Source organism: Geotrypetes seraphini, chromosome 2 (assembly GCF_902459505.1).
Source record: "Geotrypetes seraphini chromosome 2, aGeoSer1.1, whole genome shotgun sequence".
In the NCBI taxonomy this organism is placed as follows: Eukaryota; Metazoa; Chordata; class Amphibia; order Gymnophiona; family Dermophiidae; genus Geotrypetes; species Geotrypetes seraphini.
Window position 1 is genome coordinate 163,935,845 of NC_047085.1, and position 144,179 is coordinate 164,080,023.

A 144,179-nucleotide genomic window follows, 5' to 3' on the forward strand; every position below is an offset into this window, starting at 1 on the left:
AATAAATACTCAAATATTGTATAGATTTCTGTGGAAGGAGAAGAGGATTAACAGGCACTATTAGTGCACACTAAATGCTAAGGTGCCCATTTATTCTTACGGGTGTCTTAGTATTGTAGTGATAGAAGCAACAGGCTTTTTGCAGTCTGTTGGATCTTTTTTGGGTGACAATCACAGAATCTAGCCCTTTATGATTACTCTGCTTTAAGTTTTAAGTCTCAGAATTCTCACTTCAGTTTATAGGCCAAAGAAAAAAACAGTTTCTCAAAGTTATCGTCAATAGGAGAGTATCATTGTGACACTACAATGTGCCCTGAGCAACTAAATAATCATTCTACTGCTGAATACTGGGAATACAGCTTTGAAATTGATAAACAACTGAATTGTAACAAAATTAAATTTAGATTTTTAAATCATTTGTCAGATAGCTATAAAGCACAGCAGCATTTTAACAAATTGGAACAGTTGGTGAAATGTGCACTGCCACCACATTGTAAACTGTCAAACCAGTGCCATATGAGAAAATTATATGAAAATGAGATACCAACAAGTGGACAATCAGAAGATAAGTAGCCTACAATGCTCGAGATGCTTGATGAAATTGGTTCTTGAATAGATATTGCCACTGACCAAACGCCATATACTGAATATAAAGTTTACAATATTTTTTAATCTACTTTATCACTTTTCAATCTGTTTCTCATAAAATCCCATCACTATGAAACAAGTTATTCTGGCTAATTTAAACAGTTACTAAATCCTAAATCAACAACAAACACTAGTTAAGCCATAGCGCAAAATAAAAGTAGTGTCCCCAAAGCAGTTTTTCATATTATCCAATCACAGTACTTCCTTCCTATCCATCCGATCCCTATCCCCCTCTTTTACTAAGTTGAACTAACCCATTAGCGTGCGCTAATTGAATTAGCACGTGCTAAACGCTCATGCGTCCATAAACTAACATGCACGCGTTAGCGTTTAACACGCGCTAATCGATTAGCGCACCTTAATAAAATAGGGCCTATGTGTTTTCTAATTTTATCCAATCACACTACTTCCTTCCTATCCATCCAATAACAGTACATTTTCTTATTTTATCCAATTATACTGTAGTTTCTCAGTTTACCCAATCACTTGCTGCAGAATCAAAAATATTATGGGGCTCATTTTCAAAAAGATAGTCAGCAGGAGGGATGCCCACTCCCTTTCACCGCCACCCCTAAACCCCCTGCGAATGTCCACAGCAGAAGGGATGCCCACTGCCTCCTGCCACCACTCCTGAACCCCCCGTGAATGTTCACGGCAGGAAAGATACCCACTCCCTCCTGCCACCCTCCGCGGAACTTCCCCCCAACATGGTGACAGCCCCCCTCCAGAGCCCTCTACACCTGTAGACTACCTGTCCCCCCCTAACCAGGGAAGGGCCTAAGGCTCTTCTGGGTGAAACTACACCTATGCCCAGCCTTAGGAGACCTTAATTGTTCTAACGCATCATCCTGCACCCACGACAGATGCCTACATTGTAGGCGGCCTTCCTCTGTTATTTTTTTTTTTTCGTCTACATCTGTTTATAAATCTTTATTCATTTTAAAACATACACAAAGTGCATACAAAAATACAACTGGCACAATAAAACAGCACTTATTACTAACAAATAGTAATATAAATATCTTTTCCCCCCTCCTTCCTACCCTCCCACCCATCCCGGATGTGTATAAAATTCAATAAAAATGAAAGGCTTGTACTATTGATTGGTGGATACAAAATTTGCTAATGGGCCCCAAATCTCATTGAAGTTCAATGACCACTTAATTCCGAATTCATACGTTCGTATCGATAGCATAAGCACAGGGATTTGGTATGATTCAGCCTATCGCAATTCTTCCAATTTTTTGTGATCATCTGTATAGCAATCCCAGTCATTACAAGAAGCAACCTATACTTAGCTGTAGACATTGGAGACTTGGGTTGTAATATAGTTCCGAAGAGAAAAATATCATATGACATTGGAATGGAAGTTCCCAGTATCCTATTAATTGTAACCCATATCGACTTCCAGAAGCCTAATATTAAGGGGCAATAGTACAACTTGTGATCCAGCATCCATATATCAAGATGACAATGCCAGCATCTATTAGACTTTAAACTATCTTATTTTTGCAAACGAACAGGGGTCCAAAAAATCCTATATAACAGAAAAAAACAGGTTTGTCTCATAGATGCTGATGCTGTACATCTCATCCTCCAAGACCAAATCCGTGGCCATTGAGAAGCAGAAATCTTTTGCTTTATCTCAATGCTCCAAATATCCCTTAGGCTTGTTTTTAGTTTCTTATTCAAATTTCCAATATTAATTTATACCACTTGCGGCCTGATGCCCTAGCAAATCTGTCTGGAAGCATAGGCCCAGTAAGCTATACTGATCATTTAAATTTCGACACTCGGGGAACCCCTTATAATGGCCTGCTTCAACTGCAACCACTTATAGGCTTGAAACTTTGTAATACCAAATGTTTGTTGCAGTCGTTAAAAATCAAGCAGTTTCACATTTGATAACACATCATCCAAAGTACGTATGCCTGCCTGCAGCCAATGCTTACAGAGGATCTTAGACTGGCCAATTTGAATCTTGGAGTTCAGCCATAAGGATTGTCACGTGGATTGTTGCACTGGAATAGATGTTAAATTGTTGATAAATTTTAAATTTTCCATGTATCAAAAACAATACTATTATCCTTATAAATCCTTGGCAGTTTAATACTCAAAATATGGCACAATCTTAAAGGGGACATGAGTTGATGTTCTAAAATCAGCCAGTCCGGAAGATGCTCCAAGACTTCAGGAAGGATCCAATACATACCCTGCTACATTATGAAAGCTTGATGGTATTTATAAAAATTTGGAAAATTTACCCCACCCACCATAATTGGTATTTGCAAAGATACTAAGGCAATTCTAGCAGTTTTACCCAGCCAAATAAATTTAGTGAGAATTCCATTCAATTTTTTTATAAAAGGACCCTTGAAAATAAATCGCCAACATACTCATTTGGTAGCAAACTACAGGCAAAATCATAATTTTAACAGTTTTAACTCTCCCCCACAGAGAAAGATGTAATGGGTTCCAATGCTCACACATTTCTTTGACTTTCAGGAATAAAGATTTTTCATTTACTATCATTGTAGGCTCCTTTTACCAAGCCGCGCTAGGGCCTTAATGCGCGGAATAGCACGTGCTAATTTTCTGCGTGCGCTAGCCGCTACTGCCTCCTTTTAATCCGGTGCGTGCATTAAAACTGCTATCGCGGCTTATTAAAAGGAGCCCTGTGTCTTCCAATGTTCTCCGAATCATAATACCCTAATATTTTATGCCCGCTTCCTTCCAAAGGAATGGGAATGAATCAAATATTCCTTTTACATAATGCATGTTTAACGGAAGAACCTCCAATTTGCTCCATTTTATTTTGTACTCAGAAAATTTACCAAATTTATCAATCAATTCCAGTAAATGTGGAATGGTAGATACAGGATTCTTCAAATTAAGCAAAATATCATTTGCATAAGCAGAGATCTTATATTCCTGACCTGTATATGAGCATCGGGAGCAGATAGGCCATTCAGTACGGCTCTCTGCACTAAAAACTGAATTTTGTAAATTGGAATTTCCAACTTAAATGTCAAGTATTTTTTTGGATAAGATTAAATATAATATTGAAGCTCCACCAATTTGTGATTTGTATGAGGATAAATATGAATAATGAGTTAAGTAAAATAAAAATTAAAAAAAAATAAGGGGAAGGCAAGATGGCGATTGAGCAGGACGCATGTGTGTAAGCTCCCGCTCTGGCGTTACTATTTTCTTGGTAAAACTTTTTTCTATATACCTTATTTTGATGCCTAAGAGAAGAGGAAAGCAGAGGATTACCCCTCTACCTCTGTCGGCAACTTTTACAGCACGCCTGACTGTTATTACACTCTTCACAGTCCCTTGGATGTTTCCACAGCTGAGTCTCAGGAAAAGCTCAGCCTGGATGGCAAACTTTTGCTGAGCCCATCAGGACCTGACCTGCCCCCCAGCTCCTGGAGTGGCGGCAGCGGTGAACCCTCAGTTGGAGGGTCCTCGAGAATATTCGAGTGCGAGGGAGTCGTCGCAGCCTGTAACCCTGGAGGGGGAAGCTTTGATGCTTTCCATGTCATTGCAGTCAAACAGGGGAGGAGCACTGAGTGGGAGCGGTGGTGAGTCCAGAGGAGACATCAACCAGGGTGGGGAACCATGACCCGAACAAGAACAGATTCAGTTACCCAAACTCAAGCTGCTTCTCAAGTAGTTAATCTGGGAAGCAATCGAAAATATTCATTTGGTATGTACCAACTTCATGACATTAACATTTTCCCCCTCTTTTACTATGGTGTGCTATGTTTTTTAGCGCGCGCTAAACACGCTCTAAATGCTAATGTGTGCATGTTATCCTATGGATGCATTAGCAGTTAGTGCACACATTGATTTAGTGTGCACTGAATGCACACTAAAACGCTTAGCGCACCTTAGTAAAAGAGGGCTTAACCCCCTCTTCTACTAAACCGCACTAGCGGTTTTAGTGTGGGGAGTCGCGCTAAATGACCCATACTGCTCCCAATGCTCATAGGAACTCATTGAGCATCGGGAGCAGCACGGGCCATTCAGCGAGGCTCCCCACTCTAAAACCGCTAGTGTGGATTAGTAGAAGAGGTCCTTAATGTTTCTTCAAAAATTAAACGACTTGAGACTGAGGTTCACAACCGCAACATGAAAATTGGGGAAATTGAGAAAACTACCTCGGATATAAAAGCTGTTATCAAACAACAAGCTATGGATAAAGCCTTTTTTCTACTTAAAATTGAAAATCTAGAAAATCAAAATATTAGTTTAAATTTAAGGCTTCTGAACTTTCCCAAGTCTTACGACTCCTTTTACCTAGCTGCGTTAGCGTTTTCAGCCCACGCAGAATTTTAGCACATGCTCAATGCAGGCGTTAAGGCCTAGTGCGTGTGGCAATTTAGCACAACACTATTCTGCGCCTTAAAGCCCTAATGCTTTAAGAAAAATGCTTGAGTACCTGAATAAATTCATGTAAACCGTCCTGAGCTCCCCTGGGAAAACGGTATAGAAAAAAAAAAAAAAAAAAAAATTAATGCGGCTTAGTAAAAGGAGCCCTAAATTTATGACTCCGAGAGAATTTTTCAAAGATTTTTTAATTTCAACCTTGAAAATTTCAGAAGTAAATGTTCCTCCACTACAAAATATTTATTATTTGAAAAGGGCATTTAGGGCTCCTTTTACAAAGGTGCATTAGGGCCTTAAAGCGTGGAATAGCTAAAATGCTGCACACGCTAACCGCTACCACCTCCTCTTGAGCAGGTGTTAGTTTTTCTGGTAGCACGCACTGTAGTACACACTAATCAGGTGCATGCGGTAAAAACGCTAGTGCACCTTTGTAAAAGGAGCCCTTAAAGAAATGAATGAACTTAGGGAATATCAGCTGTTCTGGAAACATCAGAAATTGAATTAGTGGGTCGAGCCATGCTAATTGTGTCCTTTGTATGTCATCAGGACAAAGATTTGATTTTGAAGTTGTATTATAATCTAAAACAAGTTTCCTATTTGGGAGAAAAAAAAAAATATTTTCCTGATGTATCTAAATGGACTCAAATTAGAAGAAAGGAATTTCTATCATGCTGTGTTAAAGTTATCTCATTGGGAGCTTTCTTTCAATTAAGATTTCCGTGTAAAACAAATATATTTTCTATGATCCCGACCAGCTACGTTTCTTTTTAGAAGGGAAAGGTATTTTGTTTGTAACTCAGGTAAACCAGAGTAATTCAAGTCTAGAATATGGTGCCGAAGTAATCTGCTCTATTCCCTCTTTAAATCGATTGTATTAATCTCTTGCCCTGGAAGAGTGTTATTTTTTTGCCTCCTTTCCTTTTTAAGGACTATTTATCAAGTTAAAATAATTTATTTTGATGTTTAAATTTAAAATCCAATGAATAATTTGTTGTATAGATTTCTTGTTTTCCTTTCAAATTATGGGGCTCCTTTTACTAAGCTGCGCTAGCTCAATGCAGGTCTAGCGCGTGCTATTCCGCACATTAAGGCCCTAACGCACCTTTGTAAAAGGAGCCCATAATGCTTTGCATTTAATTGAAAACAAATGAATAAATAAAATAGAGATTTTGGGGATCTAATGAATGAGATTTGAACTGCGGGCTCCTAGCAACAAAAGACAAAAAAGTTTTGTTTTGTGCAGGACGGTTCTCTGAGGACCCTTTTTATTTCATCAAAATGCATATGAATAATGGTTATTATTTATATGTTGATTTATTGCTTCTACCATGGACCGGAGTGATAAATGCTCTGACACTGCTCCGATGCTCATAGGAATTCTAATAGGCATGGAAGCATGTAAGGTCTTGACCCAGTGTGGCTGGAACCACATCTGCACACACATCTGCGATAAGTGTTAAATTGCAGACTGCCTGCACATTCACTGGAGTCGAGGAATAGCCTAACGACTGGTGCAATTGCATGAGATCACAAGCCAAGGAGTGGAAACAGCCAAAACAGACATGGACTCAGATGTATTTCACAAAGATCCTTTAATTCATCAAACAAGTAACTCAATGACTCGACATGTACATGTTTCGGCCAAGATGGCCTGCCTCGGGAGTCTACAATTATAGACATACAAATTACTAGCAAAAATTGTAAGTGCAATTAAAATGCATTATAAAACATCATAGTACAAATGTAAATAAGTATAATAAAATAACAAAACAAACAGGTAAAAACCATCATAAATAGATAACATCATAAATATGCAACCTAATACATTTTAAAGAGCAAATGACACATGAAAATGTGTTAGGTTGCATATTTAATATACCACGATACCATAACAGTTCTAAGGGTTCATAGACAACAACGCGGAAGACAAAGGCACGCGCCGAAGAAAATTACTGTTTTTAGGGGCTCCAAAGGGGGGTTTTGTTGGGGAGCACCCCCAGTTTACTTAATACAAATCGCGCCGGCATTGTGGGGGGTTTGGAGGGTTGTAACCCCTCACATTTTACTGTAAACTTAACTTTTTCCCTAAAAACAGGGAAAAAGTGAAGTTTTCAGTAAAATGTGGGGGGTTACAACCCCCCAAACCCCCCACAACACCCCCACAATGCGGCGCAATCTGTATTAAGTAAAGTGGGGGGTTCCCCCACACACACCCCCGTCGGAGCCCTAAAAACAGTAATTTTCTTCGGCGCATGCCTCCACGCTGCGCTCAATTGTCTGCTCGCGCCTTTGTCCCGGCGTGCTTTTGACCTGACACCATTCTAAGCAGTTCACAATAAAAGAGACAACTGACAAACAGCGAAGTTACAAGCAGCAAGGGAGATACAACACATAATTGCATAATTGCATAATTATGAAGTTACAAATTTATCAAAAAGATAAGTCTTTACCGATCTTCTGAAGGATTGGTAGGAAAAAGCATTCAAAATAGTTTCACTTAACCAATCATTCATTTTACCAACTTGAAATGAAAGAATCATATCCAGGTATCTCTTGTAGAGACAGCCTTTCAATGTAGGGAAGGAAAACAAGTGAGATCTATGAGTGCATCTGATGGTACGAGCCAAATCAAAATTATAGAAAAGATAATTAATGCCAAGCCAGTTAAAGTTATGAAACATATACAAGCAAGCTTGAAAATAAATGTAAGCCACTTTGATTATAACTACAAAAAGGTTGTACAGTACTCCTCAAAATTTGCAGGGGTTTTGTCCTAGGAATACCCGCAAATTTTGAAAAACCCTGAATGCGGTTTTGAATAAGTCAACAGGCAGGAGAGGACAGCTGGGGTGCCGGCAGTACAGTAAATCATACTTGGTATGCTCCGACCATCTGTCAAGAGACAGGAAAGGCAGGAGAGGGCAGTTGGGGTGCCGGTGGGTGCACTAAATCATAGCCGGTATGCTCCGACCAACTCTTCCTCTTACTAAAGTCAGGCTACACCAAACTATATCGTAAATACCTATCATAGGTTGCTTTCTTTGCTCTCCACTTTGTGAAAATATGATAATAATCATATAGGACTCTATGTAGTGGCAGGTGGTAGACTATGTGATGCCTGTCCATTTGAGAAACTGCTTTGAAGCCACTCTCCGAGTATCTGGATATTTTCCTTCAACATTTCATTAAACAGTCTAGATCTTATATTAAGGATATCTCTCATTTTTAAATTGTTTTATTATATAACCTTCAGTCAATATCAGGAATAACTTCAGACATGTATTTTGTTCCTCTGTACTTGGAATCTTTGTATTCTAATATTCCTCAGGACGTGGCTTTGAAGATTATTCAGGAAACATTGTATTTGAGACTTGCATAAGACCGTGTCCCTGTAAGTTATCTTATGCAATGGCAACATTTGTGCTTTGTCACAATTTTTTATTTCATTTAATACTAGATTCTATCTCCATACCCAGGGGGTAGCAATGGGAACAGCTACAGCCCCAAGTGTTGCTAATTTATATGTTAGTTATTTTGAGAACATGCGTCTGTATCCTTCCAACTGGTACCAACACATTTTTGTATGGTATTGGTTTATTGGTGACATTTTCTTTATATAGACTACTTCATAACAACAGTTGAATGCTTTTCTTAAGTGATTAAATGCTTTGGAACCCCACGAGGCTCTCAATGAAGTTTTATCTAGAGAATGACATGGTGACAAAATTCATCACCGTTCCTGTCCCCGCGGATAACCACGGGAAACCATCTTCATCTCATTCTTTAAGGAGAGAGGGAAGAATCAGAGTATAATTGGGCACAACCACTGACCCGCAAGCTTTGCTTTGAAGAATGCTGGTGTAGAAGGACCGAGGTTGAAATAGACACTAGAAAATGACATGGGATTATTTCCCGCGGTTATTCGCGGGGACGGAAACGGTGATGAATTTTGTCACCGTGTCATTCTCTAGTTTTATCTACAGCAGATTTATTTTTTAGACACCATTGTTTATAAAGCTAGAGATATGATTGGTTCTTCAGTTTTTTTGAAAACCCACAGATCGTAATACATTATAGAGATACACAAGCCATCATTCAACTCGCTTGAAACAGGTACTTCCAATGGGACAATTTCTTAGACTGTGGCGAATTTGCATTCCGGACACGGAATTCAAAAAACAGTCCATATTGTTATCCTAGAGATTACAATCAAGAGGATACCATTTAGCTATCATACAACAAGCCTTTTTTTTAGTTCAATCTTTATTAAGTTTTAACATCTTATAGAAAAATGCAACACACAAATATATCAAAGGAGCTTGGTTCACCCAAACATCTGTTATTGTTAGATAAAGAACCAGAGCAAATGGACAAATTTGTTTGTGTCCTGAGATTTTCAGAGATGGATGTCCAAGCATCATGGATTACTCAAAAACATTGGGACATTCTTACCTCCCATCAAGTATTTAAACAATGACCATATATTGCATATACTCAGAGATCTAATTTGAAAGATCACTTGGTAATTCAGGGAAGTATGGAACAAGATCTGGCATGGAAAGGCCATATGACATGTCAGGATTGCTAATTTTGTTCCCAGACTTTTAGGTTTGATGAGTGGCAACATCCCAGTACACACAAAATCTGCAGACCTCTATTTACTGTATGTCTTCATATGTTGTTTACATAATATAGTGCCGTGTGACTTGTTATATGTAGTACAATAGAGAACCCTAAATGGATAATATCCAATAATATCCAAAAAATAATGATAACACTCAAGAATTGGCTAACTTTGACCAACTTCGTTGGTGCATTTTAGAACAGATTTCTACACACATTGATGGGGACAAATATTCTTATCTTTTGAAACGTGAAAACTTTTGGATCTTCCACCTTCAATCCTATCCCCCGATGGGATTACATGAGAACGTGGATAGGTGTTTCATTGTGTGAATGCTCTGGTGGTCAGCGTGTGCTTGGTTTTCTTTCCCATTCTCATTTTCATTTTTATTTCTCATTATTTTTTTCATTCTTTATTATCTTTCTTGTTTTGTTTTTTTATTTTTTATTTTTCGTAGCGTCATGACGTCATTACGTCATAACGTTGTTACTTTTTTTGCGCTTCTTTTGACTTCTGGGCGTTGTCATGCAGGGTCTCCAGGGCGTCTTTAAAGCCTGAAGCCACCATGTCTTATTTTTTTGGTTCTAGCGTCTTTGACTGCAGTACTCTGAACCTTGGGATTTTTTCCACCGTCAGACTTAATAGTCTATGCCGGTTTTTTATCCACTTTATTTTTTTCAAAACAATCCCTGCTCCTGACGAAGTGACGAAACGGAGCTCTGTCGAGTGGTGATTCATAGAGTGGTGACATTTATTAGTGATTCCTAGAGTGGTGATATCTATGAGTAATTAGAGATGCCAGGACATTTTTGATTGGGCTCTATCGGGGCCTTTTGCTTGGTGTGTTTGTGTGTTTGTGGCACTTTATAGTTTATGAATTCCAATTGTTATTATTCATATTATGAATTGTTAGTGAGGGCTTGCATTTGCACTTTACATGATATGACCCCAGTAATGGATTCATAGTGGGGATTTGTACTTGCACCTTATATTTATACTGTTTTTTATTTTTTTTTGCTATACTCTGCATTTGCATTTTATATGATACGATCTTAATCATGGATTTCTAGTGGGGATTTGCATTTGCACTTTATTCTTACATTGTCTCTTGCTCTGTCATATTTCATTGATATACACTTTTTGCACCTCGCACCTTGCATTCCTATTAGAATTATTTGTTAGGTATTTATTTCTTGTCTCTTGCACTTTACACATAGGTACTGTCTTATTATACATGTTCATTGTATGGTCTACCATATTTATTATATTTATTGCTTTATTTATTAGGTAGGTCTCTATTCACAAGCTGTGTTTTCAGGGAGAGCATGCATCTGTTATGCCTTCATAACCCCTTCTCCTTGGTGTAAAAAGTCTATTCAGTTTTGGGAGTGTGATTTGATTTGCATTTTTTCTGACACATTATGGACTATGTGATGTATGAGGCTACTCTCATTTAGACTGCGGTCTGGTGCTGTTCACCTTTTGAGATATCGCCTGAGCCAGAGGTTTACGTTGATCTATCAAGGGCTCATACTGATATCCATTGTTTATAAATTTATAAATTTATCTCACTCCTCTAGACTTTTTCCTTCCAAGGACCAGGTGTGTTAGCCAATTCTTGAGTGTTATTGTTATATGTAGACCATACCACCAGACCTATAAAAACACATTCAATTGAACACATGATCAGATTACACACTATGTTCCATGTTTTCTCACATTATCCAACATCAACATGTATTTAGTGAACTAAAGTGGCATATGTTGGAACAGGTCCCAGTACCCTCAAAGAGGAGGGGGGATGGGTTGTAACCATGAGTTTATCCTAGCCCATAAGGAACAATGTTAGATTTTTGAAATACAGACAGTTTATTTTTTTGGTTTTAATGAGACTATTGAACACTATTTTATGAGCAGTTATTATCTGTGGGTTAATTGGTGGGTTTACTTTAAAGTTTTGGCATCATCTGATTGTTTGTTATATTGCTTAAAAGTCAGCATTACTCTCATTACTGTTTTATGCCCTATGGACATGTTCCTTCTATTAAAAGTGTTAGTTGAACTGGATTGTCTTCCTTCAATCCTTCCAGCGAGTTGAGACAAGTCAACTCTATTTAAACATTGACTGGAGAAGCAGTTGGTTGATGTTCGAGGAACAAGATTTCTTTATGTTGGACATTCATTATCTAAGCCCCTAAAGCCGTTTCTGACATTGAAACACTTGCCCCTCTTTTACTAAGGTGCGCTAACTGATTAGCATGTGCTAATCAAATTAGCACTCGCTAAATGCTAATGCATCCATAGACTAACATGTACGCGTTAGCGTTTAGTGCATGCTAAATCGATTAGCGTGCGCTAATCGGTTAGCGCACCTTAGTAAAAGAGGGCCTTGGTGTTGAACATCTTCATTAGGGGAGAGTTTCTTCATTTTTCTAGTGACCTCAGCTGTTTTTGCTAACAACGGCTTATTTGTTGCTGGTTCAGTGTGTCCTTCAGCAACTTGTATCACCTAGAGCTGACACAAGCTCAGATAAATACTGTTTTTGATGTATTGAAAATTTCTTGTATCTATTGCACACCTAAACTTTATTGGAAAATTATTATTTTTTGCTTTATTGGGAGAGACTATTTTCTGTTCCTTTTGTTGTTAACACTATAAATACATTATAAACGGTACTGAGATTAATCCAGTGAATGAGTAAACTCTGTTCCCTTTTTAAAGCCGTTTTTATATTGCTGAACATTTCATTAATAAAAAAAATATATTGTATTTATAGCTATTTATTTCTGGTCATGTTGGAGATTTGCATTTACTCCAGTGTCATACTGAAAACAACCAGTTGTATAAAAGGACAAGAATGTGATGACCAGGTTTCCAAGTTTATTGCATATTTGATATACTGTATATCACATATTTGATATACTATCTATCAAAGGTTATCTAGACGGTTTACAATACTACATTTTTAAAAATTAAAAGAAAAGGGGAGCATTCAAAGTTAAAATATCAATGACGACATAAACAAAGACAAATGGTAACAAGAGACCCATGGGTAAGAATAAGTGGAAATACATTGACATAAAATAAAATTAAAAGGGAGGTAATAAAGGGGAGGAGGTAATAATAGGAAGGGGACCTGGGTATTATGTTTTCATATCGTGATGCCAGTTGGATGGCTGTTCCAAGTTTTGATGCCAAGATAAATGAAAAGCGAGTTGAATATGCACTTGTATTTAACCCCTTTGGGTGATGGAAGGAGCAGTTGAAATATTTTTTGTTTTCTGGTTGATGAAGACTGGGAATTGTTGAAAATATTTATAAGTGATTCTGCCAAGTTTGCACATAGGATTTGGTATATAATACCCAATAGTTTGAATGTAATACAGGTGATAGTGGGCAGCCAATGTAATTTTTTTGTAGTAAGGTGAGATAGAGTCAAATATTTTCATTCTGAAAATAAGTTTAACTGCAGTGTTTTGTATCATCTATAGTTTGCAAAGAAAAATAGTATTGATTCCTACACAGAGAGAGTTGCAGTAGTCTAATTGAGACAAGGCAAGCATTTTAGTCAGTATAGCAAATTATTGATCAGGAAGAAGGGCCTGATTAGTCTTAATTTTGTCTCATAATATAGAAAGAGTTGTTTTGTTTTGTTTTTCCCCACAGGTTAGAGACTTGAGGTTCAAATGAAAGGGTTGAGTTGAGTATAATACCAAATATTTTAGAGGTTTTATTGATATCCTATGTGTTTCCTGAGGATAATCTAACTGTTAATAGGGAATGTATGAAAGATGGTTATGGTTAAAGTCATAGGATTTTACTTTTTACTGTATTTAGTTTGAGCTTGTTGTGAGAGGTCAAGCAGTGTATTTTGTCAATGCAATTTGATATTCTCTAAGAAGCATCATTACAGTCTTGGTTGATCAGAATGAGAAGGATGTTGTCTGCTTATGAGAACAGGATGTCACAGAAAGCTTACCAGCTTTGCGAAAATACTTTGCCTTTGTGGACGAGATACTGCCTATTTTGTAGAAAGTCTTTAAACCAGTTTAGTGTAGTTGAAGAATATTTTTCTTTGAAAGTTACTGTTGTCCATACAAGGGAATTTGTGTATGTTATGGGTGATTTTGAAAAAAAAACCCAAACTACCCAGACCACTTAAACATGAGCACCAAAATCACGCTTGCACTTTACATGTGCTGTATTGTAAGTCTGACTAATATAGTGATTGTATATCTGACAATGACAATTATATGAACTACTTTATTTCCCTGCTCTAAACCACAGGCATTCCTCTTTAAAGCTAAAAAGCAAACCTTTTTGCTATTGTACTCTTGTGATTTATTATGTAGCTTTTATGATATGGCTTGTTTTTATCTTATATATGTTTTTATTGATATAAACTCTTTAGTATTTTTTGTAAATGATATATAAAAAAAGTTTTAAATAAATAAATTTGCTTTTAAACTTCAGAGGAGGCCTAAACGACAGAATAGCAGGCTGAAAACCAGGGAAGTTAGGATCTAAATTCTACTTCTCCCACTGAAGCTCTTATTGACCTTGGACAAGTCACAGGTAGTAAATAGCTTTAAAAATTGCCCATATAATATCTTACTAGGAAATAATTGTGATAAAATTTGTAGCAATTTGTTGCTTCCTATATGCTGTATATAGTATATCATAGCTTCTACCCTTATTTTAGCTTTGTACACTGCAGCTTCATCCCGTCACCTATTATCTGCACAGCAGGTAACAAGCATTCTTCCATTTTTCTTTTTTTTTTCTACACTAAATCTAGTAGAAATTTGTTGAAATTGATAATCTCTATACTGCTGCAAAGACCAAGCTTTCAGTTTCCATTTTCTTTAATATATCTTTAACTGATTGCCTGAGCTTGCAATCAATATGTGGGAATTAAACAATTATTACCAGTGTGCAACAGAGGACAACGCACTGATCTAAAATCTAGGCTCTGATGCCATTGCTCACACATTTGTAATGTGTGCTGATCTGTCCCCTTTTCTTTGAGGAAGACCCTCTCCCCATTCTGTTGTTGTTGCTCAGGAATCCATTGTAAATCTTAGGCAATATAACCCTAATTTTACATTCTCTTAATTAAAGGCCCCTTTTGCAAAACTGAGGTAGTGATTCCATCATGGCCCATTCAGTTCCTATGGGTCGTGTTGCATTTTCAGTGCCAGTACCTGCTACCGTAGCTTTGTAAAAGGGGTCCTAAGTTTTTAAATATAGTATAATTGAGCTTCAAATGCATTTAAGGAAATAGGTTGAAAATTTAAATGGAATGTAATTCAAAAACTCATTTAAGGCTTACTTTTAATAAGAGTATAGTGTACTGACAAATGAACCTTGCGCTGCTGTATGGTTGACTAACCAAAAAAAATACAGTATTGACACATTATAATAACAGTTGTTAAATTGACCAGAAGAAATTGTGCAGGAATAAGTAATTTAGCCCTCCCCACAATATCTTCTATATTACAACTGTTTATTAACAAAAGTCTTCAGGCCCTCAGAGGTGCCACCAGATGCTCAATTATGTCTCATAGCAACTGGCTTTATGCCCCCTATCGTCATCGGGTCTCTTTAATTTTTAAAGTTTTTTTTGTGCAATGCTATATTTTCGTGTTAATTCAATAAATAGTTGATAAAAGTTAGAACTTATCTTGGGTGGTTCAGCTAAGAGGGATAGAGTACTGCCAACATGTTTCACCCTATTCGGGTTTCCTAGATCATTCATTCGGGTGGCCATGTCGTATATAGCACACACAGTTCTGAGGGATTGTGCCCTGAGGAAACCCGAATAGGGTGAAACATGTTGGCAGTACTCTATCCCTCTTGGCTGAACCACCCAAGATAAGTTCTAACTTTTATCAACTACTAGCTGATGGCCCGGCGTTGCACGGGTATTTAATTATAGCAATAACACAGTAAATGGATTCAAATAAAGATACTTTATAGTGGTGAATGAAATTATTTTATTACAGCTTTATAAAAAGTACAATATTCAAATTATAATGTGAAATATTTGACAAAATGAATACAATACAACTAACACAAAACTTGATTATAAACAACATTTTTAGTTTCACCTCCAGGAGCAAGAACATATAAATTCTTGGGTGAACCCACCCTTGAGCAAGCAACATAGAGTTGTCCATGGGAAAAACAGGGGGATCTTAAATCCACTCCACAGTATGTAATAGTCTGTCCCTGTGATTTGTTGATTGTGATAGAGAAGGCAAGTCTCACTGGAATTTGCAATCTCTTAAACTGAAAAGGAAGATCTGTTGGAATAAGTGGTATCCGCGGGATAAATATGGTTTCACCTTGTCCCTTTCCGGTTAAGATAGTTGCTTCAATTAAAGAAACTCCATGCAGTTTTTTCCCAGTTCAGAATGGAAGCTGTGTTCCTAGTTCAGCATATGTGAGTACTAATGTAATGTAATAACATTATGAACTGGGGTGCTTGAAGGAAACAGTTACAAACACAGTTAGAACATACAAACTCTATATGTATGGTGTCGGTGGTAGAATAGAAACGATGTCCCTAGTGGTTATAGTGTCATAGAAAGTGTTTTATAGTTGGAATTCCTGTGAGAATGGGAGTTTTTTACATTTTTCCATTCACAGGAATGGGTGAAATATGATTTTCTGTTTGTAGCTCCGCCCACATGTGCAGGTGGGCCGCGAGACGCCCCGAAAACATATCACCCCAGGTAGTGAGGGATCTGCATACCAAGTTTTGTTCAAATCGGTGATGCCGTTTTTGAATTACTGTGAGAATGGCAGGTTTTGACATTTTTTCCATTGACATGAATGGGTGAAATCTTATATTCTGTTTGTAGGTCCGCCCACATGTACAGGTGGGTCGCGATACCCCCAGAACATATCACCCCAGTTAGTGAGGGATCTGCATACCAAGTAACGTTCAAATTGGTCAAGTCGTTTTTGAATTACTGTGAGAATGGTAGTTTTTTACATTTTTTCCATTGACATGAATGGGTGAAATCAGGTTTTATGTTTGTAGCACCGCCCACGTGTGCAGGTGGGCCGCGAGACCCCCAGAACATATCACCCCAGGTAGTGAGGGATCAGCATACCAAGTTTCGTACAAATCGGTATAGCCGGTTTTAAATTACTGTGAGAATGGCAGCGTTTTACATTTTTTCCATTGACATGAATGGGTAAAATCTGATTTTCTGTTTGTAGCTCCGCCCATGTGTGCAGGTGGGCCGCGAGACCCCCAGAACATATCACCCCAGGTAGTGAGGGATCTGCATAGCAAGTTTCGTTCAAATCGGTCAAGCCGTTTTTGCGTGATCGCGGCACATACACACACACATACATACACACATACATACCTCCGATTTTATATATATAGATTTATTGAATTGAATTAACACGAAAATATAGCATTGCACAAAAAAAACTTTAAAAAACTAAAGAGACCCGATGACGATAGGGGGCATAAAGCCAGTTGGTATGAGACATAACTGAGCATCTGGTGGCACCTCTGAGGGCCTGAAGACTTTTGTTAATAAACAGTTGTAATATAGAAGATATTGTGGGGAGGGCTATAGTGTATCCCACCCCTTAGGTTGCAACAGTACGCATTCTTCTATAAATATTTTCCATCTATAAGCCTATATATCGATGGAATAAGTAATTTAGGCACAATGAAACAACCACACAGGTGGCTGATTTTCATCTTTCCAGGGGAGAAGAAGTGTTTTGATCACATTCTGAACATGTGTTCATCACTTATGCAATTATTCTCAGCAACCATTAAGGGCTCCTTTTACTAAGCTGTGGTAGCATTTTTAACGTGCGCTGCAGATTAGCGCACGCTGTCCCGCACTAAGCGGAAAAACTAACGCCAGCTTAATGGAGGTGTTAGCGTCTAGCGCGCGTGGCATTGCAGCGCGTGCTAAGCGCGCGCTAAAACCACTAGTGCAGCTTTGTAAAAGGAGCCCTAAGAGTCTGAATGATGTTTTCATCACTCTGTCAAATTTGAGTTTACTACTACTAACAAAAAATAGTTTCTGAGAGTGGTGTGTGCTAAAATACAAATAATTTAACATTCCTCACCAGTCACAGCAATAAACAACCATAAAAACAACTTCCTGTAGTACCACAAGCTGCCACGAGAGGCAGCCATTTTCAAGAGCCAAAGCAATGGGTAGAAGCAAAGGGGCTGCACTATTACCCCCACCAACCCCCACTGGACCATCAGGGACAAAGGTAGGTCGGGGGGGGGGGACTACCTAGGCCGTGTGGGTGGGGTTTTTATGGGGCTTATAGCTGCCTGGGGGAGGGCAGGGGGCATCTGTAGGGGGTCAGGAAGGGGAGAGCAAAGGAAGCATACATGGGGGGAATCAGGAGGATATTTTTTTATGTTTAAAAAAAAGTATGTATCCAACCCAGTATTCAGCTGGAGCTGCATAACTTTTATGCATAACTTTTATAACTGTTATGCAGCCACAGCTGAATATCAACTGGACATAAAAGCTCTGGGTGGCTATGCCACCCAAAATTATCCACTAATATTCAGCGTTTTCATATGTTTCTTTCATGTGTGCAGCATAGCCAATAGGTATCGACGGGTAGACATTTCCATTGTGTAACAAAACAGCCTTGAGGCTTAACACTGACAAATCAATAAAAAGAGGTCACTCCTGTGGGTCATGCATACAAACTAAAGCTGTGAAGAACCTTTCAATGTCAGTGCAGATACGGAGGTCTTCAACCTGTGCAAAAAAATTTGTTACATTGTCTTGGTAGCTTTGGAAGACAAAAATTTTCACACCTGGCGAGAGCAAACACTATCTCTGCAGTCTTGAACCCAATAATTCTGTTTTTGCTTTTGACAAACATAAGTTCCTGACTATGTCATTGAATTTTGACTGTGTTATAAGATGAAGCTCACCAGATGTACATGGTTCAAAATCAGGATCAATGTCACTGTCGATGTTTGGCTGGTGCACTGCAGATTCTTCATCGATTTTGTTTAAGCTCCATTTCTCTGGTGGCTTCGGTACCAGAAGACTGTCATCATGAGGCACTAGTCTCATGGCAGAAAGAAGACTGGGGTATTCAATTCTTATTTTTACCAGAGAAACAAGATACATTTGTCAGACAGAAATAATAGTCTGTCATGTGATCCTTCTGCTCTTGCCATATCATTGGATAGCAAATGGCATTGACTTCTGAGTACTTCGAAGTCAAGCTCTAAGATCGACGGCACATCTTGCACAACAAATGTGAGGAGTCCATGGTTTGTCTTGATCACAAATCTTGCAACCGAAGTACAGCTCATATGTTTTCTTACCAAGTTGAGTCATGGTGTGTCTTTGAGGCTTAAGCTTGTACTCACCACAAATGTAGCAGAACGTATCATAGTTGTTGTGACATCATCCCATAGCAATTAATAATAAACTGGCTTATTAATTAAGTTATTTACCTAGCCAAGCGCGCGCTACAATGCCACACGTGCTAGATGCTAACGCCTCCATTGAGGTGGTGTTAGTTTCTCTGCATAGCACATGGGTTAGCACGCACTAATCTCAGCGCACGCTAAAAACGCTACTGCAGCTTAGTAAAAGAAGCCCTATGCCTTGAAGCATCAAAATACACCCAAACTGACAGAAATGTAATGAAGATTATCCCTGTATGCAAACTGCTTTTATATAGTCTTTTCAGGCAGTATCCGTCAAGCCCATGTACAAGCATGCCAAGGCATTCAAGTTTCAAGTTTATTCATTTGTTTGATTAAACGCTTAACCAAAGGTACAAAGCGTTGTACAAATAATAAAAGTAACATAATATACATAATTCTTTACAAGACATACAAGGGTAACTACTTTTTAAAGTCACAGGAAACAATAGGGAAGAGGGGGAGAAATACAATAATGCCCAAACTGCATTATTTCCAAGGACATTATGCAACCTACCATGAACGTATGCATGGATATGCCCACACTCGATCCAGCATGGTATAATGTGAGCAATAGGCCTATATTTAGAATTAGGCTAAGCTGAAAGTATAACAGTAAATTGTAAAAATGTACTTTTTTATTTTTAAAATATTTTATTGGATTTTTACATAAGAAATGTACAAATAAAATAAATCAAGGATATTTTACAGTTAAGATATTACTTACATTCAGATCACAAATAAATAAAATCAAGGATATTATACAATTAACCCTTTTAGGACCATAAGGATCGTAGGCCAATTTTTGTGGTTTTGACGACATTTTTATGGTAAAAAGGGCTTGCAGATGCCAAAAAATTGATTTTTTTTGTGAAATATCATTATTTTTATTTAAAAAAATCACACTTCTGGCTTATGGACAGTGTGGCAAGTGAATCTTCTCGTCAATCTGGCAACGACGCTAATGAATGAATGTCGGAACCAGTTTGTTTACATAAAGGCAGTATCATATGGAATCCGTACATATCAAATTTAGAACTGTAGACTATCCCAATCAAAATTTATAGGATTTTAAAGTTATGGGACAAATATGTCCCTTGGTCCTGAAAGGGTTAAGGGCTCCTTTTACAAAGGTGTGTTAGGGCTTTAACGCGCTGAATTGCCACACGCGCTAGACCTTAGTGCCAGCATTGAGCTGGCATTAGTTCTAGAAGCGTAGCACGGGTTTAGCGTGAGCAAAAATCCTGCATGTGCTAAAATTGCTAGCGCACTTTAGTAAATGGAGCCCTAAATATTTCTTACAATCAAGTAATAGATGCAATGAAGACTAAAAGCATCTATGTTATTAATCTAAAGTACGTATGAAGTCATTTATTCACAGACAACTATAAAAACTCCATATAGACCAGATAGTAGATCACTTTTGATTATAAAAACCTACTAAAATTATTTATATAATATACTATTCACAATAATACCAGTTGGATAATATCCATGAATTAGGTTAAAAAAAAAAAAAAGAAATATTTGCTATTGATGACCAAATTTTATTAGATTTGAAGCTTTTATTAACAAGGGAGTTGGCTTTGCACTCATATTTATGAATCATCATAATCATTGCCCACCAAAAAGATACATTTAACAGCTGAGCTGACTTCCAGTGAGAAAGAATCATTTGAATAGTGAAAGCAATTAATGTATCAACTAACTTGGAATGCCATTTATTCAAGTCTTCAGGTAAAGCAAGAGGTCGAAAGAGACCAATACTAAATGATAACTGAGAAAAAATAGGTAACACGGAACAAATGTTTTTCCAAACTGATCCCCAGAATGGCTGAATAATTGGGCAATCATAGATCATGTGTTTTAGGTCACCTAAATTAACCTTACAGCCAGGTTTTTCTTCCGTGAACACAGAGCAGAAGTATTTGTTTAGCACGTTTGCTTTTTCCTCCTCACTCTCCACATATCGGTTCCTAGCATCTTTTAGTTTAGCAATTCCATTTTTCATCTTCCTCCTTTCACTGATATATCAGAAAAAAATTTTGTCTCCCTTTTTTACATTTTTAGCCATTGCTCTTCTGCCTGTGCTTTTGCCAGGCATATCTACCTTTTGGCTTCTTTCAGTTTCACCCGGTAGTCCTTTCTTACTTCACATAAAGTTCTATAGCCATTTTTACAGCTCCTTTCAGCTTAGACCACTGTTTTTCCACTTCTCTTATGTCCTCCCATTCTAACAGCACTTTCTTCAGGTACTCTCCCATTTTATTAAAGTCTGTACATTTGAAATCTAGGACTTTTAGTATCATGCGGCCACCCTCCACTTTAGCCGTTATATCAAACCAAACCGCTTGATAATTGCTACTTCCCAGGTGAGTATCCACTTGTACATTAGATATACTCTATCTATTAGTGAGGACCAGATTAAATATCGCTTTTTCCCTTATGGGTTCCGTCACCATTTGTCTGAGCAGAGCCTCTTGAAAGGCATCCACAATCTCCCTACTTTTTTCCGATTCCGCAGACGGAACTTTCCAGTCCACATCTGGCAGGTTGAAATCTCCCAACAGGCAGCACCTCCTCTTTCTTTCCAATCCTTTGGATATCCCCAATCAGATCTTTATCAATTTTCTGTGATTGAGTGGTAGATCTGTAGATTAAACCCACTTAGATAGAAGTTCCATCTTCTCTTGTCAGAGTAATCCATATTGCTTCTTCCTCTCCCCAGGTCCCTTGCATTTTAGTTGCTTGGATATCAGTTCTTACATAAAGAGCTACTCCTTCACCTTTTTGACCATCTCTGTTCTTTCTAAAAAGATTATATCCCAGTATGTTTGCATCCCATCCATGGGATTCACTGAATCACGTCTCTGTGATAGCAACAATATCCAGGTCTCCCTCGAACATCAGGGCTTGCAGATCATGAACTTGATTGCGAGCATTTGTGGTCATCGCTTTCCAGCTATTTTTCAGTGATGATTTTTTTTGTAAAGTTTTTTGTTTCATTTCATTTCCCTTTGCAATGTTAAGAAGTGAGTTGCTAATATTGTTTGTGTTGCAATCTTTACTACCATCATTCATTCTTTAAGCACAAACCCCTTACCATTTTTGTCACCTTTCTCTGGATTGCTTCAAGTCTTTTTTTACCCTCTGATAAATACAGTCTTCAAAACTGAACACAATACTCTAAGTGGGGACTCACTAATAACCTGTACAGGGACATCAACACCTCCTTTCTTCTGCTGGTTATGCCTCTCTCTATATAGCCTAGCATCCTTCTGGCTACAGCTACTGCCTTGACACACTGTTTTGTCACCTTCAAATCCTCAGACACTGTCACTCCAAGGTCTCTTTCTCCATCCGTGAATATCAGACTCTCACCTCCCATCACATACTCTTCCAAATTTATCAGTCTGCACTTCTTCCATTGAATTTTAGTTGCCAGACATTATACCATTCTTCTAACTTTTGCAGATCCTTTTTCATGTTTACTGCTCCTTCTGGGGTGTCCACTCTGTTACAAATCTTGGTATCATCCCCAAAAAGGCAACCCTTACCTTCTAATCCTTTGGCAATGTTACTCACAAACATATTGAACAGGATTGTCCCCAGTACTGATCCTTGAAGCACTCCATTTCTCACCTTTCCTTCTTCCGAATGAGTTCCATTAACCACCACCATCTGGCGTATATCTGTCAATCAGTTTCTAATCCAGTTCACCATTTTGGGTCGTAACTTCAGACTATCAGGTTTATTCAAGAGCTCCTATAAGGAACCATGTCAAACAAACTGGGTGACTAAAGAATTGTGTCTAGTGCAAATCCCTCAATCCAATTCTCTGGTCATCCAAAGAATTCAATCAGATTTGTTTTGAAGATTTACATTTAATAAAACCATGTTGCATCGGATCTTATAACCCATTAGATTCTAGGAAATTCACTATCCTTTCCTTCATCAATGCTTCTATTATTTTTCCAATAACTGAAGTGAGACTTACAGACCAGTAATTTCCCACTTCATCTCTGTGATCATTTTTGTGAAGAGGGGCCACATATGCTTTTCTTCAGTCTCATGAAACAACTTTTGTCCTTAAGGATTTATTGAACAAATCTTTGAGAAAGACTTGCCAGAACTTCTCTGAGTTCCCTCAATATCCAGGGATGGATACCTTCTGGTTCCATGATTTTGTCCACCTTTAATTTTTCAAGTTGTTCATAAACACTTTCTTTAGTGAATGGCATGATATCCATTCCATTCTCAGGTATAAATTTGCCAGCCAATCGTGGTCCTTCTCCAGAATTTCTTCTGTGAACATAGAAGTATTTGTTTAGCATGTTTGGTTTTTACTCATCACTCTCCACATAGCTTCTTTCAGTCTCACAATTCAATTTATTGTCTTCCTCCTTTTGTTAATACACCTGAAAAAAAAAATTGTCTCCCTTTTTTACATTTCCTGCCATTTGCTCTTCTACTTGTGCTTTTACCAGACATATTTATCTCTTTGTTTCATTTAGTTTCTTCCAATATTCCTTTCTGTACTCCTCTTCTTGAGTTGTAGTGGGTTGTTTTTTTTTTTTAATTTTGGGTGGGGTGGGGTGGGGGGCAACTTTGGGGCATGAGGGGTTGGACTCCCTCTTGCCCATATCGGATCAGTGGGGTGGGGGGGGTGATGGATCAAGACAGGAGAGATTATCTATCTCTCCTGCCACGATATCGATCCCAAGTGCCGCAGTTGGCGGCACTACGGGATCGTTATTGCGGCAGGGAAGATGAGCCATCTCTTCTGCCACGATCATTGCGGTGGGGGGTAGGCAGGTTGCTGGGGCCGCTGAACTGATCGAGATCAGCGGCCCCTTTTTTGGCACTTATACCTGTTTGACTTGGTCTAAGTCAAAACATATAAGTGCCGACTAGGCAACCTGTCAAAATCTTTGGTCATACCTGCTGTACGACTATGTCTCAGTCGGCTCACCTCCCGCCCACCTCCTGCCCTTTCCCCTCCTCTAAAAATGCATCTTTTCATTCTATGCGTTTAGAGGCAGGGGAAAGGCCTAAGCTGGTTTTAGATACGTCTAAAACCAGCTTTGGGTATGGGTATCAGGGGTGTGGATATCAGGCTTTTTGATCATCAAGTCCAATTTAGGCCACTTTTTAGATGGAGGGGGGGTTATTATGAGCCCCATAGTATTTTGTATTCAAGTTTTGCGTTGTGGAACAAATCATCTGTGTTTTCATTATTTCCTCTGGGGAAATTTGCTTTGATATAAGAGTGCTTTGGATTACAAGCTTGCTTCTGGAACAAATTATGCTTGCAAACCAAGGTTTTACTGTACTTTGAAGACCATATTAGATATTACTATATAAACTCCTACTGGTATTGTGTAACCTCTAGAGTTGCAACATGTCTTTAAAAGGAAACACTAGTTAAAGAGTAAAACTATACCAAATGTAACCCAAACTTATATGAGAAGTTCTTTTTAACTACTAGTCCCCCCAAAACCTTGAATTTTGAGGTCTTCCCACTTGCTTGAATGCTTCTTTTGTTCTCCTTGCTTGACTTGATCTTCACTTGTTCTTCACCCTAAACCTATTCTTAAATTTAAGATCTGGAGAGAAACTAACCCCCCTCTTTTACAAAGGTGCGCTAAGCTTTTTAGCACACACTAAACACTAACTCATGCATGTTATCCTATGGAGGCGTTAGCGGTTACCACACACATTGATGTAGTGTGCGCTAAGGGGTTCATAATAAAAAAAAAAGGTCTAAAGCATGTCCTAAATTGGTACTTGGACGATCAAAAAGCCTGATCTAAAACCAGCTTAGGCCTTTCCCCTGTCTCTAGACGCACAGAGAGAAAAGAGGCGTGTTTAGAGGAGGGGAAAGGGTGGACGGTAGGCGGGAGGTGGGCTGACCTACACCTAGGCGTACAACACATATAACCAAAACAGTTGACAGGTTGCCAAGTCGGCACTTAGACCTTTTTGACTTAGACAAAATCAAACCAGGTCTAAGTGCCGAAAAAGGGGCCGCTGAGCTGATGGCCGCTGGTGCGATCAGTTCAAAGGCCCAGCAATCTAACCATCGCAACCACCGCAACCATCTTGTACCCGAACTGCCGCAAACCGCGGCAGAAGAGATGCCCAATCTCTCCTGCCATGAGTTGTGGCAGTTCGGGTACAGGAGTAATCGTATCAAGGCAGGGGAGATGGCCAATCTCTCCTGCCGTGATACATCACCCCCCCCCCCGACGATATCGGGACAAGAGGGAGCCCAAGCCCTCTTGCCCCATTGAACTGCGACCCCCCATGTGCCTCAGGCCTGTGGGTGTTTTTTCTGCCACCTGGGCCAATCCAGCCCCATTCTGGACCCAGCTGGCCTGCCGGATGGGCGGGCTTGGCACCCATCCGTCTGGCCAACGTTAAGTGGAAGGGGGGTGGGGTGGGGGTCGTGGGGTCAGCCGGGGGGGGTCGCAGGTCTGTGGAGGGGGCCTATTGTGGGTTCTGGGGGGGTGGTCATTCGGGGGAGGGGGGTTGTGTCGAGGGCAGGAGGGCCTGGGATCCCTCCTGCCCGTATTGTAGTGGGGGATGGGGGTAGGGGGTCACCGGGGCCAGGAGGGCTTGGGCTCCCTCCTGGCCCAATCCAGTTGGGGGGGGGTCGCGGGACCAGGAGAGCTTGGGCTCTCTCCTGGCCCGTTTGTGTCAGAGGGGGGGTCGCTGGGGCCAGGAGGGCTTGGGCTCCCTCCTGGCCTGCTCGTACGCGGCCGGGGGGATGATCACCGGGGCAAGAGGGCTTGAGCTCCCTCTTGCCCCGATGTCATCGGGGGGTCGCGGTTCGACGAGGCAAGAGGGCTTAGGCTCCCTCTTGCCCCGATGTCATCGGGAGGTCGCGGTTCGACGGGGCAAGAGGGCTTGGGCTCCCTCTTTCCCCGATGCTGTCGGGGGGGGTTCGCGGTTCGACAGTGCAGGAGGGCTTGGGCCCTGCTGCCTGGATCATTGTGGGGGGGGGGATTCTGTAACGGGTGTTGTTTTTGATAGACACCGGTTACAGAATCCAGCTTTTAGGCGAAGGACTGGCTCCTCCTTCGCCTAAAAGCCCTTGTGTTGGACGTTTGGGGCTTAGGAATTTTTTTGGTTCATTATGGGCAAAAAGTGTAGATGTCGTGGGGGTGTACTTGTAAACGTAGTGGTGATCTGGGCGTTTGTTTTGGTTATGGACACTTTCCCTGCTTCTGCTTTGAACGTTTAAGTACTTAGGCCAAAAGTGGACTTAGACGGTTTTTTTGATTATGCCCCTCTAAGCGTTTTAGCGTGTGTTTAGCGCATGCTAAATCAACCCATGCGCTAACTGCTAACATATCCATAGGATAACATGCACACATTGGCATTTAGCCTGTGTTTAGTGCATAATAATATTTATTGCGCACTAAAAAGCATAGTGGGGGGGGTTAACTTCTTATGTTAGTGTGCTATGTATAAAGCCTATAAGTCAGGATACCTACAAATGTGTACGGTAATTCTAGACTCTTAAAATAAAATAAAAGTAATTTCCCTTTCCTAAAGTTTTCCTTACTGTACTTTCGCAGGTTCCCTAGCTTTCCTAGAGGAGAATTTTTGAAGGCTGCAGTGCTGTTCACTTTAGCAGCTCAGGAACCCAGACAATTGCATTCACCCTCTTTCACACAAATCACTGAGAGGAACGAAAGAAAATTATTTATCCCCAGATGGGATTTAAAGAACATTGAGTAGCATAGCACTAACATTCCTGACCTTCTATGTAAGGTTTTATTTATTTACCTAGGTTATTAACCTTTGAATAACCTTTTTTTAAAACAGAACTCCAATCTCAAACCGATTTAATTCTTATCTCAAATTGTATAATCTCTCAGGTCGAGACTGTAACTACTAAATTAAATCACACAGGTAAAGGACTACTGTTGCAATATCTGTACCAGTACAGAAATTGATACAGGAACTGGAATAAACCAGCAAATATGTTTGAAACTCACTTGTTTCTAATTTTTTAGACAACTCACATTTAAAGGCAGTATCTCACTGCCCTCTATTCTCCTACCTGCTGTAATATTGGGAACTTTATTTTTAAAACTTCTCCCACTGCGAGAGACTAGTGGGAGATATATAATCTCTCGCACTGGGGCGGGTGGGCGGGGTGAATCTTAACTGTTTTATATGTGTGTTTGGGGTATCTGGTGTATGAGTGTTGGTGCCCTCCTGGTTGTGCTTGACGGCCGGTGAGGGGATATAAAATAAAGAAAAACTAAGGAATTGAGGGGATTGGGCTTTATATTGATGGACACTGCTTCTGCTGCTTCTCTCACATGTTTGGCTGGGAGATCGTGATACCTAAAGCTCTGCATTGTTACTAGCTACTCATGATTGTGAGGAAGCATCCTATGATACAGCCTGCTGTTCTTCCAGTCTGTATTTAATTGCATTGCTGGTATTGTGTTTGCTTTGTAAGTTGTTATGCCTTGTTTATTATTACATGATTGCCTTGGATTCCTAAATAAAAATGATTAAAAAAAATAAACTTCTCCCACACCACCTTATCTTCTTTAAACACTAGGGAGCTTATAATCGAAAGAGAAAAACATCCAAAAAATGGCCTAAGTCGGTACTTGGACGAACATTTCCCAAATACGTCCAAGTGCCGATAATAAAACCAGGTTTTGGACGTATTTCTAAACGACCTAGGCCTACATAGAGCCGCTGAACGACCAAAGCTAAATGGGGCGTTTCAGGAGGAGTGTTTAGGGCAGGAGTTGGATGGGACGTGGACCGGCTTAGACTTAGTAGTACAGTGTGTATAACCAAAAGTTATACAGCCCACAATTGACGGAACTTGGATGTTGTGACTTAGACCATGTAAAACATGGTATAAGTTACAAAAACCCACCTAAAGTCACCAGATAAGCATTGCAAACACATAAAACAGACCTCCACCCACTACTCCAGTGATCACCGACTCCCCCATCCCCATAAAAATATTAATCACACCTTTAAAATTCAGCCTCCAGACCATCATCACCTAGCCACCTGGCATAGGAAAGCCTAGTCGTCCAGCACAGAGGCAGCTTAAGTCATCTTGGGGGGGGGGGGGGGGTAGGGATCTATAGAGATGAGGACCCATGCCCATAAGCCCCTGTAATCACTATATTGATACTTAAACATGTGCACTCCCCTATACACCTCCAAAACCCTTTTTTACTGGCATATAAGTGGCTCCTGCAGCCATAAGGGCTATTAAGGTGGTAGATAAGTGGGTCTAGGGGATTTTGGAGGTAGTTTGGGGGGCTTACTGTGACGTATAAGGAAGCTGTAGTGAGGAGAAGACATGGCACCCTTTTTGTGAAGTTCACAGCAGTGCCCTGTAAGGTACCCCTCTATTTAGGTGCCTTGTCTGGGTGTTCAGTCCATCACTTTGCAGACCCCTCCCACATCCAACAGGGCTTGTTCTAGGTATTTTTGACTTGGACGAAAAGTTGTACAAAAATGTGGTATAAAGATGGATAATTTAGCAACTTGGACTATAGATCGGCAAGACGTACAGTTCGACGATTTTCAAAGCAAAAAAAATTTGGACATATTTTTCGAAAATATGTCCTAGGCTGTTTTTTTTACTTTGGATGACTTGTGACTTAGACGAAAACGGACTTAGACATCCCTTTCGATTATGCCCCTCCACTTCTCTCACAGCACTTCAGATCTCTTATTTTCACTCAAATTTGCAGTCAGACAAACAGCAGCTCTTCCTTAAGTTTATTCTCTCTTTCACTATAGCAGTTACTCTCCAACTGTAAACTTGCCGCAAGCTTCCTGACTTGTGCAGCCATTCAGATTCATGCAGTAAGATTTCAGGGAAAACTCATGCCTGCACATTGACAGTATTATCTTGCTGCATAAAATTAAAACATGTTTTGTTTGTTTGTTTTTAACCCTATCAAGTCTCTCCTGCCCTGGGCCAACCATAAAATATATTTTTATTTATAACCATTTCATGCAACAATATTTTATATACATTGGACTTTATTTTTAACATTTACAATTGTATTTTATTACTATTTGAAGATCATTATTGCAGTGACATCATCTCCCTCATCATCACAGCCTCATTTTAATGGTGCAACCATTGAACTTTGAGAAATAAGGTACTGCCTAAGGCTTCCACTGAAATATCTTTACCAACATAAAACTAATAATTAAAAAAAATTTTGTTTATGTTTGTTAAATATTTTGTTAAGTGACTAACAGCTGTTTTTGCAGGCAAACCATTTGATATGACACAATTTTATTGAAGATTATTCACACCTTGGCTTCCTGAAGCAGCCTTGTGAAGCACGGCCTGTTTTGAAGCTGAGATTCACCTTTCTTATACATATATATATATATAAGATAAGTGCACTTTAAAAATTATTTTGAGATTTTAGAAAAAGTGAATCATATTTGTGCTATGATTAGAGTTTTAAAGACAACTACTAGTCTGTGGACTTCATGGTTATCTTTCTGCAACATGCTGATCTATGAGCACATAAAATCTAGATCTGAATCACTTGAATATATTTATGAATACATTTTTGAATTTTGCTATTGTCTGTGGGTAATGTTTGTCCAATAGTATTCGGTGTTCACAGAAGAAAAACATGGAGAAGGACCGAAATTGGTCAGCAAAGTTACACCTGAGAATGGAATGGATACTGCACCATTCACAGAAGAAAGTGTTTATGAACAACTTGAAAAATTGAAGGTGGACAAAGATATAGGACCGGACAGGATCCATCCCAGGATATTGAGGGAGCTCCGAGAAGTTCTGGTGTGTTCTCTTAAAGATTTGTTCAATAAATCTTTAGAGACGGGAGAGGTTCCGCGGGACTGCAGAAGAGCGGATGTGGTCCCTCTTCACAAAAGTAGTTGTAGAGATGAAGCAGGAAGCTACAGGCCGGTAAGCCTCACTTCATTTATTGGAAAAATAATGGAAACATTGCTGAAGTAAAGAATAGTGAAATTCTTAGAATCTAATGGATTACAAGATCTGAAGCAACATGGGTTTACTAAATCGTGCCATACAAATCTGATTGAATTCTTTGACTGAGTGACCAGATAACTGGATCAAGGGCATGCACTAGATGTAATTTACTTAGATTTCAGCAAAGCCTTTGACACGGTTCCTCATAGGAGGCTCTTAAACAAACTTCATGGGCTGAAGTTAGGACCCAAAGTGGTGAACTGGATTAGAAACTGGTTGATGGACAGAAACCAGAGTGTAGTGGTAAATGGAATTTGCACAGATGAGGGTCAGGTGAGTAGTGGAGTGCCTCAAGGATCGGTGCTGGGACAGATTCTGTTCAATATGTTTGTGAGCAACATTGCTGAAGGGTTAGATGGTAAGGTTAGCCTTTTGGCAGATTTGTAACAGAGTGGACACTCCGTAGGGAGTGGAAAACATGTAAAAAGATCTGCTAAAGTTAGAAGAATGGTCTAGCGTCTGGCAACTAAAATTCAATGCAAAGAAGTGCAGAGTGATGCATTTGGGGCAGAAATCTGAGGGAATTGTATGTGCTGGGAGGTGAGAGGCTGACAGACACAGATGCAGAGAGGGACCTTGTGGTTTTTGTGTCTGAGGATCTAAAGGCAGTGTGATAAGGCAGTGACTGTAGCCAGGAGGATGCTAGACTGTAGAGAAATAGGAGTAACCAGCAGAAGAAGGAAGGTGTTAATGCATCTGTATAGGTAATTGGTGAGGTCGCACTTGGAGTATTGTGTTCAGTTTTGGAGGCCATATCTGGCAAAGAATATAAAAAGATTTGAAGCAGTCCTGAGGAACATGACAAAAATAGTAAGAGGTTTAAACCAAAAGAAGTATGAGATGAGACTGGAAGACCCAAATATGTATACTCTGGAGGAGAGGAGGGACAAGGGAGATATTATACAGATGTTTAAATACTTGAAAGGTATTAATATAGAACCAAATCTGTTCCAGAGAAGAAAAAAATATGGTAAAACTAGAGGACATAATTTGAGGTTACGGGGAGGAAGACTCAGAAGCAATGTTAGGAAATTCTTCTTCATGGAGAGGGTAGTAGATGCCTGGAATGCCCTCCCAAGGGAAGTGGTGGAGAGGAAAATGGTGATGGAATTCAAAAAAGTGTGGTATAAAAATAGAGGATCAATAATTAGAAAATTTAAGATGTAAATTTAAGAACTAAGGGTGTGTTTTACAAAGCCACGCCTAAGGCCCCAATTGGCTCAGATGCATAAGAACCTTTCCTCCTGTGAGGGGCCTTAGGCATCTGGGCCAATTGGGGCCTTAGGACCTTCCCTATGCATCCCAGGATGCACTGGGAAGGGTCAGGCCCACCATTTTGTAGTGACAGCCTGCAGAGCAGGAGAAACTGGGCATACCTCATTCTGTTATCAAATTTCAAGGTACAGGGGAAATTTGAAGAATGGGGGGGGGGCAGCAGGGGCAGTGGAATCTGATGGCAGAAGGAAATGGACATCCCTCCTGCCAATTTTTTTTAACTAAGGGGAATGGGAAAAAGGAGGGGTCAGTTGGGGGTAACCTTGTGGTGGTGGGGATGGTGGTTAAGTTTGACAGGGGAGGTATCCACTGCAGGAGGGAGTTGGCATCCCTCCTACTGATCTTCAGTTGAAGGAGTCAGTTTGGGGGGGGTTCAGGAGGACCAGTGACAGGAGGTAATGGGCATCCCTCCTGCTGATGTTCAATCAGGGGTGTCAGTTCAAGGGTTTGGGGTGTGTGGGAGGGCAGGGGTTGGTGGCAGGAGGGAGTTGGCATCCTTCCTGCCAATCACGGTGTTGGCATTGTTGGTGGGAGAGAGGGACCGTCAATGGGAAGGTTTTTTTTTTATGGGGCAGATATTGTGCATGTGTAACACACATACATCTATGCCATAAAAAAAGGAAAGAAAAAAGCCCGAACAGCTGAGTGCCAGGGGGTTGTTTTGGGGCTTCCCATGCCACTCAGCTGTTCGGGCTTCCCCAAACCAGCTCTGCACATGTCTCAGTCGCTCTCAGTTGCTCTCACAGTGACTAATCAGATGGGATTCTGGCGAGCCTTCGTGCAAATCATTTGCATGGAAACTTGCTGGAACATCTGTCGCTGTTCCAGAGTCAGCCAAAAAAGCAGCCAAAAGCGACTCACATGGTCTTAACGACCATGTTTTGTGCATCTAGCCCAGAGTATTGCCAGCTAATAAATGAAATTCAAAGCGGTGCCAACCAATAAAGCCAATTGACAGGTTAGTATGTTGGATATTTGTGAGGGTTATTTAAAGGTTTTACCAGCTATTTACTGTGAGCTAGTTTCACCTAAAAACAAAACAAAACAAAAAAAACAACCCAAAGCGTAACTACCTTCCAAAATTGATTAGGTAAGAAAAACAGTCATTTGAATTCACAACTGCCATTAATTACATTCCTGTACTTATACCAGATTTTAGCAGGCTTAAATGGAGTGCCCAAAGTTAGGCCCAAGATATAGACTAAACTAGCATTCTATAAAAGACACTCCAAATACAGAGGGGCTGATTCTGTAAGTGGTGCCTGATGCTGCAGGTGCCTAGCAAAATGGTGCCTGTCACGTGTCAGTCACGGACAGGCACCACTTACAGAATCTCAACTATCAAGGATGCTAGTTGCTGGAAATATAGGTCAGGATTTTACATGCCTACATTTCCGGCATGTAGGGTCATTGCAGAATTGCAGCCAGCAGCACCTAGTGATGCCAAAGTCCGACACTACCCCTAAACACACCCACTTCTGGGCTTCAGTGACACTAGGCTCCATGGACTCAGGCACCGGTCCTGAAGGTGCCTAATTTTTTTTTTTTTTTTAATCAGTTTTTAATTGTTTTGGGTTTTTTTGTGGCACAATCAATTATCATGCTACTTAAAACTAATTAAAACATTCAAGTTAGGAACTGGCAGGCACGATCTAGGTGCCTACTGATGCCTTACTTTTGGCAGCTTCTTTGAGAATCCAGCTCAGAGTGCCCTTTGCAGAATAGCATTTTAGCACGCATAATTCCAAGCCTATCTTTAGATACTATTTATAAAATCCCCACTGTTTTGTGTAGTAAACAGCATGCAGCATAGATGTGGCTAATCTTTTTGAGGTCATACAGGAGTATGCCCCATTGTTTTCTAGACATCTGATGCTGTTTTTTTAATATATTCAACGTGTGATCTAACTGGCCTGATGCACTGAAAAACATAATCTTTCCTCTTGAAAAGTCTCAGGCTGATATGAGCGAGCAGCAACTTTCTTAGTGGAGAGGTAACAAGAGAGGAATAAGACAATGAGTGTTAAGGAGCAGAGAATGGTTCGAAGAACACATGAAGACCTCGAGTGAGATGGAAATCAAGCAATCAAGACCTGAGTAAATACCGAATTTGATAGTTGAAGAAGAAACATAGAAACCAGGGCACAATGCCTCTCTTTCTCTCAGAGCTTACAGTATAAGTGAATAGGTGTTAGTAGGGGAGATGAGATGACAGGGATAAGGTGTAAATGAGAGAAGCTGAGAAACAGTGTGTGAAGTGTTCTTTCTTGTTCATAAAGTTGCTGACTCCAAATAGTGAGGGCGCATAATGAGAATTCAAGAATAACAACCAGGTGGAGAGATTTCAAGTACAGATCACAGTTCCTTCACAAATGTGCAGCAGCATATTTTTTTTATTATTACTTTCTGTGACAAAGTAGAATAAGACAACTGGGTACGGAGGAACACCTCTGCTTCGAACAGACTCTGACATTGGGAGAAGTCAGTTTACATTTATCTCTGTTTTGCTATAATTTATCAGTTTCAGTGGAAATTTCAGGCTGTTGCTTGCAGCTCTCACCTTCTAATTGACTCTGCTGGGTAGCTCAGAGTGAACTCAGGCTAGTTAGCTGCAGACAGGCATCTTGTTTCTATATCTGCTCCTTTCTTCAGATGTATTGCCTGCACTCTAAATTGTGTGAAATTCAAATACATCCGTTATAGTTCCTTTTATACTAGAGTATTAATAAAGAAAGCATACAAGTACAGTATATAGGGCCGGATTCTATCAACAATGCCATTGGCTGCCTAAAAAATGGCCACCGATCGCATGTCAATCATGCAACTGCACTGATTCTAGAATCATGGCTTCATGAAAGATAGATGCTAGACATGTAGGTAAGAGAACTAGTCATTTGAATGCCTAACTGCCATTAATCGCATTCCTACATTTCCGGTGCCTACCTTTCACAAGAATCGCGTCTACAGAGGCGCTCTACAACACCTAATGCCACTTCTGGCATTAACAAAATAGCAAAAATTCCAGTGATGTGACTAAGAACTTCCACTATGGGATGTCAGATTGACCATATAGAGTGATATAACTCTTAGGCCTGTCAACTCTTCACTCATCCCAAATATTTTTTCATGATTTATGTTTTCTACTTTTTTTGTGCATTTTGTGCATTTTTCAATTCTTATGCAGCTAGAGTATATTATGTAATAAAGATAACTTAGCTTTTTTTGGTTTTAAATATTGTTTAGATCATGCTGGAGAAAACATGCACAGCATGATCTAAACAATATTTAAAACCAAAAAAAGCTAAGTTATCTTTATTACATAATATACTCTAGCTGCATAAGAATTGAAAAATGCACAAAATGCACAAAAAAAGTAGAAAACACAAATCATGAAAAAATATTTGGGATGAGTGAAGAGTTGAGAGGCCTAAGAGTTATATCACTCTACATGGTCAATCTGACATCCCATAGTGGAAGTTTTTAGTCACATCACTGGAATTTTTGCTATTTTGTTGATTTTGATTTTGACTCTGAACACTATTGAATACTTGTGAGGATGATTTCTGGCATTAGCCACGCCTACAGTGGCATTAGGCATCATAAAGTGTCTCAGTAGATGTGATTAAGGTGCTAGTAGGTGCCTACTTTTTTTTTTAGATTTTAAAACTGTTTTAATTGGCTTTTTACCAATTAACCTCCTCTTTTACAAAGGTGCACTATGCTATTTAGTGCATGCTAAATATTAGCACATGCTAAACGCTAATGTGTGCATGTTATCCTAAGGATGCATTAGCAGTTAGCGCACATGTTGATTTAGCGTGCGCTAAAACACGTAGCACTCCTTTGCAAAAGAGGGCCTAAGGGGTCCTTTTACTAAGGTGTGGTAGCCATTTTAACACGCGCTAAAAATTAGCTCACGCTAAATGCTAACATGTGCCTATGCATCAATAGGATATAATGGGCGCATTAGCATTTAGCATGCACTAATTTTTAGTGTGCACTAAAACAGCTAGCATGCCTTAGCAAAAGGACCCCTAAGTTATACGCCAGTATGGCACTTGCACTTATCTTAAGGCCTTAATATCTTTTTTTATTTGAGAATCATTAGGCTATGACAACAAATATCATTATTATTGAAGAAAATAACTCATTCATTATATTCATCTCTACACTCCCACCCTATTAGTCACATGGAGCACCAGTTTGAAAAGGATGTCCATGCACAAAAATATCCATTTTGTTCTTTATAATTTAATAACCTCTCACAATTACCACCCTCCCACCCTACTGTCACTTGCTCAATAATTCTCCATTGAATATTACATTACATTACATTAGAGATTTCTATTCAGCCATTATCTTACGGTTCAAGGGGGATTACAAAAGAGTTATAAATGGTGGGTTACAATGGAAGATCATTGGTGAATTCAAGAGAAGTTGAGGAGAAGAACAGGTAGTATCTGTGGGGCGTGAAGAAGGTGGGAGGAGGGAAGGTATTTGTGATGTTAAGAGTGTTTCAGTGATTTCTTGAAGAGTATCCTTTTTATTTATTTTCTGAATATCTTGTAGTCGGGGATGGTTATCAGTAGGTTGGAGATTTGGTTATCTAGTTTTGCTGCTTGTGTTGCTAGGAGGCTGTCATATAGTTTTTTTTTCCGTTTGACTTCTTTGATTGGAGGGTGTGTGAAAGGGGTGTGTGTTTTTCTATGTCTGAAATATGCTGTCCTTTTTCCAACCAACATTGGATATCATGTTTCAGATCTTCAATGGAGAATTACTGAGCAAGTAGCAGTAGAGTGGGAGGGTGGTAATTATGAAAGGTTATTCAATTATAAAGAACAAAACTAGATTTTTAAACTTAATTCAGTTATACTTAATGTAGAAATTGAATGGATGATGTTGGTTTGAGGAAGGAGCTTCATGATAGGCTATTAGAGAGTCAGCTGACTTTTGAATGAGCAATAAAAGAGCTGTACGGCTTCAGCATCATTAAGACAAACTCTTTACTTTGTGCTTCATAGAACATTATGGACCCCGGTTAAGTTGCAGAAGTTGGATGATAACAAATCTAATGCGTGTTGGAGCTGCAAGAAAGAAGTAGGTACACTTGATCATCTTTTATTTTATTGCCCACTGGTTCAAACGTTCTGGTTGGCGGTGTGGAACAAGATACAAAATATACTGGAAACTTGTATACCTCTTTTTTATGATATGGTGATATGTGGAGCATGCGTTACTTCAACAACCTTAAAGTCAGCAAATAAAATAAATTGTTCCTAATATTATCTGGAGTGGCACTACAGTCAATAGTTAAAAACTGGAAAGATTTTACATTGCTAAATTTTCACTTTTGGTGGGAAACTGTGTGCCTTTCCTACAAATATGAAGCTAACCTAGCTGAAAGATCAGGGAATATGGCAGCATTTAAGAATGTTTGGAGTTCTTTAGAGGGTTTTGTAAAACAATGTGTGTAATGGAATGCTTGACCTGCCAGACATATGGGAGGTAGGGTGGGGGATTGGGTGGTGGTTTGGGTTAGGGAGGGAGGGAGGATGGGTAGATAATGACATGTTTCTCATTAAGAATTTCTAATGTATGTTTACACGTATATAGTATTTATGCATTATATTTTCTGTAAGATGTTAAAACTTAATAGAGATTGAACTATAAAAGAGCTTGAAGGGGGTCACGTGATGACGTTGAGCTGAGCGGCGGCTCCCTGCTCGTGCTCCGACCCTCTCACGCTCTAATTTTCGCTTTCTTCAGCCATTCTGCTTTGCCCTCACTTTTTCTTTGATTGCTAGTGGAGCGGAGCGCTTTGTGGTGCTAGTGACCGCTTCGGCGGTTCTCTGCAGCGGATCCTATGCACGTTATGCCCATTAAGACCCCGCGGCCGACTCGGGCTCAGCGTGTGCACGGGGCACTCAATATGGCATCCGACTCTGTCACCCCGCCGAGGGTGCTGCTACAAGATGACGCGGTTAAAGAACTAACCCGGACAATTTCATCGGCGATCGACGAACGGCTCACTAAGCTCCAGGCAACAGTTGAGGATGTTAGGGATTGCCTGGAGCGACATGGTCAGCGTTTCCAGACTGCGGAGTCCCGCATAACTGCCCAGGAGGATCGTTCTGGGGTGCTGGAGATGCAGATTCAGGCCCTGCAGGCTCAGTGCGCGACCCTCCATGAGCGGCTTGAAGACCAGGAGAACCGCGGCCGCTGAAACAACATCCGACTGGTGGGCCTGGCGGAGACCATTCGTGACGCTGAGCTGCGAGAGCTGGTGGAGATGTGGCTTCTTGGAGCGGTGGGCTTTACCCCGGAAGGGTCGCGCACCTTGGTGGAGAGGGTGCATCGCCTGGGTCTGCGTCGGGAGGGCGCGGGCCTGCCCCGACCTGTTATTGCCAGGTACCTTAATTTGCTGATAAGGCCCAGGTCAGAAAAAAGGGCGCGCTGGAGCATGCGGGCACGAAGATCCTGCTCTTCAACGATTACTCCGTCAAAGTGGCTGCTCGTCGGCGCGCCCTGGCGCCTTACTGCACCGAGCTCCGCAACAGAGGCATCCTTTTTGTGGTGCAATATCCTGCACGGGTCCGGGTCTTTGAGGCCGGGGGACCGAAGACCTGCGAGGACGTAGAGGCGTTGCAGGCCTATATAAGATCTCTGGCGCCTGTGCCTCCGGTGCCCTAAGAAGATATGCTTCGATTTCACTGCGACTCTCTTCAGATTTTGACCTCCCTGGAGACTTTACGTCTGGACCGGGGGTTGGACTGTCTTGAGCCTTTGCCCTCTGAATCAGTGTGATGGGGGCTTTAGGGCTCTAGTGCCAGCCTTGACTTTCTGCCAGTTTGTTGGCTACCCTGTTTGCTGTTGCTGGGGTCGCCTGTGCTTCCACCTGGGGTCTGGATTGCCTCTCTGTCTTCCGGGTTGGTGTTCCTGGTCCTCCTTGGGGGGAGTTTAAGGGTGACCTACCCTGTTATGCCTGATGCCCTTTTCGTTTTGACCCCTGCCCAGGACCTTTCCACCCGGGTCCCTGGACCACAATGCTGTTCCTTTTTGACTACAGGGATCCTGAATTTGGGTGTCTGGTATTTCAGCCTATGCCCCTTGTTTGTTTTTCTTTTCTCTTTGGACAATTGTTGTTCCTTCGGCCCTTGGGCATGTTTGTCTTGGGGGGTCTGATGTTGGGGGTGGGGTGGTTTTCTTTTTGCGGTTTTCTGGGTTTTGCGTGAGGGGGTTGGGGGGGGCTTTCAGTACTATGTTTTTACTGTGGGGGGAGGGGTTGTTGGCTGGGGCTGGGAGGGAGGAGCGGGGGGCCGTATGGGTGGGGTATTGTATGTCTGTTGGGCTGTGGATTGTTTGTGTGGGGTGTGTTTGGGTGTGATCTGGGGTGGGGAGGGGGGATTGGCTGTGGGGGGGAGGTTCTCTGGTTCAGTGGAGGGTTGGGAGCTCTACTGATTGTTCTTGGGGGTTCAGCTGGGAGACCCTCAGGGACTGTACACTACTTCATTGGGATTGGGCATTGGTGCTGGGTGCTTCCCATGGCTATGGCTGACTTGGTGTGTCTCACGTTGAACGTGGCAGGCATCAACTCTCCTGTGAAGCGCACCAAGGTCCTGTCGTTCTTGAAGAGGGAAAAAGTCTCGGTGGCTTTTCTACAGGAGACTCACCTCACGGCCTGCGAACACCAGAAGTTGCAACTTGACTGGGTGGGGGAAGTGGTTGCGTCCTCTTTTTCTTCTAGGCAGAGGGGGGTGGCTATTCTCATCTACAAGGCGGTTGTAGCAGTCACCCACAGGGTTATCCGGGATCCTCAGGGCCGTTTTGTTATCTGGGTGGGGACTTTGTCTGACAGACCTGTGGTGCTTTGCAATGTATACTGTCACAAGCCCGAGTCCAATGCCGGCCTTGTGCCAGGGAAGAATGATAAAAAACACCCCCTGAAACTAGTCCGGGCTAACCATGTTGTCCCTGTTAGGCAAGAACAAGAACAGGAAGCACAGGCTGTGTTTAAACCTAATGCAGAACACAGCCTGGTGAAACTGGTAGGGCCCCTTTAAATCCTCCATTTTGTGGAAAGCTGGCTAAGCAGGGGAGAAGGCAACCACAGCTGAAAGAAGTTCAGTCCCGGAGTAGGGATGGGCGTGGTACAGCAGCTTGGCAGCATTTAGAGAGCTGGCTGACCAAAGGAAAGGAGACAGAGGAGAAGCTCTCAGGTGGAAGGAGCCTCCAAGTCCCCCTGAGACAAGGGACATTGAAATGTTGGACACAGAACCAGATGATACAACCCTGGTAAATCCTGAAGGTGAAGCTATGGATTGTAACACTTTACCAGAGGTGGGACTATTTGAAGAAATGGAAATCAATTAGTTTGGAATTGTTTTTTTTTTGTGCTGAGTTTTGTTGAATGTTTCCATTTCTGTTGAACATGAGGATTTTTTTGAAGTCTGCTAATTAATGGAATGTATGCTAGCCAAGGGTTTTGCTGGTATGAGAAGTTTTTTTTTTTCTTGCTTATCAAGAGCTGCTGTGAAAGAAACTTCAGCAAGTTCTTTCCAGCAGGTGTGAATATCCTGTAAGCTTGAGACAGGATTTACACAGTACCATGGTGAATAGTTTGCAGGTTTCTTTTCCTTTGATAACAAGGAACTCTTTGACAAATCTGCCAATCTTTTGTTACTGCATTTAATGAGGCAGTACTGTACATCGCAGTGCACCATGCATAGTTTGCCTATTTTCCAATAAGACTCTGGGAGAGTCAAGTACTATCAAGAAACTCTGTTACACCTGGGACATTGATAAAGAACTTTGAGACAGATATCCAGACCAGGCTGGTTACTATCATATTATGTTGTTCTACATGTTTTTGCCAAAGACCTTTTGGAATACATTTTTTTTTGATGCATTTTTTTTGGACTTGTCAGTTGAACAATAAATTTGATTTTTGTTTCATTACTTACCTGTGTGAGGCCATCCTGTTTATACACATAGGATAAGTTTATGCACAACAGGGACTTCCTCCATCTTGAGGAAGCACGCTGGGGAGAATATTGTAAGCGTGGGCCGGTTACTGCGAGCCTTGAGGACCGGCCACGCTACAATACGCTCCAAATGTTTACACTCCCTCTTTCTTCTCTACTCTCTTGGCCCACTTGATAGCGTTACCGAATTATGAGCTCTTGGTGGGTGGGGATTTCAACATCACTAGTGATCCTTCCATTGATTGTAAGCCCCCGAGACCAGTGACGGCGGATAATGAGCGTAGGGGGGTGAATTTCCTGATGGGGGAATTGGACCTCCAGGATGTGTGGAGGGTTTACCATCCTGGGGAGGTGGATTTTACTTTTTTTTCGGGGGTTCATCACTGTCACTCCCATCTGGACTATTTTTTACTCCCCTCTTGTTCAATTGGCCGGACGGTGCGTACCCACATATTGGATGTTCCTTTTAGTGATCATGCTGCTGTATCATTGTCTCTCAAGTGGGGGAGCGGATCCATTGGTGATCGCATTTGGTGTTTTAATCTCTCCCTGTATTTAGACGCGGAATTTCACACCTACCTTATCGAGGAATGGTCTAAGTATAAGCAGACGAATGAGGGGTCTGATGTCTCGGATACCGTGTTTTGGGAAGCGGCGAAGGCTTATCTGTGTGGGTGCATTATAGCCTACTCTATTCGCAAACGAAAGTTACGGGATGCTGAACTAGCATTGTTGGCAAAACAAATGAGGGAATGCCGGTTTTATCATCTGCGGCATAGTTCTGAGGAAGCTCGACAGTCGTATCTTCGTTTGCGTAAACAGATTGATGCCATTCTCTCTGCGCGGGCTTTAACTCATATTGATGTTTACAAGTTTCAACTTTACAGATGGGGCAATCGGGCGGGGAAGCTTTTGGCCAACCTGGTTCGGCCATTTCGCCGTGCGGCGCGTGTCTCTCATATTCGGGGCACACCAGTGTCGCACCAGAATGTGTCGCACCAGAATGAGGCGGCTATCCAGTCCCAATTTGTGCGTTTTATAGCGACCTGTACAACGCGAGCGCGTACAATACTGAGGCTCGTGATCTTTTCTTTCGGGACTTGAATCTTCCGTATGTTTCCGAGGCGCACAGCGAATTACTCAATGCCCCTTATCACTTGTCAGGAGATTTCTACGGCTATAGGCCATTTGAAACTCACTAAGGCTGCGGGACCGGATGGCATGGGGCCCGAGTTTTATAAGATCTTACAACATCATGTGGGCCCTGCCTTATGCGCTATGTTTGGTGATATGCAGACTTCGGATAGAATTCTCCCGGAGCAGAACCATGCTCACGTCGTGGTGCTTCCTAAACCGGGCAAGGATCCCACCCTGGTAGGCTCTTATAGACCCATATCCTTGCTTAACCAAGACATGAAACTTCTTACGGCTATTCTGGCTAAGCGACTGGCTCAGGTTGTCCCTTTGCTGGTTCATCCTAACCAGGTGGGCTTTGTGCCTGGACGTTTTTCTTCGGCCAACATTCTCAAGGCACTGGTGGCTCTGAGGGAAGGCAGGGGACGCCCTGGGGACGATTTGCTGGCTAGTTTGGACGCCGAAAAGGCCTTTGATAAGGTTGTTTGGCCTTACCTTTTCTGGGTCTTGCGGCGCTTTGGTATCACCAGCTCGTTTCATGATTGGGTGGTCCGTTTATATACGGCTCCTACCGCTCAGCTGCTTATTAATCGTCAGCGCATGACTTAATTTCCTTTGCGTAGAGGGACCCGGCAGGGGTGTCCCTTGTCGCCATTGTTATTCCTACTTTCGCTTGAACCGCTGGCGGCTAAGATCCGAGACGCCCCGGGAGTGGAGGGTATCCGGGTGGGTGCAGAGCTCTGTAAGATCACCATGTTTGCGGATGATATGCTGCTCTTTGTAGGCAATGCCCGGGTTTCCATTCCTTGTATAACTTCCTTTATTGACTCATTTGGGTCCTTCTCAGGACTGTGTATTAATTTCAGTAAGTCTGAAGCGCTCCCTGTCACTTCGCCTTGTGCATCACGTGCCTTGCCCAATTTCCCTTTTCGATGGGCTGTGGGGGAGCTTAAATACCTTGGGATCTTCCTTAGCACTGACTGGGCTTATCAGAGCAACATTGTGAATCGCCTTGCTCGGCTTCGGGATACTTGTCATTGCTGGGGGGACCTCCCTTTGTCACTCTTCGGTTGCATCGCCCTCGTTAAAATGATTCTGTTGCCCAAGATTCTTTATCCTTTGCAGATGATACCTCTATGGCTGAGGGTGGCTGAGGAGAGGGCCTACAGGTCCTTTATTGGCTCTTTTATCTGGCGGAACCGGAGGGCTCGCATTGGGTTCTGGAGACTCACGCAGAGTAGAGAGCGGGGCGGCTTAGCGCTTCCGGATCTCCGGTTATATAATGTGGCGGCTCTGATGTGCTGGGTGCACGAACTTTACACGCTCGGTTATCGATTTGCTCCCCCAGACATGTTTGATTCTTGGGTGGCCCCGCACAGTGCGCTGGCCTGTCTTGATGTACCTGGGTGGCGGCGCCCCCGGGTGGGCTGTAATTCTCTTTGGTTGGATCCGCTGCGGCGCGTGCTGCTCTGGTGGTGACGTCGGATAGGAGGGGGAACGCGAGACCACTGGGCTTTTCAATTTGTTTGGGGTAACCCCGCGTTCCCGCCGGGTGTTGGTGGAGCGCATGGCCTGGAGACCAGCTTTGGCACTTGTTTCTGTTTGGGGCACGTTAGCTTACCGGCATCTGCGGATGGGACTTTCCCCCCCTTGCTGACCTCCGCCGTCACTGGTCTCTCCCTGATATGCCTTTCTTTGCTTATTTGCAGCTGCGTCACTTTTATGAGGCATCTCGGAGGTGTGCCCCAGTTGGATATCGTTTCCTGAAGGTTGACCACATCTTTCTTTCTCTCCCTGCCTCTTCGAATTCTCTCTCCACTTGGTATAGGATGGCCTGGGCGGAACGACCGGACCCTCGGCTCCTTGGTTTAGCTTCTCAATGGACTGAGGAGTTGGGGAAGCTGGTCGGGGTTGAGCTGTTGGTGGCCTGCTTTTCTAGCATCCCCAGGGGGTCCCGGAATGTCTCGCTGCAGGAAATACAATTTAAAATACTACACCATACTTATTTTACCAGGGTGCAGGGCAGGAGGGCGGGCCTTTGGGAATCCGATATCTGTGTTAAATGTCAGCGTATGCATGGTACCCTTGTGCACATGTTACTGGAATGCCCGCAGCTGGGGACTTACTGGAATGGGATGTTGGATTTTTTGGCTCAGGTTGTGCAACTGCCCTTTCAATGGTCCTATTTACTTCTTCTACTGGGGTGCGAGGGAGAGGTGCTAGATCAGGGCCTGAGTTTGGAACACTGGCACTTTTTGTATATTGCACTGCTGGTGGCCAAGTGCGGTGTGCTCCGTCTTTGGAAGGATGGATGCCAGTGCGCCTGAGATGATAGGATGGAAGCGCTCCTTGCTTGAAGTGGCTCGATGGGAGCTTCGCACTTGTCCGGAACCGATGTCGGCGTCTCGGCGCCTGTATCGATCTCTTTGGGATGCTACCATATTGGAGGTTGGCTCTCTGTGACTATGTGTGCCTTGCCCCTAATTACTTCCACTGGACTGGGGGGGGGGGCTATTTGTTGTTGTTTTTTTTTTTGTTTGCTTGGATGGTTGCTGGTGAGTGTGTGTGTGGGTCAGTATGACTGGGGTATGGATGTTGCGGTGGGTGAGTTGGTTGGATGTTGGGGGTTTCATTTTATGTTTTTTGTTGCATTTGTTTATTGCAAAATGTTGAATTGTACTGCCCAGCTTGATCGCATTCTGTGTTTCCCTCTTATGCAGACTGTGCTGGCTTTTGGTTTTCTCTTTTAGGAGCCTCGTGGGGCTTGTCTCTCCTTCCTTTGGGGGGGGGGGAGCTCCCCTGACTGATCTGCTACTTCGCTATTTCCCTGCCATGTCTGTATTGTACTGTTTTCTTTGGCTGTTCAGTGCTTTTCTGTTTAATAAAAATTATTTCAAACAAAAAAAAAAGAGCTTGAAAAAAAAAATTTGTTGCCATTTTGGATTGTAAGAGAAGGAAGTTACAAAATGACAATGATCTGCAGAGAGGTATCTGAGTACATTTCTGAGATGCTATAAATAATATTTTTGAAGAAAGTTTTTTTTAAAAGATGTTTTGTTTGATATTTTAGGGGCATATTTTGATACAGCCTTTGTGGAAAATAAGAGTCCCTGCTCTAATTTTGATTCAATGAGGATACTATGGTTTAGATTGAATACAAGTCTGCTATTTTTATACTTTGAGATATAAGGAGTAATGTTAATAGTAAAATTAAATAGATTTAGAAAAAAAATATACGTTAGTGGGGACAATGACAATATGATGTTTAAATCCCTATTGGTAATGAAATTTTGAGCTGATATGGATGACATCACTGAGGTCCTAGAATGATAATTGAAGAAAGTAGTAAATTATTAAAATAATTAGAAGAAGATAATACTGATTTATTGATTTATGCTTTAAAGATTTATTTGTTGAATGTCTTGAGTGGATTTATTAAAAAAAAAAGTGTAAAAAAATTTGAGAGTCACTATTGTGCTGAGTCCTATTTTTGCACGTTCAGAATAAAAAGCTGTCATTTTTAGAATAAAGAGCTGTTTGTCTGGTATTTCCTACTATATTTCACTGCATTGGTTGCCCTTTCTTGGACCCTTGGTTTTCTGCAAGTTTTGTAGCTACAAATCATACATCACACAATGCAACCACAAGTTACAATCACAACAGACAAGAGAACCTAGGAACTAGGAATTACACTAGCTCTATGGCTGGCTTTACTGCTGACAGGTATGTGCATATTTATATATCTACAGTATACACCCTGTTAAGCTAGTTTCTACTTTACTTTAGAATATGCACTAATCAGGTACCATCTTATTGTCTACACTGTATATAGGCACAGTAATAGAATAACCCTCTACTGTCATGTGCAGATGAGCAGGTAAGCTAAACATAACAGTAGCCTATGACTGGAAGTGCAAATATCACTGTCAGCCAAATCTTGATTTGCACTCTTATGATGTGCCAGGGAAAATGGTGTTGCTGAGCAGATTTGCTATTAATTCTGCTGCCTCCATGGGTCATGGTTGCTAAATTAACTGTCTTTAGTGATATATTAAGTTTTCAATGTCCGTGACAGATTTTGTTCCTCATCTGTTCTGAAGCTGACAGCAACCTTTCCCGCTGCCTCTCCAAATTGCATTTCAGATAGTGTTTAAGTATATAACAGTGATTTCAAGTAGTGCTAGAGCCAACACATTCAGTAGCATTATTAAGAAAGGGAAAAAAGTCAAACATTTTCAATATCCTAAAGTGAGTCAGCAGTTCCTGATAGAACAATTTGAAATCCTTTATTTGAAGTTTCAGAAGAGAGAGCAAAATCAAGGTTTGATCAGAATTGTTAAAATATTTTTGAACCTGGAGAGAAGCCTTCTAATATATCCCTCTCAGTTGTCTTTTCTTCAAGCAAAAGAGCTCTATCCTATTATACTCTATTATCTTCATTTCTATTGACTTTCTGTGAACCTTTTCTATTTTTACTACAACCTTTTTGAAATGGGTTGACCAAAATTGCATGCAGGTCCAGATTTTATAAACATTGCTGGAAGTTAAGTTCTTAGATCCTCATGCCTAGCCAATCTAGTCACCTAACTTTTTTTATTTATTTACTTAATCAGCGCTGATAATTGAAAGCACTATTAAAAAACACTTAAAAAAATTAATTAGCCAAAAGCACCAAACTTGGTAGGCACCTACCATTTTGAGGTAGCAATCTAAATTGAGGCACCTACTGGAAAGTAAGGCATAATTAGAAGCAGATTTGATTTGATTTGATTTGATTTTTTTTTTTTGGGGGGGGGATTTTTGGACATAGAATATAAGAACATAAGAATAGTATTACTGGGTCAGACCTCTGGTCCATCAAGCCCAGTAGCCCGTTCTCATGGTGGCCAATCCAGGTCACTAGTACCTGGCTAAAACCCAAGGTGTAGCAATATTCCATGCTACCGATACAGGGCAAGCAGTGGCTTCCCCCATGTCTTTCTCAATAACAGACTATGGACTTTTCCTCCAGAAACTTGTCCAAACCTTTCTTAAAACCAGCTATGCTATCCGCTCTTACCACATCCTCTGGCAATGCGTACTGTTAGGCACCTACCAAAGGAACACTCATTGAAGTCAAGAAATCCCTGGCCTGAATGGCAGTGCACCTAATTATTATTATTATTATTATTCTTTATTCTTATATACCGCCATACCCAGTGAGTTCTAGGCGGTTTACATCAATTAGCAAATGATCTGCATTGAATAGCAGATTTACAACAAAATTAGAGGTAGGTTTACAAAATTAGAATCAGATTTACAGCATTGAATAGCAGATTTACAACAATATTAGAAGTAGGTTTACAAAATTAGAAGCAGATTTACAGCATAATTAGAAGAATTTTTGACAGAAAATTGCAGGCCGAATTACGATAAATTACAGTGATTTGCCGCAGTCAGCCATGAAGTTACAGCGATTCTTAACTGTCTGCACAGAGGGCAGGTTTACATCAATATTACAGAAATTGCAGGTTTGACCGAGCTAGGTAGGGGAGGTAGAGGGTGGGGGAGGGAGGGGGGGACTGGTGAAGGAGGAAGGGGGCAGCGGTGGGGTAAGTGTCCTGTGAGGTGAATGGGTTGTTAAGGGTCGTGTTTGCTGAAAAGGTACGTTTTTAGTAGTTTTCTGAATGATAGGTAAGTGGGGGCCTCGAGTATCATCTGTGCTAGCCATGGATTCGACTTGGCTGCTTGGAAGGCAAAAGTTCTATCCAGGAATCTTTTGAGAGGGCAGTGTTTAGGCGAGGGGAAGGCGAACAGTTGAGTTCTCCGTGATGTCCTGTTGCTGCAGTAGAGGTTAAAGTGTGTGTTTATGTAACTTGGGGAGGAGCCGTTAACCGATTTGTAGCAGAAGCATGCAAATTTAAAGAGGATTCTAGATTCAAATGGTAGCCAGTGTAGTTGGTGATAGAAAGGGGTGACATGTTCCCATTTCTTTAGGCCAAAGATGAGGCGCACCGCGGTATTTTGGACTGTTTTTAGTCTCCTGGTAGTTTTCTTAGTGGCGTTAAGGTAGATGATATTGCAGTAGTCGAGGATGCTGAGGATGGAGGACTGTACAAGTAGGCGGAATGCATTGTCATAGAAGTGTTTTTTTATGGTGCGAAGTTTCCAAAGTACCGAGAAGCTTTTCCTAATTATGAGGTCTGTATGGTTATCTAGAGATAAGTTTTTGTCCAGCGTGACTCCCAGAATTTTTATGGTCGGATCAAGGGGGAAGGTCTTTCCTTTTAGTTGAATTGTGGTTTCCTTAATTTTATCTTTGGGGGAGGCTAGAAAAAATTTTGTTTTGTCTGGGTTTAATTTCAGTCTGAATGAAAGCATCCAGAGTTCTATCTGGTTGAGAGTGTTTGAGATGTGGTCGAGTAGTTCTTGTGAAAAGTTGGTTAATGGAATGGTTATTGTGATATCGTCTGCATAAATGAAGAATTTGAGATTTAGGTTGTGTAGGAGTTTACCTAGTGAGGCAAGGTAAATGTTGAATAGGATGGGGGATAAGGGGGAGCCCTGTGGGACCCCGCAGGTGTTGTCCCAGCAGTATGAGAAAGAGTTATTCTTGAGTACCTTGTATGATCTATTTTGTAGGAACCCCTGAAACCAATTGAGGACCTGGTCTGAGATGCCTATGTGCGCTAGGCATTCCAGGAGAATGGTGTGGTCGACCAGGTCGAAAGCACTGCTCAGATCGAGTTGAATGATCAGGGCACTTGAGCCTTGACTGAAGAGTGTGAGGAGGTGGTCGAGAAGGGAGGCTATGATGGTTTCAGTGCTGTGGTCCGCCCGAAATCCTGATTGGTTGTCACTTAGAATGTTGAATTTTTCAAGGTATGCGGAAAGTTCCGCTTTTACCAGCCCTTCCGCTATTTTGGTAAATAGGGGGATACTGGCGATCGGCCTATAATTAGAAGGGGAGTTTGGTGGTTCTTTCTCATTTTTTAAAATTGGGGTGATCATTATTTGACCCTGCTCCGATGGGAAGTTACCTTTGGATAATAGGTAATTAACCCATGTCATCATTTTTGCTTTAAAATGGGGAGGGGCCGTTCTCATGATTTTTGGTGGGCATGTGTCCAGATGGCAGTAGGAGTGAGTATACTTGTTGTAGTAAGTATTGAAGGTTTGCCAATCGGTTGCTGCGAACTGTTTCCAAGTAAGGTCGACTTTGGCTCCCGGGTCTGGGTTTGGTGGATTCATGTCTGTGAGGATGGGGAAGAGCTCGAGGGGGTTGGGGCTGGCTGGTAGAGTTGTTCTTATTTTTTGGATCTTGGTATTGAAGAAGTCAGCCAGGGTGTTGACTCAACTCATACCAGTGACTAAGAATGCTCCTAGGCAAGATTCTGTAAACTGCACTTAGAGTGAGAACTGCACCAAACAGTGCCTCGGAGTTAGACACCATTTATAGAATCAGGACCACAGAGCTCAAGATACCATTGTAACATGGACCTATGATATTCTCAGTTTTGTTTTTCATCCTTGTTCAAAATATGTGTTATACCAGTGTTCTTCAACCTATTTACACCCGTGGACCGGCAGAAATAAAATAATTATTTTGTGGACTGGCAAACTATTAAGATTGAAATTTTAAAAAACAATTTCCACTCCGTCTCCGCAAGCTCAGTCCCCGCAAACCATCTGATCCCATTTGCACAAGCCGCAGTTATGATTTTATATTGAACGTATTTTATTAAAGTATAAAAAGAAACAATATTCTGAACAATTGTGATTTTATAAATACAAATATACAGAGCACGGACCAACAAAACCCCTGTCTCTCCTCCCCTTCACATATATCCCTCTACTATCAAGAAAACTGAACAAGCCAAGTTATTATAGAATGCTATACAGAAATATCAAGCTAACAGAATACTGCAGTCCCCAGTTATGTCTCTAGCAGGATATATATTTCAAATAATAATAATAATAATAACTTTATTCTTGTATACCGCATTACCATGGAAGTTCTATGCGGTTAACAGATGAAGAGACTGTACATTTACAGTGAAGTTACATTTTCAGTGATGTTACATTTACATTTTAGACGATACATTATCAGTAATGTTACATTTACATTTTAGATGATAAATTTACCTTGAAGTTATTTTTGCAGCTAGGTTACATATACAGAGTAGTTACGTTTGCTGTAAGTTACGTTCAGCGGTGTTACAAATAGCAGTGTTACATACGGCGGTGATGAGTCTGGGGGTGAGTCGAGTTCAGAGGAGGAGGCAAGGAAGAGGGTGGATAAATAATAATAATAATAACAGTTTATATACCGCAATACCGTTAAGTTCTATGCGGTTTACAGAAGATTAGTGGAGTACAAGTTGAGTTGACGTACAAGTTGAGTTAACTTAAGGGATGTGGGAACAATAGGGAGAAAGGGCAAGAGAGGGGAAGGAGGGAAGTGGGTCAGCTGTCTAGGTATTTCAGGAATACGTGAGTTTTGAGGCGTTTCCTGAATACCTCATAAGTGGTGGGCAATAGGAGTCAGAGGAATTTGTCAAAAAGGTAGGTTTTGATTAACTTCCTGAATGTTTGATAAGGGGGGGGGGGGGGGAATTGGAGATGAGAGTTGAGAGGCATTTGTTCCATTTGCCCGCTTGGAATGCTAGGGATCTGTCGAACTGGCAAACTAATATATTCTAATGACAAAATAGAAATAAAATTATTTTTTTCTACCTTTTGTTGTTTCTGGTTTCTGCTTTCATCTTCTTTTCACTCTTTTCCTTCCAGCGTCTGCCCTGTCTCTTCAATCCAGCATCTGACCGTTCCATCCACTGTCTGCCCTCTCCCCCTTCCATATGTATCTGACTTTTTTCTATGCCCTTCTCCCCTGTCCATCCAGCCTGTGCCTCCTCTCTCCTTTTTACATCATTTATTCCAGCTTCACTGCTTTCTTCATTTTTATCTCTCCTACACCAGATCTAGCATCTTTATCCCTCTCTCATTTCTCTGCTGATCCCTTTCCAACATCAATCTCTCTCTACTTTCTCATTCCAGTCTCTCCCCTTTCCCTCATCTGATCAGCGTGTTTGCCACCATCAAGGGAATTGTATCCAGATGAGCCCAACATACAGCTTCAACAGCAAGCACTATATGTACCATGAATCTCACTTCCCATGAAGTTACAGGGAGGTAGGCCTAGCGTTTCTCCTTCATATGTGGCAGGTAATTCACCAAAAGAATATTTAGCTAAGTCAAAGCAGCTGTCCACGAGACACTCCTCCAGCGGAATCCAGTACTATACATGGTCTTTTATAATGCATTGTTATATATTCCACCAAGTCATTGTGGTTTATAGACTTGATGTTTTTTGTGTGTCCGAGGATTGTGCATCCCAGTGCTGTGTGTTGATAAGCAGTAGTATGGAGATAATAAAAAACACCTCCTGCAGTCTGTAGATTCAGCGTCACTACTCACAGATGGACCGGAACCGGAATCACCTCTGAGTGTAATGGCTCCGCCCAAGAGTTGCTCTCCATTCACTCCACACAAAGCACGATCTCAGGAAACATGGACAGAAAGCCCCATGACTTCCAATGTCCCCTCCACCACCTCCCCGATTCCCTGAGCAACAATGGAGGGGCCGTGCCAGTTCAGGGAAGCAGGGGTAAGCAATATAACATGTCCATGTCGAACTTTCAACATTCCAAGCCTCATTCTGATAAGCATCCCTTTGACTTATCAGCGTTCCATTCTTCACCTTTTTTAAAAAAAAACTGTTTCAATTCAAATATTAACTAACTGTTGAAAAATTTTAAGGCAAAGCCAAAAAAAAAATAAATAAATAAAAATGCTAACATAACAAAACAAAAGTACAGGGTTTACTCACCCACCATATCAAATATGAAGTAATCAAAGCAAAGTACAAGTAAAGGATATTTGTCAACCAATCCTTATATTAGGACATTCCATCTAAATTTTGATTTATTTACTCTTGTAACTTAATTGGGTCCTCATAATATGTTGTTTTATTATTATGAGTGATCTTCAAAACAGCAGGATAAAATAGCCCATACATCGCTCCTATTTGCTTTAACTGTGGGCGAAGTGCCAAAAATTGTTTCCTCATAGCTGCTGTGGCCTTAGTAAAGTCGGGGGAAAACACAGTTTGGATCCCTGCCAGTTTATGCTCCTTTTTTCCTTGGCCACTTTCAAAATTTCTAGCACCTGTGGAAATTTCATTAACTTAAATATTATGGGCTTGGGGCCAGTAGTATTGCAGTTCTTTTTTGATGGGACCCTAGAGCCCTCTCAAATTCCAGAGGCTGAAAAAAGTTTATAGAGAGCACTTTAGGAATAAAATCCTCCAGGAATCTTATAATATCCTTCCCCTCAATACCTTCAGGAAGTCCCAGAAGCTGTAAATTATTTCTCCTTTCCCTGTTTTCAAAATCTTCCAGTTTCTTTGTGAGAACAAGGACTGTTTTATGATCTGACTGGCACTGGACCATTTTTATCTCACACTAGCTGATGACCCGGCGTTGCACGGGTATTTAATTATAGCAATAACACAGTAAATGGATTGAAATAAAGATACTTTATAGTGGTGAATGAAATTTTTTTTTTACAGCTTTATAAAAAGTACAATAATCAAATTATAATGTGAAATATTTGACAAAATGAATACAATACAACTAACACAAAACTTGATTATAAACAACAATTTTAGTTTCACCTCCAGGAGCAAGAACATATAAATTCTTGGGTGAACCCACCCTTGATTAAGCAACATAGAGTTGTCCATGGGAAAAACAGGGGGATCTTAAATCCACTCCACAGTATGTAATAGTCTGTCCCTGTGATTTGTTGATTGTGATAGAGAATGCAAGTCTCACTGGAATTTGCAATCTCTTAAACTGAAAAGGAAGATCTGTTGGAATAAGTGGCATCCAAAAGTTTCAGTATTGATTTAAACAACTCAATATGTGGAAACTCAGGTTGTTTGTTCCCGGTTCAGAATGGAGCCTGTGTTCCTAGTTCAGGATATGTGAGTACTCATGTAATGTAATAACATTATGAACTGGGGTGCATGAAGGAAACAGTTACAAACACAGTTAGAACATACAAACTCTATATGTATGGTGTCCGTGGTAGAATAGAAACGATGTCCCTAGTGGTTATAGTGTCATAGAAAGTGTTTTATAGTTGGAATTACAGTGTGAATGGCAGCTTTTTACATTTTTTCCATTGACATGAATGGGTGAAATCTGATTTTCTGTTTGTAGCTCTGCCCATGTGTGCAGGTGGGCAGCGAGACCCCCAGAACATATCACCCCAGGTAGTGAGGGATCTGCATACCAAGTTTTGTTCAAATCGGTCAAGCCGGTTTTGAATTACAGTGAGAATGGCAGGTTTTTACATTTTTTCCATTGACATGAATGGGTGAAATAAGATTTTCTGTTTGTAGCTCCGCCCACGTGTGCAGGTGGGCTGCGAGACCCCCAGAACATATCATACCAGGTAGTGAGGGATCAGCATACCAAGTTTCGTTCAAATCGGTCAAGCCGTTTTTGCGTGATCGCGACACATACACACATACATACACACATACACACATACACACATACATACATACACACATACATACCTCCGATTTTATATATATAGATATACAGTCTTTGTTAAGCATAGATGTCTAAAAAACAACTGACTAAACCAAGTTATAAAATAGCATTTGCAGATATATCCACGGGTCCTTTCTTCCTTGTTGCTTTCTTATTCAAGTTTTAAGTTAAAGCCCAGTATCTTTCAGCAAAGTTATTGCTATGAATTTTACACCTGCTTCTCTTGTTAAGTTTTGTATGAAACTGTCTGATAGAGAAATCCTCTGAACAGCCGGCTATACTGGTCTTGCTCCAGTGGATCAGTGTCCCAGAACCTCATTTTTCCAGGAAGAGAGGAAGTTTTATTACCTAATCATACTTCTATATCTGAAGGTGTCTTCCAGCCTACCTCCTATAAGTATAAGATGGAGTCCAGGGGTTACACATGGTTTATTTTCAACAAACGTTTCAAAGGTGTCTCTAGAATAGCACATTACTTCCTATTATTTCCAAGCCTCTTCAGATATCAGTTGGATTGAATTTTTTGTTTGTACCAATAAATTGAAACCTGTAATTATCAATATGAGCCTTACAGGCTATCTCTGGGGTATTAAAGGTTAAAAGGGTGCTCAGATTCAGAAAATTGAACTTATTTTGTCAATACCTTCCATTACTGAATGTACTGTGTCATTGAAGAGGGCAATGGGAGGGAAGAGAGAGATAAACATACTACAAAGAAAGATCAAATTACTAAGAAAGCTTTGCAGTTCTATACTTTTAAATTACACATAGAGAGACCAATTTAGCTTTTTTTGATTTGAAAAGAGAGGAAAAAAAACAACTCCAATGTGTCTTTTTATTATAGTTCTATTGATAATACAATTTAAGTTGCCTTTGTCCTGCTCTATATCACCTTCAATGAATCTTTTCATTCAGATAGTTGATTAATCTAAAATTAATAAATTATCACCATATATTCTTTCATTCACTATACAATGAATACAGATATATAATATATTTTTTTTAAAAGTTGATATTTAGAAAAAAAAATTCTGGTAACCAGAGGGCGAGTTGCTGCGACTAACACTAGGGGTTACTGGTACCATTTTGAATCCTGCCTCATCAGGGACAGGAGTTACTGGGGATCACACCTGCTCTGATCTCATTAGACTTGAGGGATAATATGAGGTAGGGTAGAAGACATTTGATAATTGGAGTATCTTTGGGACAAGAGTATTCGATTGTGGAGTTCTTTAGGAAAGTTTACAGGAATGGGCTATTCAGGAATAGGGTGTCTAATTTGGGGGCTATTGGGGATGAAGAGATGGGAGAAGGTCCTGATTTTGTATACCTACTCCTTAGTTAGGGCACTGGTCTTTGACCTAGGGGCTGCCGCGGGAGCGGACTGCTGGGCACAATGGATCACTGGTCTGACCCAGCAGCGGCAATTCTTATGTTCTTATGTTTAAGAACAGGCCTGGAAGCATCAGGCCATTATTTAGTGGACCAGTGCTCCTACCCATGAAAAGTAATTCTAGCTTCTTGCTGGCATTCTTTTGCCAAGAATAATACAGATTGTGATATTAACCACAAAATGCATTATTATCTTTACAAAGAAATGAGGTTTTTTGAATTCTTTTCACCTCATTGCTGCATATAACATGATACCTTAGAATAACATGTGTTATGGTAATTTAACACATTTTAATAAGACTTACATAAGAACTGCCATCTCCGGATCAGACCTTAGGTCCATCAAGTCCGGCAATCCGCCCACGGGAAATTAATGTGCATTAGGCCATAACTTATCATATTAACTAACCATTAATATAGTCTTTCAGTCACTATTTGCAGTGTAAATCTCATTGGTTGGAGTTCAACTAGTGATTAACATTTAAATATGATGCTTTATTAAGACTTCATTAATCTCCAGTTTCTGTTGTTTGTAATTCTTCTTTCTATTTTTGGGAATAAATATAACTTTGCTGAGCTGCATGCCCTCTTCATAGGTTGCAAGTAGTATATAAATACTTAAAAAAATAAAGTAAACAGTAACTTAATAACCAAAAATAGTTGAAATATCCTAGAGGGAGGCGGGGGTAGGAGGGCTTTCGCCTCATAAATGACTTATAATGGACTACAGAATATTCTACTCTCCTACAATATGATGTACAATGATACTCTCATCATGTTGCTCTTCAAATAATAAGTGGCGGAGTTTGGGGGGGGAGGGAAAAGGAGAGATAAGATTAATTGATGATGACAGGCCAAGCAAATGGAATATGCAGCAACTGTTTCATAAAGTAACAGAACAAACAATATAATGACATAAAAGAATAGAGTTTTAGATTGTTAATTTACCCACAAGGTCTATAAATGGATTTTCTAATGAAGAGAATCCAGTGAACCATAAAACTGGCATTTACACCTAGCTTCGCATTGAAATCATAACCATACCAAGAAACCACAATATACTTCAATAATGGTAATATCAACCGTAGCTCCACACATGTGATTTAACCAGTCAGGAGCCATTTCTAGCTACTTAAATTGTTTTGAATATTAACCCCTAAGACTAAGGGCTCCTTTTACTAAGGTGCGCTAAAGGGTTAATAATAAAAAAAAAACGTCTAAAAAGTGTCCTAAATGGCTACTTGGACGATCAAAAAGCCTGATTGTCCAAGAACCCATAACCAAAGCTAGTTTTTAGATGTATCTAAAAACAGCTTAGGCCTTTCCCCTGCCTCTAGACGCACAGAGAGAAAAGAGGTGTGTTTAGAGGAGGGGAAAGGGCGGGCAGTGGGCGGGAGATGGGCCAACCTACACCTAGGCTTACAACAGGTATAACTAAAACATTTACAGGTTGCCTAGTCGGCACTTAGACCTTTTTGACTTAGACAAAGTCAAACCAGGTCTAAGTACCGAAAAAGGAGCCGCTGAGCTGATGGCCTCTGGCGCCATCAGTTCAGCGGCCCGGCAACCTACCCACCGCAAACATCGCGGCAGGAGAGATGCCTCATCTCCCCTACCGTGATGCCATCACTCCTCTACCCGAACTGCCGTGACCCGCGGCAGGAGAGATGCTCTATATCTCCTGCCGTGGGTTGTGGCAGTTCCGATAGAGGAGTGATGGCATCGCAGTAGGAGAGATGAGGCATCTCTCCTGCCACGATCCATCACCCCCCCACACACACACAACATCGGGGCAAGAGGGAGCCCAAGCTCCCCCCCTTGACTGGATTGGGCCAGGAGGGAGCCCAAGCCCTCCTGGCCCTGGCGACCCCCCCACCCCCCACTACATTACAGGCAGGAGGGATCCCAGGCTCTCCTGCCCTTGACACAACCCCCTCCCTCCAACGACCGCCCCCCCAGAACCCCCGATCTCCCCCACGACCCCCCCACCCCCACCTCCCTTCTTCGTACCTTTTAAAGTTAGCTGGACAGACGGGTGCCAAACCCGCCCGTCCGGCAGGCAGTCAATGCCAGAATGAAAAGCATAGTACACCTTAGTAAAAGGAGCCCATAACTTCACAGTGTAATTATACCTCCCAAAATGGCTGTACAGTCCATACAGATGGACCAAATACCCATGTGATAACTCACAAGGGGGAAGATTTTGGATTTCCCTCATCCTTTTTTGAGTGGTAGCTCAATGCAAGTTATATTCAGTATTTTCTTGTCTCTAGAAAACTTACCCCTGTTTTACTAAGCTGAACTATGTGTTTTAGTACGCGTTTAGCGCACGCTAAATATATATGCGCTCTAACTGCTAACACATCCATAGACTAACATGTACACATTAGCGTTTAGCACTTGGTTAGCGCGTGCTAAAACACGTGGAGGGGCATAATAAAAAAAAAACATCTAAGCCCCCTTTTGGCCTAAGTCCTTAAACGTTCAAAGCAGAAGCAGGGAAAGTGTCCATAACCAAAACAAACGTCCTTGTTTTGATTATGGCCTGCCTCTACTAAATGCCCAGAACCCCACTACTTCTAAAAGTACACCCCCACGACGTCTACACTTTTTGGCCATAATGAACCAAAAAAATGCCTAAGCCCCAAACGTCCAACAGAAGGGCTTTTAGGTGAAGGAGGAGCCAGTCCTTCGCCTAAAAGCTGGATTCTGTAACCGGTGTCTGTCAAAAACAACACCAGTTACAGAATCCCCCCCACAATAATCCAGGCATGATCCAAGCACTCCTGCCATGTCGAACTGCGAACCCCCCCCCCCCCCCCCGACAACATCGGGGCAAGAGGGAGCTCAAGCCCTCTTGCCCCGGCCAACCGCAACCCCCCTGACAACATCGGGGCAAGAGGGAGCCCAAGCCTTCTTGCCCTGTTGAACCGCAGCACCCCCAACGATATTGAGGCAAGAGGGAACCCAAGCACTCTTGCCCCGGCGATCGTGCCCCTCCCCCAACTCGATAAGGCCAGGGGGGAGCCCAAGCCCTCCTGACCCCAGCGACCCCCCCCTCCGATTGAACGGGCCAGGAGAGACGCCTACTAAATGCGTACTAAAGCACATAGTTCACCTTAGTAAAACAGGGGGTAAGTTTTCTGGAGACAAGAAAATACTGAATATAACTTGCATTGAACTACCACTCAAAAAAGCATGAGGGAAATCCAAAATCTTCCCCCTTGTGAGTTATCACATGGGTATTTGGTCCATCTGTATGGACTGTACAGCCATTTTGGGAGGCATAATTACACTGTGAAGTTATGGGCTCCTTTTACTAAGGTGTACTATGCTTTTCAGCGTGCATGTTAGTCTATGGATGCGTTAGTGGCTAGCGTGCACATGCATGTAGATTTAATGCACACTAAGGGTCCTTTTACAAAGGCGCGGTAGCGGTTTAACGCGTGGAATACCGCGCATTAAACTGCCTGCCGCACTAGTACCTAATGCCTCCATTGATGAGGCGTTAGGATTTTAGGCTGCCGTGCCTTAATTAAAGGAGCCCTAAATGTGCGCTAAAACGCTTAGCGCACCTTAGTAAAACAGGGGGTATATCAGGGTTTAGGTTGTATTGAATGAAGCTGTAGCCTATTTTTCTACTACCTTGTGGGGCTGAGTTTACTTATTTGAGTGTGAGGATGATACATATTCCTAAGTTTTTCATATTTTGTGACTATTACACCCTTAGCAAGTTACTCTAAAGATCCAGAAGAAAATCCACTTTCTACTCATTTTAGAACATTATATTGGATAAATACAGCTTGTAGGCTTAAAATTTAGAGCAGTAGGTCAAAAGAGTTTTTGACACAAATGTTTAAGGAGACCCAATACTAACCTAAATATGTACATGAATGTGCATTTTAATGTGTTCCATCCATATTAGCAGATTTCTACATCAATATATATTTAACACAGGCATTAAACTTCACTAGCTAGCACCATAGACATTAGTTAATTATTGTGCAATATACTTGAATAGTTAGCATTTTACACCTATTTAAATAATTATTTTACTTTTTAAAGCAGATACAAAGAGCAAAAGCTAAATAAAATGAACCACTTTGATAAATAATAAGCTTTCAAAAAAGCCTGTAGATCAGAAAAACATCAGAAGTAATGATGATGATAAAAGGGTTCTTTCATATTTCTTGTTCCCCCAATGGCCTCTGAACTTTGAGATCAATTAAAAAAAAGAAATCTTCATTGACATGAGGATGTCAGTTGAGAAATGGAAAAATATCCAAAATTTGTTTGATAATATCCTAAAATATAATATGTTTTCCAAAGGACACTCACAAAAGATTTATTAAACAACATATAAGATTTGTCTGTGGTGGATATTTTCACTTAATTCTTATATCCTATTTTGACAAGTTAGACATCTTATGAAGCAGTTGTACTTGCAGAATGTTCAACTATCTTTCTTTTAGGCCTAACTGTTGGTTGTTACTCTTCAGCTATGTCTCTAGATTGTGACACAGTCCATCAACTCTACTGCTCTTGTTTTATCCCTTTTTCCTCTGTTTATTGCCTGATTCTGCCGACTCTTTCTCTCCTATTAACTTGCAGCATGTGTTTTCTCCTCCCTGTCTCTTCTTGTTTCCTATCTTCTCTGGTCTGTTCTCCTGTGCCTGCAGATTAGACATGCTCATAACCACTATTTCTACTTACATGCTTGTTACATGCAGATTGGAACACACTCTCTGCGACTACATGTGGCAGCAGAAGAATATTATCCTCCATAAAGGGTGCACGACTCAAACAACTGGTACTGGAGCCCACTAGAGACCTGGCGTTACTGGACCTGGTACTCACCAACGGAGACAGCATCTCGGAGGTCTCGGTGGGCGATACGCTGGCCTCCAGCGACCATAACATGGTATGGCTTAACCTCAAAAAAGGTTTCTCTAGATCAAACACAGCGACGAGGGTCCTCAACTTTAGAGGCACAGACTTCAACAGCATGGGAGCTTTTGTCCATCGGGAACTGCACAACCAAGCAAAAACAGACAATGTGGAGGCTATGTGGTCAACTCTGAAATCCACCCTGCACGAAGCAACAAATCGCTATATAAAAACAGTAAGCAAAAGTCGGAGAAGCAAAAGACCCCAGTGGTTCAGTACTGAAATTTCAGATCTCGTCAAAGAGAAGAAAAAAGCATTTATTGCCTACAAACATTTAGGAAAGCGGGAGGCGAAAGAAGACTATCTGAACAGGTTTAAAGCTGTCAAAAAAGCAGTCAGAGAGGTCAAGCTCCGAGTAGAAGAGAATCTAGCACGGAACATTAAGAAAGGGGATAAATCCTTCTTTAGGTATATTAGTGACAGGAAAAGAAACAAAGATGGGATAGAACACCTTAGACAATCGGACGGGAAATATGCAGAATCAGATTCCACTAAGGCAGAACTATTTAATGAATACTTCAGCTCAGTCTTCACCTGTGAAGCACCGGGAGCCGGTCCTCAGCTACGGACAAGGGAAAGCCAGAAAGACCCATTTCAAGATTTTGAGTTTACGTCCAGCAGCGTCTATTGCAAACTTTCAAGACTCAAAGTGAACAAAGCCATGGGACCAGACAACCTACACCCCAGGATGCTCAGAGAGTTGAGTGAAGTCCTGGTGAAACCATTATCCAAGCTCTTCAATCTTTCCCTACGCACGGGAAGAGTCCCCTCGGACTGGAAAGCAGCTAACGTTATTCCACGCCACAAAAAGGGCTGCAGGACAGAGACGGCAAATTACAGACCAGTGAGTCTCACATCCATAGTGAGCAAACTCATAGAAACACTGATCAAACAGAAACTTGACACAATCCTGATCCCCACCTACACGGATTTACCAAGGGCAGGTCCTGCCAATCAAATCTGATTGGCTTCTTTGACTGGGTAACAAGTCAACTAGATGCCGGGGAGTCTCTGGACATAGTGTATTTGGACTTCAGCAAGGCTTTTGATAGCGTCCCACACTGCAGGTTATTGAACAAGCTGAAATCGCTGGGATTAGGAGAAACACTAACTGCATGGGTTAAGGATTGGCTAAGCGGTAGACTTCAGAGGGTGGTGGTAAACGGTATCTCATCCAAAACATCGGATGTGACCAGTGGAGTGCCACAAGGCTTGGTCTTGGGCCCAATTCTATTCAACTTATTCATAGGAGATATGACCCAAGGGCTTAGAGGAAAAATATCATTGTTCGCCGACAACGCAAAACTGTGTAACATAGTAGGTAAAAGCACTTTGCCTGACAGTATGAAGCAGAACCTACTACTATTGGAACAATGGTCATCGATTTGGCAGCTAAGCTTCAATGCTAAAAAATGTAAAGTAATGCACCTGGGTAAAATAAATCCGTGCAGATCTTACTCACTAAATGGTGAGATCTTAGCTAGAATCACGGCAGAACGCGATTTGGGAGTAATCATTAATGATGACATGAAATCTGCCAATCAAGTGGAAAAGGTTTCCTCCAAGGCAAGGCAAATGATGGGTTGTATCCGTAGAGGTTTTGTCAGCAGGAGACCAGAAGTCATAATGCCATTGTACAGATCCATGGTGAGACCTCATTTGGAGTATTGTGTTCAATTCTGAAGACCACATTACCAGAAAGATGTACTGAGAATTGAGTCAGTTCAGCGAATGGCCACCAGGATGGTCTCAGGTCTCAAGGATCTCCCGTATGAAGAAAGGCTAAATAAATTGCAGCTGTACTCACTTGAAGAACGAAGAGAGAGAGGAGACATGATTGAGACATTTAAATATTTTCCACCTTATAGGCCCCTCGTCTACCAGAGGGCATCCGCTGAAAATCAGGGGAGGTAAATTTCATGGTGATTCCAGAAAGTATTTCTTCACCGAAAGAGTGGTCGATCACTGGAATGAACTCCCTCTGCAGGTGATCGAGGCCAACAGCGTGTCAGATTTTAAGAGAAAATGGGATATTCACGTGGGATCTCTAAGGGTGTAAAGACAGGGGGGTGGATCATTAGAGTGGGCAGACTTGATGGGCTATGGCCCTTTTCTGCCGTCATTTTCTATGTTTCTATGTTCATCCAGTGCTATCTAGCATTCTTCTATTATAAAAATTTACCTGCTAATTTTCTTTCTTTGAGTCCTGTTAGGCCAGTTCAGATGAGTGGATTATCTTCCCTGACCAGCAAATGGATACAAAGAACACTGAGATTTTTATATGTCATCACCTGCATAAAGAGTGGTACAGCCCTGGAACCAGCAGACAAAGCCTTGTTTAAGGAATGGAAAAGATAAAAAACAGACGAAAACTGGAACAAGCACAAAAAACATCAATGGTGGTGCCATAAGGCAGTAAAAGGTGCCAAAAGAGGTTACTAGGAAAAAATAGCCAAGGAGGCGAAAAACTTCAAGCCGTTCTTTCGATATATTAAAGGGAAACGACTCGCAAAGGAAGCGGTGGGACCGTTGGATGACCAAGGAATAAAGGGAGCAATAAAGGAGGACAAAGCAATCGCCGACAGACTGAACACATTTTTTTGCGTCTGATTTTATCAAAGAGGACATACACAGCATACCGGAACCCATCAGACTATATGCTGGAAGTGAAAACGGGAAACTGACAGGGTTAATGGTCAGTCTAGAAGAGGTATGCAGGCAGATGGATAGGCTTAAGAGCGATAAATCCCCAGTGACGGATGGCATCCATCGAGGGTCATCAAGAAACTGAAAGGGACCATAGCTGAACTGCTTCAACTAATAGCCAATCTGTCAATCAAATCGGGAAAGATTCCAGAGGACTGGAAGGTGGCGAATGTTACGCCGATCTTCAAAAAAGGTTTGAGGGGTGTCACAAGCCCAGCACTACAGCCAGCCTTGTTCCATCCAGAAAGCAGAAAAACTTAACTCTGAAACTGAAGAGAGCTGATCAGTGCAGCAGCTCTCCAACTAACATGTAGAAAGACCCTGTTTCTGGAGAGATTTTCCAAGAGCAACAGTCCTGGGAAGAGTGGGAGCAGGATGAAGACAAACACTCCTTTAAATCTAGACTAGGCTCTAGTAAGATACAGCTTAGGAAACAGGCTCCAAGTCCTTTAGGCGCACACCTGCTGAAACTGATTGAAGAGCAGGAGACAGCTCAGGGAAAGCAGAAGCCTGCCCATCCCCCACACAGGCTGGGGCGTGGCTCTCACAGAGCAATCTTACTATCATATATTCTCAATCGTTGTTTGAAGATATCTCAATACAAAAAATATTCACAGAGTCCAGTGAAGAATTCACCCAATAGATGAGTTCTTAATGAGGTCCGAAAGGGGTATCAGACAGCCTAACAAACAGATATGTTTGAAAGGAAATACTCTTCATTTGCCCCACGGTACCTCCTCCTCCATATTAATTCTACTTTTTCTGTTTTTTTTCTTTTATACTTTTTATCAATAGTTACTATCGCTTGTAGTCATTTCTAGTGTAAAGTCTTATTGTTTCATACAGTTATTCATTCTGGATACTTAGCTTTCAGCCTTGAAAGACATTCCCCTGAACGCCTTTAACGCGTTTCGAATTCTTTGTCAAGGCGACATGGGGAAAGCTGAAATCCAAGAAACAGCATAATTAGCACTATAAATTTTAACATTGTACTTATTTAACTGTGGAAAGCTAAACCCTTCCACTGTTTAAACGATAACGCTTACCTATTGTTGTGAACATACATAACATACCTCCGCACAACTTATCAAAGGACAAGCCGCGGCATTCAGACTCTGGAATTTAAATCCCCACCCTGAAAGACGTCATATCCGGAAGGGGGGAACCTCATTCATTCTAGCCTACAGAAAAACTTACAAAGACCAACATTCATTTAAAGGTCCGATTGCGCTAACCAATCCGATGACTCATTAAGCCCCTTAGGCGACATGGTATCTAATATGAACATCCACCGGAGTTCACACCGATTAAGCCTCCGGGCAGTGTTCCCTCCCTCCCACCCTACTGTAATGCGGTCTAAAACTCGCCACTTAAGATCCTTTAAGGTATGACTACAGCTTATCCAATGACGGACAAGCGGGGACGACTCATTGTGAGTGTGAACTCTAGATTTATGCTCCGGGAGACGGACCCGTATGGGGCAAGTGGTTCTGCCCACATACAGCTTTTGACAGGGGCATTGGATTACGTAAATAACGTTGTCAGAATTACATGTCGTGTTATGCTTAATCTTAAATATTTCCCCTGTACTAGGATGGGTCCAAACTTCCCCAGATATAGTAAAATTACACCATTGACATTGGCCACACGGAAGGTGACTCCCACTTTGGAACCGAACTCTCTCCTGGAATTTATTGTGATTTAGATATTCACCCAGATTTCTTCTTCTCCTATAAGAGCAGTTTGGATGATCGTCCAAAGTGGGAATCGCCAACCTGGGAATATGCCAATGTTTTTTAACAATTTGGGAGACCCGATGGGCTAGGGTAGAGAACTCCTGCACAAAGGCCACCATGTCCGAAGGATTGTCTTTTTTGTTGGTGTCATGTAACAGCCACTCTCTATGCGCATGCTTTGCTCTTTTATATGCATGTTGAACAGTGGCATAGGGATACCAACGTTGATAAAATCTCACTTTCATAGTTCTTGCTTGCACCCGGAAATCATCTAAAGAATGACAGATTCTTCTCAATCTCAGGAATTGACTAATCGGCAAGCTTTTCTTTAGATTATCAGGATGGAAACTATGAAAGCGTAAGAGGCTGTTACGGTCTGTTTCTTTTCTATATAATGAGGTATATAGATGAGTGGCTCCCTTCTTTATTAAAATGTCCAGAAACGGAATCTCTTGATGTTTTATGGTAGCTGTAAATTTGATGTTAATATCCAGGACATTCAACGCTTCAATAAACTGAATCAAGTCTTCTTCCGTTGAAGTCCATATACAGAAAATATCGTCAAGGAACCTCCTCCAAATTTTCACATTTTTATAACCTGGCATCTGATAAATCAAATCCTCCTCCAAATCAGCCATAAATAAGGCCGCCAAGGAGGGAGCCAGCGAAGCCCCCATGGCTATTCCATGCTTCTGTAAGTAAAATTCATTATGGAACCAAAAATAGCTTTGGGTTAAAACTAAAGTGGCCATTTCCATAAGAATATCCACAGATAAACGAGGCCGTATAGTTTGTTCAATACAGATGCGTTTTATTAAGGCTAAAGCCCTATCCACAGGTATCATAGTGTATAGGGCTGTCACGTCCAATGTGACTAATATCCAATGGGGTTCACAGGCTTCCATGTCAGCAATGATTTTGAGCATATGAGTAGTATCCTTTATAAACGATCTAATAGAGGAGACTTTCTGCTTCAAAAAAATATCCAGAAATTTGGATAAAGGTTCCAATAGAGAATTCCGCATGGACACTATAGGGCGCCCAGGGGGGTTAGATAGATTTTTATGTATTTTCGGAAGAAAGTATATGATAGGCGTCACATGAAAACTTGGATTGAGGGCGTTCAGGGGAATGTCTTTCAAGGCTGAAATCTAAGTATCCAGAATGAATAACTGTACGAAACAATAAGACTTTACACTAGAAATGACTACAAGCTATAGTAACTATTGATAAAAAGTATAAATAAAAAAAGCAGAAAAAGTAGAATTAATATGGAGGAGGAGGTACCGTGGGGCAAATGAAGAGTATTTCCTTTCAAACATATCTGTTTGTTAGGCTGTCTGATACCCCTTTCGGACCTCATTAAGAACTCATCTATTGGGTGAATTCTTCACTGGACTCTGTGAATATTTTTTTATTGAGATATCTCACAGAGCAAGACAGGTGGAGCAGTGCAAGCCAGGGAGAGTCAGAGCTGAACCAGCAGAGGAAGCAGACTTAAGTCTAGGTGCTCCAGAGGTTAGGCAAGGGAATGAAGTGGAAATGCAGGATTCAGAGGAGTCCTTACTGATAAACCAGCCAGAATGCCTGAGGCCAGAGGAAGCCATGGACATTTCACTGGAACCAGTTGATGACCGAATGGATGAAAGTTAAGTTTTCTTTTTGCTTTCAACTGCACTGTGTTGTTAGAAGAAGGAACTGTTTGCGAATTTAAAAGCATATTGCAGGGAAAAGCTGCACTGCCTGAAAAGGACTTTGGACTATGCTTTTTTTCTGTTTTGGAAAGTTAAGCCACTGGTTGCTACAGTGGGGATTGTGGGGCAGAATCCACACAAGATCCACAGGGTTGGTATTGCGGGGCCAATTAGGCTGTTTTGAGAGTGGATTCAGCAATTCCCACCCCACCAACTTACTAGGGTTGGTAGGGGAAAGCCTGACTATATTTAGGCAGGCACAGTGCGCTTTTCAAGGTCAAGGTGGTTATTTGTTGGACTGTGCAATACTCACCAATTTTTGAAGGTTATTCTTTTTGCTTGAAAGAAGCCAGTGAGGAACTTCCAGAACTTACCCTGAGGCAAGGGTGTGGCCAGCCTTGTGCTGAACTGGCAGTCAGAGGGACTGCAGGGCTACTAGTCAGAACAGATGAACTGTATGAGTTGTTTTTTTTCCTTATTTTGGATATATTTTGAACATTGGCTGCATTACTCAATAAAGCCTTCCTTATTTGAACAGTGGCTGAATGGTAGCCTTATTTTGTTGGGAGAACAGTTGCCATTCTGACTATTATTTTCTCGGAACATTATTATCCCAGCAGGGCTTTCAACTTTTGCGCATTGCCCGGTATCCGACTCAGGACTCAGTACCGGGAGTGCGATAGGGGAGACCCGGGAAATACAGACCGGTGAGTCTGACCTCGGTACCGGGAAAGATGGTAAAGGCGCTGATAAAGGACCGCATCATTGATCACCTTGACGGACACGGTCTGATGAGGACAAGCCAGCACGGTTTCAGCAAAGGCAGATCTTGTCTGACAAACTTGCTGCACTTCTTCGAGGGAGTAAATAGGCAGATAGACAAGGGCGACCCGGTCGACATTGTATATTTGGACTTTAAGAAGGCGTTTGACAAGGTTCCGCATGAACGACTACTTCGGAAAATTGCGAGCCATGGGATCGAGGGTGAAATACTCACCTGGATTAAAAACTGGCCGGAGCATAGGAAACAGAGAGTGCAGGTAAATGGACAATACTCAGACTGGAAGAGCATCACCAGTGGAGTGCCGCAGGGCTTGGTGCTTGGACCCGTACTCTTCAATATCTTTATAAATGATCTGGACATAGGTACGATGAGCGAGGTGATTAAATCTGCGGACGATACGAAGTTATTCAGAGTAGTGAAGACGCAGGGGGATTACGAAGATCTGCAATGTGACATAATCAGGCTCAAGGAATGGGCATCAACATGGCAGATGAAATTCAACATGGATAAGTGTAAAGTGATGCATGTCGGTAGCACAAATCTCATTCACGAATACAGGATATCTTGGGTGGTACTTGGAGAGACCTCCCAGGAAAGAGACTTGGGAATTCTGATCGACAAGTCGATAAAGCCTTCCGCGCAATGTGTGGCAGCAGCAAAAAGAGCGAACAGAATGCTAGGAATGATAAAGAAGGGGATCACGAACAGATTGGAGAAGGTTATCATGCCGCTGTACTGGGCCATGGTGCGCCCTCAGCTGGAGTACTGCGTCCAGCACTGGTCGCCGTACATGAAGAAGGACACGGTACTACTTGAAAGGGTCCAGAGAAGAGAGACTAAGATGGTTAAGGGGCTGGAGGAGTTGCCGTACAGTGAAAGATATTAGAGAAACTGGGCCTCTTCTCCCTCGAGTAGAGGAGATTGAGAGGGGACATGATCGAAACATTCAAAATACTGAAGGGAATAGACTTAGTAGATAAGAACGGGTTGTTCACTTTATATAAGGTAGGGAGAACGAGAGAGCACTATCTAAAATTGAAAGGGGATAGATTCCGTATGAACATAAGGAAATTCTTCTTCACCCAGAGAGTGGTAGAAAACTGGAATGCTCTTCCAGAGTCTGTCATAGGGGAAAACACCCTCCAGGGATTCAAGACAAAGTTAGACAAGTTCCTGCTGAACCAGAACGTACACAGGTAGGGCTAGTCTCTGTTAGGGTGCTGGTCACATGAGCGGACTATTGAGTACGATAGACCACTTTCAAAAGGAAGGTAAACTAGTCTCAAGATGTCATCAGTTATCATTATTGTAACCTAAGCAACAGCAATGGGAAAGCTGGATGACTTTAACTAAGCAACAGCAGTGGAAAAGAAGGGCCAGCCATGAAGCAGAACATCGATGCAATCCATTCCCTTCAGCTTATCCTGCAGAACTGAAGGAATTACATAGACCATCCTCCACCCAGTACTGCAGTCCAAAGCCTTCCTACCAAGTTAGCATAACCATCTCCTCGCTGCTTGCTGCTTTTATTGTCTGTTTGCTGCTGTCTTCTTTCTTTAACTCTACTGCAGCCAAGAACAAGAATCCCTTAAGGAAAACGCTACAGAAGGCAAAGACTACAAGCTTTCTTTTGCCCCAGGGCAGGGGTGTCAAAGTTCCTCCTCGAGGGCCGCAATCCAGTTGGGTTTTCAGGATTTCCCCAATGAATATGCATGAGATCTATTAGCATACAATGAAAGCAGTGCATGCAAATAGATCTCATGCATATTCATTGGGGAAAGCCTAAAAACCCGACTGGAGGGACTTTGACACCACTGCCCTAGGAGAAAAGGGGTTGGGGGAAATCATAAAAGTGGGATGGGACAGGCCTGGGAGACAAAAGCAGGTTCTCAAGATCTTTCTCTTATTATTTTTACAATCTCTTAAAATAACACAAGACATACTTGATGACAAAAACACAGCAATCACTGATCACAGTACTAAGGGGAAATTTCAGAGGAAACATTGACCATACATGTACATCATCTGTGATTTACTGGTATATAAACAGCAAAGTGCATAATACTGAAGTTTCCATGTAGACTAGTCTTATCTCAGTATAAAAGCTCTGAGCTGCACAGCCAAACTAGTTGTTAACTTTTGGAGAAATTAGCTTTCTAAACTTTATTTTCCAGAACAGAAAGAAGGTCTTGCAACATATGTATCTTCTGGAGGTTTTCATACAAAGCTAATAAGAACATCATCTAAATTCATTCCCTGTACTAAGCAGCAACCACTATAATTTAACATTTGATATTGAGATGAAGTAATAAATTATTTATCTGACTTTCTGGTCTCCTAATCACTTTGGTAATCGTTATGCTTTCTTATTGTTTAACCCAAAGACTTCAGTGACAGCACATGAACATCAAAAGACAGAACATGCACTGAAAAAGTCACTGCTATCAAAATGTCTTCTTGATCACATGCATCTTTAAAAAGCACTGTCCCCATCATTGCCAAAGGGGAATAACACATGGCAGGTGTTATCTTTCCACGGTAGAGACATCTGCTGAAGCAATTTTGTCCTTGAAAACATGTTATTGATGCTTGAGTCCATTAATGATTGGATAGTCCCAGCAGCATCATATCTCGGGATTTTTCTGTCTTGAGTGCTCATTCTACTTCTTGGGGGAACATTTTTCTCATTATTTCCACATGAACACCGAAGTCTCCCTCTTTGAGTGTTAATGGCAATGTAATATGGATGTGCAACCCAAAAGCTTTCATTTTGCGTAGGGATCCTTTTACAAAGGTGTGCTAAGCGTTTTAGCGTGCACTAAATATTAGTGCATGCTAACCATGTGCTAAACTCTAACGTGTGCATGTTAGTCTTTGGACGCGTTAGTGCGTGTGTATGTTTAGTATGTGCTAAAACACACAGCACACCTAAGTAAAACAGGGGGTTAGTTTCCCTTGTCAGTTATGGAAATTTGTGTTTTGTATATTTGTTTATATTTTTTCATTTCCAGAGCAATATTGTTAGTAAAGCATGCTATTTCAAAAGACAAGGGTAGCCTTTTACCAAGTGGTGATAAACACCAATGCGTGCTTTCTGCCTCTTAAAATCTGTGGCTGTGGAATGCGTTCATGTAGAACATGCTATTTTCAGGCTCTACACGCACCAACCGTGCTCTAAAAAATACATTGCATTTTTTAGCACTGGGTCATTTGGATGTGGAGAGTAGATGTGCCTTGCGCTAATTGATTAGCATGTGGACATTGGTGCATAGTGACCAATTAATGCAGGATTAGTGCAGGAGCCCTTACCACCTACAAAATAGGTGATGGTAAGGCCCCACGCTTATGGCCACACACCAGTTTCAAAATTAGCAAATGGCTACTAACGGGGAAACAAATTGTGGCCATTTTAAAGCCATGCTTAAAAAGAGGCCTCAGCACATAGCAAGCCCATATGCTAAAATGAATGCAGGCCACTTTTTAGGTTTGTGAAGTCTTGCTCTAATGAGCTCCCAGGTTAGGGTATTTATTAAATGGCATATTTTTATGTTTTTATTTGTTATAATGTAAACCTTTTCAGGCCATTTTTTTATAAGAAAGGAAAGTCTATAATGCAAATAGAAATTTTAAAAAAAAGTCACTTATTCCCTCAACTTTAGTCATGAGACTGCCCATTTAGCATTTTCTTCAGCAAAATCCTAATATATTAATTCAGCTATGAGAGTTCTCAGGATGGAATGCATTTATAATGGTGTCAAGCAGAGATAACACCTGCTCCAAAAGCTGTAGATGTCATGCAGTGACATATATTTGAATGAGTATTTTTGAAACTTTGAAATATTCTTCCATTACTATAGTTTCTTACTCTACTCATGGCTTCATATCTTTATCAGAAAATCCAAACATATTGGTTCAGATTCTATAAACGGTGTCCCAATTGTAGGCAGCAGTAGGCATCATATTGCTTTCTACATATATTGCATATATACATCATATTGCTGTCCTACATTGTAAGTAGACGCGGCTGCTAAGCTTATCACGGCAAGGGATCTTCCTACCGCATAAGTTTAATGGCCTCAAATGTGGCCACCAGTCCCTGTCCCTGTCCCCCCCGAATGAACGCAGCAGGAGGGATGCCCAATCCCTCCTGCCCGTATCACCCCCACCCCTGATGATCACCGGCAGGAGGGTTCCCAATCCTTAGGCTCCTCCCCCTTGTTTCTGGGATATAGATTCTGTATGCCAGATACAAGGGGGATGAGCCTAAGGCTCTGATCGGCTCAGTCAAGCTGCCTGTCCTTAAAGTATGATTGTTCACCTGTAGCAGATGTTATCAGAGGATAGCAGGCAGCAGACAACCCTCCCACCTCCACTAGTTGGCTTTTTAGCTTTCGTACTGAACTGATGGTCCCATGAGCAAATGAGTGGGAAGGCACCAGCAAGCATGTGGCATGGGCAGTCTTAAAGATTTAAAGTGACAGTACACTTTTTGACTGTATCAGGTACCATGGATGACATATGTGAAAATATCTGCTTACTTTCCTCGGATAATACCTGCTACATGTGAGTAACTATGCTTTCTTCACCAAACAAAATTTAAAAACTGTGATAATACCTAGCAGACTATTACAAAAAAAAAGAAAAAAGATCCAACGCCTGCCTTGATTTCTGTTTCTTTGTATTTCCATTACCCTTGCCCTACCACTAACTATTAAAATATAAAACAATACTATCTCTTCTTCTGAAGTCTTTATAGATACAGTACAAGGTGCTTTCTAATTATACTGTATAGAAAGCCCAAATTACTAACAGTTGCTATAGTAGCAGCACAGAATGTTTAAATTGACAAAAAACAGAAAAACAGAAAGCAGGCAACACATGCAATGCGGAATATTGGAGTTAAGGCTACTGATAAAGTATTGAATGACCTCAAATCAAATTTGCAATATAAAGGCTTCAAAGGCTTATGCATGAAGTTATATAAGTTTTTTTACTCTAAGATAATTGTCTGTTACTACTGCAGAACCTTTTAATGGTGATTGCTTTGACACTTATTAGCAACCTCATGTGTGTCCATGCTATATGCATGCCTTTTTGATATAATTGTTTCTATCAACATTCTGTATTTTTAGGAGCTCCTTTCTGTAGAAATAGACAATCTCTTGCTAGTAATGTCCCAGGACATTATCTTGGGGCTTTTGCACTAAAACGTTTGCTAATAAGCATTTGCATAAAAATTAATATTTACTCATACGATTATTCTTTTTTGGGTGCCCACAAAAATTGAACCTCATCAGTGGATGTGCATCATTAGCATACATGTAGTAGATAAGAAAATTCACTCTGCTGTATTGAAGTGAAAGGGATAGATTGCATTTACCAAACTCATAGATTTCCCACCTCTCCTTCATAGTTCTGACAGTTTTGATCTTTACAACAGAAAAGACGTTAAAGTCATCCAGCTTTTACTATTATGTTCCACTGAATGTTGTCTTCAAGCAGTGATTATATAATCAGGAGATCTGGGTCTGTACTGGGGGCTGGTTTAGGCTTTGAGTGGTCTATATAATAATAATAATCATTTTATTTTTATATACCACCCAACCAAACATAACCCAACCAAACACTGCATTGTAAAAGGAAAGGAATCCATTTTTGAGGGTGTTTATTTGGTTTTGTTGGATTTTGGGGCTCCAGACATTAGAATCTGCATCTGTAAGGAAGGCAGTCAGAAATCCATGCTGAATGTCCAGGAACAAATCAAAGGTCAAGGTAGGTAAAATTGTCCATGTTAATGCACATTGGGAATGTGCAAAATGCACAAAACTGCCAAAGTTTAGATGTGTTGTGCTCATTTGTGAATTAAGTGCACCTTGAAGAAATCACTTGGCAAAAGAATGCTTCACAATTATAGTACAGTTTTAAGTCTGATTGACAAAGTTAAAAAATGGTATTAATAAGCAATTGTAATGCAAAATAGCTCACAGATGCATAAAAATGTAAAAATGAGTTAACTTTATGGATTAATTTTAACTGTAAAAAAATAAAATAAAATACAGCTCAGGAGCTGCAGTTAGTATTCCAAGTAACTATGAGAACACATGAAAGGTCTTAATTGGGAGTTCCCCTTGAACTGATCAGAGTAACCTCAGATCCCTGGTACCCTAGTAGGCCTGATGCTTGTTCACAACTCCAGGATATGACTGAAAGGTTTATAAACCTCCCACTGCTCCCCCACATTTTCTTAATGACAAAGAGTTGGACAGCCTAGTCTATACCTCTTTACATAGAACCCCCAGATATTCCAATTTACCCCAAGGGGGTCCAGGCAGGAGGGGGAGGGTAATGAGGGCTGTAGAAATTCTCACACACTCCTTCCTTAGAGGCAGTCTTGTTTAACATACTGCCACTGATCATTGATAATAGTTTTGTGATACTTCCAATAGTTGTCAATGGCCAGTAATAGAGGTATCTTTATTTGGTAATCAGACCCTTAGCAGTAGACTACTCCAGCTAGGGGTCTGCTGGAACCATTGTGAAGGTCTCTTTACCCATCATTATTCAGACCCCTTAGGGTGATTTAGGCATCATGAATGCTGGAGAAATGGGTGCCACTGTGTATGGTGCTGGAAGTGAAAGCTGAAAGCTGAACCACGTTGAGAATAAATATCTCTGTGGGAGTATTGAGTGGACAGATGATTATGGCGACAGAGTGCTCACAAGCTAAGTAATTTTGTGATTTCAGAACTGTATATTAACTTGGATTATTGACATCTGACTGCATTATGTTGCTTAATTCTTTGAAAGTTGAAATATTGAATCGCTGGTACAAATTTTAAATAGAAGTACATTGGATGACACTAGTGGGAGGTTATTTTTAGACCCATGAAACATATCTGAGGCCATTTTCTCCCATTTTTTTGCTTTTTGTTTTCTTTTGTTCTTTTTGTGGTGGGTGTGCAAGAAAAGTGTGGTTATGAAGGATTAGAAGTGCACATTTTTACAGGAAGTTTTTTTGGGGGTATCTGAATGCTAGTTAATAAAAGAATTGTGATTTCAACTATCCCAACATTGACTGGATAAATGTTACATCAGGGAGTGTTAGGGAGGTAAAATTCCTAGATGTCATAAATGACTGCTTCTTGGAGCAACTAGTCCAGGAACCAAAAAGCAGGGGAGCTATTTTAGATTTGGTCTTTAGTGGAATACAGGATATAGTATGGGAGGTAAATATGTTGGGTCCGCTGGGAAACAGTGATCATAACATGATCAAATTTGAGCTGATTAGATGAATGTTACTACTGTAAAGGCATTTGAATTTAGTAAGGGTGACTATAATAAAATGAGGAAAATGGTTAAAAAGAAGCTAAAAGGTCTGTGGCAAAGGTCAGAAGTGTAAACTAGGCATGGATGTTGTTTAAAAATATCATCATGGAAGCCCGGACCAGATGTATTCCACATATTAAAAAGATGGTTAAAAGAGGCCATTAGAGCCTTTAAAGAATGGAAAAAGGATCCTAGGGAAGAAAATAAGAAGAGACATAAGCACTGGCAAATTATATGGACAACATTGATAAAGAAAGCAACTTGCCAAAAAGGCAAAAACTCATAGTAACAATTTTTTTTTTTTTTTTTTAGGTACTTCAAAAGCAGAAAATTTGTGAAGGAATCCATGGGACAATTGGATGATCAAGGAATAAAAAGTGCACTCAGAGAGGATAAGGCCATAGTGGAGAGACTGAATTATTTGCTTCAGTCTTTACAGAAGAAGACATAAGAAATCTTTCTGAACTGGAAATGGTTTTCAGGGGCAATGAGATGGAAGAATTGAAAAAATATCAATGAATCTGGAAGATGTTCTAAGCCAAATTGACTAATTAAAGAGTAATAATCACCTGGATTGGATGGTATACATCCCAGGGTACTGAAAGAACTTAAAGATAAAATTGCTGTTCTGTTTTGTTAACAGTAGTAAAAAGACCAAATAAAAACATAAATACAATGAATGAGGTAGAGTTAAAATCAGTAAACTGAAACTTAATAATAGGACTACCATGAAACAGTTTAAAAAAATTTACAGCACTAAAATTCAAATAAGAGAGATATAATACATACTAAAAGGGAGACATAATACTTATGAATTACCTAATAAGCACAAATCAGAATATTCAAATAGCATAGATATGATACTAATATTGTTCTATAATACAGCTTATCTTTTTTTTCCAAGATTTTATTGAAGAAATGCAAAAATATACACAACAATAAACAATACAACCAAAATCCCATACAATCATGCCAGCCAACCTAGCCAAAAGTCATACTGGGATTCTTCACTTCGAGACAAAACAGCTATTGAGTTTTCAGATAAGGATCTTACATAGTTACAGTTAGCTGGACACATTTTAAATTTATTATTTGCAGTGGCTTGTAAAAATCTTCACACTACGGTAATACTTGTTATATATTTCACATTCAGCTTTCTAAAAAATGTAATTCAAATACATTTAAGTAGGAGTTTGTTTCACCGATGCATACAACATACGCTACAGTGTCAGTGTGAAAGAACAGTTGAAGAAATATTCAAAAAAGCAATTAAAAAAAAGACAGCAAAAAGTCTTGATTGTCTAAAAAGATAATTCTATAAATTGGCACCTTAAATTTAGGTGCCTATAGTGAGTCTAGTTTATAGAATAGTAGAGCTTATGCATGCTATTGACACCAATAATTAGCAGTAACATGCGTAATTGTGGGTGCTATTCTATAAACAGTGAGCCAGATTCTGCAAATGGTTCCATAATCAGCGGCTACCTACAAAAATGTCACTGATCACATGTCACCGGCACTGTTTGCAGAATCACAGATCCTATTTAAGGTAGGTGCTAGTGATCTCTCAAGATCATTATGCTCTAGCCATCAAAATCTTCATACTGTTCCTTCAGTTCCCCATATTACTTACAATACCATTGGCAAATCTATTTTTTTGATTACAACTCCTACTTTATGGAATGCAATGCCTTCTCATCTCTTAAGACATTTCTTTTTAAACATGCTTTCCAAGTTTAGCTTTCCTTATAAGGATTTTTAAACTTTTCTTAGTCCTTTTTGCATTGTACCTTTACAGTTGGGAGCAGGAGGGATGCTCAGTCCCTCCTTCTCCAGGCCTTCTCCTCCAACGAATATGGCATTAGGCCCTGCCCCGGCATATCATGTGATTCACCAGGGTGGGGCCTAAGGCCTTGATTGGCTGAGGTGCCTAGGGCTCCTCCCTTGGGAGGGGCCTAGGGCACCTCAGCCAATCAGGGACTGCCTTAGGAAGGAGTCTAAGGAAGTCCATGATTGGCCATTGTTTTTGGCCAATCAGGGACTTCCTTAGACTCCTCTCTAAGGAAGTCCCTGATTGGCTGAGGCACCCCAGGCCCCTCCCAAGGGAGAAGCCCGAGGCGCTATAGCCAATCAGGGCCTTAGGCCCCACCTTGTGCATCACATGATACACCAGGGTAGGGCCTAAAGCCGCACTCGTCATCTTCGGAGGCCTGGAGCAGGAGGGATTGAGCACCTCTCCTGCTACCAACTGTAAAGGTATGGGAAGGGGTGGGTCTGGCAGGGAACTGAGAGGGTGCATCCTTGGGTGGCAGGAGGGCATCGGCATCCCTCCTGCCATTTGTTTTTGGGGGTGGGGGAGTAGTCGAAATGGCAGGAGGGAGTTGGAACCCTCCTGCCATAATTTTAAGAGTCATGGTTTAAGGTACGGGAGGGTGGGCTGGGCCCAGCCAGGTCGATGGCGGGTTTGCGATTGCAGGAGGGAGCTGGAATCCTTCCTACCATAATTTTAAAAGCAGCATTGGATTTTTGGGTTCAGGGAGGGAGGGGGAAAGGGTACTTGTCGGGAGAGGGAGAAGGGTTTAATTTTTTTTTTAATCAGACTATTTTGCATATGTAAAACACGCAAAATATCTGCCCAATTAAAAAAAAATTTTAAAAGCTGGCAGAAGCCCTGATAGCAGTGACAGGAGGCTGCTTCTCCTGTCACTACTGTCAGGGCTCTAATGAACCGTTTAGTCGGTTGTTGGCATGTTAATGATCTTCCCCATTTGCATACAGGCCTTTTGTGAATTCATCGACCTGCATGCAAACGGGACAGATCGGACATGGAGCAGGGGGTTTGTGAATCTAGCTCCTAGTGTGTAATGGTCAGAGGAGTATTCACATGGGCATGTTATTGATATGTTACCAAAAGGCATGCACAACTTATAAATGACACACATAAGGGTGCTTATTTACACCATCCATTTGGTCTTTCATAAGTGGGCACACCAGTGGCCCACTTAGGGGTGCTCACATACATTGCCCATTGGCCTATCATAAGTAGGTACACCTTCCTTTTAATATGTCAATGTGTTTTTGAAGCCATTTTAGAAGTCTTGCAAACTTTGTCATTATTATGGGGGTGGGTCAGGGGTGGGACTTGGGAGGAGTCTGGGTGAGGATTTTGCCCCCTCCCAAACAAAAAAAGCATTCTGCTGCCTATGGTTTGTCATTACCAACTCAATTGATGGTGATAGAGCTCCACCATCATTTACTCTCTTCTCTCTCACTTCTACTTAAAAAGGAGTTTATTCTAATCAAGGATTACTATTTTAAATCTGCTCATTAAGCAACATTCACATCTTCAAATCCCTCTAGTAGTATCACCTTGACTATACCTTTAAGTACTGGTTGATCTTGAGAATTATTTTACCAAACTGCTCCCATGTTGATTGCTTTTGCTCTAATTAAAGTCTTCAGCAATTAAAGCTTGCTTCACATTTGCTATCATTGTATACAGTACTATTCTGGAAAGCACCTCAGGTCTCCTAAACCATTACAGTCTGAAGCCTTTTTTAAACATTTGCTATGGATAAAATGTCGAGGAGACGTCAGCTGCTAAGCATTTCTTTGCAGCTTTATAAACATTTTTAGTCTCTGCCGTTTGGTTTTGTATTTTGATGCTGATTCGTAACTCTGTTCCAACTGAAACTGGCTTGATTATTACCTTAGACCAATCAATGCTCAATATGTAAATAAATGGTTTCTAAGGTGCTCAGTAAACATCTTATGTCACCTTAATAAATGTTTTCAATGATTTTATAGTCTGTTTAATAGACCTCAGAACCACCACTCCTCCGTCCCACCGAAGTGTAATCAAGGGGAGATGCAAGTGGTGCGCTCCTCACCTGTCTATTTAATTTAAATTTTGTATCATTTCTCCAATTCTTATGCTTAAATTTAGTTATCTTAGTAATGGCGAACTATCAGTTCTCATGGTAGACTGGCGGTAAGACCCGACATGTTTCACAATTGTTTCTTCAGGGGTCTGTCAAATGCCACCGCCATCCAACTCTAATCAGAAGAAACAATTTTGAAACATGTCGGGTCTTACCGCCAGTCTACCATGAGAACTGATAGTTCCCCCCTTTCATACTAAGATAAGTAAATTTAAGCATAAGAATTGGAGGAATGATACAAAATTTAAATTAAATAGACCGGTGAGGAGTGCACCACTTGCATCTTCCCGTGATTACACTTCGGTGGGACGGAGGAGTGGTGGTTCTGAGGTCTATTAAACAGACTATAAGATTCGTAACTCTGGGCATTAGAGTTGATGCTAATGGGTTTCAATGTGCATGCTAAAGGTTACACTATGTAGAAACTAACCCCTTCTTTTACAAAGGTGCGCTAAGCTTTTTAGCGCAGCTTGATAAAAGGACCCCTTAGCGCACCTTTGTAAAAGAGGACCTAAATTACTTGCTAAATTGCCTTAGTGTGACTAATGTCAATTTTAATTTGGACACATGGGTAAAGTTTTTATGGTAATATATGTATTTATGTTCTACTAGCTGATGCCCCGGCGTTGCACGGGTATTTAATTATAGCAATAACACTGTAAATGGATTCAAATAAAGATACTTTATAGTGGTGAATGAAATTATTTTTTTACAGCTTTATAAAAAGTACAATATTCAAATTATAATGTGAAATATTTGATAAAATGAATACAATACAACTAACACAAAACTTGATTATAAACAACATTTTTAGTTTCACCTCCAGGAGCAAGAACATATAAATTCTTGGGTGAACCCACCCTTGAGCAAGCAACATAGAATTGTCCATGGGAAAAACAGGGGGATCTTAAATCCACTCCACAGTATGTAATAGTCTGTCCCTGTGATTTGTTGATTGTGATAGAGAATGCAAGTCTCACTGGAATTTGCAATCTCTTAAACTGAAAAGGAAGATGTGTTGCAAGTTTCGTTCAAATCGGGCAAACCGTTTTTGCGTTGGCAGCTTTTTACATTTTTTCCATTGACATGAATGGGTGAAATCTGATTTTCTGTTTGTAGCTCCGCCCACGTGTGGAGGTGGGCCGCGAGACCCCCAGAACATATCACCCCAGGTAGTGAGGGATCTGCATACCAAGTTTCGTTGAAATCGGGAAGCCGTTTTTGCGTTGGCAGCTTTTTACATTTTTTCCATTGACATGAATGGGTGAAATCTGATTTTCTGTTTGTAGCTCCGCCCATGTGTGCAGGTGGGCCGCGAGACCCCCAGAACATATCACCCCAGGTAGTGAGGGATCTGCATACCAAGTTTCGTTCAAATCGGTCAAGCCGTTTTTGCGTGATCGTGGCACATACACACACACATACATAAACACATACATACCTCCGATTTTATATATATAGATTGAATGATTATTGGTTGGGTGGGCAGAAGGGTGGGTGGGGAAAAAAAGTTGATTATGAGCATGTTAAAATGTGCTTTTATTGTATCATTGTACGTTGCATTTGTTGTATTACATTGTTGAAGGTATGAAAATCAATAAAGATTTATTTTTTAAAAAAAAGTGGACACATGACAATATCCATATCAGCATGCAAATGGGGCAAGAGGAGGACGAGGGACATATTAGCCCTTATCTATCATCCTATAGCCAATACTCTGAAACATTTTGAAAAATAAAGAATGATGTTATTGTCCCTTCCCCATAACTATGTGACAGTTTTATATCTGGGCTGAATTAGTGTTATGATGGACCACTGAAATTTCTCAGCCCAACCAACAAAGTCAGGGAAGTCTCCATCGAGGGTTGTACACAATGGCATAGGAAGGATGAGCAGCACCTGGAGCGGTGGTGCCCCACCCCCCCTGATGCACGTGTGCTTCCTTCTCTTTCCCCATACATTTTAAACTTCTGCAGCGTGAGCAGCATACTGCCCATGTCAGTGCAGCTCGCCCTTTGTTGTCATTTCCTAGGCACGGGTCCCAGAAGTGACATCAGAGAGAGTGCCAATAAGGTACGGGGAAGGCAAGGGACGTACGTGGCAAGGAGAGGAGCAGATGGGCGGGTGAGTGAGTGAACGGGGGGCAGAGAAGAGGAGGGGTGACACTGCACCCTTAGGAAGATCACGCCCGGGGTGGGCCGCATCCCTCTTACTATGCCACAGGCTATACACTCAGTCCAGGAATTTTCTACTTTTTCATTCTATATTTTTCTGATGGAATAAAAAAAGTGGAAAATCACTGGACTAAGGGCTAGATTCACTAAGCTGACCGATTGTGTCTCGACCGATTTGCGACTCCAACCCGATTCACTAACCTGCTTCCCAATCTGATCTGCGCCCGATCCGATCTACCCATGTAAATGAGGGGAAACGGCATGAAAAGCAGGAAGGCAGCGATTCACTTAAAAGAAAAAGGAACCGATTGGGCTGGCCGATCTAAAAACAAGCGACTGCTGAGGACCAGTTGCTCACCTCCCTGCCAACTCTCCTGCAGTGTGAGCCCATGGTTTTAACCCGCCGGTTTAAAGCAGGACTGCACCACGGCATGTTCTGTTCTGTTCCAGAACACGCTACAGTGCAGCCCTGCTTTAAACCCGCGGGTTAAAACCACGGGCTTGCGAGAAAAGTCAAAAATTAAAAAGCAAAAAAAGAAAGTTTGCGATCGTTGGAGATGAAACTTTGCAGAAATTTCCCTGCGGCTTGTGCTCCCGCCCTCGGCAGTTTGTACAGATCCCTTGAGGAGTGGGAGAATAGAATTTGATCCCCCCTCCCTTCCCCCCAGTACACCAGTTGTAAAGGGGCAAGGTTTCCATTCTTCCCGGTACCGGTGATCCGAAGCTAGGAGAGGAGGAGAAAGTGAGAGCTCAGAGATGTGGTTGGCGAAGGAAACTTCAGTTTAGTGTGAAATTTAGATAAGTGCTGGGTTCACGGAGAGCAAGCGCATGCGCAAACCATCTAAAGGCAAAGGACACGATCTGTGCATGTGTCAGGATAGCTCTGCAACAATCCGTATGGTCTGTGTGAGGCATGCCTCCGATCGTCCCCATTTGCATGAGAAGGGTTAGTGAATTAGTCATCCAGGAAGACTCGGTCACAGATCGGCCGCGGATCGGATCGCTAAGATAAGTAGAGTGACTCTAGGCCTAAGTGTATAGTCCTCAATGGAGACTGCCCCGAGTTTGTTAGTTGGGCTAGGAACTTTCAGCAGTCCCTCATACCTTGAAGGGATTTCCTTCCTGTATCCTTTTAGAAAGCAATTCTACTTGTGTATTCGTTTGTGTAAAACTTTCAATAAAAAGATTTAAAAATGAAATGAAAAAATATTTTTGCCAGTTTTGTGTCCTACTTAATGCATAGGAAGGGATGAGATTTTTTTATTACCATTTTTATTTTCTTTTTTATAGTTTAAGAATTGTGCGCAGAGAACAATAACCAAATAGACCTCACTTGTACAGAAGATGACTTAATTCCAGTATTTGTATAAGAAATAAATGATATTAGGAAATTAACAAATCATCCATCAAAGTCTACGAAATGGAGGAGGGGAGAAGTTTTTAGTGTCACAAGCAAGACACTATAAATATCTGAAAAGGTCAATTAATGAAATAAAGAAGAACACCAGATTCATCTGGTGTGATATAACAGCTCAACAGATGGCACCTGCTGGCAATATTTAGTGGATGGTGGTGTGAGTGAAATGGGGGGGGGGGAGGTCAGACTCCTTTTGCAGTTGGATTATGAATAGGTTCACCGAGGCTTACAGTTGAGCCAGGATTGTTGGCTTCATCTGCAAGCTAATGCTATCATTAGCTCTGCTGCTTAAGCTGAGGGTGGCCACATTTTTTATCCTGAGCAACATGCGGTCCCAAATGAATTTCTCTTTTTCTTTCATGCCATAGTTCAATAGCAGTGATCACTTTGCTGCGATTTGGGACAGATGTTATACAATGAATCCTACAAGTGAAGGCACTCAGAAAGAAGAGGAGCATACTTTTTGCCCCTCTGAAATGCACTATTCACTCACGTCTGTACAGACCTCTTTGGTGTTTCTTCATTGTTTTCCCTGTTTTCTTTAAAAATAAATAGCTTTGGTTATAATATAGGAAGGTGGTATACCTACAGTCTAATAAACATAAATATAAACCTGCTTGGGTAAGCATAAGTATGAAAAACCTCATATCCGGGACAGACATCTTAAGATACAAGAATCTTTTGTATTTCTGGTATCTCTCCACTTTAAATTGAATATGAAGCTCATTTCTGCTTTAGCATATAAATGCAAAAGAGAGCATTCACGAACAGAGGATGGATAAGATACAAGCCAGGCTCCTGCTTGTGTGTGTAACTTACAGAATGCTGCATTTTATGTGCTCTCTTGCCCCAGGTCTATGGGTAGTGTAACTGTGGGTGAGTACAGAGGGCCAATACTGTACTATGCTAGTTTTCTTTAATGGAATTTGGGCACCCAGATGTTACTATAGAATAAGCTCACACTGTGCCTAAATGGAGGCAGCAGTTGTCAAATCCCCCCTCCCCATTTTACTTGAGATAAGTTGCATAATTTAATTATGACACTAATATGGGGCAGAATGGATTATTGTAACTCCGTATTTCTTAGTTGTCCACAGTTTTCCTAGAGCAGATTTCAGCTGGTTCAACATACAGCTGGTAATCTGTTGCTAGGCAGCCATTAAACATTTAGAGTGAAATTGAAAGTGGTCTGTTTAGTATATCAAGCCATATGTAGGAGCTGACTAATTTGCTTGGCTAAAGGGTAACTACTTTGCTCTTCTCCAATACCCTTTTACTCCTTGCAGAAATATCTTCTGTTGCTTCCATCTCCAGAGGAGAGCCACATGCCATATACTAGATATAGAAATTTTAGCAAAGCAGAGTCAAGTTGGTGGAATGAATTGCCCCTGGAATTGAGGGAGGAACTTATTTACCAGTTAGTGGTTCAGGGAGAGACTTAAGGCATGACCATTTGTTTGCACCTTTTGAATAGAAGGAGAGCTGGGGATGTGAGAAGCATTAGCTGTCTTATATTTTATTTCAATGATAGGTTGATTTTCGGTGGGTTAGGAATTTTAATGTATGTTTATATTGTGTTTTACTTTTAGGATCCCTTTGACTAAGCTGTGCAATGCAACTAATACAAGGTTTATCAAGAGGTAGGTAATAGCATGGGTCCACACTAGAGAGTTGCGCCGGGACAGAAATCCCACCCATCCCCACCTGTCCCCGCCAGGATCCTCTCCGTCCCCACCTGTCCCCGTCAGGATCCTCTCCATCCACACCCATCTCCGCAAGGAATTACCTCCATCCCCGCCAGTCCCCATAAAAAGCAGCAATTACTTCTGACAGGATCATCAATTCCACAGTTTCTTTTGTGTTTGCGCTGCTGTTTTCCTTGTGGAATCTCTTTGGTGGAACCCTTTTTTTGTTTTCTGTTCAATTAATTAACTAATAACCCCCCTCTTTTACTAAGGCTGACGTGTCCATTATATTATATGGACGAACCCTGCTTCCAAAGCCTTCCATCCCCGTGGGAGTCCCATGGGCCAGAGGGGAGTCCCTGTGGGAGTCCCGTGGGTTAGGGGGGATTCCCGCGGGACCCGTGGGATTCCCATTCCCGTGCAGACCTCTAGTCCACACTACTGTCTCCTGAGCTAAAAAGGCAGCCTTTGTGACAAAAATCCTACGTTAACTGCTTAATATGGCAGTGAGTGGGAGAGAGCTGGCTGACTCTGTCAGTGAGTGCATGTGCTAGCTGTCATGAATGCTGCTGCCAATAGTACAGTTGAAGTTATCATCACCTCAAGAGGAGGCAATAAGTGCAGATGTGTGATCGGTAGTTTGGTAGCATAAGAACATAAGAATTGCCGCTGCTGGGTCAGACCAGTGGTCCATCGTGCCCAGCAGTCCACTTACGTGGCGGCTCTTTGCTCAAAGACCTTTGTCCTAACTGAGACTAGCTTTACCTGCGCACGTTCTTGTTCAGCAGGAACTTGTCTAACTTTATCTTGAATCCCTGGAGGGTGTTTTCCCCTATAACAGCCTCCAGAAGAGCGTTCCAGTTTTCCACCACTCTCTGGGTGAAGAAGAACTTCCTTACATTTGTACGGAATCGATCCTCTTTTAACTTTAGAGACTGCCCTCTCGTTCTCTCTACCTTGGAGAGGGTGAACAACCTGTTTTTATCTACTAAGTCTATTCCCTTCATTATCTTGAATGTTTCTATCATGTCCCCTCTCAGTTTCAGGGGGTTGTGGTTTCCCTCCTCTTATCCCTTGACATCTGCCATCCATCCAGGCCTTCCCAGTCACCCAACAGACCACCAATGGCATTCCCTAAGCCTTCCTAATCAGCTAACAGACTTAGGATGACATGACCCAAGTCTTTCTAACAATAGCCCCATCCCCAACATAAACCCTGACCCACTGGACTCCTTTTCTCACTTACTTCCTGACCATACCCAAGGCTTAACTAGAGGGGGGGGGTCATCATTGGTGGGACAGTGGTTCCAGGTAGTACAATCTTTCTCAGCTGACACTCTGTTCTGCTATTAACACTTGGAGTCATCCTTCTTTATTGGGACAGATGACACTTAGCAGTAGTACCATGAGCCTACTGCTAGGAGGACTAGTGCCATTTTGAAGGAAAGCACAGACACAAGCAGAAGTAGAGGAGAATCATAGCCTACTCAGATCACTGTCCTACCATTGATGACCCCAGGTAGGTCCCAGGTGTAATCAGAGGGAGAGGAGGGAAGGATTCAGAGTAGAGTGGAGTTGCTGTCAAGAGGTCAGAATTTCTGCTGAGGGTGGCACAATTCATAGAAGGATTTCAGTTATGCCATCAGGGAGTTGTCATGTGACCAGGAGGGCTTGGAGAATGCCACTGAAAGTCTGTGGGGCGATCAGCAAAGTTAAAGGGGTGTCACCAGGAGTCTGTCAGGTAATCAGGAAAGCTTGGGGAATATCCTCAGGAGTCTGTTGGAAGATTGTGGGAAAGATATGTGGAATGTGATTGAGGAGAGAGTTGAATCAGGAAGGGCTCCAACATGGTGAAGATGTGCATTGGGAATCATATCTTATGGGGGGGATCATAAAAGGGTTATGTGTACAGGGGATGCTGCTGTGACTTCATGCCCTTTATTAATGCATTTATTTCATGTCTCGACCTACATACATTACATGCAATCTAGATGTTCCAGTGCTATCTGGCACTGCATGTAATGTGATGCCTGTGCCCTGTGTGGTAAATGCATGGCACCCTTTCCCCCTCTCTCTGTATTTGCTGCATAGGCTTTGTACTTATGTAGGTTTATCATATGGCTCCAAAGAAAGGAGGATAGATTGAGACATCCAGGTTTTGCTTTCATTGCTTTCAGTGGAAGTAAAACCCGGATGTCTCAATCTGAACTCTTTTTTTTTCTGGAGCCATATGGTAATCTCAAATATACTGCACGTTAATTTTTCCTTTAATATGTGATAAATATAAAATTTACTGAACATTAGTAAAAGGGCTCCTTAACTTGTTAATTGGTTAATATGTGAAGTTTATATTATTTGGGAGGTTGGATAATAAGGTTTACAGTAGTCTGTGTTTTTGGTGTTTTGTTGAAAACTACTTGGTGTCTTTTATAAAAATGGCAGTATATCAAACACATCAAATCAGTTCAAGATTTGAATTAAATTCAGTTCAAACCTTTGGACTCAGAGGAGCCATGGATGTTTATGTTTAATTTGCCTGAAGGCCAAAAACAAACTCAAAAAATTGTCAAACAAATATGCAAAGCAAAACAGAAATTTGGCAAAACTCAGCATTGAATGGGTGTTTCACTGACACTTTTGAATGCACTTTTTGCATTGGACTAGATGATGTACGGGGCAGGACTTTAGGTTATTTAGGTTTATCAACTTGGTGCTGGTTACCCATAAATTATCTGCCTGGGGCCATAAAAGTATTTAAAAGTAATTATTTATTATGTTTTATTTAACTTTTTGGCCTGTACTAATTTGTCCCATTAATAATTGTTTGGTTTAGTTTGTTCTGTGAGGGGATTTGAAGTTTTGCCAAATTTCTGTTTTGCTTATCTTTAATTTGACTAACTCTGCAGTTCTTTTCTGTCTGTTCCTCCTCTCTCCTGGCTTCAGTCAGATTTTTTAATACTAGGATCCCAGTTCTTGGCTGCAGTTGATTAGATCTCTCCTTTAAGAGTTTCATTTTTTGGGGAGCCTTTTTCTTTTCTTTATGTTGCAGCTTTCAACATATGGATCTGGAATAGCCAAGTTGTCATCCCCTCACACCCCATCTACCCCTCCCCCTACACCCATAGTCACAAAGCTCCTCACTGTACTTGTGTATCAAAGCTCATATATCCACAATAATGTAAGCAATAAATAAAACACTGACACTTTATTGATGGTAGTAACCAGCCCATAACTTTGTTTATTGGGACAACCAATAAGCAATCAACAATTGTTTCACCTCCTGAGCTACAAAACATTGCAATTTGACAAGAACTCAAAATTGTATATCCCTGACCCTGCCATGTCAGCAAGAGCCTCCGTGCCCCTATTCCATGCCACCTGCCTCAAGGCAGATTTGCTCACCTGAGCTCACTTCCCCTTATCTGCTCATCCCCTGATAAGCCCTGGGGGTAATCATGGACCTCCATGCCCCCCTTTCAGGGTCACCTGACCTGCAGCATCGCCAAGCAGCTGAGCTGACTACCAAATACCCGCTTATCTTCAATGAGCCAAAACCTTGTAGCTTGGGATTACCACCGCTGCAACATCCCTAAACTCCCATATCTCACGAACGAACCCTATATACAAAGGGGAGGGTGGGAGGGAAAGTTGATTTTGAGGGACAGGGAAGCACACTTTTCCTCAGAGTCATGAGACTATATAACCCCCACCCATCATACCCTGCTTCCCCTCTCACAGCCAATCACTTCTCGGCCACCTGGCGGAAAGTTGAGTCCCTCCTCACCTACCTCTGCTCCCCACCCTTACACAACTACCTCCCCCGAGCACCTGCAAGCTGTCTCACCATTGGCAACTAATTTGGGCCATCCAGCCCATTGTTAGAGTCACCCATCAAGACTAGCTCTTGGTCTCTTATATTGGAAATAATGTTTTCCTGGAGTCAGAGCAGTGCTTTTCAATCCAGTCTCTGAGGCACACCCAGCCAGTCAGATTGTCAAGAAATTCACAATAAATCTGCATGCACTCAGTATGGAGATCTCTCTCATGCATATTCCTTGGGGATAGGATTACCATATGGCTCCAGAAAAAGGAGGATGGATTGAGTCATCTGGATTTTACTTCCACTGCTTTCAGTAACCGTACTTGGGGATGTCTTGAAAACCTAACTGGCTGGTATGCCCTAAAGCCTGGGTTAGGAGGTAAGAGTGCAGTTTGTATAGCATGCTTTTCTGACTCCTCTAGCTTGTCATTCTAAAAGGAAAACACAGTGATAATGGCCCTTTGAGACTACATAATACAGGCAGATCCATGGGATATGACCTTTATTCAGTTGAAAGAAGCCAGCGAAACTAATTATGCACAAAACAGAATATTAATCTTTTCAAAATGATGGCTAGACTGGAAATTGTACAATGATAACGAAGATGAACCATGACCCTGGAAGCTCAATCAGGCATATAAACGGCCCAAAAAAGATTACCAAGGATGCCAAGGAGTTCTATTAAATAAATAGCTGTTGGTGTTCAAGAATGAGTTCTGTTCTAATGTTCAGGGTCTGAATACAAATTCTCTAGAAAGAGAAAAAACGTTAAAAGAAACTATGTAAAGATCAGTATGATTAATTTAATAAGCACTGTTTGTTCAGTGATATGCAAAAAACAACGCTAATCTTATTAGATGGGATGCACAATGCGAATTCTTCTGTCACATGTTACCTCATGTCAACCACACACTGATGTAACAAATTTGCATAATTATCAATTAAAATATAAGCTGCCAATCTTTTTCTTTTAATGTAGTATAGAAGCATTCATAATTACCTGAGTCTTCTGAGATTTATTCTTTAATTATGCATGCTGATAAAGAAAACAATAGCAACAGCTTCAAAATATCTAAAGCAAACATTTGGGAAAAATTATCATAGTGATAAAAGGGGGGGGGATATAGAATTAATGGGAATTAAGTGCCTAATTCCCTATGCATGCACTAGAATTGGAACTCTTCACCCTTGATAGAGCACCATAAATCTATAAAGGTAATTTCTATCCTGAACTTTACTGAACTAATTAAATCTCCTGTATGCCTCTGTATTGAACATTTGTTTTGATTTGGTATTATGATACTTAAATAGAGCTGCATGGAAACGATTCCCTTGAATAGGTTAAATGGTGCACTAACTATTGGCATTTAGTTCAGTAAACAATGTCAGATCCATAGAGCGAAATGCATAGCAACAAAACTGGGTGAGAAAGCAAGAGACTAAAGGCTCCCTCTGGGGCACCTCATTCCCTGCACCTGGAGCTCTTGCTTCCTCATGATTCAAATGGACCAGGAACCAAAACAAAATACCTTGCCACCTAGTAATCTTGGTAACAATGATTTAATTCCCCAGTTCTGCTTTCTACAAACTCAATTTACATTTAATAGAACTCATGATTTACCCTTATTACTATTAATCATATTTACAACATTATTACATGTGTACAATATTCAAGCAGTGGCGCTATAGAACAAAGGCAGAAAAGAACTTACAAGAGTTAAAAATAGAAACCAGAAATGTTGTGCCTTTGCACACAGAGATATACAGATTGTATTTGGGTGGTCAGCTCCTGAAGACACACATCAGTGAAACGGGGAAACTCTGTAGAGCACAGCATGCATTACCCAAATCCAGTTAAGATAAGCAGAAAAGATCCAAGATAGCGTTGAGGACAGACGTATGACACAGAGCTCCCCGCCAACGCTGTTCTTTTTATCCACTTTCCCTTACTGGAGACCAGCTGGGTCCTGCTTGATGGCGTTTTTTTTCTCCGGCGGATGGTGTGCAGCCTGAGTTGTTGATATTCTTCAGTGGTTGGCTGTGTGCTGCCTGACTGTGCTGTTTCCCAAGAGCACCCATAATGGGGAAGAGGAAGGGCGCTCCCCGACCAAATCTCCCGGTGGCTGTGAGCTCCAGAAATCCCATACAGACAATGCTGGATCAGGGAATGATGCATCACCTGAAGGAAACACCCCTGACTTTGGGAGGGATGCCAAATTGTTTAGCAAACCTTACCCCCCTCTTAAACTAAGGTGTGCTAACCGATTAGCGCATGCTACATGCTAACACATCCATAGACTAACATGCATGTGTTAGCATTTAGCGTGCGCTAAATCGATTAGTGTGTGCTAATTGGTTAGCGCACCTTAGTAAAAGAGGGCCTTAGTAGTTTCCATCGGCCTTCCCTCAGCCCAATCCAGGGGCAAGCTCCTCTCCAACCCGGGAGAGAGAGCCCTGTGGAGGGGGAGGCAATTCAGTTTGCCTAAGGAGCGGTACAGCTGATGAGCCCTGGAGGTGAGCTGTTGGTGGAGAAGACCCCCGCTGAAGCCCAGTCAATGGCGCCCAACATAGAGGCTGGTAAGATCTCATCTCCTGTGACTAATAGTGATCAATTTGGAGAGTTGATTAAGCCACCATTATTTAATATGGACAAACTGTGGAGAGCAATTGTAACTATAGACTCCAACCTCAAAAAAACAGTTTCAATGGTACGTTCTGACTGTGCTTCTATCAGCTCCCAATTTAATGTTCACGAGGAGATGTTAAAAGAACAAAGTGAGAAAATAGAAAGACATGAAGAACAGATTAATTTAATGAAAACCCTAGAATTGGAGATTGTTAAAGAAAGATCCTCTTATATGCTTAATAAAATCAATAAAGACTTTAAAAAAAGAAAATTAGAATATATGGAAAGTAAGCAGAGAAGGAATAATCTGAGGTTGCTGAATTTTCCTAAATCTCCAATAATCCCTGGAGTGGAAATGGTCCAGAGGTATTTGAAAGAGATACTGTCAATACCAATGGAAAACATACCACCAATAATTAGAGCTCAATATATTTACATGGGGAAGAAATGGATTAGCTCTACCCCTACGGAATAAGTGGAAATTGAGAACAGTGGAATTAATTTAACACACTTTTTGGAGAACTCACTGGAAGTGATAACTGAGAGATCAACACTCATAGTGACATTCGCACTGGAGTTTGATAGAGACTTATCCCCTGTTTTACTAAGGTGTGTTAAGCATTTTAGCACATGTTTAGCACACATTAAATCTATGTGCATGCTAAATGCTAATGCGACCATAGACTAACATGCACATGTTAGCATTTAGCTCATGGTTAGTGCATGCTAATATTTAGCACGCACTAAAAAGCATAGTGCACCTTAGTAAAAGGAGCCCTTAGGGTTCCTTTTACAAAGGTGTGCTAAGCATTTTAGCTCACACTAAATATTAGTGCATGCTAATCATGCATTAAACGCTAATGTGTGCATGTTAGTCTATAGATGCATTAGCATTTAGCACATGTGTAGATTTAGCGCGTGCTAAAAAGGCTTAGCGCACCTTAGTAAAACAGGGGGTTAATTCTTCAAACTTAGGGGTCCTTTTATCAAGCTGCAGTAGGGGTTTAATGCGCGTAATACCTGAGGAGTAGTGGCTCGTGGCCAGTAGGGGGTGATGTTTATGGGACGGTAATGGAATGGATATCAGAACATGATAGTGCAGTATTAAGTGCCTGTTTTTCGTATGATTCTGGGTAACTCTAGTTAGATACAAGCATATGTGTCAGTTAAGGCCACGCCCAAATAGAAGCATACGAAAAACAGGTGAATAAAAATCTGAATATAAATATAGCCAAGGCCAGAAAAACACACTACAGATTAATATAAGGGAAAGCATAATAATATTCTTTTTATGTACTTTGCTGTTAGGCTAGATCATGGAGGAAATCGGGATGTGCATGGACTCCATTGACTTTCTGTCAAATCTTTGTTCAGAGTTTTTCCTGCTCTCAGTATCGTGGTGTTAATTGATACCAGATGTGCTTTAGGCTGGCTAGGAAGATAACGTGTCCTAAACTAAGATATAAAATGCATTAAATATGAATGGCCACAATATGAATGAAAATTATGAATGAATGAAGGGCTCAAAAGTATGTGATTGTGTGGCTGTGTATTGAACAAAAGAATGGGTTTTGAAAAAAACATATTATATATATTTGCAACCTAAAGAAATTCAAAGGGCACAACATCTGGAAATTAGCAGTCTCTAGCATAGAGAGGGGGAACCAGCCCCTCCTCCTCCTTTTCTAGGAAGGCTTCTGTGTAAAGACAATGAAATTTGAAACTGTCAGTTTAGGGGGGAACAGCCCCTCCTTCTCGTCCTCCTTCTCCTTTATTGTAATGACAAGCAGGCTGACTAATTTTCAGCACCCTGTTAATAATTGTAGATTCTCTTGAATATTGGATATGTTATAAAATGTAAATGTATATTCAGAAATGAATGTAAGCAAACAAATGTAATTTTCTGAAACTTTTTCTTTGTCTAATTTTTAAGACCACCCATGTTATTTTATTGGTTGAGAAACTGATGATGTCACACTGAGCCAAAAGTATATAACAGTGTCTTGAGATCTTAAACTGAGCTCGTTATCAGAAGGCCAGCATTTTGGCAACTATAACGACCTCCCACTAATGCAACTGGCTTTGGGATGTCCCTGATAGCACAATAGCAACAATAAAATTGAATAGAGCCTTGCATTGGTGTCACATTTCATTTTTTTTGTTGTTATTTACACACCTTGAGCTTAATGAGTGCACGTCCAAATTCCCTTGCTCATACCACGCATTAAACCGCCTGCCACGCTAGCCACTAACACCTGCATTGAGCAGGTGTTAGTTTTTTAGCTGGCCACGGGGGTTAGCGCATGATGAAATGTCCAATGCGCTAACCCCGCTAGCGTGGCTTGATAAAAGGACCCCTTAGTTTAGACATATGTATATTTTTTTTGGTTCAATAATTCAAGTGTTTCCTGATATATCTCAAGTGACACAGAAAAGAAGAAAATACTTTTTGGTTTACAGACCAAGGGTCTTGAATTTGTGTTGAAAATTCCTGCTAAATGCTGCGTCTCAGAAGGAAATTTTTTTTTTTTTAAACCGAAACAACTGTCGGAATTTATTGTGGCTAAAGAAGGGGGAGGGAATAATTATTGGTTCAATATTGTCATCCGCAGTTTAATAAATTGGCTGTCGTGGGTTTGTTTTCCTAAACTGTTCTTATGATATATCTATTTTTTTCCTTTTATCTTACATTTTTCTTTGTTCTCGGATCGTATATTTTGTGGACTAAATAATTAACCATGATTTCTAAGAGTGTTTTTGTATTGTTCTGGTCCTGTGTAATTTGACCAAGACTGGAATATTTCATTTCTTATTTGTATTCAAGTAGATTTACTTGTTTATATTTGAAAAATTGAATAAATAAAATTTTTTTTAAAGATAAGTATACTGTGAATTATTTATCAAAGAAAAATTTTGAATTATATGAGAATTGCATTTGCACATTTACCCCCTCTTTTACTAAGGGCTCCTTTTATCAAGGTGTGCTATGGGGGTTAGCGTGTCGGACATTTCATCACGCGCTAATCCCCGCGGCAAGCCAAAAAACTAACGCCTTGTCAATGGAGGCATTAGCGACTAGCATGGCAGGCGGTTGAACGCGCGGTATTCCGCGTGTTAACCGCCTACCGCACCTTGATAAAAGGAGCCCTAAGATGTGCTAACTGATTAGTGAACGCTAATCGGTTAATGCACCTTAGTAAAAGAGGGCCTTTATTCCTTATTGAGGGTTTAGATTTCAAGGACGTTTTTCTGACTAATGATAGCCCATAAAATGAGGAGACTGAGCAAGACAGAATCATAGCTCAGATTCTATGGGTACTTGAAGTCTTTTATTTCTTATATTAAAAAAAATTCACAACCAGTTAGGAATAGCCATTGATTAGGTTGTTGTGGTATTTTGTCTTTCAAAATATTAGTATTCTAGAAATGCACATAAAGAAACAATCCCTGTTCAATAGAGCTTAAATTGCATACAGGAAAAACATACAGAATAAAAGGGAGTTTGGAAATTTAATTTATCAATAAAATGGTTAAAAGCAACAAGGCTACAATCAAAAGGAAGATGTTTTAAGATTTAAAAGAAGCTTCAAATAGTTGGATTTTCATCTGAATTTGTATAAAGCTAGATAAGGAGTATGATGCACAAATTCAAGAAACATATGTTTGTTGTACAGTGGTTAGAGCTAGTTTCTAGTGACCCTGGGTAAGTCACTTACCCTCTCTTTTACTAAGGTGCACTAACCAATTAGCGTGCACTAATCGAATTAGCACGCGCTAAACGCTAACGTGTCCATAGACTAACATGCATGCATTAGCATTTAGTGCGCTAAATCAATTAGTGCACCTTAGTAAAAGAGGGCCTTAATCTTCCACTGCCCCAGGTACATTAGATAGATTGTGAGCCTACCGGGACAGAGAAGAAAAATGCTTGAAGTTCCAGTATGTAAACTGCTTTGAAGGTGGTTATAAAACTACAAAAAGGTGGTATACACATCTCCATCCTTCCTCCCCCCCCCCCCTCCTTTCCCTTCTCCAACTGAATAGCATAGCAAGGTGGAAAGTGTAGAACTGGAGGCTGGTGGTAGATGAGAAGGGCAAAGATAAGTGTGACTTATCGGATAAGCTGAGTTCATAAGGCTTTAGGGAGAGGCAAAGGAGAATGAATGCTCTAGTAAAGTGGTTCCAAACCCTGACCTGGAGGACCACCAGAATAGCCCTAATGAATATGTATGAGAGAAATCTGCAATATAATGGAAGTGCCAGGCATGCAAATCGGTTCCATGCATATTCATTAGGGCTATCCTGAAAACCCAACTGGCCTAGTGGTCCTCCAGATCAGGATTAGGAACCACTGCTCTAGTCTTGTGTGTGGCCAAATTCAGGTCTAGATTCGCTTTTGAGATAATGATGCAAATGTGTACTAATACACATGGAGGGACATACGCATGACATCCAGATCCAATTTTTGATGTTTTGTAAAAGTCATCCAGAAATCCAGTGCCAACCATGGTCAATTTTAAACCAGAACTATAGTAACTACCCCCCTTAATAGTCATGCTAAAGTTTATCGTATAAACCCCTGCATATCTTCAAGTAGATCTGTGAGCAAAATGAGATATTTTTATAATATTTTATGCTGCTTTCTCCTGATTTATGCATGCAAAACCTTGTTTCAGATCACGATATTCCTTTACATTTTCCAAATAATTTTTTTTAATAGTTGCTTTTTCTTTTTAGCAGCAACCACTACAGTTTTCTTTCCAATATTAGTCTTCCAGGAACCAAAAATAAGCCAATGCACTGAGCACCATATGAATATGTATAGAAAAATGAAGTGGAACAACTATTAATATGGTGAGCATTGTGCATTTGTTTACAAGATTCATCAAGGAGAGTTTTCAAACCCTGGGTTAACTTTTCATTTATTTGAAAATGAACCAGCATCTCTGATAAAGCAAGGACCATGCATTCTAAAGGTAGCCAAGGTCTAGCAATATGCTTTGTGTGTTGTTTAAAGCACAATTCAGAGCTAAATTTCAATCTAAACTGGACCAGGGGCATTGGTCTTGTTTGTAGTTCCCACTCAGCCTAGTACAATAGGTCAGTTACATCCACAGATATTTGTAGAAATACTGTATAAAAACACATTAAACAATTTTTTTAAAAAGTATATATATAAGAACATGAGAGAGATTTTTAACATTGTAATTTAGTCCTTATTTGTCACTATACTAGCTCTTATTTACAGCATATTATTAATTTCATTACTGTGCTATTAGGTGCATTTAAATGGTGATCAAAAAGTCTCTATGCACCTACAGCACACTAATGAAATAACTAATGTGAAGCAGGAATGAACATTTATATGCTAGTTACATGTGGTGTGATCCAATTTAGAACCATAAATGACTAAGTCTCCCATTTACAAAGTTACGTGGCAAAAGCCCCAAAGCCCTTTAAATTCCTATGGGCTTCGAGGCAGTTACCGCAGTGGCAGCTACTAGCATGGCTTTGTAAAGGTGTGTGTGTGGCGGTGCAAATTACCAATGGGGTCAACACAGCAATTTAAATGTGTTTGTTCTTAAATGCTGATATGCACATGTATGTGCTGGAACATCACACATTTCTATCACATATTTTAGAAACATACATGTTAGATGGCAATTAGAACTATTTTTTTCAGCATGGGCAAAAACTAGTGGAGATCTCTCCTGCCTAATTAGCCACTATACCACCAAGATAGTATGGTAGGCTAAGTCCGGGAGGGGAGCTTCCATTCTAGAGGTGGAGGGACGCTAAGGGGAAGTGGGAGCTCTTTCAGTTCAGGAGGGTGAAGGCAGAAACCATAGGATAAAACAACAAAGTTTCAGTTTCAGCTGAAATGCACCAACATTTTCGGCCCAAACCAAAACAAGGCTGATTGCAAATTCTGGGTTGGTTTCAGCACCAAAACACAAAATCAGTCTACTACTGCTAGTGCTAATCATTTCTATAGGGCTACTAAGGGCTCCTTTTTCTAAGGTGCGCTGAGCGTTTTAGCGTGTGCTAAGCACACGCTAAATACTAACGCATGCATGTTAGTCTATGGATGCATTAGCGGCTAGCGCATGTGTAGATTTAGCGGGCGCTAAACGTGCACGAAAATGCTTAGCGCACCTTAGTAAAACAGTGGGTAAATGTATACAGTGCTGTACACATTGGGCTGGTATTCAGTGCTATTTAGGAATGGCTCTGCTCTGATTAAATAGCACACAGCTGGCTATGCGCCATATTCAACAAGAGATCACCAGCAATCTCCTTTTGAATATCCATTTTGGCAGATAGCCCCTTGACTGGCTACGTCGCCTGACAGTCAGTCACCTTCAATATTTGTCAGCTGGCAAGTAATGGCAAAGGGACAAATTTTCTCCATCCCTTAGGATCTCTCTATTCCCATCTCATCCGTTAGCTCTGTCCCTGTCCCTGCCCCATTCCTGCAAACTCTGTCTTCATCTGCACAAGTCTTAAACACTTTGAAATCATAAGTGTTTGAGGCTTGTGCAGTTAAGGCAGAGCTTTCAGGAATGGGACAGGGATAGAGAGGGACATAACTCACAAAGATATTGAGATCACACGGGGACAGGGACAATTTGTCCCCATGATGGCAGATAGACCTATCTAAAAATCAGGTCTATCTTTGGCTACTGTGACTTAGCCGGCCAGCCGATGAATATTGGATTAGCTGGCTATGTCTCAGCTGCCCCCCCAAAAAAAAAAAAAAAAAAATCCTGAAAAATCAATGCTGATCATTGGCTTTGAATTTCTGTGTTTTCAGTGGACTGTGGGAGACCTATGCCTATCTCCTGTGGTCTGAATATCAGGTAGAGAATATGCAAGTACTTTCTTTGTACCTAGTGTACCACTCAAACTGTGCGGGGACATCAACATCCACCTCGAGCAACTTGATCAACCAGAAGTATCGGATTTTTGGTCACTCATCACCCAACTAGGCTTCTTCAAAACCCCCCCCCCCAACCAAAACTCCTCAAAGAGGTCATCAGCTAGACTTGGTGACCTTCTCCTCCAAAGTACGGTCCAGCCCAAAATTTAATTGGATACAATCCAATTGGACAGATTCCCTATGGTCTGACCACAAACTCTGTGACTTTTCCATCGACTGCCAACAAAATCCTACTAAAAATGGCAAAACAAGAAATAACAAAACTCTCACCACCAGGGGAAAGATTGACCCAGAGGAATTTTGGGCCCGCTATGAAAAGAACACAAAACTAAGCGAAGAAACAGAATACTTTATGACAGATTGGATCAACGACAGCACAAACATTTTAAACGAAATAGCCCCCATAAAAACCCGCCAAATCAGAACTACAAAGCAGGAGGGATGGTTTGATGCAGAGCTACTTCAGTTGAAGAGGGACCTTAGAAAATCGGAAAGAGTATGGCTAAAATCGGGATCCCAGGAACAGAGAGACGCCTGGAGACTTAAACTAAAAACCTACAAAAACCTTACCAAGGAAAAAAGAAAAAAATTATATTCACACAAAATTGGTGACTTTACAAATAACAGTAGCAATCTCTTTAAGCTGGTTAATGACCTATACCACATCGAGACACTCACCAACACGAGACACTCACGAAGATTCCACATTAACCGCAAATACCTTAGCTGATTTCTTCATCTCCAAGATTCAAAAATTAAGATCTACTTTACCTACCTCGACTAATCCCCTGCAGCTTTTTCCCATTCTTCCTAACACCGATATATATAAACCAGAACAAGGGTCCAGAGCAGATCTAAATTGGAACCAATTCAAAACACTGGACTGGGAAACCTTCAATAAACTCTACAACAAATATTCTAACTCCTTCTGCAAACTAGACACCTGCCCTCCAAACGTCATGAAAACTGCGCCCATCCACTTCAAAGCAAACATGCTAACCTGAGTAAACTTCCTACTTTCCTCAGGATACTTTCCTCCAGACCAAGGCCATATTATGTTAACCCCAATCATAAAAAACACGAAAGAACCCCCAAACGCCCCTTCTAATTACAGACCAATCGCTAGCATTCCTCTTTTCACAAAAATAGCTGAAGGGGTGGTAAAAGCTGAACTCACCACTTATCTGGATAAATTCAACATACTAAGTGACAATCAGTCGGGCTTTCGAACAGACCACAGCACCGAAACCATCATTGCAGCCTTAATTGACCACTTGCACACCCTCTTCAGCCTGGGCTCCAGCGCCTTGATCCTTCAACTTGAGCAGTGCGTTCGACCTAGTAGACCACAACATTCTCCTAGAATGCCTGACCCACACTGGCATCTCCGACCAGGTCCTAAATTGGTTTTGCGAATTCCTACAAAACAGATCCTACAGAGTACTCAAAAACGACTCTCCCTAATCTAGCTGGGTTAACTCCTGCGGGGTGCCCCAGGGCTCCCCCCTCTCACTATTTAATATCTACCTCGCCTCCCTGGGTAACCTCCTTCATAACCTCAAACTCAAATTCTTCATCTACGCAGATGACATCACAATAGTCATCCCACTCACCACCTTCTCCCCAGAACTTCTAGCCTACATCACAAGCATACTTAACCAGATAGAACTCTGGATGCTAGCCTACAGATTAAAACTAAACCCGGACAAAACAAAATTCTTCCTAGCCTTCCCCAATGAAAAAATCAAAGACTCCACAATCCAGGTGAAAGGTCTGGTCTTCCCCCTCGAACAAACATTAAAAATACTGGAAGTCACTCTAGACAAACATCTATCGCTAGAAAATCACACCGATCTTACTGTCAAGAAATGCTTCTCAGTGCTCTGGAAACTGCGTACCATAAAAAAATACTTTGATGACTCCTCTTTCCGCCTTTTGGTACAGTCCTCCATTCTCAGTGTACTAGACTATTGCAATGTCATTTATTTGAGCTCCACGAAGAAAACCATGAGGAGACTAAAATTGATCCAGAATACTGCTGTCCGCCTCATATTCGGCCTGAATAAATGGAACCACATCACGCCTTTCTACCACCAACTGCATTGGCTCCCTTTCGAATCCAGAGTCCTATTCAAATTCGCCTGCTTCTGCTACAAAACAGTTTTTGGCCTACTACCTAGTTACCTCAATCATCATTTCACTCTGAATCTCACCAACAAGAAATCCCGCAGAATCCAGCTGTTCGTCTTCCCATCACTAAAATTATGTCACTTCAATAGATTTCTCGACAAAACCTTTGCGTAACAGGCGGCTAAGCTGAACCCTTGGCTTGCCCAAATGATACTCGAGGCCCCCTCTTACATTAGTTTTAGAAAACTTCTCAAAACGCACCTCTTCCGTGAACAGGGCTTTTAATCCCCCTTGCCCCCTACTTCTCCCCTTTCCCACTCTCCCCCCGTTCCTTCTGCTTCCCCTCCTCCCCCCTCTCCCCACTAGGTCTCTCTCTCGTTATCGCTTACCTTCCAACCCTACCTTCTGTCTTACCGTTACTTCTGCTAATTCTCAGTTAAAGAGTTCCCCACGCCCCCCTCTTCATTGCCTGTAATTTTGTTAAAATTTTGTAAATCCGTGTGTCACCGCAGATCTTAACTAATGGATGTGAACCACCTAGAACTTCTTTGGGTATGGCGGTATACAAGAATAAAATTATTATTATTATTATTATTAGTGGGCTCACAATCTAAGGTGTTTTTGTTGTACCTGGGGTAATGGAGGCAGGGCCGGCATTAGGGGGAGGGTAAGCAGGGCAGCTTCCCTGAGCCATACAGCTCAGGGCATCTATTTTCCTTATTGGTCCATTTCTCATCCCACCCTCCATCCCCATCTCACCTTCATGGTTTCCTTTCCAAATCAGTTTTCTTTTTCAGTGGGGATCCCATTGTGGCAGTTGTTTTTATAAGTTGCAAGCGGCTGCCCAGCCCAAAGTTTCCCCTCTGATGCAAGTTCCTGTTTCTACCTGGGCATATCGCATCATAAGAAAAGCTTTGGGCCAGGCAGCCATCCGCAACTTATGAAAATAGCTGCCATGCCGGGGCCCCGCTGAAAAAGAAAACTGAGATTTGGAAAGGCAACCACGGGAGGGGGAGGAGTGTGAGATGGGCCAACAAGGGGAAGAGGTTGCGTGGTGCTTGAGCTTTATGTGACATCTGGAGCATGTGGGAAAGCAGCAGCAGTGGTGGGGACGTGAGGGGGCAGGCTACTGAATGGAATTGGGGTGGAGGGAGAGGAGACAGGATAATTGATGGAATTGGGATGGAAGGAGAGAGAGAGAGAGAAGGGGCTGGATACTCAATGGAATTGAGGTGGAAGGAGAGAGAGGGGGCAGTTGATAGAAGTGGAGTAAAGGGAGAGAGAAAAGAGGTCAGGCATTGGATGTCAGCGGGTAGAGTAGAAGGGGGAGCTGATGATGGAAGTGGAGAAATAGGGAACATATTGGATGGATGGATAGGAGAAAGAGGAGAAGATAAAGAAGAAAGGGCACATGATGGATGAGCGGAATAGGATATAATTTGTGAGATACTGGAGGGGATAAAGGAAAGGGGTGGCAAGCTGTAGGTAGACACAATGTAAAAAGGGAAATTGAGGACTGGATAGTAAGAAATAATTTAATCTAAATGGAGGCAGAAAATAAATTGAGAAGGAAGACCATGGAAAAAAAGAGGTACCAGATTTGGGGGAAGAAAAGAGTGAAGGAAACAGAGATACCAGATCTCAGGCAAGGAAATGAGAAGAGAGAGATGCTAAAAACCATGGCAGGGGAGAGGGTGAAAGGATATAGTGATGCCAGACCATAGGAGGTGTGGAGGGAAGAAGATGGATGCCAGACCAGTGGGGGAAGGGGAGGGGGAGATGGGAGGGAAGGAAACAGAGATGTAAGACCATGGGGGGAGTGAAGAAGATGGATGCCAGACCAATGAGAGGGAAAGGCAGGCAGTTTCTGGAAGGAATATAGAAAGAAAGCAAATGGCATGCGAAAGAGGCAGAAAGAGGGCAGACAGTGGATGGAAGGAAGAGAATGATGAGAAGATGAGGAAAGCAAAAACCAAATGACAAAGGTAGAAATATATATATATATATATATATTTATTTATTTGCATTAGGATAAAGTACTATTGTAGATGTGTTGAAAAATATTTATAAATAGAAAATGGAAATGTGATCCTTTTATTGGACTAATTTTAATGCATTTATGATTAACTTTCAGATACCATATCTCCCTTGTTCAGGTCAGGACAGGATATTGTAACAGCAGTATACTTTTCTGACCTGAGGAAAGAGGTTTTGACCTCTGAAAACTAACTAAAAAATGCATTAGTCCAATAAAATGTAACTTATTTTCCATTGTTTGTTTTATTTATATTTGCTAATTTGTAAAGTGATTTTTTATTTCTCTTTTCTCAAATATACATCTGCTGTATTTATATTTTATATGGAATGGCATGGTGTCAGAATTCATCACCATTCCCGTACCCAAGGATATCTGTGGGAAAGCATCCCTATGTCATTTTTTAAGGAGAGAGAGGGAAGAATCAGAGTATGAATGGGCAGAGCCACTGACTCTCAAACCTTGCATTGATGATTGTTGGTGTAGAAGGACTGAAGTTGAGACAGACACTAAAGAATGACATAGATGGTTTCCCACGGTTATTCATGGAGACGGGAACGGTGATTAATTCTGTCACCATGTCATTCTCTATTTTGTATAATATTAGGGGACATGCATCACTGTTTCTGTGGTGTTGCATTGTATGCATAGACCGGCTTTGTGGTGGTTCAGTTTAACTTTTGTCTAAATATTTCTATTTTCAGTTTGTGATTACTTATTCCATACTGGGCAAGGGTATTTCTGTGTTCTGTGTGTACGGAAGACATGGTTTTCTGTTAGCATTGACTATGAAGGATTGATCTGTACTAATCTGTATTGTTTGTTTTTCATTGGATGTATTGATGTTCTAGTGCTCACTACAGTGTGTAAGATACTGCCTTTTCCTAGGTACACTTTTGTTGTGTGACTTGTGGATTATTAGTAAAGATCATGTTTTTCATATAGAGGAGGGAAAGTTAAAAAATGATCATCCCTGAGTGTCCTATATGCTAGTTATGCCTTGGTGGAATATGCTAGTTTTGGGATGTGTGCATCACAGAACTTTGTATTGTGTCCAGTGGCTTACCAGACAACTGATGGGGGAGTGAGGGTGAGCAGTGGCCTTGAGCCCAAAGTGGGTGGACACTAAATTTTCTTCCTACCATGCTCCATGCCTCCTACCCAAATGAAAATATAAATACCTAAGTTGGTAGGTTTCCCAAAGCCCTGCCAGCTTAAGATCTCTTCCTTGAAAGAGACCTGGGAGTGATGGTAGACACAACATTGAAGGCGTTGGCGCAGTGCGCCACAGACTCAAGGAAAGCGAACAGAATGTTGGGTATTATTAAGAAAGGTATCATGACCAGGATGAAGGAAGTCATCCTGCCACTGTATCGTGCATTGGTGCGCCCACACCTGGAGTACTGTGTCCAGTACTGGTCGCCGTACCTCAAGAAGGACATGGCGGTACTTGAGAGAGTCCAGAGAAGAGCAACTAAGCTAATAAAGGGTATGGGGGACCTCTCATACACTGACAGACTGAAAAAGCTGGGGCTTTTCTCGCTGGAAAAGCGACGACTCAGAAGAGACATGATAGAAACCTTCAAGATCATGAAGGGCATAGAGAAAGTGGACAGGGACAGATTTTTCAAATTATGGGGAACCACAAGTACAAGGGGGCACTCAGAGAAATTGAGAGGGGAAAGGTTTAGAACAAATGCCAGGAAGTTCTTTTTCACTCAGAGGGTGGTGGATACATGGAATGCGCTACCGGAGGATGTGATAGGCAGAACCACGCTACAGGGCTTCAAGGAGGGTCTGGACAGGTACCTGGAGGACAAAGGGATTGAGGGGTACAGATAAGGGTAGAGGTAAGGTTAGAGGGATAGGATTAGAGGCAATTTGTAAAATTAGTCAGAGACCACTGTTCAGGCAGTGGGCCTGATGTGCCGCCGCGAGAGCGGACCGCTGGGTGAGATGGACCTCTGGTCTGCCTCAGCGGAGGCAACTTCTTATGTTCTTATGTTCTTAATCTGGTGGCCAGAATTCTTCAAGCTCTGTGCCTGATGGCAGCTCAGAGACACGGCTGATGGCTGTAGAGCTTGCACACGCAATGACAGAGTGGAATTGTCCCAGTCAGAATGCTGCGCACCAAAAAAGTGTCCTTCAACTCATCTGATGATTTCAAATGCTTTTATTAATCCAAAGTTTCATAAATACATCCGTGGACTCAATTAAAGCTACATCCTAAGTACCCTGAGGTTATGGGTTCAAATCCATGCTGCCTACCAGGACAGCAAAAAAATGTTTGATTACCTGGATAAGTTTATGAAAACCATTCTGAGCTCCCTTGGGAGAACAGTATAGAAATTGAATGAACATGTATTTCTCTTTCAAAACAGTGAATCCACACATACATTTTTTTATCCCACCTTAGTGCTGCTCAAAACATGCCCAGACCACCCCCCTCTTTCCAGATGCACACTTTCATCTTTTAGATGTGTATATCCTGATTTTCTAAGGGGTAAGCTGAGAAAATCATTGAAAGACACCGAACCATGTTTTCCCCTCCTCCTCTTTATTGTGCAGATCCTTTCATGTGTCAAAAATCACACAAGCAAATTCCATCAAGATGGATATGCATAAGTCCATAAGGATTTTTCAGTCACTGTATGTAACTGTATGTTATGTTTTAATATATGAATTTATCCTTAGAACTAAATGCTAAGTACTAGAATTCCAGCAAATCTGCCCCATGAAAAAAAGCATACAGTAACAGTGACACTAATTTTGTTGCTTATCAGACTGTCTTATTCTTCACAATGCTTTTATATATTGGGGTCGATATTTGGACCACTGGAGGGAGGCTGGCAAACTCCCACAGTCATCACTGACCACTAATATTCAATGCTGGGATGCTTCCAGTGACTGGCATTGAATATCCAACTTAGGATTCTTTTTACTAAAGAGCAATAGAGGTTTTTAGCGCAGGCTCTGACACACATATTAGCATCAGAGCATTTACCTTGCCTGCCCATGCTAAAAACCTCTAGCACTGTTGTGACAGGGTGGAATACCTGTCATTGGCCATAAGAGAGAGCCTAAGCAGTGAAGCTCATTGAGGGAGTGCCTGAGAGAAGAACAGATTTGCATAAGAGCTGAAAATGCTGATGGGAGCTGTCCACTCACCCTGAGTGGATTGTGGTACTGAAAATACATCTCCCAGCACAGAGACCTCAGAATGCAACAAGCTGATTTGGGAGTTGGGAAACCCTTGGAAGGAGAAATGCTGGCCTCTGGCCTAACTTCCAGAAAGCTCTGAAGGCCACTGCTGAATGGTACTGATAAGGAGCCTGGGGCAGTAGAGTGGCCAGACTGACTAGTCCTGGCAGGGGGGACTGGTTCGGGGGAGATCAGAAACTGGTGGTGGGAGGGTCTGCAGAGATCTATACACCAGAAAGAAAGAGCTAATGGTCAGGCTGACCACTCCTGACAGAGGAAACTGGTGCAGTAGAGAAAACCCAGTGGTGGGAGGGTCCACAGGGACCTATACATTAGCAGGAAAGAGCAAAGAGTAGCCATAGGGTCCAGTAAAGCCTGGAGTCTTGGAACTGGCTCAGGCTTGACAACTGGTGGTGAGACCAATGAAGGCTCCAGGTGGTGGGGACCCAAGAGGCCATGGAGTGAGAGACATGAGAGGCATCTGGAAGAGCAGGCAGAGTCCAGGGCTCAAGGGGTCAGGCAGTTGATTGACAGTGGAACCGGCAGGACTGGTGATAGCACCGAGAGCCATCAGGGAGGACCTGAGGTGAAGCAGCCTGATAGACCCTGGGAACATTGGCTAAGATCTAAGAAACATCTGGGATGGTGGCAACTGGTAGAGTGACCGGTAAATGGCACCAGAAGCTGCCAAAGATTTGGAGGACCAATACGGGGTCAGAGGTAGGACTCAGGAGAAGCATGGAAGAGACAGAATCCAGAGAGGACCAGGGAGAACGAGGAGTCCAGGAGAACCCTGTTTGTGTTGTGTTTTGCAGAGACCCAGAAGAGATCAAAGGTGCTGGGGGTGGACATGTGACGGATGTCACATGATAACAACTGTTTAGTAAAACCTAGTGATAGCCAGCTATGTCAATTGTAAGCTCTGGCTGGATACGTTATACCAGCCAAAGAACTTCAGTTTGTGCGACCCAATTTGGCTGCTAATCTTGATCTATTAGCACTTAAAATTGGTGTCCATTGCATGATATAGCCGACCAAGTTTAAGCCACTAACTGCTAATGTTCAGTGGAGATAGCTGGTTATCTCTCACTATGAATGGTTAGTCAGACAAATGCTATTTAACCAGCCGGTTATATAACGCTGAATATTGGACGGATTGTGCTCTATCACGGATGCAACAATGAATAAAATGTGGATCCTCATCAAGCATCTGTGTCAAACCTAAAACAAAGAACTCAAATTGTAATAAGTATCTGTAGTTCAGACTTGAAGAAAATCAAAAACAGACTGTAACAATCCTGTAACAGACTGAGACAAAAATTGCAAAGTGTACATTCCTTTTTATATTGAGCGTCTGATTTACTAAGCTATTGTTTCCCATAGACATAGAATGAAAGAAAATCAGGCTTTGAGAGAGAATCTTATGGGAAACTTGCTAAGAGACACAAAGTGACAATTGGTGTCCTTGTCTGCTGAGATAAATGCTGAACATCACACCAGCTCTTCCCACCCTTCTGACAAAGATGCTGAATAATGAGAATGAATTCCTTATTCTCTAAAATATATCAAATGGAGGAAATATACATCCTCAGACATCATACATCTATACTGTAAGCTGTTAGCCATTGATTAATGAAAATAAAAAATGACCCATTGTAAATATCATTTTATAAAGTGTGTATCAAGCAACTTGGAAATAATTACATTTCAGTAACTGCATATATTTGCTGAAATATTCTTAGGAGATTTAATCACTTTTCTCTTATGTTTCCTAAAATATTTTTCTATATATGAGTGCTTTAGGTTTCGGAATCTTTAATATCACCTACACCCGGTTCTACAAAACTACGATAGCAGTTTTTAGCACGGTGAGCCGCACTGAATGGCCTGCACTGTTCCCGACGCTCATAGAGTCCCTATGAGCGTCGGGAGCAGTGCGGGCCATTCAGCGCGGCTCTCTGCGCTGCAAACTGCTAGCGCAGTTTAATAGAAGAGGGGGGCTAGTCTTATTTTTGTTGACTTTTATTGAACTGTGGTAGAGGTTTTTACTGTGGGCTGATGAGATAAATGCTTTTACACTCATTCAATTCCTATTAGCATCAGAGCATTTACCCCACCAACCTGGGGTAAAAACTTCTACCATGGGTTGATGAAAGGAGCCTTTTGTGTTGCTAATAATTTAAGATGTATTCATATAGATTCTCAAAACACTTTTTCAAAAATAAAAAATTTATAATATCATTCATGTGCTCAGAACCAGATTCCTTAAAGCAGAAAAGGTGAGCATTCATCCCGTTATAGCTCATTTTAGTCCATAATTTCTCAATATTAAAACATCCAAATGGATAATTGGACTTAGCCAGTACATCAGGAATACATTAAGATAACTGTCTTCTTTAGTTATCCTTATCCACCAGCTGATTTAGCACACACTAACCAATTTAGCATGTATTAATGATTAGAACTCATTAGATGCTACGATGTCCATTATATTCCAAAGAGCATCATAGCATTTAATGCATGCTAATCGATAGCACACATTAAATAGATTGTGACAAATTCCCCCCTCCCCCTTATCCATTGCATCAAGGCACCTTGTTTTGAACACATTAATATAAAAAAAATGAAAAAAGTATTTTTGAGAATTCATTGGAATACATATAATTTTGACAATTTGGATTTTGATAGTAAGGTTAGTAACTCAGCGAAATCTTGCATCACCCATCTATTACTTTTCTTTAAAGGGGTAAATGAACATGTGGATAAAGGTGAGCTGGTCAATTTTGAAAAGGCATTTGACAATGTACCTCATGAAAGACTTCTGAGGAAATTAGAAAGTCATGGGATAGGAGATAATGTCCTATTATGGATTAAGAACTGGTTGAAAGACAGGACAAAAAGAGTAGATTTAAATTGTCACTATTTTTGATGGACAGTGAGATTGCAATACAGCACACAGTAGACCAAGTTTCCTTAAATACAGAGCAGGCTGATGTTAAAAATTGCAAATTATCCATGCCAACTGCTGAGCAAATTGTAAATAGATATAATAAACACTGTTTGAAATGCCAGTATGCAGATGCCAGAAGCTTAAGAAACAAGATGGGAGAGTTAGAAATATTGCACTAAATGAAAAGATACAGTAGATATAATAGCCATCTATGAGACTTGGTAGAGGAAAGATAACCAATGGACACTGTCATACTGGGATATAAACTAAATTGTCATGATAGGGTGGATCGAATTGGAGGAGTCATAGTGTTATATATTAAGGAAGGCCTTGATTCAAATAGACTGAAAATTATACAGGAGTAGAAACACACCTTGGAACCCCTATGGGTAGAAATTCCATGTGTAAAGGAGAAAAGAATAATGATAGGAGTGTACTACCATCTGACTGACCAGGATGAATGGATAGGTGCTAAAATGATATCAGAAATTAGTGAGGCAAACAAATTGGGTAACTCAATAATAATGGTCAATATTCTCAGTGGAGAAGCGTAAATATTGGGGTTTTTAAGGGGTCTGTGCTGGGACCACTGCTTTCTAACATATTTATCAATGATCTAGAGATGAGAATAACTAGTGAGATAATTAAATTTACTGATGGCACAAAGTTGTTCAAATTTGTTAATATAGAAATCTATAAAATACTGAGTAGAGTGGAAAGGGTAGATGTGAATCACTTGCTTACTCTTTCCAAAAATATTAGGACTAGGGAACATGCGATGAAGCTACTAAATAGTAGATTTAAAACAGACCAGAGAAAATATTACTTCACACAATATGTAATTTAAATTCTGAAATTTGTTGCTGGAGAATGTAGTGAAATTAGTTAGATTAGCAGGGTTTAAAAAAGGTTTGGATAATTTCCTAAAAAAGATGGCCATAGGCCATTAATAAGGTTGCTTGGAGAAATCTACTGCTTTTTCCTATGATAAGCAGCATAAAATCTGTTTTACTACTTGGGATCTAGCTAGGTACTTGGGACCTGGGTTGGCCATTGTTGGAAACAGGATATTGGGCTTGATGGACATTCAGTCTGTCCTAGTATGGCAATTCTTATGTTCTTATAATTAATTTTGCTGATGACACAAAGTTGTTAAATCACAAGAGGATTGTGAAAAATTGCAAGAGGAAATTGTGAGACTGGGAGACTAGGCATTAAAATGATAAGTGGTGTTTAATGTGAGCAAGTGTAAAGTGATGCATGTGGGAAATAGGAAGCTAAACTATAGTTACATGATGCAGAGCTCCACATTAGGAGTCACCACCCAGGAAAAGTAGCTAGGTATCAAATACAAAGAAATCCTCAGCTCAGTGTGCGGTGACAGCAAAGAAATCAAATAGAATATTAGGAATTATCAGGAAAGGAATGGAAAACAAAGATGAAAATGTTATAATGGCATTATATCACTCTATGGTGCAGCTGCACCTCAAATATTGTGTGTAATTATGGTCACCGTATCTCAAAATGATATAGTGGAATTAGAAAAGGTACAGAGGAGGAGGATGAAAATGATAAAAGGTCTGGGATGGCTTTCCTATGAGGAGAGGCTAAAGCAGCTAGGACTCTTCAACTTGGAGAAGAGATGGTTCAGGGATGATAGGACAGAGGTCTATAAAATACTGAGTGGAGTGGAAAGGGGAGATGGGAATTGTCTGTTTACTTCTTCCAAAAATACTGGGATTAGGGGACGTATTTATCAATAAAATCTAGAGATGGGAATAACTAGTGAGATAATTAAATTTACTGATGACACAAAGTTGTTCAAATTTGTTAATATAGAAATCTATAAAATACTGAGTGGAGTGGAAAGGGTAGATGTGAATCACTTGCTTACTCTTTCCAAAAATATTAGGACTAGGGAACATGCGATGAAGCTACTAAGTAGTAGATTTAAATACAGACCGAAGAAAATATTTCTTTACACAACATGTAATTAAACTCTGGAATTTGTTGCTGAAGAATGTGGCAAAATCAGTTAGCTTAGCAGAGTTTAAAGTAGTTTGGATAATTTCTTAAAAGAGAAGTCTATAGTCCATTATTGAAATGGCTTGAGGAAATCAACAGCTTATGCCTAAGATAAGCAGCATAAAAACTATTTTACTCCTTGGGATTTTGCCAGGTTATTGTGACCTGGGTTGGCCACTGTTGGAAAAAGGATACTGGGCTTGATGGACCTTCAGTCAATCCCAGTATGGCAATTCTTATGTTGTTACATTCTTATGTATGGAATTGATGTTTTCTATTTATTTATTTTTAAAACTTTTATTCTACTTAAAACCTAGGTGGAATACAATAAAACATACATAAATCCTATGAATAAAACATCAATACATCATAATCTTCAAACCATCACAGAATTACAATGCTTCTTAGTCTGCCATACAAATCTACTGCAAAAGTCATCCATTCTAATGAAATACCTTAATAAACAAATGTTTTTCTAACAATGCTTGGAAAGAGTTCAACATTTTGCATAATTTAATAATGCATAATAAGACTTTCCATAGTTGTGGATCAGCCACTGAAATTGCTGTCACCCACGTTTTCATATAATTATTATGTTCCATAGGACCCATTTTATATCTATGGTCCCTGTTTCAGAAAATGTGTGCTAATTTTTAGTAAATGACCCCCTATGAGAGCAATTTTATAAGCGGGTGCCTCCTATTGGGCACCATGATGTTGCACAGTGAGAGCCTATTCTGTAAAAGCATTTTGGCACCCAGAATCTTCTACTTAAGAACATGAGGGTTTCCATACTGGGACAGACCGAAGATCCATCAAGCCCAGTATCCTTTTTCCAACAGTGGCCAACCCAGGTCACAAAAACCTGGCAAGATCCCAAGAAGTAAAATAGATTTCATGCTGCTTATCTTAGGCATAAGCAGTTCAAGTTTCAAGTTTATTTAAAATTTCTTATACCGCCCAATCAACCTTCTAGGCGGTGTACAAATTCATCAAAACATACAACATACTTTAGCTAAAATACAAGTTTAAGCTAACATTACAACACCAAACAGTAACAATAACTTTCGAAGACTTTTAAAAACAAAGACAATTGGGAACAAAAGGTAAAAAGGCAAGAATTACAATAGTCAAAGTAAAAGAGTACAATTAAGGAAAAAACAATAGGAGGGGCTGCTATAAATAATGTTGAACTCAATAATGTTGAACTCAATTGCCCTTAAAAGGACAGTTAGGTCTCAAAGGCATCAAGAAAGAGAGATGTCTTTAGCTTCATCTTAAAATTATTAAGAATTGATTCTTTGCGTAAGTAATTTGGGATACTATTCCAGCAGAAAGGGGCGGTAACAGAGAAGATAGTAGACCTCATTGTATTTATATACTTCAGTGACGGAATAGAGAAAAGGTTATTGGCTGTCGATCTTAGAGTCTTAGAAGGATTATAAGGGGTAAGAAGATTATTAATAAATTTGGGTTGATTGTTTTGTCTGGTCTTAAATGTTAACAGTTGATTTCCTCAAGCCATTTCAATAATGGCTTATGGACTTTTGTTTTAGGAAATTATTCAAACCTGTTTTAAACCCTGCTAAGCTAACTGCTTTCACCACATTCTCAGGCAACAAATTCCAGAGTTTAATTACACATTGAGTGAAGAAATAGCATAGCATAACCTGGCATTGGCATGCCTTATATAAACCTGATGTACATGTGGGTGCCTAAATGTGTCATGGGAATACTACAATAAGTTACATGCAGAACCACCCATGCCCTACTTATATGAATGTCTCATTATATTTACACATTGTGGGGCTCATAATAAAAAAAAAATGTCTAAAAAGTGGCCTAAAGGGTACTTGGATGATCAAAAAGTCCGATCGTCCAAGTACCCATAACCAAAGCTGATTTTAGATATATCTAAAACCAGCTTAGGCCTTTCCCCTGCCTCTAAATGCATAGAGTGAAAAGAGGCATTTTTAGAGGAGGGGAAAGGGCGGGAGGTGGGCCAACCTACACCTAGGCATACAGCAGGTATAACCAAACCTTTTGACAGGTTGCCTAGTCGGCACTTATACGTTTTGACTTAGACCAAGTCAAAACAGGTATAAGTGCCAAAAAAGGGCCCGCTGAGCTGATGGCAGCTGGCGCGATCAGTTCAGCGGGCCGGCAACCTACCAACCCCCCCATCGCAACCATCGCGGCAGGAGAGATGGCTCATCTGAATTTTTACTGGACTAATAGTGTGCATTAATATTTCCGTTAACTGATTAGCACTGATTAGTGCAGCAGTTATAGCTCGATTCTATAAATGGTGCCGAGTGGCACCCTACTGTACATTGTAAGTGCCACTCAGCATGGTTGTCAATCAAAAATAATGGTGCTGTTTATAGAATCATGCCTAAGCTGACTTAGGCACCGCTAGGCAACCTAGAAATAGGTGACGCTCTATTAGACCAGTTTTTCACTCACCTAATTTGGCAGCACCTATGCCAGATGCCTAACTCAACCACACCTATTCTCCACCCATAACCATGCCTACTTTTTAACATAGGTGGCATTAGACGTGGGAGGATGCCTCCACTTGTGTGTCTGTAGGCATTCTTAGAGTTTGGTGCCAAAATCTTAAATTGATTAATTTTTAAATCTAATTTTATTTGATTGGATGAAAACAGGCGTATTCAATTACCACACCAATTAAGCCAATTAAAAATTAAAAGTTAGGTGCCGTTCGCAAAAGTAGCCATGCTAGGTGGCTGCAATTAGGACACCTAACAGTGCCTAATGGAGGCACTATTTAAAGACTTCCCCAGTTAGTGCACACCTGATGAGCAGTGCCTTGGGTGAATTTCTTCATAAAAGTAGTTCATCATCTTAATATATGCATGCATACATACATAGAGACTTAAAATAATAATTAACACAATACTGTGTTTAATTTATTTTATGTTTAAATCTGTTTTTATTGTGGATTAAAGACAAAATAGAAAACAAAACAAAGTCCATCCAAACCTGAATCCAACAATAAACATTTTTTTGTGTTGTAAACGTGGCTCCCCTTTCCATCCAAACCCTTCCCCAACTAATCAATTTCCCTTCAAAACCCTGAAGGAGAAGAAAAGAAAAATTAGGGGATGAGCAAGCAATGAATTACAGAGGGCGACTGAAAGGTTATGAACCTTCCAGGGGCTCGTATTCTTGTGACCCCTAGACAGCATCGGTAAACTCCCCTGACTAAAAATTTAAAAAAACAACAAAAAACCCTAAGAATAGAGCATAGTGTCTGATCCTAAGAAACAGCCCAGTGCCTGCAAGACTCCTTAAGAGATAGTGTTTAAAATTAAGCTATGACCTTGAGATGACAAGGAAGCCAGATATGCCCCCCAAATAAGCAGCAAGTGTTTACGTCTGTGAGCATGGCCCATCGCTTCTCGGGCCTCCCAAGAGACCAAAGAGATAATGCGGATGGGCAGACTAGATGGGCCATTTGGCCTTTATTTGCCATCATGTTTCTATGTAAATTATGCACTAATGATATTGTGACAGGGAAGCTGCTGTCACTGGTTTAAACCCGGTTTTCAACCCTGCCATGCAAAGGGCTGTTCCTATTCCTAAGCCCAGGAAGCTGCCCATTAACCCTGTTCCTATAATAAAGAGCCAACAGTCAGGGCAAGGCAGAGAGAGAAGGACAGAAACCACAATACCTGATTTAGGGCAGTTCTCCAGTAAAGCCTCTGGTAAAGAAAACTGGCCCAGGAAGGATTAAGGAAAGGGGTGGAGCTGACAGGCAAGACGAACCCAGAGGGGGAGTGAGCACGAGCCTGCAGCATAAAATCAACACAGCTGGGAACACTCGGGGGAACTCAGGAACTGAGGGAGAGAGACGAGCTGTGCAGAGCAGGAAGGAAACGGCTAGGAGCTTTTTCTCACAGCCCAGGGCTAGAGAACACACTGTCCCACAGCTCTCTCATTAACAAACCCCTGGTTCCCAGGCAGAGGCTCAGGGGAAGAGAAAGGCTTCCAGAGCAGAGCTGGCCGGTAGCTGCCTCTGAGGGGAATTCCTATCCAGCTTCAGAGAGCGGGGAGTCCCTAATGGAAATAGAGGGAGAGGTCTCTGAAGGAAGCAAAATGAATTGCAGTTTGGCAGCCGGGGACCTCCTATCTAACTACAGTCAGTGAGGTAATGAATGGGGGAGGGGAATGAACGTCTCTCAGTGCAGCGTTCTTCATCTCTTAGGCAGGACTGTAAGGAAGTGTGAATGTGAAAGGGGGAGGAGGAGGTGCCCCGTGTGCATTAAAGGCCGAGAGATAAGTCGAATATAAGCCGAGCCGAAAGAGTGAAGGAGGTGAGAACACTAATTAACCTCCGGGGAAAAGCCTGAACAGGAATTCAGTAACCTGACTTTACATAGCCCTGAATAGGGGAACTTTTGGGTGGGGACTTTAAACCAGTAAGCCAAAGGGTGGACGGTTCCCCAGCCCCTACCCCATGAGCACAAGGGTAGTGGGGGCATAATACTTCAGGTGGGTCAGGTGGGAAAAGCTTCCTGAAGTATCCTCAGGCACAACTGCTGAAGCCTGAAAGAAAGCATTTTTGTATATTTTTGGTTTAATTGCCTGAAGGGCAGTTTGGACTCTCTCTAAAGGAGAAGCATTGCTTATGCATTATTTGTTTCAAATATCCTCAACCGAGGGGGACTGTTTAAAGACCCAGTGCCGGGAACTGGGTAATAAAAGGACAAACTGTGAACTCTCCAAAGTTAGCAGTGTGTATTTTCTACTGGGATTATCCAGCGGGGGTCCTCCGGGGAACGCTCAGACATGCGCATGGGGCGGGAGCCGGGTTGCCAATGATAGGCTTATCCCTGGCCCCGTCACAATATTCATCTCCAAAAGGATGGGGGTTCTGTAGCAGTCCAAGATTGCAGCATACATTTATGAGCAAGAAGACATACTTTACGACTCACTGGGGACCCCCCCCCCCCTTAGAGAGGCCTCTCAAAAGCTCTTGGCATATCACGTACCAATTGTTCCACAGTGCCCAAAAGCGTACACCATAGTAGACATTGTATATAATGCACAATTGATGTCCATAAAGAACAAATAGTCCAGCAATCCCAAATGGAGTGGGTGAAGGTATTTGGTTCTCTACCACATTTAAGACAGAGAGGAGAATCAATGCCCCCAATTTTGTGCAACTGCACTTATGTATAATAGGCCCTATAAAGCACTCTGGCATAACACTCCCATAGCATTGTTCTGTTTATCAACCTAGGTATCCCTCTTATGGCGCTCAGAATATTCCAGTGACCCAGTTCCTTATTGAGCTCTTGTCCCCATTTCCCTTGTATCTGTTGAATATCTTTAGGGTTTTCAGATTGAGAGAGGGCCCTATGGAACACCAACACCAAAATATGAAAAGCCTCCACTCCAATGAATAAATCCTGAAGGCCCTTCCCTAAAGGCTGGCCAATCCTCTCCTGCGGGAGAGAGAGTATGTCATGCTTAGCCTGGCAGTTGTCCTTAATTTATTTTAATGTTTGACTTATTTTCCATTTTCTAAGGACATTATCTTTTATCCAGCTCAGTTAATAGAGCCCATAATGTGTTACCAATTTTATTCCAATATGCATACCCTTCATTTTTTTTTTCCTTCCCTAATATATCATTATCCTTCCTTCCCTAATATATCATTATCCTCTACACTAGGTATACATTAACTGTTCAATATCTAATTCTAACTAGGTGGTTAATAAAGGAAACTGGAACTAGGTAGAGATGAAAAATACATTTTGGCCTTCATCGCTTACCTTGAGAACTGCTTTCAGTCATGTAGCTTGTTCATCTTAAAGGTGATTCATATATTACGCATGCAGTCACAAAGAAGAAAATGAAATACTGTAGCCTCTATTGGAAATCTAATCCCTTTTCCTTCCTCTCACTTATAAAAGGCTTACAAAGATTGTATATTTTCTACATAGTTATTGTGCTCTTGTCCCTGTCACTTTCTGAGCTCAAGACTTCAGTCTTTCACAGCAAGAACATTTCTCTGTTGCATGCATTAAAAAAAAAAAGAGTAAAAAATATATCAGACCTTCTTCTGATAAACAAAAAAATGCTCACATAGACCATTATATGTTTTCACATTATTTTTTCATTACAACACAGAAAACATTCTCAACTTTAGGACTTAGACATCTTCAGCATTTAAGGGGTTATTATTGAGGGACCTTATAGTTTTAATGTGTGATATTTGCCCTTTAATACATTTTATGGTGCAATCTTTGTTTTTCATCTTGTTATAAGTGGTTCCTTTCTCTTTTGATCCCGGGTCCACTTCTCAGAGGCAATGGGGTTATAGCACAATATGACAACAGGTAGGTGTGGTACATACTGTAAAAAGGTATTTCAAATAGAAAAAGACTTATTACATACATACAGTACTTAGAACAGGCAGTTGTTACAGAGGTGTGTGTTGTGTGTGTATGTCCAGTGTGTCTTAATGAGTATGTGTACTGTGTATGTGTGTGAGTGAATCAAAGAAATAAACAGAGAGAGAGAGACCGTACTGTGTGTTTACTTACCTGAATTATCTCTCCGAGCACCTAATTTGGAGCTAGATTCATTAAGCCCACCGACCCTACCCGATCCGTGGGTAATCCGAGACAGGCCGACTGATCCACAACGCACCCTCATGCAAATGGGGGCGATCGGAGGCACACCCCTCACTGATGACCAGTGGCGTACCTAGGGTATGTGGCACCCAGGGCCCATCATTTTTTGACACCCCCCCCCCACATGTAAAAAAATATTTTTTGTAATGACCATGAAACGGAATAAATGGTCAGAATAGAAACAGGCAGTGAAAATTTTCTTATATTCCAAACATAACATAACATAAATTATATCTGAATTGTCATGAATTGTCAGAAGTACATATGGAGTAGTTGCAGGTGATGCTTGATACAGTTCTGATTGTATTAGTTCGGTTTTATGTGTTTTTTGAATAGAAGGGTTTTTATTTCTTTTTGAAGGTTTTGCAGTCTGTGGTCGATGTCAATTGGTTGTAGAGTTGGGGGTCGAGTGTTGCAGCTCGAATGGCTAGGAGGTTGTCGAACAGTTTTTTTCTTTTGACGTTTTTGGTTGGAGGGTGTGTGAATGGTGCACAAGTTCTCCTATGTCTGTTTGAAGTGGATTGAATTATTTAGCTGAAGAAATTAGTTACCCCCTCATCCCACACATATTAATTCTCTTCCATTTTTGTTCCCATTATAAAAAACACTGATAAGTTCCCAGAAAAAAAATACATTAAAATAAGAAGTGAAAACAAAGGCCCCTACAGATGAGAACATAACATAAGAATAGCCTAACTGGGTCAGACCAATGGTCCATCATGCCCAGTAGCCCATTCTCATGGTAGCCAATCCAGGACACTAATACCTGGTCAAAATCCAAAGAGTAGCAACATTCCATGGTACCGATCCAGGGCAAGCAGACACTTCCCCCATGTCTTAATAACAGATTATGGACTTTTCCTCCAGGAATTTGTCCAAATCTTTCTTAAAACCAGCTACACTATCTGCTTTTACCATAACTTCTGGCCACTTCATTTTTAAGTTTATTTGTCTATTTTTCTGTAAACCGCTTAGAATCCTAACGGAGTTTAGCGGTATATAAGAAATAAATTACATTACATTTAGATCTTTCCTTTCAAACAGAGACCTTGCTAGATGTCAAATACAGCACAAGGTAACTTCACATGGACTTAGCTGTGCAGGAAATGTGAATCTCCTCATACACCCACCATATAGTGCAAAGGTCTGTTTTTTTCTTTCGATCACTACATAGCCTAATGCCACACAAGCAGCGCTGTTACAAACATATTCTGTAGGTCAATGCTAAGGATAACAAAGTTTCCTTCCTTGGACCAGAAGGAGATACTGATAAACCACTGGAAGAGATCCCAAAACAACACCCAAAGACCCACTCAGTGTGTGAACCAGTTGAGTGGAGTGGACTAACTGGGGGGTAGAAATGGGCCCGGAGTTTGCTCAGCAGAATTTCCCAGACCACCTCTTCCTCTCAACACATTGACACGCTGCCACCATCACCACTAAGAACACCTCACTGGGTAGGCCAGCTATGCTATAAACTTTATAAAACACATTATTATATTTTCTTATAAAGCACATATTTTAACTGAACTCTGCCTTTCCATTCACAAAAATAGAAGGAAGAAAAGTTCCCATTTCCTGCTGTCTCATGTCCCCGGCCTATACAATATTTTTTTTCTGCAGACCCTTCAAAAGTCTGACCAAATCCTCGTTTCACTTGCATTATAAAGTACTGAGGATGCCATCTCTCCCCAATCCCAGGTCCTAAAGTCTAAGACAGTAGCGCAAACTAATGCTGCCAGATTCAGGAAAAAAAATTTTGATTCGATTCAGCCTATTGAATTTGTTTTTCAATTCGATTTTCCTGCCCAGTTGGGTGATTTTTTTCAAAACTCCTGGTGGGTTTTATAGCTTTTTCACCCCCTTTGGCTTCTCCTAACCACACTGGCGCTGTGGTGTAAATAAAATAAAGAAACAAAAAGGACTTTTCCTCTCTTTGTTAAATCCTAGGTCACGTTTGCAGTCCAACACCAGCTCTGGCAGGATACACATTTCAAATCTGACATATTATAATCACAAAACAGAAAATAAAAGTAATTTTTCTACCTTTTGTTGTCTGGTTATATTTCAAATTTTGTTGGTCCAAGGCTCTGGTTTTCTTCTGATAACTTGCTTGCCAGGGTCTCCTTCTTTCTGCATGCTAACCATCCATCTGCCAACTCTGTCCTCCCTTTCCTTTTCCCTTCCCTTCCCAGGAAGTCTGGTATCTTTCCTTTTTTTCATCTCCCTCCACAGATCCACCTTTTCTTAACTACCCTTTCATTCGGCATCTCTCCCTCCTTCCCCACCACCCCAGAGTCCACCATCTCTCCCTTTCTTTTCCTAATTATCCTCCTATCCAGTTTCTCTATCCCTCCTCCACATCATCCCTTGTTTCCAATGTCTCTCCCTTTCTGTTCCTTCCCTCCCTAAATCCCATGGTCCATCATCTCTCTCCCTCTCCTCTATTTTCAGACCCATTATTTCTCCCCCCCCCCAAAGTTTGGCATATGCACGTCTCTTTGAACACTCCATTCCCTCCGTGTACTTCTAAACCAGGGTCCCCCCAAAGGCCTGTCCCCCCTTAAAGGTCTGCCTGACCCCCCTTGAAGGCCTGTACCTCCCTTGAAGGTCTGTCCCACCCCCTTGTAGGCCTGTCCCCCCCTTGAAGGCCTGTCCCCCCCTTGTAGGCCTGTCCCCCCCTTGAAGGCCTGCACCCTCTTGAAGGTCTGCACCCCCCCCGAAGGCCTGCACCCCCCTTGAAGGCCTGTACCACCCCCTTGTAGCTTGACTCCCCTTGTAGGCCTGTCCCCCCTTGAAGGCCTGCCTGCCTTTCCCCCCATTGAAGGCCTGTCCCCCCCCTTGAAGGCCTGCCTGCCTTTCCCCCACTTGAAGGCCTGTCCCCCCCTTGAAGGCCTGCACCCCCTTAAAGGTCTGCACCCCCCCCAAAGGCCTATACCCCCCCTTGAAGGTCTGCCCCCCCCGAAGGCCTGCACCCCCCGAAGGCCTGCACCCTCCTGAAGGCCTGCACCCCCCTTGAAGGTCTGTCCCCCCGAAGGCCTGTCCCCCCCTTGAAGGCCTGTCCCACCCCCTTGTAGGCCTGTTCCCCCCTTGTAGGCCTGTCTCCCCCTTGAAGGCCTGCCTGCCTTTCCCCCCCTTGAAGGCCTGTTCCCCCCTTGAAGGCCTGCACCCCCTTGAAGGTCTGCACCCCCCAAAGGCCTACACCCCCCGAAGGCCTGCACCCCCCCCTGAAGCCCTGTCCCACCCCCTTGTAGGCCTGTCCCCCCCTTGAAGGCCTGCCTGCCCCCCCCCCCTTGAAGGCCTGTCCCTCCCTCTGGAGCCTTGTGGGTAGTTAAGCTCTTCAAAGTGGTCAAGATCTCATCTGTGGAGATAGGATCCTCCAGGAACTCCTCTTGTGTTGGGGGAGAAGGTTAAGTATGACACATCCTGAAGCAAGGTATCCAGATGATGAGGAGGAATGGTCATCTTTGCACTAAATAGGGTTGAATAATGGCCCCCAAAATATTCCTGGATATCCATATCTGAGGTCAACAATGTGCCCTGAGCTATCTGGATGGATGGGATACATTGGTTGAAGATACTGGGCTAATAGATGACCTATTCTATTGGATGATTTATGATAGGAGACAAATTGTTTGAATTCTGTGCTACGATAATATTAGTACCTCAGTTATATTCCAAGTTTCCAAATTTATTCAGGATTTCTTATACCGCTTAATAATATTTATAAGCAGTGTACAATAATAATAAAATTTGTACAACATTCAACAAACAGAACAAGGTTAAAAAAAATTACAGTATTTTACTCATCACCAATTGGGGAAAATTGAGTAAAAACGAAGACTTACAATACAGACAGTCAGAAAACAAGAGGAAAACATGAAGGAGCTACAAAACACAAAGAAAAGAAAACAAGTATGGGAAGTATGAAAGGGTGGGGTAAAACTGCAGATAAACAGTGCGACTTAGCCCTTATAAGGGCCATTATGAATGTTTTTAACTTTACCTTGAAGTGACCTAGGGAAGTTTCCTCAAGCAGATAGTTTGGTATGGAATTCCAAAGGGAGGGTGCCGACACTGAAAAAATGTTTGATCTCATGGTGTTGATATATTTTAGGGATGGAATGGTTAGAAGATGTTGGGTCAAAGAACGAAGAGATTTAGCTGGAGTATAAGGAATAAATAATCTGTTGATGAACTCTGGCTGACTGCTTAAACAGGTTTTGAATGTTAGAAGGAGAATTTTGTAATTAATTCTATATTCTACTAGCAACCAGTGGGCTTTGTGTAAGATGGGGGTGACATGATCATAATTTTTTGCACCGAATATAAGTTTTATTGCCGTATTTTATATTATTTGAAAGCACTGGATTTCTTTTTATATGTTATGCCTTTAAAGAGGGCATTACAGCAATCTATACAAGAGATAATGAGTGAGTGAATCAAGATATTCAAAGACGCGGGTTCTAGTAGTTTGGAAAGCTATCTAATCATTTTTAAATGGTGAAAACAGCATTGAATAACAGTACTGATGTGGAGGTGATAGGTGAATTTATATCAAATATGACTCCTAGTAGTTTTAAAGAAGAAATGGTTTTGATGGGTAGAGAATGAAATGTATTGATACCTTAACTCTTGAAGATAGAGAAGAGAATGGCATCACCATGGTGTCAATGCACATGTTCCAGGGAAGTGATCTCACCCTCCAGTCACTGCATATCCACTGTATGCATCTTACCCTTCTGAATAGTATAGGCCAGAGTTTGTCTCCCAAAGACAGCTTTGAAGGTATCCTGAAGGCGGAGCTAGCTAAAGCATAGCACTTATACACTATAAATGTGGGAAGTTGTCTATGTAATGGTAGCTCTTATTAGGATTTAAAATCCCTTTCCACTAATTATACAAATCCAATTTCTACTGCTGTGGGAACTGGCAGGCAAGAAGACAAGCCAGTTATAAAAAATAAAGGTTATTTATTTATAAACTAGTAGAACAACCAAACATGAAAACACAAGTAATTCAGGATTATATGCAAATGCACTATAACTCAGGAAAATAATAATAATTATTATTATTATTTTATTTCTTGTATACCGCTATACCGTGAGGTTCAAAGCGGTTTACAGTATAGATACCATAAATATGCAATAAAAATTGAAATAAATGAAAAAAGGTACTTAGAAATTCCCTAACTATCCCGAAGGCTCACAATCTAGCTAAAGTACCAAAGAAAAATAATTATTAGATAAAAGACATAGGTTCTTATCAGATACTTAATAAGAATAAATACATATAAAACCCTGAACTAGACCCTGAAATTAGGCCTACTGTTATTATTCTTTAGTAATAACAAAGCTGGAATACAACCTGGTGCCTTCTGGAAGGATAAGACAAGAGGCATGTAGGAACTAGGGGGTGGGGGTGGGGGTGGGGTGGAGGGGAGAAGAAGATCTCTAGTAAATCACAGTGCAGAGAAGGTAGCTGATAGAAACCTGAATGGTGGTAATTCAAGCTGAATTGAAAAACAAGCTCCTCTGTTGGTTTCCATTGCTTCTTCTTGTATGGTTCAGTGGAGGCATTGTCCTTGAAGATAAGCAAGCTCCTCCCCATGTTCTGAGCATTCATTCCTCAGAAACTTTATGTCCCTGAAGATGGAATGCAGGAAAGTGCCTGAACTCAGGCAGCAGAAACCCAGATTTCCATTAGAATAGCATGTTTTTGTTTCTATTCTGGATCATAGAAATGCAGTCCTGCTGTACTAAACCCTACTTCCACTGCTGTACCTCATGGTTCATTTTTTATAAATCTGTGGTATTATGTTATCACTTAGTTTTTTTTGTTTTATTATTTTTTTTACTTTTATGTATTTGGGGTTTATTTTTAATGATTTGAAATTAATAGTAATTTTATGTTTATTAATCATTTCTTGCCACTGACACAGTCTTTCAAAGGGTTAAACATGGCCTGTGTAGGTCATCTGTTTCTATTGTAGTAAATACAATCCTTTTAGAGGGTTTTCTTCAGATCTGTTTAGGATTACCATATGACTCCAGAAGAAGGAGGATAGATTGAACTATTTGGATTTTGCTTTCATTAAAAGCAACGGAAGTAAAACCTAGATATTTCAATCCATTCTCCTTTTTCTGGAGCCATATGGTAACCCTAGATCTACTTCTTTGTTTTGACCCAATAACAAGCCAAAAGTAAAAGTAATTGAAGGATGAAGAAACAATGCAATTTATAGTATTTTGTAGATCTTTTTGATACAGGTAACAAGGATTAGGGAAGCATAAAGGGAGAAAAGAATGATGGAGCTTTCCCCAAAGAATATTTACAACACAATTGAACAACAAAATAGCACTGTATTACAAAATGATAATATTCTCACATGGAAGAAGAGCTGTCCACAGTCAGCCCTTCTGTTTATCTGTGACAATCTACAGTTGCATTAGCCTAACTGACTTGTAGTTCCCAAAATGGAAGAGACTAGGAACATAGAAATGCACCATATAATGGGCCTTCATCCAACAAAACAGGAAACATGTCAACAGAATCATTTAATAAAAGGTAATTTGTCATCTTTTATACATCTGCTACAGCTGTCCATTAATCATGTGTGTCACCTAAAAAGCTAGGCAGTTTAGAAAAAAAAAGCTATGTTCTTAATTGATATCAGCATGACAGTTTCTCATTCTGAGTGTAAGGTGACTGGCAGAAGAGCAGAAAAAGTGTCACCTTTTATGAGTTGATGGGAAGAAAACTGTGAAAAGAGTTAAACATAGAATATAGAACAAAATGATGGCAGATAGAGACCATATGGCTTATCCAGTTTGCTGATCCATACTATAACTATGCACTCATGTTTAAAAACTCTTTCTCTTCCTTAGAGATCATTTATGCATATCCCATGCTTTTTTTTTCCAGTTCATGTATAGCGATCTCTTATATTCATCAGTGCAAGATGATCTGGGGTTAACTTTTGAACTGCATTGAGATAAATTTCATGCATATTTTTACTCAGAATTTTGCAAGGTAAAGGTACACGTGTATTTTCGCTGTGAGTCTTTGATCGCCCAGAAACGTTTAAAATGCATTTTGTTTAGTCAATTTTATTCCTTGAAAAATGAAAATGATAGATTTACATTAGAATCTACATGTGTTATCTCCCATCTCAACTAAAGATGTTCCAGAAATGCCTCATCTGAATGAAGCTAAAAATAGATATGGAACAGAAACCTCAGAAGACCTGAACGGTCCATCCGGTCTGCCCTATAATTACATGCTTTACAATTTCATAATTACATTAAAATGTCTCCCCCCCCTTTTATTATTTATGGGTCATAGACTGTGTTTAGGCTGCAACTACTGGAGTTGTCATTGAAACTCACTCCAGCCTATCTAAACCATCTCATTTGTGGTATTCATATGATAAAAGTGTGCACATTCATATTCTAATTAAAGATCATCTGTGTTCATCTCATGCATTTCTGAACTCTGTCATCATTTTACTTTCCACCACATCCCTTGGAAGAGCATTCTAGACATTCACCAACCTCTCTAAAAAAATAATTTCCTAATGTTACTTTTAGGTTTACTACCTTTCAATCTCAATTTATATCCTCTAGTTTTACCAATTTTCCTTCTCTGGAAAAAATTTGGTTCTATATTAATACTTCTCAAATATTTAAATGTCTGTATCATATCACCTTTTTCCCTCTTCTTCTTCATATGTTGAGGTATTCTAGTCTCTTCACATCCTTCTTTTGGTACAAACACCCTACCATTTTCATTGCTTTCCTATGGACCACTTCAAATATTCTTATATCCTTGGCCAGATACTGAACACAATACTTCAAGTGGGGCCTCACCATAGACTTGTACAGGGGCATAAACACTACCTTTCTTCTGATGATTTCCAGGGCTGGTTTTAGAAAAATTGGGACTCAGGACAGAAATTAAGGAGGGGTCCCCTGATCTGCTCTCATCTCTGCACTCTCCCTCCGATATCCCTACCTCCCACAAAACAATTTTAAATGACTTTACACACAAAACACAGACAGACCTATGCCAAATACAAAACAAGGAGTCACAAATAGAAATTGATCTGGAAATCTCAAGAAATTAAACTCAGCAAGTGTTACAACACTGGAGAAATAAAAACACATGCACTTTTTTTTAATGTACTGAACACACAAGGGTCCTAGTTCCAGATCCACCAAAAATTAGACACCTCCCTTGCTATGGTTGGTGGGGATCCCAAAACCCTGCCAGTTGAAGACCACCTCCTCCGGTCTGGCAGACAGAAACCTCCAAGTTCTGTAGCTAGTGTCAGTGTCCCTGAGCTGCCACCAGTTGCAGAGCTTGAAGAGTTCTGGCTGTTGCTGGATCAAGAGAGACTTTATAACAATAGATAGTACCAAGTTAAGATACCAGGCAACAAGTAGATACTTGATAAGTGGTTTGGTGTGGTAAAGTCCTTTCATGAGCCTGGCTATGAAAGGAAGGACAGACAGAGGTTTCTTGCCCAAAATTGAGTGAAACATACTGATCACACTGAGATGTACTCAAATCAAATTGTTTTTTAGACTAGAGTTAGAGAATTGAAGAAGGTAATCCAGGATGGATGGATGGAAGTGGGCATGTGACAGGTTCCAGATAGTGCATTGCACACCAGGAATAAAATCTCATTCATTTGAAATGGTAACACTGATGAGTAGAAGGTTTCTTAGATGTTTCAATAACAGCAGATACAGCAGCTGAGAGGTAGAAAGCATTTACTTGTTCTGTGAGAGAAATCATGCTGTTAGTGCCAAAGATTGAGGGTTTAAATGAATGAGGAATCCCTTTCTCTTGTTAGTAGTGTTGGGAATGGTTGCAACTTACATGGTTTCTTAGATAAAACCTCTAGTAGGAGTGCAAACCAAGGTTGATATGGCCAATGAGGAGATATGGGAATTATGTTGCTTCAAATCTTGGCAAAGTTAGAATAGAATTATCCCGATGAGAGGTGTCAGAGAAAATATGTAGAAGAATCTGTCCCTGCAAAGAATAATAAATACATTTGATGCCAGGTGATTGGGGGTATAAAGACTGGATCAGAACAGCAGAAGCTTGTTGTTTTTGGGAAAGCAATAAGATCTTTGACCAGTGTACCTCATTTGAAGAAATTCCAATACATGATAGTTGTACTGAAAGACTATTTGTGGTTGGAGAAGTCTGCTCAATCTGTCTGCTAGCACATTGTGTTTTCCAGCTAGATAAATTACCAAGAGAAGTATACTGCAAGCAATCACCCAAGATCAAATCTAGATTGCTTCCATGAAAAGGAGGTGAAAGCCCATACATCCTTGTTTGTTCAGATAGAACATGGTGACTTTTTATCTGTCTGAACAAGGACTATCTGTTGGAAGAGACACTCTTGAAATATTTTAAGAGCTGATTATTGCTTGTAGGTCTAAGAGACTGATATGGAGGGTTTGTTTGTGGGGAGACCATACTCTGAGTGTGGAGGCCATATAAATAAGCTCTACATCCTAACATTGAAGCATCTGTAGTTAAGAGTTTTTGGTGGCAGGGTGGCTGAAATGGGAGACCTCAAGTAAGGTTGTGAGGCAACATCCACCATTAGAGATCATGGCAGAAATTCATGGTGACTTGAATTGGAACAGACAGATGTCCCATGACTTGAGACCATTAGGTCAACAGAGTCCATTAAGATATTCTGAGGTGAAGACATGTGAATGGGGTGAAATATACTATGTAAGCCATGTGACTAAGAAGCCATAGCTTCTGACATGTAGTAATGTATAGAAGGGTGGAGTTTGTTTGACACAGGTGAATCAGATTATCTGGTAGAAAATCTCAACCTGGATTAGTGTCTAAGAGAGCTCTTATTAACTCTAGCATCAGAGATGGGTGTAGATGTGATTTTGGTAGCTGATGTAACTGACGTAAATTCAAGCAGCTTCAGTAGATGAATTACTGAGGTTATGGCATTCTGAGCTACTTGCAGTGATTACACTTTGATCAATCAGTCATCCAAGTAGGGAAATATGTGAAATCCCTGTGAACGAAGGGCTGCTGCTACTACCACTAGGCATTTTGTGAAGACACAAGGAGCTGAAGCTAAGCCAAAAGGGAAAATCTTGTATTGGAAGTGTTCAGATTAAACTGAAATGTGAAAGTACTGCCTATGAGCAGGTAAAATGGAAATGTGAATGTAGGCCTTCTTGAGATCTAGAGAGCAGAGTCAAATGTATTTTTCCAGGAGAGATAGATGGGTACCTAGAGAGACGATATGGAACTTCTTCTTCTGCAGGTATTTGTTTAGGCCCTGGTGGTCTAGAATAAGTTAAAGGCATCCAAGCTTATTTGGTCTTTTTTTGTATTAGGAAATACTTGGATAGAACCCCCCAGCCTCTCTCCTGCAAATATACAGTTTCTATTGCATTCAGCTGTAGAAGGACCAAGAGTTATTGATGAAGGAGTATATTCTGGTGGGAGTTAAAAGGAGATTAATTTAGTGGGTGATTTTATGAGCAAGCATAGAATGTAGCCCTAACAACTCAATGCACCAACTGATCCATTGTGATAAAAGTCCAACATTAATGAAAGTAGAACAATCTATCTCTGATGGGAAGATTGGGGAGAAGAAGCAAGGAAATGTTGGCAATGCTGTTTGGACTGAGGTTGAGGTTGTGATTTTTGTGTCCTTTGTTGTCTTGCACAAGGTTATTGAGCAGCAGACCTAGAAGATGAGGAAGAAGGCTGATTGTAGAGGCATTTAGTATTATAGTACTATGAACATCTGGAGGAGGCAGAATATCTTCTGGATGATGAAGAAGATTGAAACATTTATGGTTTACTGTAGATAAAGTTGTCAAAGTATCTATGTTTTGATCTTATCTGCAGCTTCCTCAATTTTTTTTTCCAAACAGGACATCTCCCTTACAAGGTACATTAGAAAGGCATGCTAGGGAGATAAAATTCCTTGATGGAATCAAGGACTACTTTATGGAGCAGTTGGTTCAGGAACCAACAAGAGGTGAAACAATTATAGATCTAATTCTTAGTGAAGCACATAAATTGGTGAGGGAGGTAATGGTGCTGAGGCTGCTTGATAACAGTGATCATAACATGATCAGATTTGATATAATCCCTGGAATAAGTTTACACAGGAAATCTAATACAGCAGCACTTAACTTTAAAAAAGGAGTTTATTCTAAAACCAATAAAATTTTCTTGAACTAAAAAAAAAAAAAAAGGAGTCTATGATAACTTGAGGAGAATGGTAAAAAAGAAACTTAGAGGTACAGCTGCAAAGATCATAAATATATATCAGGTGTAAATGTTATTTAAAAAAACATCCTGGAAGCCCAGACAAAATATATTCTATGTATTTAAAAAGGAGGAAGGTGGACAAAGCAATGGGACCAGACGGGATCCATCCCAGGATACTAAGGGAACTCAGAGAGGTTCTGGCGAGTCCTATTAAAGACTTGTTCAACAAATCTCTGGAGACGGGAGTGATTCCTGGGGATTGGAGGAGAGCGGATGTGGTCCCTATTCATAAAAGTGGTCACAGGGATGAAGCAGGAAACTACAGGCCAGTGAGCCTCACTTCAGTTGTTGGAAAAATAATGGAAGTGTTGCTGAAAGAAAGGATAGTGTATTTCCTTGAATCTAATGGGTTACAGGATCCGAGGCAACATGGCTTTACAAAAGGTAAATCGTGCCAAACGAACCTGATTGAATTTTTTGATTGGGTGACCAGAGAGCTGGATCAAGGACATATGCTAGATGTAATTTACTTGGATTTCAGCAAAGCCTTTGATACAGTTCCTCATAGGAGGCTGTTGAACAAACTTGAAGGGCTGAAGTTAGGACCCAAAGTGGTGAACTGGGTCAGAAACTGGCTATCGGACAGACGCCAGAGGGTGGTGGTTAATGGAAGTCGCTCGAAGGAAGGAAAGGTGACTAGTGGAGTCCCTCAGGGTTCGGTGCTGGGGCCAATCCTGTTCAATATGTATGTAAGTGACATTGCTGAAGGGCTAGAAGGAAAAGTGTGCCTTTTTGCAGATGATACCAAGATTTGTAACAGAGTAGACACCGAAGAGGGAGTGGAAAATATGAAAAAGGATCTGCAAAAGTTAGAGGAATGGTCTAATGCCTGGCAACTAAAATTCAATGCAAAGAAATGCAGAGTAATGTATTTGGGGATTAATAATAGGAAGGAACCGTATATGCTGGGAGGAGAGCAGCTGATATGCACGGACGGAGAGAGGGACCTTGGGGTGATAGTGTCCGAAGATCTAAAGGCGAAAAAACAGTGTGATAAGGCAGTGGCGGCTGCCAGAAGGATTCTGGGCTGTATAAAGAGAGGCGTAGTCAGTAGAAGGAAGAAGGTGTTGATGCCCCTGTACAGGTCATTGGTGAGGCCCCACTTGGAGTATTGTGTTCAGTTTTGGAGACCGTATCTGGCGAAAGACATAAGAAGACTTGAGGCGGTCCAGAGGAGGGCGACGAAAATGATAGGAGGCTTGCGCCAGAAGACGTATGAGGAGAGACTGGAAGACCTGAATATGTATACCCTAGAGGAAAGGAGAGACAGGGGAGATATGATTCAGACGTTCAAATACTTAAAGGGTATTAACGTAGAACAAAATCTTTTCCAGAGAAAGGAAAATGGTAAAACCAGAGGACATAATTTGAGGTTGAGGGGTGGTAGATTCAGGGGCAATGTTAGGAAATTCTACTTTACGGAGAGGGTGGTGGATGCCTGGAATGCGCTCCCGAGAGAGGTGGTGGAGAGTAAAACTGTGACTGAGTTCAAAGAAGCGTGGGATGAACACAGAAGATTTAGAATCAGAAAATAATATTAAATATTGAACTAGGCCAGTTACTGGGCAGACTTGCACGGTCTGTGTCTGTATATGGCCGTTTGGTGGAGGATGGGCTGGGGAGGGCTTCAATGGCTGGGAGGGTGTAGATGGGCTGGAGTAAGTCTTAACAGAGATTTTGGCAGTTGGAACTCAAGCACAGTACCGGGTAAAGCTTTGGATTCTCGCCCAGAAATAGCTAAGAAGAAAAAAAATAATAAAAAAATTTAAATTGAATCAGGCTGGGCAGACTGGATGGACCATTCGGATCTTTATCTGCCGTCATCTACTATGTTACTATGTTACTATGTTAAGACCAAATGACAGCCAGCATGGAAAATGAGTGAGGTGAACAAAGCTATTAGAGCTAAAAGTGAATCCTTCAGAAAATGGAAGAAGAATTTGACTGACAATTTTAAACAGCACAAAGAATGACAAGTCAAATGCAAGGTGCTAATAAGAAAGGCACCTCCCTGCATCCATGACGGACTGGCTTGTTTTAGGTTTTTTTTTAAATGTCCCAATTGGCTGGTTAGACAGTGGTAGGATTCCTACCACCATCTACAATCAGGATACTGTTTATAGAATATGCCTCTTTGTGTCTATCTTTCTAGGAGCTACATAGACTATTAGGGGAGTCTCCCAGTTTTTAAATAAAGTACAGTAAAACCTTGTATTGCAAGTAATTTGGTTTGCAAGTGTTTTGCAAGACAAACAAAACATTTTATTAAATTTTAACTTGATGTACAAGCAATGTCTTGCATTACAAGTACATAAAGTATTTTGTATTAAAGTTTTTGGGTTGTGGAACAAATCATCTGGGTTTCCATTATTTCTTATGGGTAAATTCACTTTGAATTACAAGCATACTTCTGGAATGAATTATGCTCGCAAACCAAGGTTTTATGACTTTGTGTAAATGGTACCTTAATGTTTTCATTTGCTAGTGTTCCAAATCAAGGAGATCAAAAATTTCAGAATGAAGTTCCTTCTCTGTTTCCATTTTGGTGGGCAATGCCTGACTCATCTGCCTTATAAAGCCAGTAAAACATTATTTCTGACAAAAAGTGCACACTTTTTGGAAAAAGTATGTATTATTTGCAAACAGACCTTTCCTTTTATGAAGCCACATTAGGCTTTTTTTTTTTATCGCCGGCTGCAGCGGTATTAGCTCTGACGCTAATAGAATTCCTTTGAATGTCGGAGCTAATACCACTGCAGCCAGCAGTAAAAAAGCCTAACGTGGCTTCATAAAAGGGAGGAGAGTGTACTATTTGCAAAGAGTATGTACCATTAGAAAATACTTAGTCTTCGCAAATAGTACTGTATGTGCTATTTGCCTCTGGAATGAAAATAAATGAAAATTCCATTGTACAAGAAAATTAAACAAAGTAAATATGTGACCCACTGAGTAAAAAGATATCAACTTTGGGTTACAAATAACAGTGATAAAGACTAAGGGCCTCTTTTATCAAACTGCGCTAGCAGTTTTTAGCACAGAGAGCTGCACTGAATGGACCGCGCTGCTCCCAACGCTCATAGGAACTCTATGAGCATCGGGAGCAGCATGGACCATTCAGCACAGCTCACCACGCAGTTTGATAGAAGAGGCCCTATTAGATGTTTAGAGGGACAAATTTAATTTTTGATAGTTTTGTATACTGTAGGGTCAGTAGAATGGGAGAATGCAAATTTTTCTCAACATTGATTTTTTTTAAAAAAAATGTTTTTCAGCCTAAAAAACTGCTGGAACCTAAAGTGGAGTATGTGATTTCTTGTTTGTTTGGGATTTTTTAATTGATGTTTCTCATTTTTTAAATGTAATTAAAATTTTTACAGGATTATTTAGTTTATTGTATATTCCTCTATCTTGTGGCATGAATAAGTCACATACCCTACATTTGGTATCTTTCCATTCATTACAAATCTGATTTCTTCTGCTTATAAATCAAGGTTACAAATCTGGTTACAAATCAAGGTTTCTTCTTTGACATGATAAGCTCATAAGATTCAAGTTCTGTAAAATCATTAATTCCATTTGATCCAGTGTAAATCATAGACAGCATGGCTACAACGATAATATGACGGAGAGCTCCTGTGCTTCTAATTTTGCAAATACTTCATGATGTCTGAATAGGCTGGTTTATAATTAAATAAAATTATACCTAATTGCAGATGCCTAACAACACCTAAGCTCAGGATCCGTGCCTAATTTTTATTTATTTATTTTTAAAATTAATCTTTATTGATAGTGGCACAGAGAAAGCATACACAAATGCCATCACAGTAAGTTCTCATTACAGATCAACAAACCCCCCACCAACTAGGGGTAGTGTGGCAATTAACCATACTAGTTTTCAGCAAATCAAAAAACAAACCAAAACATTAATTAAACAATTTAAGAGTTTGGCACTGAACGCTTAGGATGCCTAGCAACATCTAAGTGGAGGCATTTACACCTAAGAATGTTGTGTTGTTGTTTTTTTTTAATAAATCTTTATTCATTTTCAATACTAATACAAAGTGCCATGAAGCATACAAACACTAATAATCAACATAAGCACTTAAAATCCATAAATAACATTACAGAAGAAAAATATCCCTCCTCTTTCTTCCAACAATTCAATCAAGAAATAAACCAAAAAGAAATCCACCCACCCCGTCCTGGATATATGTAAAAATAAACAGTAAATGAAATAAAAACATTTATGTTGAATTAACAAATGATGTCAATGGCCCCGTAGTAATTTAAATAATTTGCTATTCCCTAACATATCCACATTCATCTTTTCATATTTGTATCCTAAACATAAACTTGCCCACCAAAATGAAAGCTGAGGCGGTCGCAATTTTTCCAATTGTTTAATGACACCAGTGTTAAAAAGTAGGTGTGTTTATAGGCAGAGAATAGGCGTGGTTGACATAGGCATTGTTAGGCATCCAACATAGGTACCACCAAGTTTCCAAGTTTATTTATAAATTTGATGAATCGCTTATCCATAATTTACTAAACGAATTACAACGAGTTATAATAAACATATTAATAAATATACAAATTAAAATTAAGTAAATAAGGTTATAAAAATAGACTCATAAACAAACATTCACATGAACAGAAATACGAGAGGATAAAAGGGAAAAGTTACATAGTTAATGTTTAGAAAAAAAGAAGAGAAAACCAGTCAGGGAAAAACATAAGGAGGGATAACTTGGCTACACTGCATGAATTATGTTTATATTAAAGACTAAAAGCATCGTTAAAAAGAAAGGTTTATTGCCAAATAAGGCAAGTGAAAGTCTGGCCTAAAGGAGCGGCACCTATATCTAGGACACCTAGCGAAGCCTAAGGGCTTCTTTTACAAAGGTGCGCTAGCGTTTTAAGCGCTCGCACCGGATTAGCGCGTGCTAGCCGAAAAACTACCACCTACTCAAGAGGAGGTGGTAGCAGCTAGCGTGGCCGGCATTTTAGCGCGCACTATTCCACATGTTAAGGCCCTAACGCGCCTTCGTAAAAGGAGCCCTAAGTCTGCTTAAGTGCTGTTAGGCATGATTGTATAAATGGCACTGTTTTTTTATGGGTTTTTAAAAAATTGACGATCACACCAAGTGGCACCTACAATGTAGGCATCGCTCAGCGCCATTTACAGAATCTGGCCCACAGCGAATAACTTAAATTTGCAACTCTACAACTGCTACTGAATGACTGAAATTTACACCTCTGAACCTTATACTGAGTGATTCAGTTATGACACAGTTCTCTTAGTTATTGCCTATTGAACAGCAGCTGATTTTTCACCTCAAAATATTATTAAAACATAAAATATGGCAAATGAAATTTGATCAACACTGATGTATCAAAGTACACAAAACATTAACTGTAGGAGGAGAAGGGAGCTAAAGAGATGCATACTTGAATGGCAGCAAAATCTAATGTTCTCACAGATAGTATCCACCTGACATTCAACTGACAGCGGGTAGTGCTATGAAAGCCCACCGCTGGTGTTAAACCTGGATATTGTGACAGGAAAAAGCCTACAGACAGCAAAATGCCTGAGCTGCAGGCTAAGCCAATCCCTGTTACTGTAGGAAAGACCAATAACAATACTAGGGGAGAAGCCTGTGAAATCAGGTAATTCCAAAGCCTACTAGGCCCTGGTAAGAAGAAAGCAGAGATTGGGAGTGAGATGAAAGTAGCTTCACCTGATAATACCATGGGGAATACATTAACAAAGGCAAGCAGACTGATCAAAGCTCAGCCAATCAGAGCCCTAGTTAAACCTGCAGCTGTGGGTAAAATGAGAGCCCTGAACCCAGAGAGAGGGAGAACAGCATCAAAGACAGCTAACAGCAAAACTGGCTTCACTTGCAAGCAGAGAGGAATTCCTATCTCAGCACTGAAGCCCAGGAACAAAAACCCTGTGTCTTCAACAGTTCAAGCTGGCAGCTTGAGGAGAGCTAAACCTGGACAACTGGTTGCAAAACTATTCACACCCAGGTTGCCAGAGAGGTCAGACCAGGAGCCCATTCTAACAGATGAAGAAGAGGTAGACCTTGTTTCTGTAACTGGGGAGAGTGTTAATGAGCCAGATGGGGATGTGTGTGTGAGGGATGAGGAATCTGATTTAACATGTTTGGCAGATACTGAATAAATGCAGTGGAAAGAGGAGTCTGTAACTTAAAGTTTGCTAATGTCAGTCAGAAGAATTCTGCTTTAAAACTGCTGATTAGCAAAGCTAAGACATTTGCCAAATGTTTTGCTTTCAAGCCATAGAGACTACTGTGTGGGAAGGGAACTCCTTTCTCCTTAATTAAAGTACAAGTTCAGCCATGATAAGCCAGGAGTTAAAAGCATGCTAAGAAATATTTGTGCCAAACCACTGGCTAAACCACTCCAGAGAATTGCTCAGCTGGGTATAGTGATGAGGATTGAGGCCTGCCTATTGCTGACCTCAACTCCCTGCCACAATATTCAATACCGGGCTATTTCCAGTGACCAGCATTGAATACCTGAGTTTTTCAATACTGGCTAGTGTATGGCCAGATAAACCAATATTCAAACTTAACCAGCCATGGCTTAGCAGCCAAAAATAGACCTGTGTTTTATGTGGCCTTATATGGCCACTAAACCTAGCTGTTTAAGTATCGAATATTGGGACTTAAGTGGCCATACCCCTGGAATGCCCACAATATAACAGGATTATTTTTTGACACCAGACTTTTTCAGTGACAATAACCAGTTAAATGCCACTGAAAATGTCTGCTTAGATGTCAGTACATGAAATAGCTGGTCAGCTGCCATTCCCAGCTGGTTAACTCATGTTAAATATCAGCTGATGTATTATTTATCAAAGAAATAACAATATACAGAAAATAAAATAAAACAAAGCCTAATTTTAAATTGCTAAACAACCTTGAAATTGAGGTCAGGGGTTAGTGTTGCTCTGGATGTGATAACCCAGAGATAAAAGTTATATGACAGAGAAAGTGTGTCAGACAGGCACTGACTTGACTAAGCAGAGAGACTATTGTACATGTCTTGGTGCTGCAGGATTGAGCACAAGAGTCATAGCCCGGGGCAGATGACAGGACATCTACTGGCATGATAAGCAAGCAAAGCAGCTTAAGGCAAATAATTGTGAGCAGCTGAAAGACATCTGGAGAAAGAAGTAGGGAACACTTTCACTGTTTAACCCTTTCAGGACCATAAGGATCGTAGGCCAATTTTTGTGGTTTTGACGACATTTTTATGGTAAAAAGGGCTTGCAGATGCCAAAAAATTGATTTTTTTTGTGAAATATCATTATTTTTATTTAAAAAAATCACATTTCTGGCTTATGGACAGTGTGGCAAGTGAATCTTCTCGTCAATCTGGCAACGACGCTAATGAATGAATGTCGGAACCAGTTTGTTTACATAAAGGCAGTATCATATGGAATCCATACATATCAAATTTAGAACTGTAGACTATCCCAATCAAAATTTATAGGATTTTAAAGTTATGGGACAAATATGTCCCTTGGTCCTGAAAGGGTTAAAAGGAGTGACTTCATTCAAAGTCACAGATCTGAAACCTCTGAACTATAAATGAAACACGAGAGAGCTGATTTGGCTCTTCTCTCATAATACAGGATTCCTAGACATTTATTATTGCAACAAGACTGGCAAAGAAGCTGACATTGTTTGGCAAAGTCACCTATTCTCAGAGAGAATGCATTACCTGGAAAGATGAGCACCGAGAAAAGCTAAGGACAAGTTTGCATGTTGTGCCTATAGGCAAAGCAATGAAAGTGCCAGTTTGCTCATCATGAGATGCCACAAGTCGCCACAATGTTCTCGCTAGCAAAAACAGCAAGGTGAGACCGTGATGAAATACACTGCATATGAAGAGAGAAGTGAATCTATGCTGGAATATTAAACCATAATCGTAATACTGAGGAGACAATTTATTTAATTTATATATTTATTCACTTTTCTATACAGTTCTCCCAGGAGAGCTCCGAGTGGTTTACATGAGTTTATTCAGGTACTCAAGCATTTTTCCCTATCTGTCCTAGTGGGCTCACAATTTATCTAATGTACCTGGGGCAATGGGGGGGGGGGGGGAGATTAAGTGACTTACCCAGGGTCACAAGGAACAGCGTGGGTTTGAACCCACACCCTCAGGGTGCTGAATCTGTAGCTGCACCAAACTCTCCCCACAATAACATAATCTCCAATGTGCTGATTCAATAACATAAGTGAAAAACAGCAAATTAATTACAATAGCCAACACAATTCCAATTAAGAAAATATCTGGCAACAGAAAGAGCAAATCAATTCATAAGAACATCTAACCCACTGTTGGAAGTATCCTGCTTCCAACAGTGACCAATCCAATTCATACGTACCTGGCAAAACCCCCAAATACTAACAACATTCCATGCTACCAATCCCATGGCAAGCAGTGGCTTTTCCCATGTCAGTCTCAAAAGCAAACTGAACCATTTTCTCCAGGAGCTTGTCCAAACCATTTTTAAACCCCTCTTAAGTTTGCATAGAATTCTTGGTTCTGTGATATATATAAACTGTTATTATTATCATATCGTAATTTTTGCTGTACTTTTTGAATTGCACGGCCTTCTCCAAACAGGCCCACTTGGAAATTTATTCCAATCTGTATACCTTATACTCTCGCTCAGCAAATTGTATATCTACAATCTTGCTTCCTTAATGTTTCTGCACTCTGTATTTCCTCTGACTATCTGCACATTGTAACTTGCTGAATGTCCAGCTCTCTTAATTGTAAACCGCCTAGAAGTCGCAAGATTGTGGCGGTATAGAAGAATAAAGTTATTATTATTATATGTTAACCACTGTTACCACATCTTCTGGCAATGAGTTCATTATTTATTTACCCAATTTTATATACCGTTCTCCCAGGAGAACTCAGAACGGTTTATATGAGTTTATTTAGATATTCAAGCATTAAGGCCCGGATTCTCAAACAGGAGCCGATATTGGTGACCGCCTTAAAAGTGGCCATGAACACATGCAAATCATACATCAGCGATGGTTTTAGAATTGTGCCAACGCAAAAGATAGGTGCCGTAAATATAGGCCAGGGTTTTCTGGGCCTACCTGGCACTTATCTTCGCATGAATCATACCTACATAGATGTTTTAGGCCACCTAACACCTCTTCTGGCATTGCCCACACCTACAGTACTTTGGAGTTAGGCTGCCTAAAGCAGCTTGAAGGATTTGAAGGTGAAAAATAGAGTTTGGTTCAGTGAGTTTCAGGCAGTAGAGAAGAAAGTTTGATTCAGTGCTAGGGGCTTTAGAATTGTTTCCCAATCAGTCATGTAGCAAAGATAGAGCCAGCCAGTAAGAACATTGATGCTTGTAGGAATTCTGTGAGCATCAGAATTCTTACCACCACAACCGGCACTAAAAGCGCTAGTGCGGCTTTGTAAAGGAAGGGGTTAGAATGGATGTGTAAAAACTAATTCATTTGTCCAAGTTAGATGTGGGGAATTCCTATGCTGTTTTACAAGAGACACTGTCAAAGCTCCTTGTAAGATAGGAGCAGAACTGCACATTCAAGCCTTCCAAGATAATAATAATTACAATAATAATAACTTTATTCTTGTATACCGCAATACCATGGAAGTTCAATGCGGTTAACAATAGAAGAGACTGTACATTTACAGCGAAGTTACATATTACAGCGTTGTTACATTTACAGCAATGTTACATATATGGCAGTGAAAATTGTGGGATGTGGGATGTGGGATCTGCTTTCTTAGGGGTCCTTTTACAAGGCAGCAATAATCACTAACATGCAGACTTGGTACAAGGCACCCAAATGCTAAAAATTATATGTTATAATTTAGCATGGGGGTGGGGTATGTTTGAGATTGGAGAGTAGGCATGTCCTGCGCTTATCGTGTCCTGCGCTTATCAGCATATGGTCATTGGCGAGCATTGACTGCTTAGCACAGGATTAGCAAGAGAGCCCTTAATGTTTACTAAATAGGTGAAGTTGAGGGCACATGTGCTAATGAAGGTGCTTTAATTTTCAATAGGAAAACAACAATGTCGGATGTTTCAGAGCTGTGTTCAAAAGTGTCCTCACATGTGGGAAACCCATGTACTAATCTACTCTAATCAGGATTTCTTAATCATACTTAACCAGTACAAGTTCAAGGTGATATACAAGACAAGAGACCCATGCAGTATCATGGGGAAATGGTTACATCATGTCGTAGAGGAATTGTACAATGTTTCAGTAGGAGAAAAAGCTATAACACATTCTAGATAAGGGTTACATTGTTGCAAGAAGACTGTACTAAAAACAGCACCAGACACTTTTTAATGTGGTAAAAGGACCCCTAAAATTGGTGATCCCCAATCTCAGCTTCAACAGCCTCCTGATTATGACTTCACTTGAATGTCAGCCTCTCCAGCACCCCCACAGATAATATCAACACATCAGCCAACCTTCCTCCTACTGCACATCCAACACCAGCATGTCACCTGACCCTCACAGCACAGCCAAGACAAGCACATCAGTTGATACCCACAATAGCTCATATGACACAAGCATATCACCTGACCTTTCATATTACAGCTTCAAAATGGAATCCTGACCACCCTTCCAGCAGTAATATTGCCTTTGTTATCTGGGCCAATTGGAGTCTTAGGCCACTCCCATCAGCTGTAGGATAAGTTGTATTGTAAAAAAACATTTGTATCATGTAATTTGAAAATTCTGATTTGTGCTTATTAGATGCTGAGGACCAGCCAGCATGATTTCAGCAAAGGCAGATCTTGTCTGACAAACTTGCAGCACTTCTTCGAGGGAGTAAACGGACAGATAGACCCGGTTGACATTGAATATCTGGATTTTCAGAAGGCGTTTGACAACGTTCCGCATGAACGACTACTTTGGAAAATTGCAAGCCATGGAATTGAGGGTGAAATACTCTCGTGGATTAAAAACTAGCTGGAACATAGGAAACAGAGAGTGGACAATACTCAGACTGGAAAAGCGTCATCAGTGGGGTGCCGCAGGGCTCGGTGCTTGGACCCTTGCTCTTCAATATCTTTATAAATGATCTGGACATAGGTACGATGAGTGAGGTGATTAAATTTGTGGACGATATGAAGTAGTGAAAACACAGGGGAGATTGCGAAGATCTGCAACGTGACATAATCAGGCTCGAGGAATGGGCATCGACATGGCAGATGAGGTTCAACGTGGATACGTGTAAAGTGATGCATGTCAGTAACAAAAATCTCCTGCACGAATACAGGATGTCCGGGGCAGTACTTGGAGAGACCTCACAGGAAAGAGACTTGGGAGTTCTGATTGATAAGTTGATGAAGCCATCTGTGTAATGTGCAGCAGCAGCGAAAAGGGTAAACAGAATGCTAGGAATGATAAAGAAGGGGATCACAAACGGTTCAGAGAAGGTTATCATGCCGCTGTACCGGGCCATGGTGCATCCTCACCTGGAGTACCATTGTACATGAAGAAGGACATGGTACTACTCGAAAGGGTCCAGAGAAGAGCTACTAAGATGGTTAAGGGGCTGGAGGAGTTGCCGTACAGTGAAAGATTAGAGAAACTTGGCCTCTTCTCCCTTGAACAGAGGAGATTGAGAGGGGACATGATTGAAACATTCAAGGTACTGAAGGGAATAGACTTGGTGGAAAAGGACAGGTTGTTCACTCTCTCCAAGGTAGGGAGAATGAGAGGGCACTCTCTAAAATTGAAAGGGGATAGATTTCGTACGAACGTAAGGAAGTTCTTCTTCACCCAGAGAGTGGTAGAAAACTGGAACTGTCTTCCAGAGTCTGTCATAGGGGAAAACACCCTCCAGAGATTCAAGATCAAGTTCGACAAGTTCCTGCTGAACCGGAATGCATGCAGGTAGGGCTAGTCTCAGGGCGCTGGTCTTTGACCTGGGGGCCACCGCGTGAGCGGTCTGCTGGGCATGATGGACCACTGGTCTGACCCAGCAGCGGCAATTCTTATGTTCTTATGGGTCCAAACTGAAAAAAAAATAAAGCATTAAATTGTGCCACATTAAAGTTGGGCTTAGTTGGATACATTCTGCCCAATATTCAGCCAATGGTAGGCAATGCTTGACTGCCTGCTGGGCCATTTCTGTTGACTGGCATGGAATATCTGTGTTTTTCCAACACCGACTAGTGCATGGCCAGGTAAGGCAATATCAAGACTTAACTGGCCATGGCTTATCGGGTAAAGATAAGCCTGATTTTTATGTAGCCTTATTACCCACTAAATCTTGTCTTGACCCTAATGTTTTCATTAGTATACAATTAGAGAATGACATGGGGACAGATTTTTGCCCGCCCCAGCAGGAACTCAATTTTCTTGTCCCGTTCCCACAGGTTTTGTCGCTGTCCCATTCCTGTAAGCTCTGCCTTAACTTCACTAGTCTCAAACACTTATGATTTTAAAGTGTTTGAGGCTTATGCAGATGAGGACAGAGCTTGCAGGAATGGGGCAGAGACAGGAAAATAACTCATGGGGACAGGACGGGCAAAAATTTCTCCCTGTGTCATTCTCTATATATAATACCTGTAAAATGTTAATGCAGGAGCCCTTGTACTTAGGAGGTGGTTAAGTGTTTGCCCATTAACTCTGTGTTAGCCAGTTAAGACCAGATTCTATAAACAGTGTCGAGTGACACCTACATTGTAGGGGTTGCTCGGTGCAGTTGTCAATCAAAAAAGGTGCTATTTATAGAATCATGCCTAGCAGCACCTGAGTGGACTTAGGCATCACTAGGCATCCTAGATATAGGCACTGCTCCATTAGGCCAGATTTTTACTTGCCTAATTTTGCAGTGCCTATGTTGGATGCCTAAAGATGCCTAAGTCAACCATGCCCATTCTCTGCCCATAACTACACCTACTTTTTAATATAGGTGGTATTAGGCATTCTTAGGCATTATATGGCACCTCCACTTAGGCGTCAATAGATGTCCTAAGAGTTCAGCGCAAACTCTTAGATTTTTTTGTTTGTTTGTTTTTTGATTGGCTGAAAACCGACATGGTCAATTACCATGTTGATTAAGCCAATTAAAAAAAAATAAAAATTGGGGCACAAATCCCAAACTTAGGTGTCGCTAGGTAGCCATGATTAGGACACCTAGTTGCTCCTAAAAGGGCACCATTTATAGAATATGGCCATTTGTGCACACTAATGTGAATGCCCTTGCTAGTTAATGCATCCACACTCATGCTCCACCCACGGCATACCCCATCTAAAACACTTTTAACAGCTAGCATGTGAGTTAGTCCATGCTAACAGGAAAAACACCATATAACATGCATTTGGCAGTGGCCTGTTTTTGGTTTTTTTTGTGGGGGGGGGGTTCCATTTTAAATTTATGTTAGGGCTTAACACCCTTTAGTAAACTGGTCTTTTAATTAGCTACCCTCATTGTGGTTTACCAGTCTCCCACAGAATACCATCAGTAAAAGGAATCAATATAAGTTATATTTGTGGAGGGGTACTTTCAAAAGAATGTCCAAGTCAGAATTTGGGTTGTCATTCTCATAATGTCCCAAAAAACATTCAACATAACATAGGAATAGCCTTTTTTCTACAATGGCTAAAATCCAGGTCACAAACACCTGGCAGAAACTTGCTGTCATTTTTGAACAGGAAAACATTGGAACTTCCTGCTTAAAAATACATGAGGACAATCTTGCACTGAAAACATTATTATTTATTGTCCTATTTTTTGATATACCACCAATCACTACAAGGCATCTGGGTGGTTGACTAGAAATGCTCAGAATAAGATACGAGTTGAGCAGAAGAAGAAAAAAGTGAAGTATATTCCCTGCATTATGAAGGAAAGGCTTGATTAAAAAGGCAAAGTTTGAGAAGCTTTTTGAAGGTAGTGCAAGTTTAAATCGAAGAGGCAGAAAGTTCTAAGTGAAAGCTGTGGTACTCACAAAACAGAGGCAAAAATCTGCCATAATATGCACACAACCAAGAATCAGTAGAAGACTTATGATTTATTAGCAACAAGGACCCAATGTGGCCATGTTTCACCCTCAGGCTATGTCAGAGGTAAAAACTGCAGGGGAGATTTGACACACAGCCCTTCTAGTCAGCATTTCCAAACAACAGAGCAAATCAACGTGTCTTCCTTCAGACTGGCAGCAATAGTACTCTCCCTTGAGTGCAAGATTTGCTGCCCGTCTGAAGGAAGACACAGTGATTTGCTCTGTGGTTTGGATGTGCTGACTAGCATGGGTTGCCTGTCAAATTTCCCCTGCAGTTTTTACTCTTGATGCATCTTCCATCTTCGGGGAATCCTGCTGGCTCAGCTGATCGGGGATAAATTCTCCTGCCATGATCAGCTTGCGGCAGCTGTGGTCTGGTTTTAAGATTCTGCAGCAAAGATAGGTGACTGAAATGTAGGCTAGGGTTTTCTGGGCCTACATTTCAGCCACCTGTCTTTTGCATGAATCGCGACTAGGTAGCCGCTTTAGCCCACCTAATGCTAGTATTGGCCTAAAGCAGCTACCTCATCACAAATCCAGCACCTTTTATTTAGGCATCGGTAGGCACTTCAACCTTGCCACTTTTTTGCCATTTCTAGTGGTGTTTTTCAGTTTACTTAGGAAGCAGCAGGGCGTCTACCGATGCCTAAGTTTAGGAATTGGTTTTAGAATTTCCCCCTTTGAGGCATCCATCTGCTTCAAAATTGAACACCATTGTAATTATGGCCTTCTTTTACAAAGGTGCGCTAAGCATTTTAGCATGCGTTTAGTGTGTGCTAAATCAACGTGTGCGCTAACTGCTAATGCATCCATAGGATAACATGCACGTGTTAGCGTTTAGCGCATGTTTAGCGTGTGCTAAAAAGCATAGCGCACCTTTGTAAAAGAGAGGCCATGTTTTTATTTCCTCATCCTCCATATGGAAATTTTTAAGCTGCCATCATCTGGAGTCAGAGTGAATTGAGTATTTCATGTGAAAATCTATATCATTTTATTTATTCATGTGCCATTCTTCTTTGACACTTTGCTTTCTGAAATGGATTTCCACGGTGTACCTGCTAGCAAAGACATATTTGCTCCTGGACATTTTTATATACATGTTTTAGAAAGGATTCTCTCTAGAGAGTTGCACGGGGACAGAAATCCCACCCATCCCCGCCCGTCCCCGACAGGATCCTCTCTGTCCCCACCTGTCCCCGTCAGGATCCTCTCCGTCCCCACCCATCCCCGCAAGGAATTACCTCCATCCCCGCCCGTCCCCAGATAAAGCAGCAATTACTTCTGACAGGATCATCAATTCCACAGTTTCTTTTGTGTTTGCGCTGCTGTTTTCCTTGTGGAATCTCTTTGATTGAACCCTTTTTTTGTTTTCTGTTCAGGTAATTAACTTATAACCCCCCCTCTTTTACTAAGGCTGACGTGTCCATTATATTATATGGACAAACCCTGCTTCCAAAGCCTTCCATCCCTGTGGGAGTCCCATTGGCCAGAAGGGTCTCCCCGTAGGAGTCCCATGGGTTAGGGGGGATTCCCGTGGGACCTACGGGATTCCCGCGATCCCTGTTCCCATGCAGACTTCTAATTCTGTCTTCCATTAGCCTTTTGTGAAATCCCCAGGACATTCAGACTTGAGTATCTCTTTTATGACCTATGTATGTCCTATATAAATTCTGCCTTAGCATACAATTTGAACACACGCAAACAATTTGTATTAAAATGCAGTTATGAAACAAACCAAAACATGTTTGAAACTTGAGAAGAAAGTCCCCAAAAGAACCACAAAATAAGCATGTTTTTTTTCCATGCACATCCCTATTGGCCAAAGTAAAGTATTGTGGATGAGTTGATTTCAGAATGATTATCTGGCCGAATTCCTGGATCCCACAAAAAGCAAAGAAGATATTGGAAACCCACAAAAAAAATCAATGAGTCCAAAAAAGTAGGAGACAAAAACAGTAATCACAATGGAGAGTGACAAAGTAAAACAATATTTGAAAGCTCTTTATTGTTTTGTTAACCGTTTTGATCCTGCTTGGTAAATTAAGCAGTATGTAAAGATTTTTAATAAACATTTAATAAACATAATATAATTCATGTATAGGACTCAACACAAGCTGTGTTTTGGCTTTCATGCCTTCATTTAGAGTCCATGTCAGATAATTCCCCAAAGATAGATTTATATGAGAATAAATAAAGAGCTCCCTTAGCGTAATAACAATGCGTTTACATGCAGAAATGTTACACTGCATTTACGCTTGTAAATGCATTCATAAAGAACTTTCAAATATTGTTTTACTTTGTCACTCTCCATTGTGCCTATTTTGTCTACCACTTTTTTTGGACTCCTAATTCCTGGATCACCATGAAGCACTAAATCTTAGGGCTTCTTCTATCAAGCTACGTTAGCAGTTTGTAGCATGGTGAGCTAAGCTAAACGGCCTGCGCTGCTCCCGACGCTCATAGAGTTTCTATGAGCGTTGGGAGCAGCGTGGGCCATTCAGCGTGGCTCCCAGTGCTAAAAACTGCTAGCACAGTTTGATAGAAGAGGCCCTTAGTTTTGCAGTCCCCTGCCATCAATATGTCATTTTTACGTACTTCATGTGGAAAACCTCCACTTTCTGGAAGACTGAGAGAGTGGATTTTTATTTATTTATTTATTAAAAATTTTATATACTGCATACAATTATGCGGTTTCCATATCACATACATAAAATCTTGTTTCCCTCTGATTATCACATATAACAGAGATGTCAAGACACCGTTAATCGTCCATGTTATAATAGAGATAGAGCACAAATTCAATCAAATCAGAAGTATAAACAAGCTTTAAATCATATATTGATGTCAGAAAAATTCTAAAAGGCAATTATTAACTGAAATATATCTTAGCATTGGAAGGCATTGGCAAATAATTGAGTTTTCAGCATTTTCTTACATTTGCTCTTACATTTTCAACCAACTTATATAAATGGCACTAAAAAATCTGGGTCATAAAAAGTAGCTCCAAGTAAGGCACCATTTATTTATTTTATTTAATTAAATTAATTAAATTGATTTTCTATCCCATTGTCCCCAAAGAGCTCAGAATGGGCCACAGCGCTTTTGTGCAAGGATCTATAACTGACTTCAGCCATTAGGAATGTGCACCAACTGAACGCTGGTGTAAGTCCTCATGCCTAAATTACTGGCAATTTAGATCCCACTGATTCTATCTGCCTATGACCCCTCCCATGGCTACCCCTCCTCTTTTTGGAGCCGTGTGTAATTTACATTCAGATTCTGATGCATAAATTTAAATGGATCCCAATAAGCACCGACAATTGATTATTATACTCAAATTGATAATTAGCTCATTGTTCAATTCAACTATATGTACAAATTAGGGTCGTGCCCTAATTTACACATGCAATTCTGATTT